This window comes from Gigantopelta aegis, chromosome 2 (assembly GCF_016097555.1).
Source record: "Gigantopelta aegis isolate Gae_Host chromosome 2, Gae_host_genome, whole genome shotgun sequence".
Classification (NCBI taxonomy): domain Eukaryota; kingdom Metazoa; phylum Mollusca; class Gastropoda; order Neomphalida; family Peltospiridae; genus Gigantopelta; species Gigantopelta aegis.
This window is the reverse complement of record NC_054700.1, coordinates 6782195-6898522: the sequence shown is the minus strand read 5'-3', so window position 1 is coordinate 6898522 and position 116328 is coordinate 6782195. Positions and strand designations below refer to the sequence as shown.

Here is a 116328-nt window from a genome sequence, read left to right as displayed (position 1 = left end):
GGTAGTATTTATATCCGTGGTGTATATGTTTAATTAATTCGCTGAGTGTAGAAGTTTTAGCCACATATGTTACTATTGTCGTCTATGGGAGTTGAGTTGGTGGTATATACCCATATAAGGTTAGGTGCAAAAACAACCCAGTCTAGGCCACAGGTGACTTCATACATAACAATAACACCTTTCATTAAAAAAACAAAAGGAAAATGCAGCATGAACAATAAAAGTCAGAAGTAAACATTTGGTGAAACAAGTATTTTATTCGAATAAAGTTTTACATTAAATAATACATGTATATGCAAAGCACAATTATTAGAATGACAAGACACAACTGAGAATACAGTGCACAGTTAAAGCTCTAACACATTTGATAGTAGTTCAAATTAAGACAATAAATGAAACCCCCATCCCCATCCCCATCCCGATGCCAGTATATTTTGTTAAGTGTTTAGGTGATATAGGATCTGGTAATTGTATCAACAGACTGACAGTGTTTAGCACCCACGACTTCACGAATATATATGTAGTGCGGTACCCGTAATGTTTTAATGCTATATTACTTCGTTTCAGAGCTACCATTCTGTGATTTTTGTTTATTTACTTATTTATTTATTTATTTATTTAATATATTTATTTATTTATTTATTTATTTATTTATAAATAAATAATAAATCCTACCCAACATATCTATTCTGTTTGATGTAATTATTTAAAGAGCAGACATTTTTATTTTAGCAACAATTTTTTTAAAATGTCATGTTAATGACTTAAACAGACTTAAACTCCCCACATTTTGTAACTATGTATTAAAAATAAAACATATTCTGAATTACAGTTATTCAGCTAAGGAAGGTATTAACCAGAAGAAAGTTTTAACAAAACGTTTTACGTCCAAAATGGGAAGGGTGGAGATAACAAGATTAACAGATTGCTTTATATACAGTGTAAAGTTACATGCTTGGTGGTTATCCCAAAATGGATTACAATCCCTTATATGGTTGATACAAGCCGGTGGTATATAATATGCAAAATATGAAACATTGTTTTTCTCAAATTAAAATCTCATGGAGTTTTACTAGGTCAATAAAATACCACAATAATGCATCAAGAATTGGAATAAACTAAGTAAGCTTTATGAATTTGTTCTACCAAACATACCAGTGCTACTGTATGGAACATATACAGATGCTAATGTTTTAATTGTGTGCATGTGCGTCATCTTTAATATGCAAAATAAATAAATAATACGGAGCTTCACCAAATAATGCTTTTTATAAGAAAAGACATATATCCCATTTCCTGTCATATGGTCCATCAAAATAACTTACTTTTTGGGTTACGAATGTATATATTATAAAGTGTACATATTTTTAGAAAACAAACAAATGATCTTTTGATCCGAGGTTGAAGCTGTTGGGAGCAATGAAGCCGCCATGTTTGGGGATGTTGTAACCGCTGTAGAACCTGTCCTGTTGAGCCTGGTACTGTGAAGGCCTTTTCAAGCCATCGGCGCTTTTCTTGCCGGTTTTGTTGTCGCCTGCAGAATAGGTCTTCTTGTCATCGCTGGGTTTGTCTTCGCCATAACCTTTGGACTTATCGCCGCTATATCCGGTGGATTTTGCGTCATCGCCGTAGCCAGTTGGCTTACCGCTGCCATAGCCGATGGGTTTTGGGATGGCGAAACCTGGGTGTTTGCTGCCGAGTGGTTTGTAGTTGAAGTTGCCATTGCTGTTGCCGTTGCCATTGCCCAAGATGTTGTAGTTGGAGAGCTTGGCGTGTTGGTTGCTGAGACCGTACACGGGAAGGCCTTTCTTGGTGTCGTATCCGGATCCCTGTTTGTTGTCGGCGTGGACGGGGGTGTTGTGCACGTTCTGACCGTAGCCCAGGGTGGGCTTGGTGTAGACGAGGCCGTTGCTGGCGGCGGAGTGGGCAGTATCCTTGGCGTCGCACTGTGTGGCCTTGCCCTGCAGGTACGAGTGGAAGTTGACGAGACGGTGCGCCTGCGCAGTAACGTTTCCTCCGTTGAGACCCAGAGTTTCGTACAGCTCGAAGACATCCTTTGGTTTAACGTTGGCAATGTATAATACCTGTAGTAAATAGAAGTAGTTGTAGTTGTCGTAGTACTAACAAGTGAAGTAGTAGTAGTGGTCGTAGTACTAACAGGTGAAGTAGTAGTAATAGTAGTAGTGGTAGTGGTGGTGGTAGTAGTAGTAGTAGTGGTGGTGGTAGTAATTGTAGCAGTAGTAGTAGTTGTAGTGGTAGTAATTGTAGTTGTAGTAGTAGTAGTGGTGGTGGTGGTGACAGGGCCGGATTTAGACCTTGGGAGGCCCGGAGCAGGGACCTGGGGCACTTCAGGTTCGGGGGCCCATCAACATAAAAATTAAATTACATGACAAATAAAAAAAATCAACTAATTTTATAATTAATACATTTGTTTTTATAAAGGAAGTCCTTAGTCTGGGCGGAGGGGGCTCTGGCAGGGGGGCCCGGGGCAGTTGCCCCCTTTGCCCCTTTATAAATCTGGCACTGGGTGGTGGTAATGGTAGTGGTAGTATTAGTAGTAGTAATAGTATTAGTAGTGATTGTGGTAGTAGCAGTAATAATAGTAGTATAAATAGTATGGGTAGTAGTAGTAGTATCAGTAGTGGTAGTATGGGTAATGGTAGTGGTAGTATTAGTAGTAGTAATAGTAGTAGTGGTGATTGTGGTAGTAGCAGTAATAATAGTAGTATAAATAGTATGGGTAGTAGTAGTAGTATCAGTAGTGGTAGTATGGGTAATGGTAGTGGTAGTATTAGTAGTAGTAATAGTAGTAGTGGTGATCGTGGTAGTAGCAGTAATACTAGTAGTATAAATAGTATGGGTAGTAGTAGTAGTATCAGTAGTGGTAGTATGGGTAATGGTAGTGGTAGTATTAGTAGTAGTAATAGTAGTAGTGGTGATTGTGGTAGTAGCAGTAATACTAGTAGTATAAATAGTATGGGTAGTAGTAGTAGTATCAGTAGTGGTAGTATGGGTAATGGTAGTGGTAGTATTAGTAGTAGTAATAGTAGTAGTGGTGATCGTGGTAGTAGCAGTAATACTAGTAGTATAAATAGTATGGGTAGTAGTAGTAGTATCAGTAGTGGTAGTATGGGTAGTGGTAGTGGTTGTAGTAGTAGTAGTAATAGTAGTAGTGTTGATTGTGGTAGTAGCAGTAATAATAGTAGTATAAATAGTATGGGTAGTAGTAGTAGTATCAGTAGTGGTAGTATGGGTAGTGGTAGTGGTTGTAGTAGTAGTAGTAATAGTAGTAGTGGTGATTGTGGTAGTAGCAGTAATAATAGTAGTATAAATAGTATGGGTAGTAGTAGTAGTATCAGTAGTGGGTAGTATGGGTAGTGGTAGTGGTTGTAGTAGTAGTAGTAATAGTAGTAGTGGTGATTGTGGTAGTAGCAGTAATAATAGTAGTATAAATAGTATGGGTAGTAGTAGTAGTAGTATTAGTAGTGGTAGTATGGGTAGTGGTAGTGGTTGTAGTAGTAATAGTAATAGTAGTAGTGGTGATTGTGGTAGTAGCAGTAATAATAGTAGTATAAATAGTATGGGTAGTAGTAGTAGTAGTATCAGTAGTGGTAGTATGGGTAGTGGTAGTGGTTGTAGTAGTAATAGTAATAGTAGTAGTGGTGATTGTGGTAGTAGCAGTAATAATAGTAGTATAAATAGTATGGGTAGTAGTAGTAGTATCAGTAGTGGTAGTATGGGTAGTGGTAGTGGTTGTAGTAGTAGTAGTAATATTAGTAGTAGTAGTAATATTATTAGTAGTAATAATTGAAGTAGTAGTAGTAGTATGGGTTGTAGTAGTAGTAATTGAAGTAATAGTACTTGAAGTAGAAGTAGTAGTATATAGATACATGCTAAACTTTAATTTATGTTAATTTTTTATTGTTTGTAAAAATGTCACGGAAATTAATGTGAGTTTAAAACGTAATAGTATGGTTTTGTTATGTGAGTTTTGGCCTTATTCAGTTGCATGCCAATTAATCCGTTTCCTTTTGACGCAAACGGATTATATACCTGTGTTCTGCTGACGTCGACCTTGTATAAGAGAAACCCTGTGCAGTTATTCGCTACATACCTTGATAGGTCTGGACCCGACGATGTAGTAGCCGATAATGCAGTGATCGCAGTCGGTGGAGCTGTGGACGGCTACAAAACCTTCAACAATCTTCTCCAAGGCTGAAATGTAAGATTGTTTTCAAGAGCTTTAAATTGTTTAATCAGTGTGTGATAAATGTATTATATCAATACAGATGACAATTTCCACTAAATTTAGGAGAGTCCCGCGAAAGATAGGGTCGCATGGGTTATATATTTTCTGTGGGTACTTTCTTTGCGAACATCATTTTCGATGCACCGTAAGCCTAAAGGCGACACCACACGATACGACTGCTTCGTGCGAGATGGATTTTGATGGAAAAATAAACGATTATTACAAGACATCATTACGATTTCATCGGTTGCTAAGCAATCGGCTGTTCTCATCGTGTGGCTTCGCTTTTAAAGGTTAAAGCTGCTGACACCAATTATTTGGCAGTGCAAGACCCAAAAACAAAACCAGAGTTGGGTCTGAAGAATATGATATCAGTCGAAAACGAAACCCACTTAATGTAATGGAAGGAAGGAAATGGTTTATTTAACGACGCACTCAACACATTTTATTTACGGTTATATGGTGTCGGACATATGGTTAAGGACCACACAGATATTGAGGGAGGAAACCCACTGTCGCCACTTCATGGGCTACTTTTTTCGATTAGCAGCAAGGGATCTTTTATATGCACCATCCCATAGACAGGATAGCACATACCACGGCCTTTGATGTACCAGTCGTCGTGCACTGGCTGGAGCGTAATGTAATGGAGGCAGGATCTCGCTTAGACGATACAGAGTGCTCGCTTGAGATGGACCCATTCTCTGATTGTTCTTCCCACCAGTGACCCACGACTTGTATATATCAAAGGCTGTGATATGTGCTGTCCTGTCTGAGAAAATGCATATTACATAGCCCTTGCTGCTAATGAAAACAAAAATGTAGCGGGTTTTATCTGAGCACTGTGTCAAAATTACCAAATGTTTGACCACCAATAGCTCATGATTAATTAATTAATATGCACTAGTGGTGTCTTTAAACAAAACAAACTGTAACACATTTGTCACCTTCAGACGCTCCACTGCTGTCGGAGTTGTCATCGTACGTGACCTCGATCAGAGTAAGGTATTTGTCATCCGGGTACTTCTTGTCGTCAGTGTTGTTCAAGGTTATGTTGAAGTCGTCAGCAAGAGCCTCTAGAGGGCGTGCGATCTGAACCTCCACGTGGGCGTCAGGGATGTCGACGACGTGGTCCCGGCAAGTGTGCTTGTCTGCTACCTCTGAAGATACAAGTTGCCGTGTAATACATACATATAATACATAGAGGATATTTCATGTTTTTGTTAAATATGATTTATATCTCATCTCGTGAAGTTTACAATCATATCTCACGAGTCACTTAAAAATGTGTCATCGTCACTGAGCGACTGATAACACTTTTATTTCACTGATATTTTAAGATATTTCACTAAATGTTGTATAATAAATACGCATACCACAGTTCGTGTTAGGTACAAGTAATATTTTATATAATAATGGGCCTTTGACGACATCTGGTCATCTTTTTTGACAACAAAATTAAACTAATCTAAACTAAAAAAAAGGAAAGTTTGTAGAAATTATTAATTTTGACATAAATTTTTATAAGATCTAAAAGGTGTTTTTTTCAATTTTGTTTGTTTTTGTTGTACTTTGTTTTACATGAACCAAAGTATTATCTAGGTTTAGGTTCGGGTTATAAAAATAGAAATTTACACTAGTTTAAATGTAACAATGTTCCGGTAGTTGTTAATTGCTTTACAAACTCAGTTGATGGTGTATACCTTAATAATGAACTGATATTAAGTAATACGACGGATGGCATCAGAACCTAAGATAATAGGTACATAAATAATAATATTAGAAATAAATCTAGATCAATATCTTAAGGCAAATTAGGAAATTACCAGAATCTTAGTATCCAATGCGTTTATCAAGTTTAATTCGTGGTTATGAAAAACACGGATTCATAATGTAAAACCTGTAAACCAACTAGATCATTCTACGTCACTGTGTGTATTTGAGCCTTCAGATAATATAGACACTTGATACAATTTATTATTTCATGTCCAGTAAAAGCCCAATAAACGTATGAATATATACTGAACCCCACTAAAAACACACCACCCAATTTTCAGTTGTTAATGTATCGCATATATCGCTATAAAACACACAATAAACCCAATCATTGTGTTAAATTTTTGAGTACTTATTATTTACCAAAATACATCCAGTTATACAAAATCAGTTTTCTTCTCATATCGTTTTTAGTGCGTTTGTATTGGAGTTCAGTATACAGATGTTTGTGAAATACTTACGGAAGATGGCTCTAGCTTCACCAACGAGCTGAAGAAAAACAAACCCAAACAATTAAGCAATAAGTAAATTGATATAAAACGAGTAACAAAACCGTTTAAAGTAATTAACATTAAACAGTATAAAATGTATTTTACCTTCCGCATGCTGTTACATTAACGTGTTATTTATATAGGTTTTCTTTGAATAATGATTGATATGCTTTGATTTTCAAAGGTTAGTATAAACAACATCCAGCTGCAACATTTTAGAGAACTATTGTGGCAAGACAGAACGAACTTATACGACAGAATAACTTGCAGTATCGTTTAATAATTATTACACAATATATTAAATGTACTAATTTATTTTATTATAGGCATAGCCATGAAATATATAGATCTACACAAAACCATAAGAGTGATATTCAATGAAAAAACAGCAACATATTTTCACTGTAAAAGTAATATTTTCAGTGAAATGAAGCTACAGTGAAAAATTAAAATATTTACATCATTATTATCGGATGGTTTCTTAAATGGAACAAGTTGATGCTTGTAAATTATTAAGGTCTAATGATTAAAATTAACGTGACTTTGTAATTTTTACTTTAATGATTAGCAATGCATCTGATCATATTTGAAAAAAAAAGGAATAGCAATTTAAATAATTGTACCTATCACAATAGAATATGAAGTGATATGACGGCGATATATCTACAACTGACTGTGTGCAAATCCAAATAGTTGGAAAACAAACTTCTGCCGTTGAATTTAACTTCGATTTTTAAAAAAAAATTGATAATTTAGACGATCGCCTTTTTTCAGGTGCGTTTTAACAACGATATTATTAAACATTTTAAAATATTAATTCAACTGTCATTAAATACATTTTAATTTTGATTGAAATTTCCTTTTAGAGTTTATAGTAAATTAAAGTTTATGCAAACATGCCCCACGTTCCAGCGAAATATATCTTAGCGTCACATGTTTTCGATCTTGAGTTTCGGTAGACTGGTTTATTAGTTTTAAAATAAAACCAAAATGACCACATAGGAGTTGGTCAAATAATTTGTGAACGTTGGCATCGCTCACTATCGCTGAACACGCGGCTAATTTGTGTCTTTTTCTTTTTTTCTCTCTTTTTTTTTTAAACAATACTGATTGCCGTTAAAAAAAATTATCGGTCTAGTGATTGGCCAACAGACATTAGCCTATGCTAAGGCCTCTCCCAACATTTTACAATATAAGTATTTTATCAGCAATACAATAAAATATAATAATTATAACGTGTTCCAAATGCACTAACAAAGAGGGAAAATAGAAGGAAGAAAAGATAAAGAGGATAAAAAGGTAATTTTTTTACAGTTATTTATTATTTAGAATCAGATATGAAAATCGAAATAGAAAAAAGTAAAAGGGCGAATGGTTAATTAATCTCAAAACGCTTGCTATTTATGATGAAGTTGGGACAGATTTGAATATAGAACTATTTTGTTTTACACTAAGGTTTGGATCACCAAATAGTAAAATGTTACAATTAAGATTATGATAATCTGACAAATGGGTATTACGAACTATGTTGTGCACTGGAAAAAAGCATAAGAAATGTTTAGCGTCAATCGGATGCCTGCAAGTAGGGCCTACCCGATTATTTTGTTTTGATGTTTGGTCGATATAGTTTTGCCTCTACTTACCTTGTAAGCCTGGCCGAGTTGAAGTTCGCTAAGCGCCTCGTAAGCCTGGTTTAGGTCTCCTTTACCATATTTGACGCTGACGTCGTACAGCACATAGCTTTCCCGCTCGCCCTTCTTCTCGTGTTCGCCGTACACGGCGGCAGACACGTGGCCAACGGCAACACACACTACGGCGAGATACAACGGCAGCAGCATCTTCGATTCAGAAAAACAGTGGCAGAAACAAAATCTTAAAACTTGCAGAACGTTACAAAGGTCTGAAGCTCGATGTGTCTCAATAGTTGGCCTGGCCGGTTAATATAGCCCAGGGCAGCACCAGGGGGTGGCGGGTGAGGTAAGAATGGTCACCAATCACTTGTCATGTCGGTCTTGTTCCTTATTAGTTTATTGTGGTCCAAACTGATGTTTAATACTGACATTAATCCAGAAGTGTCGGCCCCGCTGACAGCTACATCGTTTTATTGGAGAAAATGGCGTTCCAGCAAATCGCTGTGATATAATAATTATGTTTTTATTTAGCTGGCGGGATTATGACGATTAACAAAGTTATCGTCATTTGATTTTAAACATATTTTATTGATTTATGCTAACAACAATAATGGAATCATTTTGTTTTACGCATTTTTAGATTCTCTCCTGTGCAATATATTCGGCGGCTGTATTAAATCAATTTACAGTTTGATTTCGAGAGAAGTAGAACAAAGTTAAAGTTTGTTTTGTTTAACGACACCACTAGAGCATATCGATTAATTAATCATCGACTATTGAATGTCAACCATTTGGTAAACCAAAGGAAACCCACTACATGTTTACTAATGCTACAAGTGATTTTTATATGCACCATCCCACAGACAGGATAGCACATACCACGTGGCTGGAACGTGAAATACCCCACCAAAACAAAAGTAGAAAACGTAGAGCCGTACCAGGGTTATAGAAAACAATGTTAAAGGTGTTGTCCCAAGTTTGTTGCTGTTGGTAAGATGTTTTTAATGATGTTTTAATGATAAAATTGCATAGTAAATACATGTTTCATGCATAAAATATCAATGACTGTTTATTAAATGTGTTTCTGGTTGTCCAACTGTTTGTAATGGTCAAACTTTGCACATGTAATAAATATATATATATTGCACTTTGGTCCTACGCTATTACTCAGAGTTTCACGCCCTTCGACGTCAGTGTCAGCTATCTGAAGATCGTCGAAGGGCGTGAAACTCTGAGTAATAGCGTAGGACCAAAGTGCAATATATATATATGTATTACATGCTCTTCTCTCTTTTAAAGTATTGAGCACCTTTCAAGCCTTTAACGATAACCACCAGTATTATATATATATATATATATATATATATATATATATATATATATATATATATATATATATATATATATATATATATATATATATATATATATATACACACATATACATATACATATACATATACATATATATATATATATATATATATATATATATATATATATATATATATATATATATATATATATATATATATATATATATATATATATATATATATATATATGTATACATATATACATACACATATATACACATACACATACACATACACATACACATACACATATACATACACATATACATACATACATACATACAACTTTAGTCGGCAAAATATTTTGCTAGTCAGAAACTTCTATGGCAGCAAACTATTATGAGACCAAATCCATTTGGGGCTACTTAAAACCTTTAGGAGGACCAGAAACACATTTGATATACAGACACTCATGTTCTAAACAAGAAATTATATTCAGTATTTAAAGTTTAGTCGTTAAGATATATTTTTATTCGGAAATATCTTGCAATGGCGCAAACTGCGGAAGATCTCTTTAAAATAATGTAGTGAATTAAACTAACAAAAAGAAGATATTAAGTATGTAAATACACTCAGACAAATGGATTAATTATTTTTGAAAAAGGCGAAAGAAAGAATAGGCACCACCAATTAAAATGAAACGATTAATTTTGTTTTCAATTTTATTTAACGACACACTCAGCACATTTTAATGAAGGTTATGCATATTGCGTCGGACACAAGGTTAAAGACCATACATATGAAAGAGGAAACCCGATGCCACCACGCAATGGGCTACTCTTATCGATTAGCAACACTTGATCTTTTATATGCACCATCTCACATACACGTACATACCACGGTCTTTGATATACCAGTCGTGGTGCTTGGCTGGAACGAGAAATAGCCCAATGGACCCGCCGAAGGGGATCAATCCCAAACTGACCGCGCATCAAGCGAGCGTTTTATCACTGGTCTAGGTCTCGCCCCTGAGTTGTAATAAAATGTTCTTCTGAGGTGCGGTGGACCGAAGGATCGATCACCACGGGTGGATCCGTGGTGTCCTCTCCCCCGTCTCGATCAGTGCCCCACTACTAGTATATCAAAGGCCATAAATACGTCTATGGAAATGTGTATTAAAAAAAACCCATTGGTGCTATACAGTGGTAACAGCATATGTGACAACAGCGGGTTTCCTCTTTCACTATCTAGAAACGGTGAAATACTAAAATGGCGATAGTTTTAAACGTTTACCGCCCCTATGGGCGTACGGGCTCTCATTATCGTGGTGGGTGATGCGGTGGGGGTGGGGTGGGGTGGGTGTTTGAGGGGGGAGGAGGCTGATTTTTGCTCGAATTAAACGAATGCTGGAATCTGGATAAGAACATTTAATATTTGCTATTTGCATTACTATCAAACTGCCTGTTCACATCCATTACAACTAATATTGTGAGCAGAATGAATGAAATATATTATGGTGAAATGTTTTCAAGTCAGCTCATTTTGCCCGAAATTGAAGTTTTGCTCCAGCACTGGGGGTGGGGGTGGGGTGTATGGTGGTGTGTGTTGATCCTCTTGACTCCCCGTCTCGTACACTTATTTTTTCATTTCAACTTATTTCCGTGCTGATAACCAATTAAGGTTCAAGCACGCTGTCCGTCCTGGGCACACACCTCAGCTACCTGGGCTGTCTGTCCAGGACAGTGGGTTAGTTGTTAGTGGTTAGTGAGAGAGAAGAGGATGTAGTGACCTTACACCTACCCATTGAGTCATTAAAATTCGCTCTGGGTGGGAGCCGGTACCGGACTGCGAACTCTGTACCTACCAGCCTTATGTCCGATGGCGTAACCACGACACCACCGAAGCCGGTTTACACTTATGACCGCCCTTCTAACTTTCATAAACGCCGACTGGGGGCGGTGCCACTGTATTCTGTAGTCGTCGAGAACCGGCATCGTCCTAAATGCAGGTTAATCCCTGTTAACCACGGTTAATCTGGTGTTACTGGTCCAGGGATCAAGTCCCCATTACCGCGACAGTGATGGGTATATTCAGTGTACGTCAGTGCGATCAACTGGTTGTTATGACACGCGCCTGACAGATTCATATCACCTTTTAATTCACCATTGTTGTAAATATATAATATTTAATTCCCGTTTATTATCAGTAACGTTTATGTGTTTACATATGACTTTAAAGAAAATTGTTTTACAGCGTACGTTAAGGGATAATTTGTGTTTTTTTACTTTAACGGTTAATCGTTTGTAATATTGTTGAATGGGTTTTCTTTTCTTCCTTTCTTTTCTTTTTTCTTTCTTTCTTTTCTTTCTTTCTTTCTTTCTTTCTTCTATAAGTTTCAGTAAAAACAACACAAACAATCGAGTGTTCAAGTTTATATAATACTGTTTAAAATAACGGGACTAATTTCTGAGTTCTTGATATCAGCCGAAGCCCAAGATTTAAAGGATGTTGCCGACAAAGAGAGACGTTTTATTTACTAAAATTGCATATTAAATCTTTCTTTTTTTTCTGTATAAAATATCCGTGGCTGTATATTAAATGTTTCTGGCCTTGTGCTTATAAAACGTTTAGACTGGAGACTAATAGAGTCTGTGTGTGTGTGACATCATTAGAGATTGAGTCTAAAGTTTCTAAACACGGGGCCCTTGTCGTTCTAGTGTTTGTATTACGTCAAACTTCAATATTTTCTAATATACTCCTGCTTTTATATAACTGAAGAAACAAACAGCTAAATAAAATGGACTGATATAGAAGTCCTTCAAATGTTTGCTCACAATTTTCGACAGATATTTAATATGATTTGAACGAATCGAAGTATGTCGTTGTGCTTATCCCCTTCCACCGCTTCAGTGTGACCCAGAACAAAACTTTACCAGTGGTAGTACTAAACCAGATAACATCCGGCTGGGTCAAAGTTCGAGGTGCACCCGACATTTGTAAAAAAAACAAAAAAAACAAACCCAGTTAAAACCACAAGTCCTGCCTTCGGTGATAAATGTGGCTCTGTTTGTTGTGAAAAAAGAAAAAAGTTTCATCTGAGCAAATTTTTTTAGGCAGTTTGATTTCATCTAGTACCACTGCGTCAAGTAGCCTTGTGCTTGAAACATGTATGGGGTACCTGTAACAAAAGTGCTAACATTTTGTGCGAAAGTAGGGGTGTTGTAAAACATCTGGTTATATCGAAAATAAGCCACGAAAGGTACCATTTCCTTCAGGTAATATTTGATGTAGGGGTTGTAGTACTGATAATTATGGGTCATAAATTGCTTGATATATTGCATATAGCTTTAAAAAACACATACAAAAAACAGCAACAAAAAAACCATAACAAAAAACCTGTTAACATGATGACCTATGGGATTTTATTTGGGATAGTACAATCTAAATCACCACCCTTTATTCATACACACGTTGCTCAGATACATACACAAACACAGAGGTATAAAACAACAACAACAACACATTTGTAAAAAAAGGTAATATCATTATTAACTTTGTTGGAATTCAGTAATCGGTTAAAATTTAAGTTTATTTGCCCATTTGCCACTTGAAATCGGCTGATAATTAGTAGTGGTCATGAAGCGACATCACACTAGCATGCGATTCATTTTGATCGAACAGTTATTATATTACAATAACAAAACATACAATGCTTATATTTTAGCACAGAAATCAATTACAATGAGGGTAAAAATAAGATGATGATGATTACTTAAGCAGGCTCTAGACCCCCAATATTTCTGGATAAATAATATTAGTAGTAAAACTTAAGAAAGAGATGAATTTTACTTGTAGAATGCAGAAAACTGGATTTCAGGACATCTAGTTTTGAAAATGATACAGAGAAGCATACTACAGAACCACCTAAAACATTGCTTTACCACCTAAAACATTGCTTTACCCCCTAAAACATTGCTTTACCCCCTAAAACATTGCTTTACCACCTAAAACATTGCTTTACCACCTAAAACATTGCTTTACCCCCTAAAACATTGCTTTACCACCTAAAACATTGCTTTACCCCATTGATCTCAGTCAGCCCCCTCCACAATATTTACTTGCTTCCGCCGTGCCTGTACCATTTGACACCAAAGTCTATCAATACGTTTTATGTCCTGTTTATTTTCCCTTTCTTCAAACAACTCGGTGGTCATCGCAATGAAAAACGAATAAAACAACCATTGGTCACATCGAGTTTGTGGCGAAAAGAAAGCTCGGTTTGGTTTGGGGTGAAACAGTATACGTAAATACTGGAAAATAGGCTACAGTCGCACTTTTGGTTTAACAAAAGGTCACGAGGTTGACTTGTTCGTATCATTAATGTAACTATAACAGTGATCCAGTAAAGGAAATACAATTGTGTATTATATTGTTACAGGTGAATTAAAACAATAAGTAAGATCGGTTAAGTGTTTTACATGAATAAGCTCTGATTCTTTAAACCAAAATCATATCTTAGTAGAGTAATCCGCCTCAACCTCTAACAAATAATTATTCTCTCGTTAAAGTTCGTTTAGCTTGACGGTTCTGAAAATAAATGTTTATGTGTGTATTTAGATTTAAATACAATTTTATTAGCATTGATACATACACACACACACACACACACACACATACATACATGCCCACTGTTTCATGCACGTAAGCGGGATCGACCGCGTAGATTTTAGGACCCATACATGTGGTTGAGTTAAAGAACTTCCTTTATATGGAAGCTTCGATAGCTCAGAGCGTATCGTGGTTAGTCTTGCAATTTGCGGGCGAATCGGTGCCACAGGTTCGAGTCCCAGCAACGGCATGGGACAATTTGTGAGGCCAGAAAGGATTTAATTATCCCCTGCGCCAGTGCGTTAATATCTATGTATGTAATAGTCAACCTCGACATACATACAATATATAGATATTCATACATCAATACATACATACATACATACATACATATTTATATATGCGAAATGGATAATCAAAAGAACAAAATCTAAGTAATGTCTGATTTCAGTTATGAGACACATACGGCTCTAGTGGTAAAACACTATATGGTAATGTTTAAAAACGAGTGTCTGTCGCTTTAAATGAGATGTATACGGTAGTAGATATCTACAAACTACAGATAGGGTCGTATCGCTGAACTATCTCATTTCCTTGGATCTAGCACGTGGACGACTTTCAACATGGCGGGTGCTTTCAGGCCAACTGTACGCAAACGACATATTGATAAACAAGACAAACACCCGGACGGACACATTAAAAGGTCAGAATTCATTTCTTTTCATTTCCTCTTGTTTATGTACTTATATCCAATTAAGGTTCAAGCACACTGTCCTGTGCACACATTTCAGCTATCTGGGCTGTCTGTCCAGGACAGTGGGTTAGTTGTTAGTGGTTAGCGAGAGAGAAGAGGGTATAGTGGACTCACACCTACCCACTGAGTCGTTAAAACTCGCTCTGGGTGGGAGCCGGTACCGGGCTGCGAACCGTGTACCTACCAGCCTTATGTCCGATGGCTTAACCACGACACCACCGAGGCCGATTCGGTCAGAATATTTTGCTTCTTCACAACGACAAGAACCAAGGACATTATTTATAGGCTCAACGTTATCAGATTGCGATGGCATGTTCGTGTTTGTGTTTTGATTGCAGCAACCCTGCTGTCTGATTTACAACACACAGCTAACCTTGATTCTTTTCTTTTTTTCCTTCCTTTTTTTCTTTCTTTCATTCAGTAGTATGTATTTCTGTTCATATTTAAATTGCATAAATATATTACTGTTATGACGTGTATGTATTATGGAAAAGGCCTAGTAAATTGTATATCTTGTGTCTAACCCATTTGTGTTTTAAAGGGATACTGTCACAGACCACTGACCTGTTTCATAGCCTAACAAAGTATTACTTAAAAATATATATATTTGATTTGTCTCTAAACGTACTTTATTCACACATCTACGTAACCACCATACTCCACTTATTAATGATATTTTGTAAAAATAATTGAATTATAGCAATGGTCCATAATTCAAAAGCTAACATTGCTGAGAGAGTTGACATGGATTTTACTCCATCATGATGTAGTTCAAGTGATGCAATAGTTAGATTTGGTCTGTAAATATTAATGTAATTTTTATTTATTATTCATTAAAATAGAAATAAGGTCCTTAAATCTGTGACAGTATGCCTTTAAAGGCAATAACACATGTTTCAATCAATCAGAAACGAATCTTAAATATATTATATGTTTTATGCTCTGTTCAACTTTCGACTGGCAATTATACAAAACTATGAGAATGAATAAATGTTTAACGACACCCCAGCACGAAAAATACATCGGCTATTGGGTGTCAAACTATGGTAAATGCAAAACTTAAGTGGACTATGAGAAAACCAGCATCAATATTTCCGTGATGTGTTTCACCGTCTTGGTTTAATTATTTTAAATATGTCAAAGGTGGCATAAATATTTCTTAATGTTTTATCAGTTCCATTTTGTCATGTACCAGTTACCAATAGTCTTGGTTCAATTATGGGTGCAACTTTAAAAAGGACATGTGCACCTGCATTATTTCAAATATATTAACATGAATTTTATTTAATGTTCCCGAGAAAAACGCCCCAGGACTTATATATCAAATACCGTGGTATATGATGTCCTGTATGTGGTAAAGTGCAAATAAAAGAACCCTTGTTGCTAATAATGGAAACACGTAGCGAGTTTCTTCTAAGACTACGGATAAAACTTTTCAGTTGTTTGACATCCAACAGCCAATGATTAATAAATGAATATGCTCTCAAAACAAACTTCAACTTTTTTTTTATATCATCTTAAGCCACTGTGATACTTTTTGTCTGCTGTTTACATTCGTGAAGCAGACCATTTACGGTAAGGTTATCAGATACTATTAGAAGTTTGTGAGTGCTGTTCAGAATAAATCAATACTAAGCTGGTAACAAAAGCATGTGAAATATATAAGGGTGTCGTGAGTCTTCCCACCCGCGCTCGTACTACTGAACTAAGTGTTTTTTCTTCAGAATAAAGTTAAAGAAAAAGGTTTGTTTTGTTAACAATACCATTGGAGCACATTGATATATTAAGCATCGACTATTGAATGTCAAACATTTGGTAATTCTGTCATAGCCTTAGAGAAAACAGGCTAAACAAAATTCCTTTACCAGCAATGGATCTTTTATATGCATTTTCCAGACAGGACAGTACATACCACGGCGGTAGGCGTTTGCCTGAAGCAGGGCTATCTAGAATGGATTCTTGTCGGTGGGCCCATTGAGCTATTTCTCATCCCAGCTAGTGCTCCACGACTGGTGTATCTTTGGGGTGGTTCATATATAAAATCCATTGCTGCTAATAAAAAAAGAGTAGCCCAAGGTGTGGTGGCAGCGAGTTTTGTTTCAGTGTCTGTGTGGTCCTTAACCGTATGTCCGATGCCATATAACCGTAACTAAAATATGTTGAGTTCCTCGTTAAATAAAACATATCTTTCTTTCTGTCCAGAACACAGAGCTTAAGTTTAATTGTTGGTTGTTAGTCACAAAGAAGTCGGCGAAATGGTCTTCATCGTGTTGCTAAAACTCGCTCTGGGTGGAAGTCGGTAACGAGGGGGGGGGGGGGGGAGCGAATGCAGTACTTACTATCTACAAGTCTAATGGCTAAACATATCTACTTATGTTAAGCACTCTAATACAGAAGATTCTGCTTCCCAATTCTACGTCCTTTGCAAACACATTTAACAACAGTCGAAAAACAAGACATGATTATGTATGTAATAGATACAAAGTATGCCATTTTCTTCCATTTTGTCAAACATAATGTTTATGTATCATTCAATCTGGGTTTTTTTTTAACAGACCTGATGGTAACCATGGCAGTGAAAGCAAGTTCCACTATGACTTGTGGCTACTTCTAGCTCTTGAGAACTGGATCTTTGACTTCGGCCGACCAATCGCCGCTGTAAGTATTAACTTCAATTCCTTCACACATGACTACAACCAACATAATTGACCATTAAACAGGCATCCATCCATCCATCCATCCATCCATCCATCCATCCATCCATCCATCCATTCGTTCATTCGTTCATTCGTTCCAAGTACCCACAGTTAAAATGTACTGAGGTGTTGTAAAACAGGCGACCGGCCTCGGTGGCGTCGTGGTTAGACCATCGGTCTACAGGCTGGTAGGTACTGGGTTCGGATCCCAGTCGAGGCATGAGATTTTTAATCCAGATACCGATTCCAAACCCTGAGTGAGTGCTCCGCAAGGCTCAGTGGGTAGGTGTAAACCACTTGCACCGACCAGTGATCCATAACTGGTTCAACAAAGGCCACGATTTGTGCTATCCTGCCTGTGGGAAGCGCTAATAAAAGATCCCTTGCTGCCTGTCGTAAAAGAGTAGCCTATGTGGCGACAGCGGGTTTCCTCTAAAAAACAGTGTCAGAATGACCATATGTTTGACGTCCAATAGCCGATGATGAGAAACAAATCAATGTGCTCTAGTGGCATCGTTAAATAAAACAAACTTTACTTTACTTTTTGTAAAACAGGCATTCTTTTAATTTACCTGCCTTGTAAAATCTCGTCTCCATTTCTCAGAAAAAAGTTTTATTAAACAACGCATTCAGTACATGTTAACTACGTAGGACATATGGTTAAGGACCACAGAGGTAATACGAGAGGAAACCAGCTGCCACGTGCACTATGCCATGGATACAACGGATAGTACATACTACGGCCTTTGTTACACCACTTATGGGTCACTGGCTGGAACAGATTCAAAGATACGTTATTACAAAATGCACCATCTGTTGTAAAACACAAAGCAAAAGTAGACATATAAAATACAGATTTTGTCTATTTTGCCGATTCCTACGTTGTTTATTTGCAGATATTTGTACCAGTTGAATGGTTTCCGATGAACAAGCCCAGCGTCGGTGACTACTTCCACATGGCCTACAACGTCATCACACCATTCTGTCTGTTGAAAGTAGGTTGTTACTGTGTTTCATTGGTTGGGTTTCCTTTCTTGTATTCTTCTTAAAGAATTTTTTTTTTAAATAGTTATGAAAGGTAAAATTATCGATTTATAAAATTATCGCCATAATAGGTACATGGTCCTGATTGATATAGTTCTAAAGCAAACGTTCATCCAGGATTTTGTAATAGATGGGGCCCAAAACCCGTTGTTGTTGTGGAAAACATTTAAATGTCATTGACAGGTAGATGGGATAAGTTTGCATATTTTTGCATTCTGTAACCAAACATATAATTGTAACCGATTGTGTAATCGAAAGTTGATCGGTTGGTGCCAACCTATTATAACCGATGTTCGATGATGAAATTCAAACCAATTCCCAACACTACCCGATTGCTTCTTTTTGTCTACATTTTAAAAATTAACTCCAGAGCAATATTACCATGCCTTGGATGAGGTGCCTTGAGATCACGGACTTACACACACACACACTGACGCACGCACGCACGCATGCACACACACGCACACACACAAACACATATACAGATACACACATACATACACGCACATACATACACACACACACTCACTCGTATACACATAGATATACACACACATACAAACACGTACACACACATACACACACAAACACATACATACACACACACATACACACACATACACGCACACACACATACACACATAGAAACACACAGACACACACCACAAACACACACACACACACATATACAAACAAACACACACACACACATACACACACACACAAACACACACGCACACACACAAACACACGCATATATATGTGTGTGTGTGTGTGTGTGTGTGTGTGTGTGTTTGTTAATATAATTGAAAATGAATATCAAATAACATTTTGTATGTCTAAAGCATGTATATGGGAATAACTTGCAATTTAGCATCATTGTTTCATTTGATTTTGTTTCGTATGTCTATCCTAGTATGAAAATGCATGCATTTTGTATGCAATCTTTCCTTTCTCTCCTTTTAAATCTCATCTTATTTCATCCCGATTTGGCAGCTTCTCTTATTATTCAACTTCTTTTGCTATCCACCTCTTCATCCCACTCCTTCTCTCCCCAACAACAACAGGTCATATTTATTTATAGCTACAACGTTCCTTCTGTGTTATGCTTTTGATATCAAAGGCGTATTGTTGTTATGAGCATAATCTCACTGACCAGGTTAACAGACCTCGGTGGCGTCGTGGTTAAGCCATCGAACATAAGGCTGGTAGGTAGGCCTACATTGTTCGCAGCCCGGTACCAGCTCCCACAAAGGGCGAGTTTTAACGACTCAATGGGTAGATGTAAGGCCACTACACCATCTTCTCTCTCACTAACAATTAACAACTAACCCACTGTCCTGGACAGACAGCCCAGATAGAGGTATGTGCCAAAGGACAGCGTGCTTGAACCTTAATTGGATATAAGCACGAAAATAAGTTGAAATGAAATGAAATGACCAGGTTACTTGTTTATGTTCCAGTTACAGGAAAGAAGTCGGACACGGATCTCTTCGACCTTCACCTACCTGACAATGATCACCTTCGTGATGGGGGCCAGCATCCACCTGGTGGGCGACTCTATCAACCACAGGCTCACGTTGCTAGGTTACCAGCTGCACCTCTCAGTCAGAGACAATCCCATGATGCAGAATCTGAAACCGCCAGGTCTGGTATGTTTAATGTGATCTATCCCTTTCTGTGTTCCTCCACCCAGTCGTTCGCTAATTTGTGTAGGTAACTGGTGAAATTTTAAACGGACATTCCTGAGTTTGCTGCAATTGTTAAGATGCTTTCGACTAACAGAGACTCTTTAACGATTGTAATTACATATCAAATATATTTTTCTGCATAAAATATTTGTGGCTATATATTAAACATGTTTCTGATCGTTCTAATATTTGTACTAGGTTAAATTTCATTTTATTTCCTAAAAGATATTTTTTCGTACGTACGAAATTATTTGAAGACAAAATCCAGTTTGGGCTTCTTACAAATATTAAGACGACTAGAAACACATTGAATATACAGACACTGATATTCTAAACAAGAAAATATATTTAACATGTACATTTAATCGTAGAACTATTTTATTAGTCGGAAACATCTTACAATGCAGCAAACTCAGGAATGTCCCTTTAATTAATAATAATAATAATAATAATAGATTTTTATTTCAGATCAGAGATCCATAGAACATATATAAACATCACATACACACAAGCGGGTGCTAGGTTACCAACTGCACCTCTGTGTCAGAGACAATTCCAAGATGCAGAACCCGAAACCGTCTTCACCCAGTCGTTCTCTACTTGTTGTACGTAATATTAACTGATCAATTAAACCATATAGCTACCTTGGTGATGCAATGGTTAAACCATCGGACCTAAGGCTAGTAGGTACTGGCCCCTGGGTTCGCATCCCGGTACAGGCTCCGACGCAGAACGGGTTTAACGATCCGTGGGTAAGGTGTAAGGCCACTACACCGACTTCTCTCTAACCACCTACAAGTACTCACTAACCCACTTTCTTGGACAGACAGCCTAGATAGCTGAGGTGTATGCACAGGACAGCGTGCTTGAACCTTAAATGGATATAAGCACGAAAATGAATGAATAATAAATTAAACCATAGTAGCCGCAAGGACGTTGGCGTAAGGACGTTGGCGTCGAATTATGCCTCACCCGGTATGTAAAGATGGGCGAGTGTTTGCGAACAATTTGACCGATACCATCGTTTTTAATCCCGTCACATTCATCTAATGTTAAGCACAACAACCAAATTTGTTTTTATTTCAGTTGTTAGTAACAACATAAAATCAGTGGCGGATCCAGAAAATCAAAACAAAATTGGGGGGGGGGGGGGGGGGGGGTGAGTAAAATGACATTTCCGAACTGATTCCTCGGATGCACCAAAACAATTTTTTTTTATAATAACTTTCGATTACAAATGAGGGAATTTTTGGGCCCCCTTTACCGCCACCATTGATATCGTATATTTAAACCACAGATTCTAGTAAATACGTTATTCTAAAAACATATCTGATTGGTATATATAGAAATCATTTTCACTACCTTTTTGATATATATGCTAACAAATTTGGCGAGGTTCAGCGAGGTTTCAGCGAGCCTCAGCGAGCCTATTTACTTTCCCATTGACATTATTTAAAACAACGAGTCAAATAACCACTGTTGTTATATATAAACGTCAGGTTACTACCTTTTGATATGGTTATTTGGCGAGGTTTAGATAATGCAACAGGCGATCAGCGAGCCTCAGCGAGCCTGTTACACCGTTATCGAACCGAATCAAATAACCACGATATTAGTGTAACCCCTTTCAAGTTATATTTTTGTTTCAGTCAAAAGCGGTATAGAAACTTAGTTTTATCGTGTAGAAACTACTTCCGGAAGTCGGACAATTGCAGGTGCCCAAAAACATCTTAGGAATGACATAGCCAACCTAAAAGTTGTGTATTTCCAAATTAAAAAAACCCCAACTTTGATTATATTTCATAGTCTGTTGTGTCACATTACAAGTTTTGTACCTTTTCTGTGAAAATAAACTCAAGTGTATGTGTGACCTGAAGATTACATTACTGACTGCTAGTGACTGTGACGTCAGACGCTGTTCCAATGAGCCCTGCGTGTGCTGTAACCACACCGTGGTGCAGGGGTGTAACATTCTCTTTGAGAATGGCCAATACAGCACAAAATGTAAGTTTTTAGTAAAATTCAGTATCCGTAAAATTCTGTGATATTTGTGTTTTTGCACAGTTCTTTACACTGTTTTTGTTTACGTCTTGAATTTTTATATTGATGTTGATCATCACTTTATTTATTTGCATTACCATAGATTGACACCCAATAGCCGATGTATTTTTCGTGCTGGGGTGTCGTTAAACATTCATTCATTCATTCCGTTCCAATGTACACATTCTTTGCAGGAAAATGTTTAATTAAAAAACGCTGGCTAGTTCCGAATGGGAGCGAATAATAGCGAATTGAAAAATAAGAGGTAATTTGATGTTACAGGAAGTGTAAATGTTACATTTATCTATGCAGTTCAACAATTATTGCTGTAAGTGGATGTTTGAAAAATGAGAAAACGATCTACCTAAAAATCGAGCAAAGATTTGTCATGCGCACAAATCATTTCCTAGTGACACGATAACACTTCGAATTATCAGGTAGGGGTTATCACGTCAATAGGAAGCATGATTGCATGATAAATTTTCCAAAACCAAGTAATTGATGGCGGACCCATTATACGTACATTTTATATTTTCCAAAACCAAGTAATTGATGGCGGACCCATTATACGTACATTTTATATTTTCCAAAACCAAGTAATTGATGGCGGACCCATTATACGTACATTTTATATTTTCCAAAACCAAGTAATTGATGGCGGACCCAGTATACGTACATTTTATATTTTACCAAAACCAAGTAATTGATGGCGGACCCATTATACGTACATTTTATATTTTCCAAAACCAAGTAATTGATGGCGGACCCAGTATACGTACATTTTATATTTTCCAAAACCAAGTAATTGATGGCGGACCCAGTACATTTTATATTTTCTTTCTAGGTCAGCTCATTTGAACTTCTTTACAGTTATGACGAAGAAATAGGTCATCTCATGTGGTACGTTATTATTGTTTAAATGCACTTTACCCTCCTTACGACAATGAAAGTGTGTTGTGTTTAACGACACCACTAAAGCACAACGATTAATTAAACTGTTGGAGACATGTAATAGATTTGGTCACTCTAACAAGTAGTCTTTGAGAAAAAACCCATACATTTTTTCCTTTAGTAGCAAGGGGTTTTATAGGCATATAATTCTATATGCATACCATGGCATTTGATGTACCAGTCGCAATCTTTAGACCCAAACGCCCCGGGGCAGCGCTCTACCGACTGAACTTGATTATACCCCAAGGAAAAAAAAGAACATTTTATTTCAGATTCTGTTTTCGTTTAACAACGCAGCCCACCCAAACTCACCCTATATCAGTTTTAATAAACTTGTATTTTCGTTACCAACAGTTACCATCAATAATCTAAACCTCGTTTCATTTCAGCTTGATTTTCGTAATGATATCCGATAAGAGATCGAACACGCTCTTCTGGATTAACATTTTAGCTGTTTAAGCTATATATCAGCGATACGGTTTAATAATTAGATATTTCATGACTATTGTTTTTACACAGTCGAGCATATGAACATTAATTTTGACTATGTAGGTATTTTACAGGAAAACCTCATATACTTTCTACGTTAGCAACCTATTAAACGGACAAAAGAGAAAAAAACGGAGAAAAAAAACCCCCGGAAAAACAAATGTTCGCAGCATAGCATTTTATTTTAATTTTATTTTAGGTACATTCCTTTCTTCCTGAGTTTGTTTCTATACTTCATGGGTTGTTTCACTGTGAAAAGACCACTCGCCAATGAAAGAAAAAAAGTCGATATCAAAACCCCGGTTACTGAAAATATTTCGTGCAGTGCATTACTGGTAAGAACATTTTTATTTTAGGTACTACTTCTACTTTACTTACTGAGTTACTGTTACTACTACTACTACTACTACCACCACCACCACCACCACCCAGAGCCGGTTTAAGGATCCGCGGGACCTGTAGCACAAATAACAAGACCACTCGCCTTCCCAAGATATATAGTCGAAATTCATGGTGGAAAAATGACCTGGGGCTAATATTTGTACAGATCACCGCGGGGCCCGTAGCACATGCTACATGTGCCACTAGGATAAACCGGCTCTGTCACCACCACCGCCACTACTACTACAACTATGTTACTGTTGCTGCTGGTGCTTCTGCATCTACTGAACATAAACATTATCACCTTTTGCCAACACCTAACACCATCAGTTTTAACAGCGATTATGAGTTCATTAGTACATACCATAACTATTATCCTGTTCAATTATTTAGACCCGAAGTTTTTTGCAAATGTTACGTTTATTTCCTATTCGATATTTGTTTTGTTTGCATTTACATGAAAACAAACCCAAACCCCGACAGGTGTTATATACAAATCATCATATAAAATGCACGAAGTTGACTTAATTCCACTTTTTAAAAATCTCTGTGTCGTTTGAATGCACGTTATTTCTCCTATAAATACCTAAGGTCATTTGCATATCAAAAGCATCATTCTATAGTGCGTTTCAAACTAATGTTCGGTTCTATCGTCCTATCCGCACAAATCGTAGTATGACCTATATTTAAGAAAATATCTGTAAACATGAAGCAGGCGCGGATTCAGGTGGGGAGTTCAAGTGACAAAACCTCAGTTTGAAAATAAAATATGTTTCAAATATTATAATTATATTGTGGAATACACAAGCGCGCGCGCTGAAGGGAGAACAGAGAGAGAGAGAGAGAGAGAGAGAGAGAGAGAGAGAGAGAGAGAGAGAGAGAGAGAGAGAGAGAGAGAGAGAGAGAGAGAGAGACGTCATTTATGTAACGACGCACTCAATATATTTTATAATCTATGGTTATATGGTTATAGGGAGAGAGAGAGAAGAATATGGTATGCATGCGATTGGTGGAGGTGTGACCCTCTGCACAACCCCAACCCCACTTAAGGCTTCTTTTGTATATGGAGCGGGACGTAGCTCAGAGGTAAAGCGTTCGCTCATGGTAGGTCGACTGATCGATCCCATATGGTGGACCCATTGGGTTGTGTCTAGTTCCAGCCTGTGCACCACAACTGATGTATAAAGGCTGTGGTATGTGCTATCCTGTCTATGGGATGGTGCATATAAAACGTTCCTTATTGCATATCAAAATTGCTTATCGGAAACAGTGGCCCATGTGGCGGTAGCGAGTTTCTTTCTCACTGTCATAATGCTCCTTAACAGTTTTGTCTGACGCCACATAAACGTATATCAAATGCGTTGAGTGTGTCGTTAAATAAACATTTCTCTCGTATGTATGTGTAGTCTATATGCATTTCTAGTCGATTAGTTTATAGGTTGTTAGGTTGTTTGATAGTGAATGATATGGAAATAAATTGTTTTTGGTGTTAAAGAGTTCATGCATACATTAAAGTAATACTCCTGATGGGTATGGAGAAATAACTTAACCAGTCGACGAACTCATTTCTTCATCACTATCTTCGTTAAGGGGGACTATCACAGGGGGTATTTTATTTCTTATAAAACTATTTTGTTTTCTAAAATCTTCTTCAATCTTTATTACATGTTTAACTGCGTCAGAGAAGTGTGTAGGTGTGACAGAGTTCAATGCATGTGCAAGTTCTCTCCGCACCGTGGTCATTTTACCATCATTATGACGAGCTATGTGCCCTTTGACTTGACTCCAGATCAGTTCTATCGGATTGAGTTCAGAATGTCTTGGCGGCAGTCTTAGACACAAGTGCCCATGGCGTTCAGCAATACCATCAGTAACAAATTGCTTTGCACATTTGTTACTTTTCACAAGTTCATAAAGAACTGGCTTTGTCATGTTACTCTCAAAAGGTATATTTTTGTTTCGTAGCCACGACTGAATTTCTTCCTTTTTAGCGTTTAGTGCAGGACATCGTGTAATCTCAGTTAATTTGTTGTGGTAGCTTGCGTTATCCATGACGATAACAGAAGGTTCTGGTAGAGAAGGCATAAGTTGTTCTTCAAACCGTTTGATGAAATTGTCATGATTCATCTCACCATGATAGTCTCCGTCTATTTTTTTAGCCTCAAAGATCAATTCACAGCCATCTATCAATCCATATTTATCACAGCCAGCATGACAAATAATAAGTCTTTTTCCCTTCCCAATCACCGAACAAAGTTTAGGAACTCGATCAGCAGCGTCTGATTTCGGCAGGTGATTGGCAGTACTTGTGCCCGGGTGGATATCTGTCCAGTGGTGGGATGTTGTGTGGTTGACATTCACCCAGGTCTCATCTTGATACACTGTTAAATACCCCTGTTCTCGTAAACTGGATATTTCATGGAGATAGGACAGTCTCCTGTGTGATATATTGGCGTCCTCAAAAATCACTTTTCCGGTTGTAGACATATGTTGGTATTTAAAATCGAGGTCATGGAGTGTTCTTCGTAAAGTTGATATGGATATGTTGATTCCACATTCCTCCCTTAAAGCCACGTTAATCTTATGTAATGTAGGTAATTCGCCCTCTCTATAAAATCTGTATACTCGTCGTCTAATAACATCTTTATCAAATAAATCGATGAGTTTTCGGTCGCGTTTTTTAACAGTGATTTCTGTGCTTGGATTCGTAGAGCTTAGATTTTTTACAGTTCTTTTTACTGTTGAAACCGAAACTTTAAGTGCAGCGGCAACTCGATCGACAATTCGATAAGAAGCATACCTAGGTCTACCGCGCTGATATTCATCTTCAAAATAATCGAACACGTTCTTAATACACAATTTTACATCAACTGAAGTGTTTTTCGATTTACCCATATTTTTCCTCAAATAACAATAACAAGAATGTCGACTACTACATTTTCAATGAATTTATATACCCTACCTAACTTGTATTTTACGTGGTTTACACATTGCTACAATAGCACGTGCAATCATAGATCGAAATAATGATGTTATTGACCAAGCAATGCTATCGTATTTTGAACATTCAGGGCTGTGTCTGCGGGATGAAAAAGTGGTTGACCCCATACGAGTCCGAACAATAGCCCTTTGGTTTTTCGCATTACAAATGTAACACACACCCCCCCCCAAACCCCAGCCCCTAGCACCACCCACGTATAGTTCCCAATTTAGAGGCAAATTAAATAACATTTCCGGCCCTGCATTAAATTTATTTATAAATTTGGAAAGCACATTCCTGCGGTGTGTGAGGTGATTTGTGTTTATTACTGTGCTACACCTCAGTAGTGTTTACATTAGCTAAATTTATTAAATATAATGCACCTACAAGAAAGGGTTACATGTTCTGTTTGTTTACATCTATGTTTAACGGAAAGATTAGACAATGCTGTTACACACTGCAAAACAATAATAACCTTGATTTAGTGAAACAAGCTATAATGGCCTTCACGTAGCCTCAGATCCCAATGTTTTGATATGCAAATGACCGTAGTTATTTATAGGAGAAATAACGTGCATTCAAACGACACAGAGATTTTTAAAAAGTGGAATTAAGTCAACTTCGTGCATTTTATATGATGATTTGTATATAAAACCTGTCGGGGTTTGGGTTTGTTTTCATGTAAATGCAAAGAATGAATGAATGAATGAATGAATGAATGAATGTTTAACGACACCCCAGCACGAAAAATACATCGGCTATTCGGTGTCAAACTATGGTAATGCAAATAAATAAAGTGATGATCAACATCAATATAAAAATTCAAGACTTAAACAAAAACAGTGTAAAGAACTGTGCAAAAACACAAATATCACAGAATTTTACGGATTCTGAATTTTACTCAAAACTTCAATTTTGTGCTGTATTGGCCATTCTCAAAGAGAATGTTACACCCCTGCACCACGGTGAGGTTACAGCACACGCAGGGGTAAATGCAAAGAAAACAAATATCGAATAGGAAATAAACGTAACATTTGCAAAAAACTCTGGGTCTAAATAATTGAACAGGATAATAGTAAGTATCCATTGAAATATAGTTTATCGCATTCTGTATATAATATAGAAAAAGGATTGGACGCAAGTTACTCATTAAACTTTATTATGTTCAGGTTTAAATCTGTTTAGCCAGTCTTGGAAATGGCAGTCCTAAACATGCAGTAGGAAGGATGAATCGTCTTGGGGTGGCAGTCTTCCTATAAGGAAGACTGCCATATTGTCCTAGAACTATGCAGTCCTCTTATTGAGATAATTAAAACTTATTTTCGTGGGAGTGGCAATCATCCCAAGACGGAATGGGAATGTCTTGGGAGTGGAAATCCTCTTATATAAAGAAAGAATGCTTCATCGCCTTGAGTGACAGTCTTCTTAAAGGCGAAGTAGGAAGAATGTATCGTATTGAGGAGTGGCAGTCCTTCTACAGTAACTCTGAGTAATTCCCAGAATTAAACCTGCTCGTATAACTAGCGCGCCGTCCATTACCCCTTATTTCAAACATATGCATAGGGTACATTGCAAGATTAACGGGAATGTTGAAATGCATAAGCTTTAAACTGTCTTGTTAGAAAAAATAAGTGAAGTGGGGCACATATTAAAGCGTGTGGTTATGTGTGTGTGGAGGTCTATCTGTCTGTCTATCTATCTATCTATCCATCTATCTATATATATATATTATATCTATCTATCTATTATATTCAAAACACTTTTAATGTCAAAACACTTTTAATGTAACTGATGAAGGCTGGTTTATTATATTGTGCAGCTTCAGTAGCATCTACTGTTGTGGTTTTTTTCTCCACACTGCTGTTATTACCTCTATTTAGAATACTGACATACATACGTACACACATACATACATACATAAATTACAGACAAATGTACTAATGCTGTGTTTTGCCTGATTGGATTCCAGGTACCTTGTAACAGAAGGTCAGATATTTCCCGTCTTTTTCCTAACCGTCTGCAGTATGTTCGTGTATATCATAATCCAGTCTCATTCTGGCCTGTGGATGGATATCAACGGTCTATTTCTTTTCTACACTTGCAGCGCCACCATGGTGTTAGTGGGAGTGTGGGTGGCGTGGTTGTGGAAGGACGAGGCATTGAGAGAGAAATACCCAGGAGTCCTGTATATACCCGAACCTTGGTCATATTATTCACTATATTTAGCATAGTCCAGATATCACATATTTGGATTAAAGTTTGTTTTCTTAAATGACACCACTAGAACATATTGCTTTATTAATCACCCATTATTGGATGTCGAGCATTTCATCATTCTCAACCATAGTCGTCTTCAGGAGAAACCCTCTACATGTTTTGCAACAAAAGATCTTATACGAGCACTTTCCCACTGGCAGGACAGGACATACGGTAGCACGGCTTTTGATATACCAGTCGTGGTGTACTGATTGGAACGGAAAACACGAGCATGAGTCCCCAAAGGGACTTCGATTTTTCTACCCATGTACCTCAGGAGAGCGCTCTACCGTCTGATCTAGACCCCGCCCCGTATTTCAATTAAATCACCATACTTTTTATATACATTTATTGTGTATCCACGGTTTATACCGAACAGTTATAGCGACAGTCTAAAAGTTATAAAGATTATTTTGTTTAACGACACCACTAAAGCACATTGATTTATTAATAATTGGCTATCGGATGTCAAACATTTGGCAATGTTGACGTATAGTCTCAGAGAGGAAACCCGATACATTTTTCCAGTAATAGCAAGGGATCTTTATATGCACAATTCCACAGACAGGATAGCACATATTTCGAGCTTTGATATACGAGTCCTGGTGCACTGGCTGAAATATGAAATAGCCGAGGGTCTTCAGACTGGGATTAATCCCAGACCGACGGCATCAAGCGAGTTCTTTACCACTGGGCTACATCTACCAGAACGTCTAAATCAAGGTGATAATCTGCTCCTAGAATATGTCTAATTCGACTCGTTTGCTTTAACTAGTTTTACTGTTGCATTGTGAATGTAAGTTAATGTTAATGAAAAACAACTTTTGAGTTGTGCTAATATAATAACAAATTACCTATTTATTTATAAATTATGAGTTTGATAACTAGATCTCGACGCGAAGTCACAAATCTTGTATGTTACACTGCAAAAAGGTTACTTATTTCGCTTGTTCTGAATAAAGATTATTTCTCCACACTTCTTATTAAGATGCAGGATAAAACGATAACAGGTTAATGACGTAGGCTATATCAGCTACATTCTGTTTAGGCAAGCCTGGCGGGAGTTCCACATTTTGACTCACAGAATAAAGTCAATAAACTACTTAATTAACTTCCAAGAGCCCGTAGCTCATACAAACAAGTGGACACGCAACTTAAATATTATGTATTAATCTCTTTACCAAAACAAAAAGTTCCATGAGTTCCATAATATTTAGGGCTCCTGTACGAATACGTGATGCATATTAATATTACGTGGAAATACTTATGTCCATTGCAAGAAACTATGACATGGGCGTACATGGGGGGGGGGGGATTCGATGAAAACGCTTTTTTTAATAATTTAATATATCTGACATTATTATATTTACTCAACATAGAAATATATGCCCAATATTTCTGCAATCTATTTTGGAACCCCCCCTTTTCAAAATCCTATTTATTGGAACCCCCCTTTTCAAAATCCTATGTACGCCCATGTATGAGTAATATTGTTGTTCAAGTAATAATCTGTTAGTTAGAAGCTTCACGCAATGTAATTTAATCGGGGTCCACTTGTTAGCTTGTTTATGATCAGCCATGAACATGCTGTTTTTCACATAAATCGTGGTATTAACGAGTTTTGCAACCACACCATTACTGTTAAGGATAAGTATAATGGGCCAAATTTACAAAGCCTGTTAAAAAATTAAAGTTTGTTTTGTTTAACGACACCAGTAGAGCACATTTATTTATTAAACGGGTAATGGATGTCAAACAATTGGTAATTCTGACATATACATGTAGTCTTAGTCGGGAAACCGGCTACATTGTTTCCATTATTAGCAAGGGATCTTTATATGCACCATCCTACAAACCGGATAGCATAATACCACACCCTTTGATATACCAGTCGTGGTGCATTGGCTAGAATGAAAAACAAAACAAACTCTTCTTTTTTTATCTGCATTTAATCAAGCTTTTAAAAAAGAGACAGGTAGAAATAGTGGTACAAACAGCGCCGTACCTTTCGGGGCTGGGTGGGAAGCGTAGATGGTAGTCCCTCTTGAGAATCGCAAATATTAAAAATTATTATTATTATTACACCAGAATCCTTATAGTACTTTCCATAGCATACATTTCGTTTGTAACACGTTTAATATCCCAGTTATGAGAGATTTAAAAAAATGGATTCCTTTACTCAAAAAATGAGTAACTGACATCGTCCCATAGGGCATGTGTGTGTGTGTGTGTGTGTGTGTGTGTGTGTGTGTGCGTGCGTGTCTGCGTGTGTGTCTGTGTGTGTGTGTCTCTCTCTCTCTCTCTCTCTCTCTCTCTCTCTCTCTCTCTCTCTCTCTCTCTCTCTCTCTCTCTCTCTCTCTCTGTGTGTGTGTGTGTGTGTGTATGTGCCATTATCATACAAGCTTATCAAGATGATTGAGCTGACAACTGCTCAGCATATCTCTACAGGAATGTCCTACACATCAAAAAGAAAGGAAACTCCGTGGCCTGTAAAGCCACCTTTCAGAACTAAACGGTATCGAACCAAGACGTTATCAACATTAAGCAAACCTGCGTTTATTTGGAGAAAAAGCCAACTGACTATATAAAAGTCTGAGAGTGTGAGTATGCAGAAGAGGTATTACATTGAAACTGACAATAAATGTGCAATGTGAGACCATCATATCATGCTGCCGCCTGTCTACGTCCTCTTGAATCATTTAGCTCTCTATACAGCTTCGTGAAAAGAAAAAAGCTTAAAGAATAAAGAGACTGGCTTTATTGTGAATTGTACTGTTATCAAACTAAAAAAGCAACAAAAAAACACAACAACAACAAACAAACAAATTACTTGTCCTAATAATACTCGACAAAGTACACACCGTAGGGATTTCCTTGCACACCAGGAAATGCTTTATTTTTATCATCACTAAAGTAAGAATTCCTTTCGTTATCAACGTGACATTTTTGAAACTATCTTAATACATAATTAACTAATCTGTATGAAATTTTAGGCTGTAAACATATACAGTTTAGTTGACTTTCATACCGAATTTCGAATGTTTTTCTTTTGCCATACACGAACAGCATGAATAAACGGCACTGATTCGCTGTTCACCGTAGCACTTCAGCTTTCTTTCACAACAAAAACCACATAATGCCATTCATAACATCTAAAATTGAATATATAACCTTTATTGTAGATGATCGATCATTGCGTCAAAATGTAAAATATCTAAGCTTTGTGTTTAATATTAACTGCACCAATCCGCTTCAAAAGGCGCACCGTGAATACACCAGTGTATGACGCGCACCCGCCTGTGTTTACGACGCGCACCTATTTGACAATTTTAAGTGTACGAATCGCACCGCGTAACCTTTAGGTTTCTCGTTAGATCGTGTTCTTTTTATGAATTAACTTTTCTGTTATAGCTATATTTTTATACAAATTAACATACAAGTACTATATACATGTGATTGTTGAACTCTCTCTCTCTCTCTCTCTCTCTCTCTCTCTCTCTCTCTCTCTCTCTCTCTCTCTCTCTCTCTCTCTCTCTCTCTCTCTCTCTCTCTCTCTCTCTCTCTCTCTCTCTCTCTCTCTGTTCACCTAGTAGTCCATGGGCCAGATACTGAACACCCCCCCCCCCCGGGATATTTGGAGACAAGTATTTTTAGATACCTCATTATATATGAATTTAATATTTGCTTGTCTGCAGCAAAAATGTTGGTGGATTAAAACAATATCGCCATTTGAATGGGTGTACCGTTGCACATTTTGTGTCCCCAAAACACTATATTGAAAAATTAAATATAGTGATAAAGTTGTCATCCATATAACTTTTTAACAGATATAAGGCCAAAATGAATGATATTCATCCTATACTAGATGTTAATAGTAACAAACCAAATAACAATGCAATATGTGGTACGAATGATGATATACTCATCGGCAAGAGTTAAACAATGCCTGAAATGCATTATTTTCTATATTTACACATATTTTGGGCTGCTTGAACCTTTTACTATTAAAAATTGCACTGTATTTAATATATTGAGGCAGCATTATTCAAATAGGGTTCAGTATATCTGCCTATACTATACTCAACAAAATTAATTAATGTCCAATTCTCAGTAAATGCATACATGTGGAGTAGAGTGGAGAAGGCTGATTTATACTCTACTGTAGTTCAATATTATCATCCTTGGTTTGGCAACAAACATTTCCAGATATTTCTCAAGTCATGATGTTTTTGTATGTTATTCGCACCTGCACTCCCATAGACAAGGTATATGAAATAATCTGCTTCTTACATATATGAGCATCAATTTTTGCTGAACTTCATGAGCTAACAACAGTTCAAGGAAGTCTTGGTGTTGCTTGAGAATATTCAAAACCTCCAGTTTTCCATTCTGCATAAAAGCACTGCTGGTATCATAGCCAGTAATGGCAAGCACAGCTGGAATTGCTAGTTGGTTGTGTTCCCTGCATCCTTAATGATGCTGTGCACATCTTGCCTCTTGTTGCCAAGTTGAGTGTATAAACATTTTCGTATCTGGGATGGTGAACTGGCAGCAATGTACAGACATTGAAGTATAATCTTTGTTTCTGCATTTTCTTGTGTACTTTACAACACCCCCAGACATGGTTTGCGTTTGAAACATGTACTTTGTCTCACAAATAGAACCCTCTTCCCAAGAAGCTGAGGGCAAAGTTTTCTTTTTTTTTCATTTAAAAGGTCTTCCAGTCTCTTAAGACCTTTGTAGGGATTTCTTGATCAAGTAACCACAGTTTGCAGAAAAAAGTATTGTCAGGCATATTTTTATTTTGAACTTACTTATTTTTGCACCTCTAGAGGGTAGTAGAGGCGACGCCACACACGAGTGTTTCGTACGAGAATATTCACGAGAATAGCCGATTGACCATACAAACATTAAGATTCCATCGGTTGCTATGTAATCGGTTATTTTCATGGCTATTCTCGTACATGACACTCGTATCGTGTGGCGTCTCCTTCAGAGAGAATCAGTTTGCAGAGAAATGCTGAATGTTTCTGGCACAGTCATGACAGTAGCAACTGAAATACATTTGCCCTGTGTTGTGACCAGCGATACAGGTATAGGTTTTTTCTACATTTCGTCACTGAAGCTTGTATTTGCCTAATTATAATGTTTACATCCCTGTGGTTCCATGATAATGGTGCTCTGAAAGAAATATTACAAATAGTTTATTAAAACTATGCATTAGACAGAATATGTTTTGTTTTGTTTTGTTTTATTTTTTTAATTGATGGGTGCACGTCGTACACTGAGTGGGTATTGAAATCGTACACTAGTCAAAACTGGCATGGTGTGCATGTGTCGTTCACTAGATTTTTTAACAACCCATTTTATAAATGCAATATTTCAGTTAATATTGATGGTAAGAGTACAAAAGTTTGCATGCTTAATATAAATAGACTATATTTTATATTCTATATGTGAAATTAAGTATATGTTTTCATAATTTTATGTAACATATTTGGTATTTATCTGAAGAAAGCAAAAACAAATCACAATCTCGGCGGATGTTTCGCCCAACATGTTTTTTAACATTGAGTCGCTGAATTATGCATACAATATCATCTTATATCTTTCTGTTATAGCGTAAAATTTCGAATACATTAATTTCTTATGTTTTAAGATATTTACAAAATTGTTACGGTTATAACGAAAAAAATGGAGCAAAAAAATCGTGTGCAATTAATTCCTGCCGTTCACCGTTCCTAATGTATGAAGTAATCGATTTTGTTATTCAGATGTGAGGAAGTATAAAAGATAATTGTTTTGGTTTATAAAACAAACCCCCAAATAACTCTTAAAATCACTCTTCGAAAATGGCTAATAATTTAGCGATTCAGATGGCAGGAAATCGCGTTTCAGGGTATCAAATTAAAAAACAAAACCCACCCTGCTTCGAAACGTTTCGAGTCAGGAAAATACAACTACTACTACTACGACGACGACAACCACCACCAGTACTACTACTACTCATACTACTACTGCTGCTGCTGCTGCTGCTGCTGCTACTACTACTACTACTACTACTACTACTACTAAAAAGCATACCTAGAACTCCTCAGACATATCAGGCACTTCTTGCCATTGAGCAAGGCACCCAGAGCCGGTTTAAGGATCCGCGGGGCTTGTAGCACAAATAACAGCGAGTCCCCATTCCAAGGATATATATTTTGCAACCCCCTCGTGGAGAGTTGGAAAATAAATGTACATATCACCGCGGTGCCCCCTGAAGCGTAAGGTCCGTAGCATGTTGTCACGGGGATACTATAATACCCGTAACTGAATGAAACACGATTATCCAAATATCTCTCCAAACTGTATATCTATTAGATCTCTCTGTATCGGGCAGTATATACCCGCGTGGCTCGTCTCTAGGTATGAACAGAGATAAGATCTTATATAAAGTATATATAATATAGCACGTTTAGTTCACTAGAAAACACAACAAAAACACAATACACTTTGGAATCTGTATTAATCTACGCTGACAAATGTACTGCCGCAGTAGTTAATTAACAACAACAAATAGTAACAACCCAGAACTGATCACTTAATTAGTTAATCACTAGGTGTCTAGTCTATACAATATTCTAATCACTTCACCGTGACACAACACCCACACGTGTGATAATTGAGAAACGCTTCCAGGGGAACTTAATTAATAAACGATTTACAACTCTATTCCTAACTGGTTAATTTTTAATTGACCCTTAACTATTCATTCAGTAACCTTGTAATACAGAATTAATACTGGTACCTATCACAATAAAGACAATAACCTACAGTTTACCTAGGTCCTCTAGGATGACTGGTTAAGCTTTATATATATATTAGACAGTGAGCCTACAGTTTACTGCGTCAGATTACCGGCAGCACCGTCTAAATAATATTGGTATAATACAGTATTAAAATATTTAAAGTCACATCAATCACATCAAGGTTATACAACAGAGCAGAAATAATATTTACCAAGTCCAAACGGACAACGTTCCCCCTGGAAGCCTTCGTATGTTTCTCCCCGATATCTCTAAAACCCTAGCTATTTATTATAAATTCCCAGTATCGCCTGGGGGTACATCGCGGCACCGAATACCTACAAGTGATATTTCCACAGCGACCAAGACGACAATTTTCCTTAGATGGCCAGACTTGCTGACGCCTAGTCGCCAAAATCACGGTTGTAAAAACCGCACTCGCGGAGGTATTACGTAACTACTGGCCACATGGCCTCCGCACCTGGGCTGGGTGTGTAATAGGCACAGCTCGACCACGGTCGCGCGGAGGTATTACGTAACAAAGTGCCCACCTGGGCTTAAGTGCATATTGGAACTGCACACGGCCCTCTAACACAATTAATATCGCCACAGGCGAAAACAAATTTAAGAGCATGTTCCGTCACACATGTGCTACTAGGATAAACCGGCTCTGAAGGCACCGCGTGCCTAACTTACCAGCTAGTTATAAATCATTTTATAATAATAGCGTCTCCCTCATAGAACTTTAATCAGTGTACGGAGTTCACATGAACGCATTTAGGTGTTTTCGTGTGGTTTCGAATTTAGAATTACAAAAAAAAAAAATCCCCCAAAAAACCCAGTATTATTGTGTTTCCTGGTAGTACTTATCGTTTTTATCTTATATTCCTAGAACTGTAGCATACCTGTTGGGCTCGGTTAACTGGTGTGTTCTACCCTGGTGTTTTTCATAACAATTAACCCAGGTAACATGAACATATAGCGTGACAACCCGCCCGTTGAACTATTTATATTGACTCACTGGCAGCGTTTAACACTCGTAACAAGTACGTTTAAAAACATGTTTTTATCCGTGTCTCGTTTCATGGAAAATCAAATGGTATTCCTTAACCAGACAGTGGTCTTTCCGTGTCTAGGTAAGTGGACTTATATAGATGTAATTATTATACATGTTTATAGTACCAGTACTGTCTTCAAATTCACGTGTCGTAGGATTTACTTCACATTTAAAAGTTAAAGTTTGTTTTGTTTAACGACACCACTAGAGCACATTGAGCTATTAATCATCAGTTACTGGATGTTAAACATTTGACAATTTTCACATATAGTTTTAAAGAGGAAACCCGCAACATTTTTCCATTAGTAAAAAGGGATCTTTTATATGCACCATCCCACAGGAAAGGATAACACATACCACTGCCTATGACATACCAGCCGTAGTGCACTGGCTGGAACGGGAAATAGCCCAATGGTTACTTCACAGATGCATGCATGTGTTGGCATCTCATTTTGAAAGGTGATACACACAATATCTAGCTATCAGTCTTCTACTGACTTTCACAAGTAAAACGTGGACACATTTAGCTTTGGGGCGAGGCGTAGCCCAGTGGTACAGCGCTCGCTTGATGCGCGGTCGGTTTGGGATTGATCCCATTGCGCTATTTCTCGCTCCAGCCAGTGTACCACGACTGTTATATCAAAGGTCGTGGTATGTACTACCCTGTCTGTAGGATGGTGCATATAAAAGATCCCTTGCTGCCAATCGAAAAAGAGTAGCCCATGAAGTGGCGACAGCGGGTCTATGCAATATTGAACAGAGGAAGGAAGGAAGGAGGTGTTTTATTTAACGACGCACTCAACACATTTTATTTACGGTTATATGGCGTCAGGCATATGGTTAAGGACCACACAGATATTGAGAGAGGAAACTCGCTGTCGCCACTTCATGGGCTACTCTTTTCGATTAGCAGCAAGGGATCTTTTATATGAACTATCCCACAGACAGGATAGTGCATAAAACGGACCTTTGTTACACCAGTTGTGGAGCACTGGCTGGAACAAGAAATAGCCCATATTGAACAGAGGATGATGATGCTTTAGACAACACTGGCAGTTCGTTTCGTGCGATACTAGTTGATTTAACAACACTTTGTCAAAATATAAGGTGACATATTGATCATCATAATCATCATTATTATCATTATTATCGCCATCATCATCATCATCATCACCATCATCATCATCATCATTATCATCATCATCATCATCGTAATCATGATCATTATCATCATCATAAGCAATAACAGTGTAAAAACGGGTCAGTCGATAGAAGGTTCGCCTGAAGTACTTGGATCTTACAACTGAAACCCCGCGATGAATCTGTTTGGTTTCTCCCGTTCCAACCACAGCCATACGACTAGTATATGAAAGGCTGTGGTATATGCTCACCAGGCTGTCTGTTTGAGAGTGCAAATATAAATGATGTCTTACTGGGAAAATGAAACTACGTGTCACAATTGTCGGTTTGACATGCAATAGACGGCGATTAATTATTTACTCATTGTGCTACTTGTGGTGTCGGTAAACAAAACAAACTTATTATGACAACGTGTTTAATATAATCACTAACTTTACTAAGAGAAAAAATAAGGGAACACTTGGTATTTTAGACCAAATGTAATTCAGTAATAGCGTAGGTATGTCTGTATATAATACCAAGATATAATGTAGGACTGGATGCCAGTAATGTGGAATGGAGAGTAACGGGGTTAACGTCCAGACACGATAGGATAGGAAAGCAGTAAAACTGTTCGCGAGTGCTCTCCCTCCTGAACACGCCTCTGATAGGCGGGAAACGCTTCGTGCTCTCACTCTATTGAGCGCAGCTCATCGTGTCTACACTTGTTAATGACAAACGTTTATCTCAATCACATTCCAGTGGACGTGTGTATATGTAATGTTACTTAAGTTAATGCAGTGTTATGAAATAGCAAATACTAGTATGTCCTTCAGTATTTGAAAACACTTGGTGGTTATGTGAGGATCTATAACGGCACTGTTTCAACCAGTTAGCAAAAAGGTTTTGTATTATTTAAGAAACATAATGTGTATGTTGGACAACCCTTCACACTTCAAACTGCCAGGCGAATGATAAATCTGAACGACAGAACCATAATACGCGATCAGGACCGTATCTATGTACAAGGGGGAGTCTAAAGGGGATTTGGCAACATAATGGTTGATTCCGTGAATCTCTATCTAGTGCCTCGTTACTTTAGTCAGAATTGGGGAAGATCTCGAGGTAGGCCTGAACATTTTTAGCGACACCTCAGCACATTTTAGAGTACAGCTGTTTGGTGTCTAACATACAAAATCCATTCAAATGACTGGATTTTCCCCGTTCCAACCAGTGCATCCATAACTGGTCAAAGGCCGTGGTATATGTGCTTTCCTGTCTGTGGGAAAGTGCATGTAAAAGATCCCGTGCTGCTAGTGAAAATATTTAGCTGGTGTCCTCTGATGACTACGAATGTATGACATCCAATAGCGGATGATTTAATTAATCAATGTGCTCTAGTTGAGTTGTCAAACAAAACAAACATACGTTTTTAACATACGAAACTACTGGGTGCGTGTGCAGAGGGGGCGTGTCGGGTGTCGGACGACCCTCTCCCCCCCCCCCCCCCCACTCTTTGCTCAAAGCGAATTTTATTAATTTATTTTAAAAGGATGCATATACCTGCATTCGTTATTTGTAGAATGAAGAAAATTACATTTCAGGACATTTAGGTTTCAAAAGGGGAACATGTCCCAGACCCCGTAGAAACTTTGGCACTTCGAAAACTTTATTTCAACGAGTCAATCGGCCCTCAATCAGTTCCCCCCCCCCCCGCCCCTCCAATCAGTACCCTCCCTCACACGTTAATATTCGCTTACTTCCTCAGTAGTTGAAGGAGGTGACTATTTGAAAAGATGCCCTTTCTAGAGACGGATCCAGGAAATATTTGGGGGTGGGGTTTACTAATGGCAAAATGGCACGTGGACCAACTCGTGAAAATGGCAAGCGAATGAAAAAAATTAAAAACAGAAAAAGAGACATTTGCATATATTTAGGGTGGACGGGTTCCATGGTTACCTCACCTTGGACCCGACTCTGCTTTCGTGTCAGACTTCACCCGCCACGGTCTAGACCACCATGTATTAGTTCATGTACACCTACCTGATTGCCCAATGAATGGATGAAAAGTAAATTTCTGCTGAATATTTATTTAATTTCATTCTTGACTGCCGACACTGGTGCATCCAAGAAACCGTTCAGTTATAGTCCGTCCCATCATTCTATAAATATGTTGTGTTTTTTTGTTGTAAATTTCAGTTTGGTTTGACGTAAAAAAGGAAAAGAAGTAAAAGTGTTTTGGAAATAACAACCAGAATACAATTTTTGTGTGCAATTTACAAATCAATAGGCTCAGAAATAAATAACTTGTAGTAAATTCCATAGCATGAAAAAAGGCGTTCCCTGTGGGACGGACTATAGATTTATGTCAGACTGACATTAATGTCATTAAATGTCCATTGTTTTCAAAACATATCGATTTATTTTAGTAGTTACGACATTGTAACCAACGTCACTTCCGTTACAACCCAGACGAAACTTTGGATCGAAGTGTTTAAAATATTAAAGAATACCACGAAACAACACAAAAATAAAACTAATAACTATCGTGTATTTTATACCCCAGCGATTTTCTTCAATACTGATAAAAACGAGGTAATGAACGCCAAACAATGGATGAATAGGAAGGAAGGAAGGAAGGAAGGAAGGAAGGAAGGAAATGGTTTATTTAACGACGCACTCAACACATTTTTTATTTTATGGTTATATGGCGTCAGACATATGGTTAAGGACCACACAGATATTGAGAGAGGAAACCCATTGTCGCCACTTCATGGGCTACTCTTTTCGATTAGCAGCAAGTGATCTTTTATATGCACCATCCTACAGACAGGGTAGTACATACCACGGCCTTTGATATACCAGTCGTGGTGCCATGGCTAGAACGAGAAATAGCCCATTGGGCCAACCAACGGAGATTGGTCCCAGACCAACCGCGCATCGAGCAGGCGCTTTACCACCTGGCTACGTCCCCGCCCCTGGATGAATAGAGTCAATACCTCTGAAAAATGTAGCGAGTTTCCTCTCTGTGACTGTCAAGTTTCCCATATGCTAGACATCCAATAGCCGATGATTAATAAATCAATGTGCTCTAGTGGTGTTATTAAACAAACAATACATCTGTTAATTTCTAACTATCATTTCTTGCAGATATACGTCTATCCATGACTAAGATTTATTTTGCGTGACAATATTACGGGGGTGTGGGTGGAAAGATTCAAGCTTATTTAAAAAAAAAAAATTATAATAATAATTAAATCGCTTTGGGAACAGGTTCTGAAGAGTGTGTGCCAAATTTACTATAGGTGAACATCGCATGCTTAGTTTAAATGCGTGTAAATCTTGTACGATAACAAGCTAAGACTTAGTCATTGTGTATAACACCTGTCGTAATCGTAAATTATTAAATATATACTCGACGTCAAAAGTTTCTGTAACGCGACAAAATCGTTAATTCAAAAGTAGACGATATTATGCGCTAACTGCAAACATCACAAATGTACTCATTATAGGCAAGATCGGAACTATGTTTCTTTAACATCACAAACATATATGAGTGTACACATTTTAACATGCTTATTTTGTAAATGTGTTGAAAGGTTTGAACGTTTTGAACCTGCCGCACTCTTTTGTAGCCCAGTGGTAAAGCGTTCGCTTGATGGGCAGTCTGGATCGATCCCCGTCGGTGGACCCATTGGGCTATTTCTCGTTCCAGCCAGTGCTCCACAACTTGTGTAACAAAAGACGTGGTATGTACTATCCTGTCTTTGGGATGGTGCATATAAAATTCCTTCTAATCGAAAAGAGTAGCCTATGGAGTTGCGACAGCGAGTTTCCTCTCTCAGTATCTGTGTGGTCCTTAACCATATCCCTGACATCATATAACCGTAAATAAAATGTGTTGAGTGCGTCGTTAAATAAAACATTTCCTTCCTTCCTTTCGTTTACTTGGATACAGGTAATGCACCAGCACAACGTTGCATGGAACCGATCACACGTTGCATACAGACTTGTGCAATGGTATTCCATATCCAGGGAAGTGTCTGTAGCAATTCTTGGAGCTTTGGCTTTGAAACTTAAGTTAAAGAGTGTTTTGTTTAACGTCACCACCAAAGCATAAGCATTGGCAATTGATGTCAAATATTTGGTGGGATCCCGATACATTACTGCACGTTCCCACAAACATGACAGCATATACCACGGCCGTTGATATACCACTGAGGTGGTTCGATCCTACGACGCAAGCACCTCATGGGAGCGTTCTACCGACTGAGCTAGATCTCGCCCTGCGCGATTCAGGAGGAAACAGGACTCCCCCGTGAAGAATACACGTCTTCAATCACGAATAAACAGACCACCATTGGATACATCGAAGTCGGCGGTGAGCAGCGGTCAGCATAGATCTTCACGCAACAATGCTGTGACGTCGAAACCGTTATAAAGGGAACCCAGGTCTTCGGTTTCTAGGCAGTGTAGTCCTGTCGAACCTCCAATTCTCAGGAACCCGGACTTTCATACCTGATTAATTTTGTGCTCATGTAATAAACTGAACAAAATGTGGTAAATATACGTCTCTTAAAAATGGAATAAATGGAAAATATTGGAATAAATAAACAATATTTAAATAAAGAAAGGTGTCAGTGACAAAAAAGTTTGTTTTATTTAACGACGCCACTAGAGCACATTGATTTTTTTTATCTTATCATCGGCTGTTGGACATCAAACATATGGTCATTCTGACACTGTTTTTTAGAGGAAACCCGCTGTCGCCACATAGGCTACTCTTTTACGACAGGCAGCAAGGGATCTTTTATTTGCGCTTCCCACAGGCAGGATAGCACAAACCATGGCCTTTGTTGAACCAGTTATGGATCACTGGTCGGTGCAAGTGGTTTACACCTACCCATTGAGCCGTGCGGAGCACTCACTCAGGGTTTGGAGTCGGTATCTGGATTAAAAATCCCATGCCTCGACTGGGATCCGAACCCAGTACCTATCAGCCTGTAGACCGATGGCCTAACTTAGTGACAAAAATACCCTAAGTTAATTAAATAAACCAAAAATGAAACTTTTAAAAATTATGTTTACATTATATTTCAATTTCCATGTGTACCAATGGCCCGGACTTGGAGAAATATTGCAGTCAGACCAGCATTCCCAAGGAATATAAGTCCTAGGACTTGCATTGCTAGATATGCTAGACCTAGGACTTATTTTCCTAGGAGATAAAGAATCCTGGGAGACAACTATTCCTACTGACTAGTATTACGTTTACACCGGCGACGAACGGGTTCTTGGTCATATCTGATGAAATCCAGAAATGGTCCAAGCAATCAAAGTTGCAGGATGGAATCTATAGCGGAGTTGTGTGCAGTTCGAATCTATCGATTCTGTCGAACGGTCGTAACTAGTGGTCGGCTACTTTCAGTTTACTCCCTTACCGCGTTATATTAGTTTGTTGATAACGTCGTCACAGATTCCATATTGTGTTTCTGTACACATGGAAACGAAGAGCAACTTTCCGTTTTGTGGAGCTCCGGATTCTAATAGCTTTATGGAAAAGCGTGGCAATGAATACGGTGATGCAATAGAAAAGAAAAAAAAAAACGTTTTTCTGACAATACAGAAGAAACACAACAGACAATTTGTCACCAAAGTCTAAATTTCACTAAGTGTCTCGTGGGAGCCCATGCTTTGTGTGCTAGCGTTCGTCAAAACACATGTGCATTACGGCGAACTGTTCATGCTACCTTTGATTGGATCTAAAACCGGTTGTCAGGTGAAGAAAATTTTACTTATATATCTACTTCAGAACCATTTGGAATCGAATACACATAACTGTTTTAAGAGAAGTTACCCGTAACACAAGAAGATAAATTCGTAAACTAGACCCTTAAGTGTTTACTCAAATGATGAATGTTTTATCAAATTAATATTATACAATGCTAAGTCACGTCAGTGATTTTTATCAGTTGTTACTAAAGTATATTGCTGCATGCTGCTACTCGTTCTGTTTTAACTTTATATGAAGAAAGAAGAGACCAATATTACGAATGATCAGGTATTTATACACCAGGTATTTATACAACATCGATATTCTTGAGTTAATTATGCAAACTTTAACATGTGTAATTGGTTTATTAGTAGTTCTTTATCACAAGAACTGATGAACAGCACACCACGACACTTGTAACACAGCGAATGCACATTTAATCCAACCTGTAACAGAAACGTATGGGAACTAATAGATTATTCATAGAACAAATCTAAATTAATATCCTAGATTGTGATTTAAACACGCAATCTCATCACATTATCGGGACCCATTTATTCGATTTGTTTATGGTCGGCCATGAATGTCATTTTATTGATCAGTGAGGCGCCATGTCAAACAAAGGTGCGGGACATGGCCCGATGGTAAAGTGCTCGCCCGATGCGCGGTCGGTCTGGGATCGATCCATGTCAGTGGGCCCATGACATTAGGCTATTTCTCCGTTCCAACCAGTGTTCCACGACTGGGCCATTGCATGTAAAACGCTGTCTGGGATAGTGCATACGCAATATCCCTTGCTGCTAATTAATGGAAAATAGTAGCTCATTGAGTGGCAGCAGCGGGTTTCCTCTCTAATTATCTCTGTGGTCAATACCCATATACCTGACGCCATATAACCGTGGTTAAAATGTGCGTCGTTAAATAAATGTGTTGACTGCGTCGTGAATAAAATGTTTCTTTATTTCTGTTATGTGTCGGGCGAAATACTTCCACATGTATCTCGGTATTCAGATACAAACTATCGTTTAGCGTCACCGCTAGGTGCTTATCGTTCATATGCACTGGTCTTTATATAATCAAACCTTTTTATCAAGACGGGTAGAAATGAGCGGGACCTGAACGCATTTAGGTGTCTTCGTGCGGTAACTCGGGTTACAAAACAAACAAACCAGCCGATTTACCTGGTAGTACTCACCGTCTTGTCGGCGTTTCCTGGAACCGCAGGATACCTACAGGGCTCCATTAACGAAGGTGTCCTACCCCTTCTTCTGCATGACAATTAAAATACGCAACAGTAACACGTAGCGTCACAACCCGCCCGTTGAACAAATTGTATAGACGCCATTCGCAGCCTTTAACAGCCATAACTAGTAGTTTTTAATACGTGTTTTTATTCGTGTTGCTTTTGATGGAAGAAGCATATATATTAACTATATGACTGAGTTTTCTGTTCAGCGTTTTAGTGCGGGAATAATAAATGATATTCATTAACCAGACATTGGTGATCTTTCCGTATATAGGTGAGTGGAGCTTCAGATATTTAATTTCATACATCTTTATGTTACCAGTGCTGTCTTCAAATTCCTGTTTGTAATTGGACTTACTACACAGATGCATGTCTGTATTGCCATCTCATTCTGAAAGGTAAGACGTGCACACTTTGTTGTAACGACTGTTTAAAATTCTACAAATAAAAACAAAACGCGTTAGTAGGGGTAGTGGCAAATTAATTGTTAGAACTTTGACATACTGAGCAACAAATCGTAGGTTTTATTCTTATAAAAATAACCTTTGTGTAATGTTGCATCCAAATGGTATAGGTGTATCAAAATTCGTGGCATGTGCTGGGGGGGTTTTCTGTTCAGAACGTACATATAACGAACCCATGGCTACCAAGCGGCATTTCATAAATTATTGCATTTTGGGTTTTTTTTTGGATTGGTCGATTAGCAAGACTTTTATTGATCAGCCTTTGTTGTATTCTGATATAAACTGTCAATTGAAAGTCTTCAATTTCGTTAAGCCGATCAACTGCGCTTTACACCTGAGCTTTAATTTAATTAGCTTAATATTATTTTTCGTTTTTCCAAAATTAATAATTCTCGGAGCGTTCATCATCTTACACCAATCCTTGCTTAGGTTCGTGGGTATCTACATAGGGGGGAGGACTTAGATCTTTGACCGACCACTAAATTTTTTATTCCAAATTCTGCCCACCTCAAATTTACCCCCCCCCCCCCCCCCCCCTTCCTGGCTCGGACTTAGTCACTGGCGAAAGTCAGAGATTAAGCCCGTGACAGGCGTGCGTGAAGCTTTCGTGGCATATACGCACGTTAAACACTTACCCGACCCGACATAAGGGGGAATTAATGCAAATGACACATTATTTTATTTCATATTTCACGACTACAAACGTTGCTACATACACCCTACCCACCTCACCCCACCCCACTTAACCCCACTCCACACCATTATTGTTTGTTGTAGAGACGTGTAAAAGCACGCTGGAATATAGTGAACTGCATTGCAAAGCTTGCGGAAGACAAACCCTCTTGGGAATAACAAATAACAAAATACTATACATGGCATTTTAAAAAGGTCTACTCAGAATTAAATATTTAAAAGCCCTCAAGGGTATAATGTTTCCTGGTAGCGGTGTCCTAGCAGAATGCTAATATGAGGAATATTTCTCACACATGTGTCACTAGCAACCGCAATGTATACGGTTGTATAGCAGTTAATCGAGGGTTCCGGGTCTTAGTTGAAGATCTCTTCATTAACGTTACTTGGTCCCGTTTCAACACTGCATGGTATTTCTGCCTAAAACTTAGTTTCACATGTAGTTATGTGGAATGCATTTATCATTATGAGTCTAAAGTCAGTCACCTACAAATCTGTCAAGCACGGCACAACCTAAATGTTATCAGGAGACGAATAAAGGCTTATATTCGTAATCAGTTAAATTGTTGTGTAGGCCCTTGTGTAATTTCATGTAAAATGTTTGTTAAAAGTGAACTACCACTTGATTCTGCATTATTATATGATAGTGATTAAAAACAATTAGGGTGGACATTTTTTTCTCAACTTCTAACGGTGGGTAAATTACACAAATCCAAGATGGCCGTCATGGAAGTCATCAAATATACTTTATGTCATATCTTTGCAACCAGTTAAGATAAAACATGAATGAGTGGTACGGAGATTAGGAAGGAGCTAAGTGATGCTGTCAGAGAAGTGATGACGGTATTCGAGTCCAGAGATATTATGAAGAAGCTTGCCGAATTCGAAGGAAATGCAAACACGATGCAACACTTTCTTCTAAACTGCATGAAACAGTTTGAAATGATCCTCCAATTCGTGCGAAGAACTAGGCAGCTAGATCTCTTACTGCAAACGGAAAGCATAGAGTCTCTTATAAAGTATTTCTTCGCTCATGATCATCAAAACTATGCTCGCTTGCTCCCTCTGTACATTTCAACGATGCAAAAAACTGAAAGACAACATCCAGACCTCTGGGCAGAATTCACGAAAGGAAACTTCTGTGTGACGAAAGGTATGCCTGGCTTCACTTCAATAGCTTCAGACCATGGGACTGAGGAAGAAAACCGGACACTGAAAATGATTGAGGAATAGTAGGAATAACCCAAAATGAGAAGGCGCTTGATAAGTTCTTCCTCATAGCACCACAGCTGTCCAAGTTACTGCACGAATTTGCAACAGAATATGGCATTGACAACAATGACAAAAGAACATACACACCATGAAATCACAGGCGGGAAGCTCTCTCAAATGATGAGGAATGCTTGCAAACTGAGAGACGCATTCCATGAACATGGAGACCCATTCATGGCAGCTGCAGATGAGGACGATATTTACAACCTTCTTACAAAGGAAGTTATGACTGAAAAAGTGTCGAAAGACATCTTGGAATGAGACCTGATTGGACAACGCATGTTTGTGGCATTCTTCACCGAACGCCTGGCAGAAGGATGGTGTTCATTAGTTCAGTGACTGTTCCATAACCCACAACATCTGGCAAGTTGACCGTCATCTGTTTGGCATAACGTTATATGTAATGTTCGTCAAAACTGAACGCGCGCAATTTTTTCTACCAGTAAATTAAATTGATTCATTGTAGTTTTTTATGGCCGCAATGGCCATTTAGTAGAAGGTATAATGTTTTTATTCCAAAGCAAACGTTAATAAATAACGTAACTGCGATATAGCACCTTTCAGTACAACAAAACGCGCGCATTTTTTTTTTCTACTGGTAAATTAAATTAGTTGGTGGTAATTTGTTATGGGCGTATATTTGAAAATATAATATTTATATTCGAGAGCAAAGTTAATAAATAAACTTGGCGGGAAGCCACAATTATGGAACTTTGGGATAACACCTTTAAGTACAAACATAGAAATGAATAGAAACATGTTTTTTTTTTTCTCTCACCGGTTTCTTGTATGACTTTTCTTTAATTTCTACTTCAATGTTGTAATATTGCAGTTAGTGGGATTCTCGTCGAGAACAGGGAATCATGGGATGCGGTGGCAGTAAGTCGACTTCTTCAAAGGACGACGATGCGCCGGATATAAACCCAGTAAGTTAAATATGGTTAGGCATGTTAGTATCTAGGACCCTGAATCCACCTAGAGCTAATATTTAATTTGCGTATGAATAACAAAATTAAATACAATTTTCTGAATATGTGTCTCTTGAAATATAGCTTTAGCACCAAAAGATCTAGTTTCTATCGTTTGTATGTACCGAGATGTGAGCAAATATGAAAGAAAAACCATATGGCAGCCATATTGAAATAATAAAAAACCCACCCTAAATCTGATGAACATAATGTAAATACAATTTTCTGAATATTTTACTCTCGACAAGATGTGTCGCTACCATACTAAACCGTGTGTATTATGAATTATAATTATATCATTCTTTGATATGCATTTTTATTTATACAACCCTCCGGTAAACTGTACTGTCACATAATGTTATGTATGTATTGTTATTTTTTTCTATTATCTTCAAATGCCGTTGCTGAACGGCCCGTCCAGAGTGAAAGAATGAAATATTTTATTTAACGACGCTCAACACATTTTATTTACGGATATATGGCGTCAGACATAGATATTAAGAGAGGAAACCCGCTGTCGCCACTTCATGGGCTACTCTCCTCGAGCAGCAAGGGATCTTTTACATGCACTATCCCACAGACAGGGAGGGTAGTACATACCACGGCATTTGATATACCAGTCGTGGTGCACTGGATGGAACGAGAAATAGCCCATTGGGCCCACCGACGGGGGTTGATCCCAGACCGGACCAAAGTGAATAAACTGTTCTGTTCTACGGTAGAACAGTTTATTAACTCTAGACAGTACCAATATCCGGTGACGGACCCACACAGTACAAACCAAAATTGTTTTATTCCGAAACAGAAAAAAAACAACTCCTCCTCCTCCTGCTACTGCTACTGCTACTACTACTACTACTACTACTACTACTACTACTACTACTACTACTACTACTGCTGCTGCTACTACCACCACCACCACCACCACCACCACCACCACCACCACCACCACCACCACCGTGGTATGTGTATCATGTTTATCTCGTCTGCAGATTGAAGTACCGGAGTCCGAACCGCATTATCCTCGACCCAAACCACCCACAAGCAAGAAGAAAGAAATCTTCAAGAAAGAAGATTATCAAGAAATAGATGACAAAGCCAAGTCGGTGAGATCACCAGCTACTCAAACTGTTTGTTTTGCGTGCACTCGATTCTCGGCAGGCTTACAAGCAGGTATTATAAGGTTCCTGTACGGGGATATGAACAGCAGAGAACTACAAGCAGGTAATATAGAGCTCCTGTACGGAGATATGAACAACACAGACCTACAAGCAGGTAATATAGGGCTCCTGTGCGGAGATATGAACAGCACAGAACTACAAGCAGGTAATATAGAGCTCCTGTACGGAGATATGAACAGCACAGAACTACAAGCAGGTAATATAGAGCTCCTGTACGGAGATATGAACAACACAGACCTACAAGCAGGTAATATAGAGCTCCTGTACGATGATATGAACAGCACAGACCTACAAGCAGGTAACATAGAGCTCCTGTACGGAGATATGAACAACACAGACCTACAAGCAGGTAATATAGGGCTCCCGTACGGAGATATGAACAGCAGAGAACTACAAGCAGGTAATATAGGGCTCCCGTACGGAGATATGAACAGCAGAGAACTACAAGCAGGTAATATAGGGCTCCCGTACGGAGATATGAACAGCAGAGAACTACAAGCAGGTAATATAGAGCTTCCGTACGGGGATATGAACAGCACAGAACTACAAGCAGGTATTATAGGGCTCCCGTACGGGGATATGAACAGCACATAACTACTAGCAGGTAATATAGGGCTCCTGTGCGGGGATATGAACAGCACAGAACTACAAGCAGGTAATATAGGGCTCCTGTACGGGGGTATGAACAGCACAGAACTACTAGCATGCATTATAGGGCTCCTGTACGGGGATATGAACAGCACAGAACTACAGTCAGTTAATATAGGGCTCCTGTACGGGGATATGAACAGCACAGAACTACTAGCAGGTAATATAGGGCTCCTGTGCGGGGATATGAACAACACAGAACTACAAGCAGGTAATATAGGGCTCCTGTACGGGGGTATGAACAGCACAGAACTACTAGCATGTATTATAGGGCTCCTGTACGGGGATATGAACAGCACAGAACTACAGTCAGTTAATATAGGGCTCATGTACGGGGATATGAACAGCACAGAACTACTAGCAGGTAATATAGGGCTCCCGTACGAGGACATGAACAGTACAGAACTACATGTACAACCGATGTAAGGCTTCAAACATATTGAGTTGATGTATCCTCCACCATAATTTACAGTACATTTAGAAAATACAGCAATCTGGTATCTAACATTTTAGACACCTTTGGAGAGAGAGAGAGAGAGAGAGAGAGAGAGAGAGAGAGAGAGAGAGAGAGAGAGAGAGAGAGAGAGAGAGAGAGAGAGAGAGAGAGAGAGAGAGAGAGAGAGATGATTAGATCAGTTCTCTCTATCCTTCCCCCTGCCCTTAAAAGGGTAGTTGCAGACGCTACCATTATGTCTGAAAATAACAGATTAACACGCAATTTGTTTTAGATTTACTCGAAAGAAAGAAATGTTTTATTTAACGACGCACTCAACACATTTTATTTACGGTTATATGGCGTCAGACATATGGTTAAGGACCACATAGATTTTGAGAGGAAACCCGCTGTCGCCACTACATGGGCTACTCTTTCCGATTAGCAGCAAGGGATCTTTTATTTGCGCTTCCCACAGGCAGGATAGCACAAACCATGGCCTTTGTTGAACCAGTTATGGATCACTGGTCGGTGCAAGTGGTTTACACCTACCCAATGAACCTTGCGGAGCACTCACTCAGGGTTTGGAGTCAGTATCTGGATTAAAAATCCCATGCCTCGACTGGGATCCGAACCCAGTACCTACCAGCCTGTAGACCGATGGTCTAACCACTACGCCACCGAGGCCGGTAGATTTACTCGAAAGGCGAAAGCTCATTTGGTAATATTCATATTCATATGTATAATTATATTGACTGAAACGCTGCGATTAGCAGTTTTAGCCACACATGCTATATTGACGCCTATGGGATTTGATTGGGGGTATACATTTATTCTAATGGATACTGCTGTGTCTGATCTAAAACATATTCGACGTAGGTGCGTGTTCTGGTGTGGGGTGTGGAGGGAGTGGTGGGTGTGTGTGTGGGGGGTGGGGGAATTGAGAGGGCTCTGCTCTAGCAATGTTTTTTACAGATTTTCTGGGGGACATGGCTCAACCCACCCCTCTAGAAACGTCGCTCACCACAGTCTACACAACCCACTGCATAAATTCGTGTATATGCGAGTGCTACATAATATCATGCCACCGATCTTTCTTTTTTCCCCCGGACACAATGATACATATCCGAACCATACTGTCCGTCCCACTCATATATATATATATATATATATATATATATATATATATATATATATATATATATATATATATATATACATACATTCCTTTCTTTTGAGCTGCGACCCAGATAAAACGAAAAGACTGTTACATTTTGAACTGGGATCTATTACCGGCGTATTCAAGTGTGAATACAAACACTTGTATCCGTTAAACGACACGTAGATCTTATTTATTAGCATTAAGTATGCGGTGTTTTATGATCTGATGTGTTTACCTGCGACAACTGTCCTATTAGTACGAGATTTGTGATTCAATAACGGACTTCACAACGGTCTCCAAGACACAAGTAAACGTGATGACTGGGCTGTAGTCACGGGGCGTAAGCTGGGGGCGGGGTTCGGGGGATTTAGATTGCCCTCCCCCCTCCCGCCGCTGAGGCTAAAACTAAGTTTTACAGTGCAATATTCGGATATATTCATATAGATGTCCAGGGAAAATTAAGATTCAAGGGTCCGCTAGGTACATATTCAACCCCCCACCACCCCCAAGTCCTCGATTAAGCTACGCGCCTGGTAATATAATATCAGTACTGAGTATTAATAATGGTTCATAGAACGTACTCGTGATACAAGCTATATACTAAAGTATGTTTTGTATGACACTAGATGTGACGTGGTATGTGATATTCTTGTCTGTGGAATGCTGCATGTAAATATCTAATGGAAAAATTAAGCGGATTTCCTCTCTAAGACTTATGTCAAATTTAACAAATGTTTGACTTCCAATAACCGATGATTAATAAATCAATGTGCCCTAGTAGTGTCGTTAAACAAAACAAGCTTTTAACATTTGGTCAATAGCCTACTTAAAAACAGGCTAGTAGGAACCTGGGGTTCGATTCTAAGCCACCCACTCGAGGACGAAAATGTACGTTATTTTGACCTACTCTATATAAATAAAGGTAAAATATGGCTTGTGCCCCCCCCCCCCCCCCCCCCCCCCCACACACACACACACACGAGGTTGTGCCCCTAACTCCAGATATCGTTCCTATGGCCGCCACTAGAGATTGTGCCCCTTCCGCTTAGAGATTGTGCCACCCACTCCAGATATATTTCTTATGGGCTTGAAAAGTGCTATCTCGGAGGGGTTTTTATTGCATTAAAATTGGAATAGCTTAAAAGTGGAAAAGGCCGTAACCTAACTACCCCTAAATATTATTTTTTTTAAATTGAAACAAAACAAAACAAACAAAAAACCCATCCAAAGTCAAGATGAAGAAGTAGAAAAAGAAAAGAAAAGTGCTTTCCACACGAAAGAAGGAAATGTTTTATTTATATGACATCAGACATACGGTTGAGGACCACACAGATACATGTATATATAGAGAGGAAACCCGCTGTCGCCACTTCATGGGCTACTCTTTTCGATTAGCTGCCAGGGATCTTTTATATGCGCCATCCCACAGACAGAATAGGACATACCACGGCCTTTGTTACACCAGTCGTGGTGCACTGGTTGGAACGAGAAATAGCCCAATGGGTCCACCGACGGGGATCGATCCCAGACCGACTGCCCATCAAGCGAACGCTTTACCACTGGGCTACGTCCTGCCCATATACAAAAGATTGCGGCAGGTTGAAAACGTTCAAACCTTTCAACACATTTACAAAATATGCATGTTAAAATGTGTACACTCATATATGTTTGTGATGTTAAAGAAACATAGTTCCGATCTTGCCTATAATGTGTACATTTGTGATGTTTGCAGTTAGCGCATAATATTGTCTTTTTCTTTTAACATTCATTATTGCTGCTCTCAGCTATGTGTAGAATTCAAATACAAACGTTATAATTATACGTTACCTGTCATTAACACATAGCACCCCACCCACCCACCCCCGAAAAAAAAGAAGAAAAAAAAAGAGAAGAAAGTAAAAACGTATTAAATTAAAATACACCGGCATTAAAACACAAAACATGACAATGAATAATATATGTATATGATTTTTCACTGTATGATGCACAAATATAGTATCTATATGGTGTATGAATATTATGAATATAAGAAGAAAGAAAGAAATACACTAAATGTATTTTAAATACGTTATATGGCTTCGGACATGTAGTCAAAGACCATATATATTCTTAGAGAAGAATCCCGCTGCCACTAATCTATGAGCTACTCGTTTTGGTCAGCTACAAGGAATATTTTATATTCAACATTCGGCAGACAGGATAGTGCGTAACACGGCCTTTGTTACACCAGTTGTGGAGCACTGGATGGAACGAGAAATAGAATTTAAAAAAACAACAAAAAAACCCGCAAACATTATGAAAGTTTGTAAAACAAAATTAACACCCTTGACCCCCATCTCGATCCGAACCATCAATTGTTTTTCACTGAAGGCGAACTGATGAGGTTGTGACCTTTACCAAACCTAGAGGAATTCCTATAAACGTGGCATGTCATTCATTGCTGGCTGTGAACTCTTGATATGTCGAGTTATATTGATATTTACATAACTATTTAAATTTACCCATATGCGAAATAAAACACGTGCGACGTAATGCCGAAGTGTTGACTGAAGTGTGACGTTGCGACAATAACGGTACAAGTGTATACCTAGAAACAGGTACACCCAAAACACCTGACTTGAACTGTTCAAAAGATTTCGTCGATGAAAGGTCACACATATGATGTTTGTATTTGAGTTCAGAACCTAATTAAGAGCAGATATAATAAATGTCAAAAAAGAAAGAAAAAAAAGAAAAAAAGAAAGAAAGAAAGAAAGGCACTGAGCACTAATACAACCATGCACTCTCTCACAAACATAGGCAGGCAACAGGGTAACCAGTGTTCACAAGTGACCTAAACGCTTTTAAGCAGTGGCCTTTTAAGCCAGCATTACTGGTTGTTTAATACAGGGTAATGTATTACAAGAAGAATTTGGAACAAAGTGGTCGCTTCACTTAATATAATGCCCATCGACTGCGTAACCCAGAGATATACATAAATTAACCTCCATTGTGGGCATTTGAACCATTATCAGCGCTATACCAACTAGACACACACACACACACACACACACACACACACACACACACAACACAAACACACGCACACGCACACGCACACGCACACGCACACACATGTATATATAAGTGATTTTATACAGAAAAACATTACAAGCTATTACTTAAAATATGATGCATTTGTTATAAGTTATAAATGGTACAGTTTTGCCTGTACAAGCTATAACCTGTAGAAAACTATGTCCCAAATTTGACAGCTTTTTCAATGTTCAAAAGCATTGTCAAGCATGTTACTCAATATATCAATTCTTGAAAACAGTTTTGTACAAGTTGTATCAAAATCAGGACTCTCAATTTGTAACTCGTATTGGAAAAACTGTACAAGATGTAACACAACGTACAACCGTTTCCATGTACAAGTTATAACTTGTACAAAATCATAACTTAGGAATTATTTTATTAAATAAGCGAGAACGAAAGATATAGTCATTAAAAAAACATAACCAAATGCGCTTCATCTCCCGCGAATGTTATAATTTATTTACTGTCCACAAGCTGTGTTGTACAAGAAGCGTAACTATTATTGTAGTCATTTCCCAATCGATGTTAATATTATTCAAATATGTCAGTTACAATGACGCTGAATACTGTCAATTTCACATATTGTGAATGCTGCTGCTTCTAAAAGCGAGCCGTGAGGTTAAAAGTGTGCCATAACAGTGACATGTTCAGGAGGCTGACCACTATGGACAATTTGACTGGAACAATCATCTTCTATCGCACCGCATTTGCCTAATTGTAGATGCAAAAACCAGTCTAGCGAGCGACCGCGATCGTTGGCCCTCCTGAATATGCTTCAGTATTCGATGTATTGGCATGACCTATGTCATAAAGATAGCGTGGGGATATATAATATTTTAACATTATTATTTTATATATTATATACAGTATTTTAAAAAGTTTACTGTGGGCTCTGTACGTATGTAAAACGACGACTATGATTATATTATTTGCAGACATCAATGGACAATGCTGCAACGTACAGTTCACTTATCACTTCACTCACATCTGACCTCAAGACGGATATACAGAAAGTGCGGACAATCTTCGTCTGGCTGGGTAGTCAGCGCATTTTCGACATGACCTACCCAGGAGTGACCGATGCAAACATTCCAAGAGGCTATATGAAGCTAATCAAAAAGAGAAAAGGGACGTATACAGCTTTTTTCGCACTTCTATGCAGGTACGTACTACAGAGGATAATCTAAAAGTATCGAGAGTAATTGAATCACCCTAAAACAAAACCCCACCCCAAAACCCTTTTATAATTTAATAATATTGTTACAATGTCAGGAGTGAATCTTCGCTTAGCAGGAATAATGTTTTACATACAATTTTCAACTGAAAGGACACAATACATTTCCTACTTATTTTCGTGCTTATATCCAGTTAAAGGTTAAGCACAGTGATGTGGGCACGCACCTTAGCTGTCTGAGTTGTCTGTCAAGGACTTGGATCAGTGGTTGATGGAAGTCCGTTAAATGACCTTACATTGAGCTCTGGGATGTCAACCCTGTATGAACCAGCCTTAAGGCCATTAGTTTAATATTTAAAAACGCAAAGTTTCAATTGGTAGGATTTGAACCTACTGCAAGAAACGATCTGTCCCGGATCAAACCCCTGGCTATCCAGGAGCATGACCCGGGACAGACATGCTTGAAACCTTAGTGGTATATAAGCATGTTAAAACAATTCAGATCAGCAAGACATACAACAGTCCAGAGGCAGATCCATGGGGATGGTGCCCAAGGAACCTGCCGCTCGATATATACAGATTCAAGTGCGACGTTTTGTTTCTTTTCGTTTTTGAATTTTTATTACGTTGCTCAATTGTACGAGTTGGTCCATGTACACCTTTTCTCATAGTCCTCCAACTCTAAAACGGTTACTAGATCCAGCCCTGCAGTCCAGGAGGTTAACCTCTCTTACCACTGCGCCACAGAGGCCGATGTGACCAGGACATAGTTCTTCTGGTCAATTGGATAATCGACCATATAAACAAACTAGCACCTCAGAGATTAACACCTAGATACCAGTCGGCTAAATTGCACTCCAATTGGACTGGCGTGTTTCTTCTTTTATAGGGCAGCGCGCATCCCGTGTGTTATCGTCAGAGGAAAATGCAAGGATGCTGACTACGAAGTTGGGGACACGAACCTTGATGACCACAACTCCAGCTGGAATGCCGTGTTTGTAGATAACAACTGGAGAATCGTCCATCCTTACTGGGCATTCGTTGGTGTCACCGATCACGAAACAGGGCGATGGACGCTCATAGAGGACAAGGGCAAGGGTGTACGACAGAAACAGGAGAAGTCAGGTGGCGTCAGTGTTTATGGATTTGACGAATTTTTCTTTCTGCCCGACCCCGAGGAATTTGTCTATATATGCATGGCTTCTAAGAAGGAGTACCAGCTATTACACAATCCATGGAGTGAGACCGAATTTGTCACAGTGCCACATTTCTCACACTCTTATTTTTCGTCTGGTGTTAAGCTAACAAGTGAACACCGCGGATTGTTGAAAGCGAAGGACGGCAGGACGGAGATAAGTTTTAAGTTCTCGCAAAACACAGATCCTCAACTTATTTACAAGCTGTTTTTCGACGAAGCCCGTTCCGAAGAGCGCCTACCAAAAGACGTTCAACTGGACATGTACGTTTTACAAAATAACCAGGATCAAGTAAAGACTTTCATCATTCGTTTCCCAGTGAAAGGGATTTATAAGGTAGGCATCAACAACGGAATGTGTAACTTCAGAGTAGACTGCGAAGCCAAGGGCAAAAATGCAAACCCTTTCCCTATCAAGCCAGCAATTGGATTTGGCTTTGGTCAAAAGGCTAAGTCAATAGGTCTGACAAATCCATCTAATAAAAGCGGCGTCGTGATCCTAGACTACGGCAATGTGAAAAAGTTCATCTTCAAATCGAAGGAAAATCTCGAATATGAGGTTTTCTTGAAACATTACCTGAAGACTGTGCAGAACCTTCACAAATACGTAAATCAAGAAGTGAACGGCGACGAAGTGACCGTCACAGTCACCATGCCAGACGCCAGCGTGTCTAACAATCCTGAATATGCTTTGGAGATCAATGCCAGGGAGAAGGGATCCAAAAATAAGTTTGACAACGTGTGCAACTACTTGATCGCTGCCGACGAGAAGGAATGGGGGAAGAGTACTGATTCACCATCGACAAGGCCTAATGAGGTAAGACTCTTTATCATATCCACGCAGATAAAAGCAAAAAAAAAAAACCCCCAAAAACCAAGTCTTAATCTGCCGTCTCCCAAATCCCCCAAAACGAAACGGACATCAAACATGATTCAAAGATGTACATCTAAATATAAAGTGTACTTCTTCAGTCAGGGTATAAATTTGAGATTAGGTTATACAGTTCTGTGCTACTGTGATAACGTAGACATTAATAAGATGTCCTAAGACAAATCCTATTGTAGATGTTCTTCTGACACGAGTCTAAAGAACATCTATCCTTGGCAGGAGCTTTAGTGAGCTTCATAGATTGATTTTAAGTTACAGGAAAAACATTACAAACTGACGAGACCTAGAAATATTCCTCTGTGTGAGCCAAGGTGATAAATTGGAGTACATATTATGCATTTGAGACAAAGTTAAATTGTAATGACATTGGAGGCCTGGATATCAATAAAGTTTACTACTGTTACCGAAAATCCAATTCATGGTTCATGAGTGCATAATTTCACAATCTGGATTTTGATAGTGACAGTCCTCCTATCGACAAGTGCGGCTATATACTGTCATGGAAGTGGCAGTCCTTCTATCGACAAGTAAGGCTATATACCGTCCTGGAATGTGGCAGTCCTCTTATCGGCAAATAAGGCTATATACCGTCCTGGGATATGGCAGTCCTCTTATCGACAAATAAGGCTATATACACCGTCCTGGGAAATGGCAGTCCTCCTATCGACAAGTAAGGCTATATACACCGTCCTGGAATATGGCAGTCCTTTATATCAACAAGTAATGCTATATACCATCCTGTGAAGTGACAGTCCTCCTATCGACAAGTAAGGTTATATACCATCCTGTGAAGTGACAGTCCTCATATCGACAAGTAAGGTTATATACCGTCCTGGAAAGTGACAGTCCTCCTATCGACAAGTAAGGCTATATACACCGTCATGGAATATGACAGTCCTCCTATCGACAAGTAAGGCTATATACACCGTCCTGGAATATGACAGTCCTCCTATCGACAAGTAAGGCTATATACACCGTCATGGAATATGACAGTCCTCCTATCGACAAGTAAGGCTATATACACCGTCATGGAATATGGCAGTCCTTTATATCAACAAGTAATGCTATATACCATCCTGTGAAGTGACAGTCCTATCGACAAGTAAGGTTATATACCGTCCTGGGAAGTGGCAGTACCCATGACGGGTATCACCGATGGGGGGTAGGCTATGCTTACCTTTCGCAAACCCCTGATAACTGTTCTACGGTGATTTATGAATGCATGTTATCACAACTATATTTATTCCAATGAGTCCTGTCTTGTGCTAGTTTTGATTTAGTCAACCAGTCTGTGAATGACAGTCGTCTTTGTCCGCAAAAGAAATGATCTCCTTGGGAGTGGCTTTCCTTTCATAGTCGAGGCACAAGATAGATATTTATTTTGCTCTAAATTCCTCTACGCATTTTGCAGATAAACGTTCTTGACTGTGGATAATGGTTTTGTCGTTCAGATTATGCAATCATAAAATACGTCGTTTAACATTTTATGCCATAAGTTTTAGACAACAGAGTAAGGGACAAAAGCAAATACGGTTATCTAATCATAAAATATGTCGTTTTATATGTTAGGAGGGTGTGTGTGGATCCGGCTCAGAAGTAGTGTTCGTTTAAGTTGTGATGTGTCATAGGATTGATTGTCGTCGATGGACTATCGTCCCCCCCCCCCCCACCCATCCCCTCACGACTGGTATATCAAGGGCAGTGGTATGTACACTCCTGCCTGTGTTAAAATGAAAATCGGATACTGGTAGGAAAAAAGAAAGAAGTGTTTTATTTAACGACGCACTCAACACATTTTATTTACGGTTATATGGCGTCAGACATATGGTTAAGGACCACACATATTTTGAGAGGAAACCCGCTGTCGCCACTACATGGGCTACTCTTCCGATTGGCAGCAAGGGATCTTTTATTTGCGCTTCCCACAGGCAGGATAGCACAAACCATGGCCTTTGTTGAACCAGATATGGATCATTGGTCGGTGCAAGTGGTTTACACCTACCCATTGAGCCTTGCGGAGCACTCACTCAGGGTTTGGAGTCGGTATCTGGATTAAAAATCCCATGCCTCGACTGGGATCCGAACTCAGTACCTACCAGCCTGTAGACCGATGGCCTGCCACGACGCCACCGAGACCGGTAGGATACTGGTAGGAATAGTCTATGTAGTTGCAACGGATCTCTCTCTCTCTCTCTCTCTCTCTCTCTCTCTCTCTCTCTCTCTCTCTCTCTCTCTCTCTCTCTCTCTCTCTCTCTCTCTCTCTCTCTCTCTCTCTCTCTCTCTCTCTCATATATATATCGACCAAATCTTGAAATAATCATTTGCTAAACACCAAAATAGCCGTAGTTCGAAATGAGCTGAAGGGTCGTTATAAAAAACAGTCCATATCTTTCGTTTCAGAGTAAGGAACAGCGGCAGATACGTCGACGTCTGCAGAACGCCACCAACGGCAACGACATCGATGAGCTGGACCAGGCGATCGTCCAGTTCCAGGAGGCTGGTCTGGAGGACCGGAACGACCTGACTCGAGCCAGGGAAAGACTCGTCCAGCTTAGGACCAAAAGTGGGTAGATTTTATAGTACCCTTTTTTAAACAATACATTTATTACCAGTGGAACTGGTAATGGATTGATCTACAGGATATATGCATATATTAAGACATATTCGTGCAACAATAAAGTCGTGAAGACTATTGTAATATAGATATCTTAATATGTATAGCTTCATCTTCGTAAGCCAAAGTACGATTCCGTATAGTGTACTGCATTTCGTTAATGCAGTATAGTATACGGAATGGAACCTTGGCTTTCGAAGATGTTAGAGAGAGAGAGAGAGAGAGAGAGAGAGAGAGAGAGAGAGAGAGAGAGAGAGAGAGAGAGAGAGAGAGAGAAATAGTGTGTGTGTGTGTGTGTGTGTGTGTGTGTGTGTGTGTGTGTGTGTGTGTGAGAGAGTGTGAGAGTGTATTTTGTTGTTTCAAATATAAATACATTTTCATGTGTAGAATAATTTTGATTTCCTGACAGGATAATATTTGAATATGATCCACGTATGGGTTTTTTTAATTATGATTTATGCGTATTACCTTTAAAGCCTAATTCTCTGAACTCTTGCAACTTTACGAGTGCAATGCAAAATTAATGCAATTGTAGAATTTAAAAAACTCCACTGAAATTCAACGTTTTGTCAGAATAAATTAAGAATATATATATGGTTAAAAACAAATCAATACCTTTTTTGCAATGCCCTTTAATTAATTTGCCTTGATGGTATACCATTTCTACAGTAGTCTGTGTCATCCAAGGTTTATCTTAAAAACATCTTTGTGGTTACTTTTGTATCATTTCTTTTTCATTTGTGTTTCTCAGGATCAGAAGGTAAGTAGTACATATTTGAATATGACCCCTATGCTAACACATGAACCTGTACTCTTTTGGACATGACTCGCATAGGCAGGATAGTACATATCACGGCATTTAATACACCAGCCATGGGGCATTAGTTGGAATAGGGATAAACTCGAGTCCTTCGAGAGGATTTCTGACGTATGATGCAGTACTCATCTGTGTATGAAACACATGCTTACATATGATGCAGTACTTATTTGCGTATCAAGCACATGTTAACGTATAATGCATGTATCCATTTGTGTATGAAGAACATGCGAAAAAATGACGCAGTACTCATTTGGATATTGAACACATGCTAACGAATGACGCATTACTCATTTGAGTATGAGACACATGCTAACGTATGACGAAGTACTCATTTGGATATTGAACACATGCTAACGTATGACGCATTACTCATTTGAGTATGGGACATATGCTAACGTATGACGCAGTACTCATTTGGATATCAAGCACATGCTAATGTATGTAAGCCAGTTTTAAAGAAAAGTTTAAAATTTATTTTATTTCACGACACCACTAGAGCACATTGATTTATTTATCATCGGCTATTAGATTTCAAACATTTGGTTATTTATTACAACTTTAATTAGTCTCACACAAGATCCATTACTCTCATTAATCACAATCCTCTTGTTATTGTTATTGTTGTTGTTATTGTTGTTTTTGTTATTGTTTTGTGTTTGAATTTTGTGGGGGGGGGGGGGGGTTGTTTTATGTATCGTGTTTTTATTAACGAGAATGGGTTATATCACTATGTTATTGTCCGTTTTGTGTATGACATTCATGACATATATCAATAACAAAAATGGCTATGCTGCATTCCATCTTTACCATTTGTCACTAGCTTAGTGAAGAAGACAACACTTTTTTAATTCTAATTTTTTTTATCGTCACTGTACTACACTTAACATCTGTCTATAATGGCATGGTGCAATTAAATTTTACTTTTTCATACTCAGTGATGCCTGGAAATATGTTTCATCGCATTCTATATCCAAACTATATAACGCTTATTCTTATTTTCTGTCCATTGCTAACCCTAACATTGGAATTGAACAAATAATAGTCAGCCAGTTTTTCCACTGCAACAAAATTGCATTGCAAACAGTTCAAAACCAGTCACAGTATACAATGCCGCTGAACCGTTACAATGATTTGTTCTTTAACAACAGTTTAGCTTTGTTTATAGAAATCAATGTTTTCACAACTGTTCTATTTTTATAGGTGGATCCAAGGGAAGTTGGGGGGGGGGGGGGGGGGGGGGCAAAGTAACCGTCCCTAAATATATTCAGGTGCCTCTTTTTCTGGTGGGTTTTCACGAGTTGGTCCATGTGCCCTTTTCCTCTTAGTCCCCCCAATTATTTCGTGGATCTGGCCTAGATTTTAATTTAATCTTTTTCAATTCGGAAATAATGAAACGTCTGACCTAATATAAATAACGTTTAATTATCAATGTGTGACATATTTTATTTGTAATAATATCTATAATAAGAACAAAAATAACTTCAGAGTTACGGAGTTACGATTGACTTATTATCCATTGTTAACTATTTTTTAAAACTAAATTGCATTTACCTTTCACGTTTTTGTGTACTAGGGAACCATGTATACTGATGTGCAAAAGAAAATTTGCACATAAAATTTGAATAATTTTATAAATATTGGTCCTAATAAAAAAGAACCAATTTAGAAACCACCTTACAAACACTTTGCATGTACCACGAAGTGCACTGTGATGTTTAGATGTTGAACTTCATGATACTTTCATATCCCACAATACCGTTTGTTGGTTTTCTATAATACAATCTCAAGCCTTGTAAAGTTTCATTTTGACATCAGTATATAAACAAGGAACAAAAAAAGGGTTAATGTGCATGCATTGCTGAAGTTAAATATTTAAAGGTTTTGAAGGCAAAATCAAATATTTTAAGAGAAATTTATTGTTTATTCATAAACAGACGATTTGTACAATTATAGTGTGTCCATACGAGTCTCAAACTTGAACGATTTTAACATTTTACAGTTAATTTGAGAGCATTTTATTTGGTGAAAAGAAACTTTTTCACGCAAGTATATATTGAATAACAGATTAGTGTTTTAAAGTGGCAGACGGTAGTTTTAACCCGTGGAAATGGTCACTAACTTTGGTTAATCTATAAACCTGTAACACAATACGATAACGTTACAATAGAGAGAAACAAATATCTATGACGTTAAAATGGTGATATACCTTTAAAACACAGACTAGAGCTCGTCTCCATAACCATTACTTCTCAGAAATACCGTTTTTAAAAATATAAAAAATGCAATTCACTGTATTAGAAATACTAGGATGACCAGAAACACTTTGAATATACAGAAAGGAATCTGATTACAATTATCATATCAAAAACGGCTCTAATATTGAAAATATGTTGTAGTGTTTAAAAACTAGGGTCTTTCACATTAAAATGCACACACTGTATGTTATGGAGTTTTCGATCCATACTTTAAGTGCACTTAGTTTTAGCATGTGGATTTAAACAATGTCCTTCATGCTTAATCTCCTGATAACGAAAATCTCAATTCTTGGCATGGCCGTACCTAGCCTAAATAAGTCGATTGAATGAGGTAGATCCAGACGTTTTGGGGTTGTTGTTTTTGTTTGGGGGGGGGGGGGGGGGGGGGGTTGGGGGGGGGGGGGGGGGTTGGGGGGGCCTTAGAAAAAAGGGAGTATGGACGGACTCTTGAAAAAGGCAACCAAATGAAAAATCAAAGAATAGGCGCATGAATATAATTTGGGGTTCCGATGGTTCCACCCCTGGATGCAGTTCTGCGGAGGCAGTACAAAATTAATCATGGTTCTGTAATATAAGGGTTTCTTCATAAAGAACATAAAGGACATTTTTAATGGACACTTTTTGGTACTTATATGTGGGTGCATGACCCCTTGCCCTCTTCTATTTACTGATTTCTTGATACGGACGTGCCATATCAGAAGGGGTAATTCAAGTTAAAGTAACTCATGAGCCCCCAACCCATGTAACTAACAATAAATATGATCTGGCTGAAGACACATATAGTAACTACAAAAAACGTTTGTTTTATTTAACGACATCACTTTGATTTATTAATCATCGGCTATTGGATGTCAAACATATGGTCATTTTAACACAGTCATAAAGAGGAAACCCACTAAAACAAATTTAGTAGTAGCAAGGGATCTTTTATATTTACTATACCACAGACAGAATAGCACATACCACAGCCTTTGATATACCAGTCGTGGTGCACTGGCTGGAACGAGAAATAGCCCAAATGGGCCCACCGACGAGGACCGATCCTAGATCGACCGCGCATCAGGCCACCTATAGTAACTAGAAAGAACTTGAATTTGACAATTGTGTTAAAACAGTGTCATTGTCATATTTTACAAAGGTGGTGTTAAGTCAATTTGTGTATCTTTTCAAACTGTACGGCTAGATATTCCAGTTGTGTACTGACTAACATAGATTTCTGAAGCAGACGACAGGGAAGGGGGGGGGGGGGGGGTACCTCACAACAAAAATTATCCACTGCCCCCAAATGAATGGAGAATTAATATATAACTATTCCCTCCCCTTCTTCGTTGCTAGCTTCTTCCGACAAATCTGTCAAAACACAGAACTTACAAAACGAATATCTTTAGAATAATCTACTCTTTTGCAGAACTCAAAGGCCAGGAAATGGCAGATTCGAGAAAGCGAATGGTTGACGCTGCTGCTGGTGACGATGTAGATGCCTTGGAAAAAGCAGTTCGTGAATTCATCAAATCTGGAATGAGCGACCAGGGAGATCTGACGGCAGCAAAAGAGAGATTAGTGGAGTTACATAAAAAACGTAAATATATTAATCATGCAATTACTGTATATACACAGATATTTCTATATTTCGGCCACTGACTAAAAATATAGCTATTACCCTAGTTATGAACAGAAAAATATGATATGATGATGCGATGTTAAGGTAGAAAAATTATAAATAACTTTAATAACAATATATTCAATATTATAATCTATATTATATGAATAAGAACTATTTTGTTTAAATATACTTTATTAACTAAATAATATATTAGAATAGTTTTGTAAAAACCGTTAGGTTTTTTACTTTAAAAATATTATATTAGTAGAGTTCTGTAAAAACATAACTTTTAAATCTTTTAAAATATACTTTACTAACAAAATTTTAATATTATATTAATGACATTACATAAGAAAATGAAGTAACTTTAAAATATAATATTATGTTACCAACAAAGGCATGACATATGTATAGATAGATATTGGCACAAAACGTGTTTCACCATACTGTAAAATGAATTCTATTCGTAATGGTCTAATAACGTTCATCGGAGGCATAAAATATGTATAGATAGATATTGGCACAAAACGTGTTTCACCATATTGTAAAATGAATTCTATTGGTGGTGGTCTAATAACGTTCATTGGAGGCATAAAATATGTATAGATAGATATTGGCACAAAACGTGTTTCACCATACTGTAAAATGAATTCTATTCGTGATGGTCTAATAGTAATGATAGTGTACTTCGTAGACTAGTACAGTCAACGAATATAAGAAAACAACGAAAATGTAATACATGCACTCTTATAATACAAATGTATGATACATCCTTTGTGATCCACGAATTTAAGTACCCGACAAAATGTGAATTTTAGCAAAACTTTGAAAATGTGGAACCCACGAAAATAAAGTATTTCACAACGCCCACAAATTGACTTTCTTCAGGTTTGGAAGAAGCTGCTGAGAAACGTGACCTGCAATTTTTGGACGAGTCCATTTCCAGCGCTGAAAAGTCTGTGGTGGGCATCCAGCTGGTGAACACAGAGGAGATGAAAGAAGCGCGGAGAGTCCAGAAACAGCTGAAGCGTCTGAAAAGATTCCTCCACAAAATCCTCGCCCTCAAACCCCCGACAGTGTCCGAGATACACAGTTACAAGCGTCCCAGACCCCTCATCCATGACGTCATGAAAGCGACGTACCTCTTGCTGGGGGAAAGAGAGAGAGAACTTAAAGTAAGTCTGATCAAGGAAAATAGCTATAATGTGGTCTTACATTGTAGTTATTTCAACACGAGAGAGAGAGAGAGAGAGAGAGAGAGAGAGAGAGAGAGAGAGAGAGAGAGAGAGAGAGAGACAGACAGACTTACATGAAATGGCTCAGGATATGTTCTTTGTTTAAAAGTTTCTCTAAACTGTGATGTTTTCTATTATGTCGACTTTCTCAGGGTAAACTATGTTCTCTATTTGACAGAACTGGGAATATGTGCAGTCTCTGATGAGACGTCTTGGCCAGGAGAGTCTGATTCGGCGCATCAAGGAGTTTGACGTGGTCAACATGTCTGTTCCAAGCGCTAAACGAGCAGACGGCTTGTTGAACAAGTACGAACTGTTTGACGTCAGAGAGAGCAGCGCAGGGGCGGGAACGTTTTATGTCTGGGTAAGTTACGTTTCAAATTTGTAGGCGCAGATCCAGAGCTATTTAATAGAGGAGATCCGAAACCCGTTGTTGTTTTTGAACATAGAATTTAAAAGTATTTGACATGTGGACGAGATATTGTGTATTCAGTAATACTAGTATATATTGTTTGACCAAAAATAGGAAGCGAAGCAGGCTCCTGGGCTCCCTGCTTGAATCCGCGCCTGATTTGTATCTTTTTGGGCTGAAATCAGTGTATTTCGGGAAAACAAGTACATTCAAATTAAAAAAATAAAATTTGTTCTGTTTGAGGACACTACTAGAACACATTGATTTGTTGATCATCGGCTATTGAAGGAAATGTTTTATTGAACGACGCACTCAACACATTTTATTTACGGTCGGCTAATAAAAATGTAGACATATACATGTAGTCGTAAAGAGAAAAACAGCTACATTTTCCCATTAGTAGCAAGGTTTCTTTTATATGTACCATCCCAAAGACAGTGTAGCACATACCACAGCCTTTGATATACCAGTCGTACGTGAAATACTGGCTGGAACAAGAAATAGCTCACTGACGGGAATCGATCCTAAACCGACCGCGCATCAGTGGAAGGATTTCGGGCTCGAACCCCAGTTGCTCAAACGCTGCTCAAATTCCTACACACGCGTTTGCTATCACTATATCTTCTTTGCCACTGAAATATTCGATCTAAAGACATTATATTGATATCATAAACAAGTATGTTAAAGGGAGATAACTGGAACACACTTGGGTGCAGATTTAAATGTTTCGAACCGGCCTCAGTGGTATCGTGACTAAGCCATCGGACACAAGGCTGGTAGGTACAGGGTTCGCAGCCCGATACCAGCTCCCATCCAGAGCGAGTTTTAACGACTTAATGGGTAGGTGTAATACCACTACACCCTCTTCTCTCTCATTAACCACAAACAACTAACAACTAACCCACTGTCATGGACAGACAACCCAGATAGCTGATATGTGTATCCAGGACAGCGTGCTTGAACCTTAATTGGATATCAGCACGAAAATAAGTTAAAGAGGAAGAAATGTTCGAACATTATCTGTTAAGAAATGAGTAAACTCTATTTTATTGTACAACACTACATTTGACTAACACTAACCTGCCACCTATGTTGTTTATCCCATTGTCTGTTAAGAAATGAGTAAACTCTATTGTATTGTACAACACTACATTTGACTAACACTAACCCGCCACCTATGTTGTTTATCCCAGTGTCTGTTAAGAAATGAGTAAACTCTATTTTATTGTACAACACTACATTTGACTAACACTAACCTGCCACCTATGGTGTTTATCCCATTGTCTGTTAAGAAATGAGTAAACTCTATTGTATTGTACAACACTACATTTGAATAACACTAACCTGCCACCTATGTTGTTTATCCCATTGTCTGTTAAGAAATGAGTAAACTCTATTTTATTGAACAACACTACATTTGACTAACACTAACCTGCCACCTATGTTGTTTATCCCATTGTCTGTTAAGAAATGAGTAAACTCTATTGTATTGTACAACACTACATTTGACTAACACTAACCTGCCACCTGTGTTGTTTATCCCATTGTCTGTTAAGAAATGAGTAAACTCTATTGTATTGTACAACACTACATTTGACTAACACTAAACTGTCACATATGTTGTTTATTCCATTATCTGTTAAGAAATGAGTAAACTCTATTGTATTGTACAACACTACATTTGAATAACACTAACCTGTCACATATGTTGTTTATTCCATTGTCCTACTGGGCCCGATCTCACAAAACATCGTAAGCCTATATTTGCACGTAAACGTAAATCTACGACTAAACCACAATTCGTATTACTATTATAGTTCAACAGATACAGTTTGAAGAACACGTATTTCATTTTCTTTTGTCCTTTAAATACTCCAGCTTCCGTAATGATATAAATTTCGGCGTGAAATAGACGCCAAACACGCGTAAACGCACGACCGGTAGAACCGTTGATAGCAGACGTAAACTTACGTTTACTGAAATAGGCCCCAGATGCTATTTTATGTTATAATGCATGTTGCTAACGTTCACAGTAAATATTCATAATATAGTGAACAGCAAAAGAAACGCGAATATATTCTTTAACGGGACTGTCAAAATGATCCTAAAATGTTCACTAGATATTAGCAATTTTAATAGACACAAAAACTAAAGTCGATTTAAACTGAACAATTTAAAATAAATCAAAGAAAACTAGATTAATGTTTGTTTCTTTTGTTGTTAATATATATTGGTATTTAATAATACATGCATATATTATTGTTTTTTCAGAGTAACAATATCATCAAGGAACAGAGAGAAAACAACTAACTTTGTCAACTTGTAAAATATAAAATTAATATATTTATGTATTCAGTGTTGAAACAAAAAAATGAAAACACTTTATAACAACCGTGTACAACGCATGCGTACTTACTACGCCAGTTGCACATGCTACAGCAATCTATCTGTGCTGATGAACTTTACACAAAAAATATGTTTAAATTCCACGATTAGTTTCGGTTTAGATACAAAGTTACACGTATATTCTCTATGGTATACCCGGTAAGTAGACGTTAAATTGTTAATTAGAAGGAGTAAGTTTGGACGTGGTTGATCTCGCTACTCAAGTAACGTATTTCATACATCTTCTGTGGATTTGCCATCAACTATCAACTTCGTGGCGTGGAATCGTTGTTTATCTTTTCCGGGAGACAGCTTGGTTAAGTGTTTAACCGACACTCGCCGTGTCTCGTTGTTTTTGACCTGGAATGTTTGATCTCACAATATAAAGAACACTTTATGGCACCCCGTGTGTTGCACAACCAGTTTTATGTCTGGTTTCTAGACAACATGCAGACTGACGCAGATCGACACAAACTGACGCAGGTCGACGCAGACCAGCAGATTGACACAGATTGACGCAAGTGACGCAGATCAACACAACCTTACTCAAGTTGACGCAGATGAAATGAAACGTTTATCTGGCAGATTCATCGCATATCCGATGCCGACGACTGCAACTGGATTTTCATAAATGTGTTCTTTGGTCTTCATCAGTCTCCATCAGTCTGCGTCACTCGTTGACCTGCACTATATTGCATGGCAACCAGGATTTATCCACTTGCTAAATATTTTAATTTTTTAAAATCGTATCTTATCTTATCTTATCTTATCTCATTTTATCTCATCTTAACTAAACAAATTTTTATTTAATTATTATTTTTTAAAGTTTATTTATCCGTTATTTATTTATTTATTTGTTTATTTATTTATTATTCTAAATTAATAAAATAGAGCATCAGGAAATTTAACGTTTCGAGGCTGGATTGGAAGGAAGAACGTCTGACCATATATATACCTCAAAAGAAAATCATTATCACAAACTTACACCTGTGTTTATATTATAGATACACTGTATATATAAAAACTGATATTATATATACAATATACATGTAGATACAAACGAGCTACGGGTCATCATCAAGTCTATACGTCCCGACTGAAATAATGCTCTTTTGCGAATTTTAGCGACAACAAATATTTTTCACTGTAAGCGATACTAATAACTCTTTATTACTTTGTGGTTATTACCTCGATCTGGCATATTGTACGTTTCTTAAAATTATATGTGTTATACTTAGAAAGAGTGCTTGTTCAAACCACATGATACTAAGTGAGCATCAGGCACGGATTTGGAGGGGTAGGTGGGTTAGGGTCTATGTTTGCTGTCGATCGATCAGCGTTGGTGGACTGGCGTCCTGTTCCACCTCGTACCCCACAAAGAGTACATCAATGGCCGAAATAATTACATTCTCTATAGGTCTATCAATACGTATGCCAAATGATGATGATGTTTTATATATCATCGGAAATAATCATTATTTTGAATCCACTGAGATGATGTGCATCATCGTAAGTGGTTATTGGATATTAAAACAACATATTCGATGTGCAATTTCATTGATTACAAGCCGTTAAAACCACCCAACAATGTAACATATTGGAAATTTTATGGCTCTCTCTCTCTCTCTCTCTCTCTCTCTCTCTCTCTCTCTCTCTCTATTTATATACACATACATACACCATACATACACCATACATACATACATACATACATATACATATATATATATATATATATATATATATATATATATATATATATATATATATATATGTGTGTGTGTGTGTATGTATGTATGTATGTATAGTGTATGTATGTATGGTATATATATATGAAGGGTCCACGAGTAGAACCTGTGATGTCACAATTTTAGTAGGGTAATCGGTTTGAATTTTAACGTTTAAAACTCTTTCATACGCTTTCTGACATACGCGACCGTTATCTGTCTGGACATCATAGGATATTCCCGTGGACCTTTCATATACATGTATATATTAAATTCCTCTGTGTATATATAATGATTATGATAATGAATATTGTATGAAATTGTTTTTATATTTCTACAAGCAATCTGTGATATATATATATATGTATATAGTCATTGTATTTAATTCATTACTTGCTGGTTTTATACGTCTTAACTTTGTACATAAATTTCACGATAAGTAGAATATTTGACTTCCTTGCAGACATGCTCACACGAGGAAGTGTTGGGATTGGAGTGGGCGTCACTCGAAATTGTTGTTTGATGGTTGGTCAGTGACAATAAATTTGTGTAATGCCCATGAGGTGAAATTATTGAATTTTATTTTATAGAGTGGGGGTGATTAAACACATCGCGTTCAGCCCCACGTGATGATGTCTGGACAGCACAGCGAATGTTTATCGCTGATTCGTGTCATTTTCATTGCTGACATCGGCGATGTAGTGGCTTGCCATATTAAGGCTGATATGTAACGGGTTCGCATCCCGGTATCGCCTCAAACTCAAACTGAGTTTTAACGGCGCAATGGACAAGTGTAAGGCCGCTCCATCGACTTGTTATTCCATAACCAGTAACCATTAAACATATCTCAATTGACAGCTCAGATAGCAGATAACAATACTACTACTAAATAATAATATAAGTAATATCCGAAAACTGAAAACATATTTTATTGCATAAACAACAAAAGAATTGGGCACAAGTTTGCCAACTTACTAGGCCCTCTCCTATAGACATACAATATAATGGCGACAATTACTTAATTATAATATAATAGTAATGTATACATATAAAATTTGTATAGATGTATAATAGCCATAACCGATATAATATTTCTTTGCATTATTGAAGTTAATTTGATGAACTAATTTCTTAGTATTATTATGCTGTCATACCGATTATTTTTATAGACACAGTATGGTCCTGTACAATATTTATTTGCATCATATGTGCTATTGTATTGTATTGTATTTGTATTGTAGTCAATTCCACATATTACTCCTCTACATATGCAAATCTACACAACTTTTAAATTCATCATTGTCATCATCATGGTAATAAGTACTATGTTTATTACACAGTGATCATCATCATTATAATAATATTGATTATTATTGTTATTATTATTATTATTATTATTATTATTTTATTTACAAGTACTAGTTGAAATATTATGTAAGTAGCTTTATTTGTATTTTTACACGCATCACTGACTTCTCTTCTGTGCATGTTGCTTTGGAAATAAAGTTATACTTTAAGAAACTATGAATAGCGCTAATTATTTGTTATGTAACTTGCTGATGATACGTGAATGACGTAATAGCAACGTAATGTTTAGATATATAAATATGTTGTTGAATATATGAATAAAGATACAGCTATTACTTGCTTGTTTTGCTTAGAGTGCTAGTGTACCATTTAGAGCAACGCTACTATTAGGTAATAATTAAATATATCTAACAATAAAAGAAACATATTTTATTTCGTGATAACATTATATATGTCGAGGTTGACTGTTACATACATAAATATTAACGCACTGGCACAGGGGATAATTAAATCCTTTCTGGCCTCATTAAAAGTGTATGATGCCGTTGCTGGGACTCGAACATATGGCACCGAATCGCCCGCAAATTGCAGACTAACACGATGCGTCCTGAGCTATCCAGATACCTTATTATTATAATACGACATCAACATTTTAAAAAAAGAAGAAAGAAATATTTTATTTAACGACGCACTCAACACATTTTATTTACGGTTATATGGCGTCAGACATATGGCTAAGGACCACACATAATTTTAGAGGAAACCCGCTGCACCACTACATGGGCTACTCTTTCCGATTAGCAGCAAGGGATCTTTTATTTGCGCTTCCCACAGGCAGGATAGCACAAACCATGGCCTTGTTTACACCTACCCATTGAGCCTTGCGGAGCACTCACTCAGGGTTTGGAGTCTGTATCTGGATTAAAAATCCCATGCCTCGACTGGGATCCGAACCCAGTACCTACCAGCCTGTAGACCGATGGCCTAACCACTACGTCACCGAGGCCGGTTCAACATTTAAATTAACGCAACTACTGCCCAGCGACAATTCAAAACAGCTAATTAAATTATGTAAATACTTGACCACTGCTACCACTTATAGAACAAACAACATTAATACACGGCGTGTGTTCTTTTATTGTATATTATTACTATTGACTTTTATCGATTCTAATCCGTTGCTAATTATCGTTCCCCGCAATATGCACGTCATATTATTTTATTTATAAATATGTATGTACATACATTGTATGTATGTATTGATGTATGAATATTTATATATTGTATGTATGTCAAGGTTGACTATTACATACATAGATATTAACACACTGGCGCAGGGGATAATTAAATCCTTTCTGGCCTCACAAATTGTCCCATGCCGTTGCTGGGACTCGAACCTGTGGCACCGATTCGCCCGCAAATTGCAAGACTAACCACGATACGCTCTGAGCTATCGAAGCTTCCATAAAAAGGAAGTTCTTTAACTCAACCATATGCATGGGGACTACAATCTACGCGGTCGATCCCGCTTACGTGCATGAAACAGTGGGCAGACCTGGCACTGGCTAGTATGTATTGATGTATGAATATCTATATATTGTATGTATGTCGAGGTTGACTATTACATACATAGATATTAACACACTGGCGCAGGGGATAATTAAATCCTTTCTGGCCTCACAAATTGTCCCATGCCGTTGCTGGGACTCGAACCTGTGGCACCGATTCGCCCGCAAATTGCAAGACTAACCACGATACGCTCTGAGCTATCGAAGCTTCCATAAAAAGGAAGTTCTTTAACTCAACCATATGCATGGGGACTACAATCTACGCGGTCGATCCCGCTTACGTGCATGAAACAGTGGGCAGACCTGGCACTGGCTAATATGTATTGATGTATGAATATCTATATATTGTATGTATGTCGAGGTTGACTATTACATACATAGATATTAACGCACTGGTGCAGGGGATAATTAAATCCTTTCTGGCCTCACAAATTGTCCCATGCCGTTGCTGGGACTCGAACCTGTGGCACCGATTCGCCCGCAAATTGCAAGACTAACCATGATACGCTCTGAGCTATCGAAGCTTCCATAAAAAGGAAGTTCTTTAACTCAACCATATGCATGGGGACTACAATCTACGCGGTATATATGTATGTATGTATGTATGTATGTTTGTATGTATGTATGTATGTATGTATGTATGTATGTATGTAATTCTTGACATGGAGAATAATGGTTAAAAATAAATAAATATCTTTTTTGCAATGTTCCTGTAATTCAGTTGCCTTGGTGGTATACCAATTCTACAGTAGTCTTATTGGATATCTTTTAAATAGTTTACATTTTTGTAGAATTGAAAGACGACGATATGGAATATTTGACAAAACAAATGGTTAAAGCTACTGCTGATGATGATATAGACGTTTTATAAAAAGCAGTTCGCGATTTCATAAAAGCTGGACTGAGCGACCAGGGAGATTTGACGGCAGCAGAAGCGAGAGTAGTGGAGTTGCATAAAAAACAAGGAATATATACATATATATTTCATATAAAAACCACTAGTGACGAATCCTTTATATATAAGTGTATATGTATCCTATAAATATACATTACCAAGAAAACAATATTGCATTACTAGTGTGTAAAGTTACATAAAAAGTAAATAACTTTTAAAAAAAGTAACAATATATGATATTAGTGGAGTTGCATAAGAAACGTAAGTACATATATATCCTTTAAATATATACAAAACTAATATAGTTACATAAAAACGTAAATACAAAGTACATATATATCATAAACATAATATACATTACTAACAAATCAATAATATATTAGTTACATAAAAACGTAAATGAGTTTGTAAGCCACTTTAAAAGGTTTTTTGCAAAATAAAATATTATTAAAATTACAATTTACATGTTCGTGTTTAGGATATGAATATCTCTATAACTGACCATTGTAATGTTTTTTAGTATGTCACTACCGAATGTTGTCAAACATAATTTCGCACGTACGAATTTATAATTTTTCGGACGGCCACACGTAATTTCAAATAGTTCAGCCAAAGGTAATTCTAAATGTATTTATCTGCATAATGCTTTATATTTATAACATGTTACATTAAGATTGTGTTTTACAGGAAAACAGGGATATAACATAATATAACAGATGTTTAACGACACCTCAGCACGAAAAAGACATCGGCTATTGGGTCAAGGAAAACAGGAAAACCAACATGTGTGTTTATTTTGTTGAGGGCACAAATGGAAGTCATGCTTGGGCTGAAAACTCAGGATAATACCTATAAATAGACATTAGTAAAAACATAATATTATAATAGGGGAGTTACACAAGAAACGTGAGTACTTATAATAAAATTATATCCTTTAAATATATAGTAATTTACTAACAAAATGATAATAATATACTAATTATTAGAGCTACATAAAAAAAGTAAGTAACTTTTAAATATACGTTACTAACAAAATGTTACTATTTATTTATTCTTCGGTGGGTTTTTTGTTTGTTTGTTTTGTTTGTTGTTGTTCTTTCTTTCTTGGGGGGGGGGGGGGGGGGGGGGGGGGGGGGAGGTATTTCTTTCGTTTGTTTTTGTTGGGTTTTTTTTTGTTTTTTTGTTATTATTATTATTATTATTATTTTGCTACTGCTGCTGCGTTCAGATCCATTAATCACAATGTGCAAGTCTTTGTATGTTCATGTTAAATATAAGTATACGTCGGGGAGCACAGTTCCGGGAAGGAACCTTGTTAATGTCTGTCTATTTATTTTTTTATTATAATAATAGTCATTATAAAAAAAAACAATATAATCACTCGTTGACATTAAAATCGTATTCGAAAAAACAATGAAACAGAAACATTTTATCCAAATACATGTTGATGTAACACAGCAGTGTTAAAGGGCGATAACTCGAACATACGTATTGATCTAAACGCTTGTGAAGTGATATTTCTTTCAAAAATTATCTGTCAGTCAATTAGTAAAATGTATTGTATCGAATAACACTACGTTTTAGTAATACTATAGCATATTACCTTTGTAATCGAATAACGCTACGTTTTAGTAATACTATAACATATTACCTTTGTAATCGAATAACGCTACGTTTTAGTAATACTATAGCATATTACCTTTGTAATCGAATAACGCTACGTTTTAGTAATACTATAGCATATTACCTTTGTAATCGAATAACGCTACGTTTTAGTAATACTATAACATATTACCTTTGTAATCGAATAACGCTACGTTTTAGTAATACTATAGCATATTACCTTTGTAATCGAATAACGCTACGTTTTAGTAATACTATAGCATATTACCTTTGTAATCGAATAACGCTACGTTTTAGTAATACTATAGCATATTACCTTTGTAATCGAATAACGCTACGTTTTAGTAATACTATAACATATTACCTTTGTAATCGAATAACGCTACGTTTTAGTAATACTATAACATATTACCTTTGTAATCGAATAACACTACGTTTTAGTAATACTATAACATATTACCTTTGTAACTCATATTGCATTTGTTGTTTATTCCAGTATGCTATTAGATTTATATTTACTGAACAACAAAAGAATCACGAATATTTCAAGATATGTATTTTATGATACAGTTATATATATATTTAAGGATGGTCTGTTGTTACTTTTACGTTCATCGGGGTATGAACCAAAAAAATATCATCCGCAAACTAATGTGAGAACGGCTTCGCTACCCCGAACAGTAATGCTAGAATATAACGCTTCTCATTCCGTTGGTAAAGAAAACACGGCTCACACTGCAACGCAGAACATGTAAACCTATTAGTTCCTTCTGCTTCCCGGAACATTCATAATTCGGCAAACCGGTACTACACAAAATAGTATTTTCTATGTCCCGGGCCGACACGAAAAGAAATAACAGACAATACTTATTAAATTTGAAACATACTTACTAATAATAACATTAAAAGTTCATATTTTATTTTGAATTATAATTTTGGAGTAAAAAAATAATGCTCAGTAAGACAAATTACCAATATAAAATGATGCCATCAGGTATGACGTTCCCTGACGTAATTTTTACATTTAATTGGATGACGTTATATTGTAATGAATGTAACGGAAATTTTAGATACATTTTGACAACGCACGCACACACACACACACACACACACACACACACACACACACACACACACACACACAGATATAGACATACATACATACATACATACATACATACATACATATATATATATATATATATATATATATATATATATATATATATATATATTGTCAAAATTAATCTAAAATGTTTACAAGATATTAATGATTTTAACATCACAGTGGGATACAAACTGACTAATTTTAAATAAATTAAATTAACTTAATATTTACGTTTTTGCTGTTCAGTATATAGAGACTATTTCATAGTTTGTTTTCGAATACGACTTTTATTTTAACGAATAATATCTGAAAATCATATCTTCACGAATTGCGAAGCAATGAATGAAAATATGGTTTGCCACAACACACGTCACATTTACATTACAGTTGCGCACATCACATTAATTTTACATTTCGCTTATCCGATCAGGGCTTCGGCGATCGAAAACACGTGAAACACTGAAACCACGAAATATGTTCCGGTTACCTTTTGCAAACTATGTATTTGACTATGAACTTTTCAAAAGCAATTTCAATCAAAAGCAGCCTTTATTTAATTAGTTAAATAAAATTTAAAAAAACATTCAGTAATACTGCTGTGCTAACATACATGAACAAGAGATCGTCCAAAAAGCAATCAAAACATTGTCACCATTGTATGTCTTCGTACACAATCAGTTTTAGATAGTTTACCATCATTGTATTCCATATCCATTTTTATATACGTAATTGTTTAAATTAGTTTTTCTTTTTTCAAATTCGATCAGGTGCGTTGGTAATCACCAAACTAAAAACCAATGAAGCTACACTGACCTCAATAATTGCCACAACACACGTCACATTTACATTACAGTTGCGCACGTCACCTTTACATTTCGCTTATCCGATCAGGGCTTCGGCGATCGAAAACACGTGAAACCACGGGAGATAATTGAAGAATGAACTTGTTCACCAGAAAGTCAATATGATTTCTATATATATATAGTGAAAATATTACTTTTCACCGAATATCACTTCATGGTCTCTGTAGATCTATGTATTCCATGCCTGTGTATATAATAAAAACTGATATTAAATCATATTTGCATTATAATTTTACAGAGTAACAACATACTCCAGGAACAGAGAGAAAAAAACCCTTCGGTTGTGAAATTAAAAAACAAATTAGACAAAATGGTCACAAGCCTTAAGGCAACACATCACCATTCGTCGTGTCGTTTACTTGCTGTAGCAGCTTAATATATATAGTCCGGTTTAGGAAATAGTTCCTCATAAAAAAATTATGATATGCCTTTTGAAAAATGTCTTTGATGATTACAAATAGGTTGACCTCTGTAGTATTTAATTAACCAAATTAATGTTACTTACTATATGTAGTACTAACATATAACTGTGCAAGTGGTGTAGTACCACTTGTATAACAGCAACACGGGACAGTACTCTGACATGAGGGTGGCTGACTGAAAAATTTCGTGATCGACGTATGTTGATTTTTTACACAGTACTTGTCAGATGCGAACGCTCCCTAAAATTAATAGTCACATGACCCTCTCAGTAGTGTTGTATTTTTCACAGAATATATTCTAACAGAAACTGTATTAAAGTGCATGGAGTAATTAATGGTGGTGTGGAACCTTGACATTTTTCAGTTAGTTATTGAACAATAGCGCTGTTGCTCTCATGACAAGAGTCTATTTTGTATGATAGAAAAATTATTCATTCATTGCCGACTGAGATGATTAGAATGATTATATAACGTTGATGGCAGGTAACAAACATCTTCCGGTCAGTGCCAGTGAATTTTCCGTGGATTCAAGGGTGGGACGTAGCCCAGTGGTAAATCGCTTGCTTGATGCGCGGTCGGTTTGTGATCGATTCCCGTCGATAGGCCCCATTGGCTATTTCTTGTTCCAGCCAGTGCACCACGAAAGGTATATCAAAGGCTGTGGTATGTGCTGTGGGATGGTGCATATAAAAGATCCCTAGTTACTAATGGAAAACCGTAGCGTGTTTACTCTCTAATATACCAAATGTTTGACATCCAGTATCCCATGATAAATAAATCAATGTCGTTAAACAAAATAAACTGTAACTGAAACTTTTTTTCCGAGGAAGGAAATGTTTTATTTAATGACGCACTCAACACATTTTATTTACGGTTATATGGCGTCGGACATATGGTTAAAGACCACACAGATATTGAGAGAGGAAACCCGGTGTCGCCACTTCATGGGCTATTCTTTTCGATTAGCAGCAAGGGATCTTGTATATGCTCCATCCCACAGACAAGATAGTACATACCACGGCCTTTGTTACACCAGTTGTGGAGCACTGGCTGGAACGAGAAATAGCCCAATGGGCCCACCGACGGGAATCGATTCTAGATCGATCGCGCATCAGCCGAGAGCTGTACCACCCGCCCCCTTTCTCGAGGATTCACGACCAATATGTTTATGTTTTAATTGTGAACGTAATTTCAGGTAACATCCATCTGATGAAGTAGACCATCTTAAAAAGACGTATTTTAGTAAAATCTCTTTAATTACATACTTTACATATTATTACAATATAAGTTATTTAGAAGAGACATTATTATCAGAATTGGTTTTAACGGCTCCATAATAATAATAATAATAATAATAATACAGTCATTTCCATTATGTTCTACAAAAATAGTTTTGCTGCAATACCGGCCATTCTGTTTGAACACCTGATATGATTACTGTTTTGACTAGTAATGTGGTGAAGTATATGATATTTGCATTGTCTGTGTAGTAATGCCTTGATATTATTATGCTGTTTTATCGGCTATTGATATAGACAATGCCCATAACCGATCAATAGAATATGTATTGTTTACATTATCTAAGCTATTTCATGGAAATAATGTCAATGACCTAATTTTCAATGAACTGTATCACATTACATTTAATAATGGTTTTAATTTGTCATTTTATTATCCTATCATCATCGTAGTCGTCGTCTTCACTATCATCACCGTCATTATCATCATCATCATCATCATCATCATCATCATTGTAACATTATGTACACAAAACTATGTTAAGTATTATGTATGTAGTTTTTTCACACGCATCTAATACTTTCTATACATATTGCTTTAGAAATAAAATAATATTATTATATAACATTTAGTGAAATATCTTAAAATATCAGTGACGATAACACATTTTATAGTGAAAATTTCACTATTTTACTCTAAAATGTGTTATCGTCACTGTAGAAAGTGTTATCTTCACTGTAAGAAAGCCGGAACTATTTTGCTGCTGGCATTTTAAAAATAAAGGTAAATTGCCAAAAGTTATATAATAAATAGAAAATTTTATGGGCTTTTTTTGGTCAAATATGATTTATTTCTCATCTCGTGAAGTTTGCAATCATATCACACTCGTCGCGCAAGCGCGACTCGTGAAATATGACTGCAAACTTCACTCGATGAGATATAAATCATATTTGACAAAAAAACATGAAATATCCTCTATATATTTTAAGAAAGTATGAGTTAGTCATTTTTTATTATGTACCTTTTACCAACTCTTTGGTTTTTCGAACGGAAATCATCTTAATCTGCACAACATATATTAAAATATTTTAGACAACCCACAAAACCCACAACGGAAACTAAAATCTATCCGTGAGAAGAATTCAGAAGGAGCTTATATACGGTCAAGAACATTATCATATCAAATAGCTACTTGCCAGGTGCATAATGTTACAGTTTAGAAACTAGAAATTGTGTTTCAAAGATAATTTGTAAACTTAAAGACGCATACAGGTACCAATACTTCAACAGACCACTTAATGTTTTGCATTTACCATAGTTTGACACCCAATCGCCGAGGTGGGGTGTCATTAAACATCTATTCTATTCTATTTTTTTTTTATTCAATTCTATTCTAGTTTAGTCTAGTCAACAGACCTACTATTAAACGAGCAGAGACGTTTTACCAAGCATTATATCACTTTAGAAGTGTTTCGACCGATATAATAATAATGACTTGATTAACACAGATATTCCGAAACTAAAGAAACTGCAAATAAATTAGAAGATAAAACTCTGTATTTTCAAGGGTTCGCATTTGAGGGTTTTTGTATTGTTGGGTTTTGTTTAGGGTTTTTTTATTATAGATTTAGGTAATTTTAAACATATATATAAATGAAGCTTACGATAAGGAACAATTATCTGTATTACTGAGACTAATGGTAATAACTTGTATTCCTTAAGGAAGTAGGAACACACATCACTTTACAAAAAATGGAGACCTATATCACTGTTAAATACCATTTATAAACTAGCATCCGCTTGTATAGCAACTCAAATAAAAACAAGTTATAAATAGCATAAATGAAGATTAAAAAGGCTTTGTACAAGGACGCTTTATTGGGGAAAATATAAGGACATTTAAATGATATTTTCCATCAATTAGAAGGTGGGTATCGACTTTCACCAACAATACAACGGACATCTCTCGAAACCTTTCAATATTAAAATAGGTTGTCGGCGAGAAAAGACCCTTTCGCCTTATTTATTTATATACGGTGCAGAAATTATTGGAATTTTAATCCGAAAAAAATCACATATTAGAGGAATTGTTATGGGGGTGGGAATATAAAATTGAACAATTTACCGATGATACTCAGTTATATTTAGATGGATCTCCTTGATTTCTTAGAAATGCAATTCATATTTTGGATATATATATATATATATATATATATATATATATATATATATATATATATATATATATATATATATATATATATATATATTCTTAGAAGTGCAATTCAAAATATGAATAGCATTTTTAAGAAATCAAGGAGATCCATCTAAATATAACTGAGTGTCATCGGTAAATTGTATATATATATAAAAGACATATCATATGTATGACACTTAATAAAAACTAGATAAAATGTGTACGTTGAATTTGGATGAAAAGCTGGTAAAATCTTGCGAAGTGGTAGATGCGGAACTATTTGTGGTACGATAACTGTGGTTAAACATTAGCTATATCAAAACTCATATTTGTACTAGTCTACCAAATCTATCTAATGAATATATTTCAACATTAAATTAATATTTTTTTAATTTTATACGGAAAGATGGTTCAGATAGAATTAAACGTTCAGATGTTACAAAAATAGCCTTAGGGTGGGATAAGAGTGGTTGACATATTAACATTTATTAAAGTTCAGATGTTACAAAAATAGCCTTAGGGTGGGATAAGAGTGGTTGACATATTAACATTTATTAAAGTTCTATAGGTTTTATGGTTAAGACGTTACTTTCTGTCCAACTGCAAATTGTTTTAAAATAAATATATAGGTAATCTATTTATATATATTGAAAGCCAATATTGGTGATTATAAAAATAAAAAATAGAAATTGGGAATGATCTATGGAAAGATTGCGTTGAAAACAACAATTGAAGCTTGTAACGGAATGTAAACCGCTATGGTACAATACATATTTAGAAAACGATCATTGTTTATTCACATTTGGTGTAATAACGGTAAACCTTGTGGCGGTGCAAGAATGATAGAATTTGCAGTGGGGGTTGAAATCTCCTTGGGAGTAGCTGTCCTTCTAAAGACGAGGCACTACACAGAAATTCGTTCAATCAATAATTAACATTACTTCTATTTATTCTATCTCTCAGTATACTTAATAATGACATATGCATTAAATAACCTTAATTGATTTATTATTATTATTATTTACTAAATCACTCTCCACCATAATCCTGTACATATCCTGTATATATTTATTATTTTGTTGTACACTGTATTATGCTGATAAGTTGTACAGTTTTAAAGCAATAAAGAACTTGAACTTGAACCACTATTTTTCAAAATGCCAATTAAACTTTGCATTGCGCACAGATACTGTCTAAATCGCCGATAACGGTTTTGTCGTTCAAATTCTCTGTATACCAGATGCTATGAGGAAGCATGAAGTTGGCTTAGTAAAGCATTGGCGACTTTAAAACAGAAGCGACTTAAACTTGGTGTTCCCTAATTCTTTTGCCTCGCATACCTCAAAACATACCACATCTTCTTTTCATTACATTTTGTTTGCGTGACACCTTCAGCGCGTGTGTCTATACTGTAATATATAGTTGGTGTTCCCTATTTTGTTTTACTATAATACATCAAAAACCATATCAGATATTCTCTTCATTACAGTTTTGCGGTGACCACTTCAACGCGTAAAGACTGTAATGAAATATAATTGGGTGTTCACTAATTCTTGTGACTGCCATACGTCAAAGACCACATCGCGTCTTACTTTCCCTAACAGTTTTGCTTCATTTTTGTACCGGAGCAGCCATAATTGGCGCGCAGCGGGAGTTCCCTACGTTTTTCGATCGATCGGGCAAGTCGACTGAAGCAGACGAGAGAGAGAGAGAGCTGAAAATTGTCGGCTGCTGTATAAGCGTTGCATAAAAAGCACATTGTCACTGGCGGTATTTCTACTCCTGCGAGTGATGATGCCAGGGCCCTGATTGATTAAGACGCGTGATGAAGATACAGTGACAACGACATGCTTCGTTACTATGGTAATCGCGACCATTCCGGCGACATGGCCACCGCTGCCACCACCACCACCACCATCAGCAGTAGCAGCAACACCAGCGCCAGAACGACGACAGGAGTGGCGGAGAAGGACTCGCAGAGCGAGGAGAGAGAATGTCCGCGCGCCCTCGTCTCGTGGATCTATTGACGCTGACGACGCCGCGTCATCTCGCGCCGGTCTGAAGGACACCTCCGAGGAATGGCTGCGCCATCTCCGTCCGTGCTCAGTCTGAACCTGGAACACGCGGAGCTCGTGTTCTACTCCGGGGAGAAGATCCGCGGAGCGCTCGTCGTCCAGCTCGCCACGCCCGTGTCCGTCGCAGGTAACGTGTTGTGTTCGTGTCTCACCCTTTCGCTCAACAGTTAAAACACGACAGTATTGATTTTCTTCTTCTCTCTCGTCTCTTGCGTGTTATAGCTAGCGGCAGCACAAAGATAAACATCTATTCTGCACCGTACTGGAATTTATTGTCATGATTAAGGCGTAGTAGAGATTATTTTGCTACTTTATAATTTCCCCTGTGTTATAGCTAGCGGAAGAACAAAGATAAACAGCTACTCTGCACAGTACTGGAATTTAATGTCATTCAAGGCGTGATAGAAATTATTGTTTTGCTACATTATATCCAGCCCTTAACCCCATGCTATATTTAGCGGTGGAACAAAGAATAAACAGCTATTCTGCACAGTACTGGAATTTATTGTCATTCAAGGCGTGGTAGAGATTATTGTTTTGCTACATTATATCCAGCCCCCAACCCCATGTTATAGTTAGCGGCAGAACAAAGAATATACAGCTATTCTGCACAGTACTAGAATTTATTGTCATGATTCAAGGCGTAGTAGAGATTATTTTGCTACTTTATAATTTCCCCTGTGTTATAGCTAGCGGAAGAACAAAGATAAACAGCTACTCTGCACAGTACTGGAATTTAATGTCATTCAAGGCGTGGTAGAAATTATTGTTTAGCTACATTATATCCAGCCCTTAACCCCATGTTATATTTAGCGGTGGAACAAAGAATAAACAGCTATTCTGCACAGTACTGGAATTTATTGTCATTCAAGGCGTGGTAGAGATTATTGTTTTGCTACATTATATCCAGCCCCAAACCCCATGTTATAGTTAGCGGCAGCACAAAGAATATACAGCTATTCTGCACAGTACTGGAATTTAATGTCATGATCCAAGGCGTGGTAGAAATTATCTTGCTACTGTATAGTTTCCTCTATGTTATAGCTAGCGGTGGAACAAAGATAAACAGCTATTCTGCACAGTACTGGAATTTAATGTCATGATCCAAGGCGTGGTAGAGATTATCTTGCTACTGTATAGTTTCCTCTATGTTATAGCTAGCGGTGGAACAAAGATAAACAGCTATTCTGCACAGTACTGGAATTTAATGTCATGATCCAAGGCGTGGTAGAGATTATCTTGCTACTGTATAGTTTCCTCTATGTATAGCTAGCGGTAGAACGAGATAAACAGCTATTCTACAAAGTACTGGAATTTATTGTCATTCAAAGATGGTAGAGATTGTTTTGTACATTAAAACGCTTTGGTTTATTTCCAGTTTCAAATAATGTAATTTTCTAGTTTATGTATGGCGGGGGTCATGTTATTGTTGTCGTTAATACGTAGGGGGGGGGGGGGGGGGGGGAATGTAGCTTAGTCGGTAGAACACTGACTTGAGATGCTTGGGTTGTAGGGTCGAATCTCCGTGAAAATCAGACCCCCCCCCCCCCCCCCCCCCCCCCCCCGTCTTAACCAGTGCTCAACGACTGAAATATAAAAAGTTGTGATACGTTCTGACATATCTGTTGAAAGAGCATATACAAGACTACCAGTGGAAAGTTGTAGCGAGTTTTCTCTGAAGACCATGTGTAAAAATGATCAAAGGTTTGATATCCAACAGCCGATGTGTAATAAATCGCTGTGCTCTACTCTGGTGTGTCGTTAAACATAACACTTTTTAACGTTTCAAAACGTTTGCCAGTGGAGATCATATCATTGTCAATATGTAGGCTTTAACAGACTGCTAGTTCTGAGTTCTAGCACTTTTACTGACTAAAATTAAATACTAGATATACCTTTCTTGTTTAGAATGTTAGAGTCTGTATATTCAATGCGTTTTCTGTCATGCTAAAATACTATACCCATTCCCAATGACTATAGGGTGCATATAGCCAAATACAATCACATCGATGACAACAATAACATTCATATATGACTAAAGCTGGTATGTGCGACGTTTTAATCAACATATCGTTTTAATCAACATATATATATACCATAAATATACATACCACAACCTTACAGTAAACCAGAGAAGGGCGTTGTTTTAGTTGTTGGTTTTGGATTAACAGGAATCGTATGTGACTACTTTAGTTCGACACAATACTTATTCTAATGATATGGCACCTCACATGTTTCAAGTACACTAGTACACTAATGGCAGACAGGGCAGTATTTAATGCTTTACATAAAGTTAGGTGTTCAATTTGGTGTACTGCTACCTACATTGCGTTTGTGTACACCATTTCAGTTTTAGATATCACGACCTGGGACCGACACCGGATATTGCCACTGACATAGCGACAAATCTTGTTAGCACAACTAGAGAAATATCATTAGTAAACCTTTGCCTTCTGTTAATGTCTTACTCTGGAGATCACTTGTTATTATTCATATAAAAATTAATGTAGCTTTAACATTATATAATATATTAAAATCTAATAATACATCATGACCTTTGCTTAGTTTCATGGCGACAACATTTCAAGGATGCATTCAACATTCCAGTAGTTAACAAACCTTTCATTACCAGCGTTCTGTATTCATTCTGAATCCCATTACAACTATTAAACAGCTGGTCTTGTCGTTTTGATAGGAGTATCAGTATATTACTTCTCTGGTTATTTTATTGACAATGTAGAATGTATGTAGAGATTAAATGTTTAAAGTTTGTTTTGTTTAACGAGTAACGACGCCACTAGAGTACTTCAACTAATCGCCGGCAATAGGATGTCAAACACTTTGGGGGTATTTTTTATACGTAGTCTTCAAAAAAAAAAGAAGAAAGAGAACCTGCTCCTCTTTTTTTATTATCAGCAAGGAATATTTCATGTACACCTTCCTACAGAGAGCACAGTACGTAGCACGGCCTTTGATACACCATTCGTGAGAGACTTGTTTGGGTCGAAAAACCCATAATTGGTCCGCCGAGGATGTTCGATCCCCTTGAGGCAAGCACTCTACAAACTGAGCTCAACCCCGCCCAGACAGATATACACCCCACCCTAGAATATGATGTTTCACCGGTTTCGGTTGTGTGCTGGTTAAGCATCGGACATAAGGCTGGTAGATACTGGGTTCACGCCCTGGTACCGGCTTCAACCACGAACGAGTTTAACGACTCACTGGGTAGGTGTAAGGCCACTACACCGACTTCTTTCTCACAAACCACTTACCCCACTATATGTCCTGGACAGACAGTCCAGATAGTTGAGGTATGTGCCCAGCACAGCGTGCTTGAACCTAATTGGAGATATAAGCACGAAGATATCTATAAATGAAATGAAATTTGGTGTTTCTGTAAGTCATACAAGCCTAAGTGAAATATCCAGAGAAGATTAGTACATTTGTGTCTGTGCTATAGGGATTAAAACATTTTAATTGTTGTTGTTTCGCTAGTTATTTGTAGACTTTGAATTCCCAGTTTCCGAGATTTACAGATGTAATTATTTTCTCGGTAGTTTTGGCATGAATAGCCATATGGCTTGGCGAAATGTGTAAATAAAATCAATCGGAAGCCAGTAATTAGGTGCAAATGTGGTTTGATCCATTAAATCGATTGTCCTTCCTGTCTCTGGCTAACACTCGTAATAGACCTTTCACCGTCACGCCGTTCTCTGTCCCCGTCAGTTAGGACATCGGAGAGAAATCAGATTCACTCACGGACACCAGCGAAATCAAATGTCTGGGAGTCTTTGGGATTAAAATAGGATTCTAGTACACCACGGAACAAACGGTTAAATAAAAGTTAAAAGTTAAAGTTTGCGTTGTTTAACGACACCACAAAAGCACATTGATTTATTTATCATCGGCTATTGGATGTCAAACATTTTGGTAATTTGCACATATAGTCTTAGAGAGGAAACCCGCTACATGTTTTCATTAGTAGGAAGGGATCTTTTATATGCACCATCCCACATATAATACAATACAATACAGTACAATCATTATTGCAACCACTGTATGAGTACACTGGTTAAGGGGACAGAATCCCATTTTTTAAAGAAAAACAAGAAAGCAAACATATGAACTGGTTATAACAACAATAAACAACAGAAATGTAATACACATATCTGCATCCATATGCCACAGAAACATAAATATACATACACACATGTACGCACGCACATTCACTCACACATACGTCTACAATCATACACACGTGCACATGCGCGCGCACACACACGCACACACACATACACACAGAGAAAGATGCACACAGACGTACACAGACAGGATTGCATGCACGCACACAGACACACACACAGACACACACACAAGCACAGACACACATACACACACATACACACACACATACACACGTTCTCTCACATACACAGACACATCCACACACACACAGACACACACACACAACTACACACACACACACACACACACACATACACACACACACTCACACACACACATACACTTCATGATACAATTAATTCCGTAATTATAAATACAAAAACTAAGTTGATTCAAACTGAATAATTTCAAATAAATGAAAGAAAACTAAAATTAATATTGGCGTTTCTTTTGTTATCCAGTGTATGTCACGATATCTGTACCATTTACCGCTACTTGACGCAAGGTGTGCATGTAACAACTAACCGGCCTCGGTGGTGTCGTGGTTAACCATTGGACATAAGGCTAGTAGGTACTGGGTTCGCAGCCCGGTACCGGCTCTCACACAGAGCGAGTTTTAACGACTCAGTGGGTAGGTGTACGACCACTACACCCTCTTCTCTCTCACTAACCACTGTCCTGGACAGACAGCCCAGATATCTGAGGTGTGTGCCCAGAACAGCGTGCTTGAACCTTAATTGGATATAAGCACGAAAATAAGTTAAAATGCAATGTACCAAATGAGAGAATATTTTCAGGTGTGGAGCTGCGGTTTCGAGGATCCGCGCGTGCAACGTGGCGGGACCACGTACACGAAGGCATGCGCAGAACGGAAGTGGAACACGAGAAGGAAGAGATTTATTTTGACGACAGATTTTGTCTCTGGGGCAAAGGTTAGTTATTTCCCTTGATTCGGAGAAACGGATACGAAATGCTACCACACCATTTAAAATTAATTACTCCTGCTAATTACCGTTAATTTTATTGTCAGATTATTACCGTCGTCATCATCATAATCGTCGTCATCAGCAATTGTTTAAAACATTAAAGGAACATTCCTGAGTTTGCTCCATTGTAAGATGTTTCCGACTAATAAAATATTTCTACGATTAAACTTACATATTAAATATATTTTCTTCTTTAGAATATCAGTATATATATATATATTGTTTTCTATATAAAATATCAGTGTCTGTATATTAAATGTGTTTCTGATCTTTCTAGTGTTTGTACTAGGTCAAACTTCATTTATTTCCTAATGTAATGTTGTTTTCGTTTGTCCAGTTTGGACTACATACAAATATTAAGCCAATGAGAAACACATTAAATATACAGACACTGCTATTTTAAACAAGAAAATATATTTATTATGTAATTTTGGTAGATTTTATTAGTCGCAAACTCAGGATTGTCCCTTTAAGAACATGCCACAACATCGACATATTACAACCGAGGAATGTGTTTGTTGGTTGTTGTTTAGTGTGTGTGCGTGTGTGTATGTGTATGTGTGCTTGTGCGTGCATGCGTGCGTGCGTGTGTGTTTCTTCTCTTTTTTCCCCACTATATTTAAAGAAAAATTCTAAAATTATTTACTGGCCCTTAATTGATTTTGTTGAGTATAGTAGTCTCATACCACCCTTCCTGAACGTGGATCGATACACAATCGAAATGTCTCCGAACTAACCACATCTTACTCGTTTTGCTCCCTTCCGCTGAATTCCGGCGACCTCGCGATCTGACGAGCGTGTTTGTTGTTCACGTAACAAAATATTGTAATGTCGCCGCTTCTCATATCTGGTTAGCACTTTTAAGTTAATTTTCTCTTCGTTATCGCCGGCCAGCGATCATCTTGCTTCGTCTGTTATTACCCGCTATAGCGAACAGCCGCTTTAACACTGTCAGGCGCAAATCAGGTGAAGTAGCAGCGTTCAACCTTTTAGCAACAAGTAGATCTCATTCATAAACGAAAGAAAAATGAATTAGCCGACGAGCTGCGTCAGTGTGTGTGTGTGTGTGTGTGTGTGTGTGTGTGCGTGTGTGTGTTGTGGGTTTCTTATTAAATCTAATTTTTGGCAGGTGTCTCATTTATTGGCAGACAATAACGATAATTGTAATCAGTTAAAAGTTAAACGGTTCTCTAAAAATAGTGTACGGTAATTTTGGCTGATCACTACAGTTTGCTGCTTATAATATTAATGTTTATTTTCAAATATATATGGTTATGGACCACAAAAGATAATCAGATAAGAAACCCGCTGCCACCACTCGACCACAGATTTTATAACAGCAATTTTGGAGCAATGGCTGTAAGAACAAATAGCTCAATTGCCCCACCAACGAGGGTCGATCCAAGACCGGTCGCGCATCAGGCGGGCGCTTTCATAAAAGTAGTTAGGATGTACAGAAATGCGTTTTAAGCATGACATTGTAATTTTCAGCCAAAGGTGCCTACAGTGTTTTTGAAGGATTATATATCTTTATAGTTTACAATTATTATCAAATGTCAACTGTTGGTCTGAAATGACGGTTAATATCTGACACTAATATGCTTGAGTAATCAGCCGCATGCCAATAAAGTGATGACAGTGTTTTGTTGACATTTAGATTCCAAACTACTGTTCTAGTTGCAATATAGCCCACCAAACGCAGGGCGGATCCGGTGTTGGTCTAGGGTCCATAGAATCATTTATTAACTATTCCGTATAGAATGTGGTAAAAGGTGAATGTAAAATGGGATCCAAAATAAACCCTGGGCGAATGAATTTACTGTATTACACTTATCTATAGTGAGAAGGAAATAAGGGAACACTTGGTATTATAGACCAAATTTCAGTCACTATTAAAGGGACATTCCGAAGTTTGCTGCATTGTAAGATATTTTCGACTAATAAAATATTTCTACGATTAAACTTATATATTAAATATATTTTCTTGTTTAGAATATCAGTGTCTGTATATTCAATGTGTTTCTGGTCGTCTTAATATTTTTAAGAAGCCCAAACTGAAGTTTGTCTTCAAATAATTTCGTACGTACGAAAAAACAATATTTTAGGAAATACGATGAAATTTAACCTAGTACAAATATTAGAACGATCAAAAACACGTTTAATATACAGCCACTAATATTTTATGCAGAAAAAAATATATTTAATATGTAATTACAATCGTTAAAACGTCTCTGTTAGTCGATAACATCTTAACAAGTGCAGCAAACTCAGGAATGTCCCTTTAACGTGGTAATGTCTGTATACAGTACAAAGATGTAATATGGGACTTTATTGCCAGTATTGAATGTCAGTAATGTGCGATTGACTACCAGTAATACCCGTTAACTTTCTGACACTACGGATGAGGGTTTTCTTTGTTTGCAGTTACTCTATCCCGTTGTTGTTGATGTGGTCCCTGATTTTTTTTTCTATAAGTATACATTTTATAAAATAAACCGCTACGTTTGGCATTTGCTGTCCCGATCGATACAAGCGACATGATATCGGAGGTGGCGACCAGGATGGCCGTGCTTGAACCTTCAGTGGGTATTTAGAAACACGTAAACGGAGTTTTGATTGGTTGGTTGGTTGGCTTTTGTCTAAAGTGGTTACCAATTAATCAATTGTATAAACACTCAAGGGAACATCACAGTACCGAGCGTGACAAACAGACGATAAAATGTGTGATTTTCCTCGTTTCTATACTGATAGGGGAAAAATAAGGGATCACACAAATTTAAAATTTGTTTTGTTTAACGACATAATTAGAGCATACTGATTTATTAATCATCGGCTATTTGGATGCCAAACATTTGGTAATTTTGACATATGATCTTAGAGAAAACCCGCTACATTTTTCCATTAGAAGCAAGGGATATTTTATATGCACCATCTCATATACAGGATAGTACATACCACGGCCTTTGATATACGAGTCGTGGTGCACTGGCATTTCTCGCTCCAGCCAGTGCACCGCAACTGGTACATCAAAGGCTGTGGTATGTGCTATCCTGACTGTGGGATGGTGCACATAAAAGATCCATTGCTACTAATGGAAAAATTTAGCGGGTTTCCTCTTTAAAATTATATGTCCAAATTACCAAATGTTTAACATCCTATAAACAATGATTAATAAATCAATGTGCTCTAGTAGTGTCGTTAAACAAAACACATTTTTAACTTTTCCTACCACGGGTTTCCTCCCTCAATATCTGTGTGGTCCTTAACCATATGTCCGACGCCATATGATTGTAAATACAATGTGTTGAGTGTGTAGCTAAATAAAAGATTTTCTTCCTTGGTGCACTGGCTGGAACGAGAAATAGCCCAATGGGCCCAGCGACGGGGATCGATCCCAGACAGACCGCGTATCACGCGAGCGCTTTACCACTGGGCTACATCCCTCTCAGAATCACACAAATAATAACAGCAAATAGTGACAGGAAACAAAAGACTGAATCCATAGGGACAGCCGTTAACCATGTTACTGGCAGTCAGTTCTATACTGCTGACATTCAACCCCAAATTACAACTCGTGTGAGATACAGACATTACCAAGCTAAGAGTAAATCAAATTCAGACTGCATTTCATTTCAACTTATTTTCGTCCTTATGTCAAATTAAGGTTCAAGCACCCTGTCCTGGACACATACCGCAGCTATCTGGGCTGTCTGTCCAGGACAGTGGGTTAGTTGTTAGTTGGTTAGTGGTTAGTGAGAGAGAAGAGGGTGTAATGGTCTCACACCTACCCATTGAGTCGTTAAAACTGGCTCTGGGTGGGAGTCGGTACCGGGCTGCGAACCCTGTACCTACCTGTCTTATGTCCGAATGCTTAACCACGACACCACCGAGGCCGGTGTCGGACTGCAGTTTCAGGTGTTCCCTTATTTATTTGTATCAGTATATATTAGTTCCTTGGATTGATTAAAAATACGGTTTGATTTAATTAATCAAGCTGTTAAGTACCTTGTGACAGTAATCGGTATGTTGCATGTCAAGAACCAATGAAGAACCGTAGCGGGTGATTACTTAATAGAGACGTCAGTTAACAGCTTCCATTTACTTCTGTTATAAATATCCTATAACGGTCTTTTGGTGAAAAACCAGAAGGCCGTGCTTTAAGAACTTTAAGAGGCCAAATCCAGGAATCGGACTTGATTCAGTGACACCGGAAGTTGTCGGTATGACGCTATTTTAAAATAGCGCCATCTAACGGATGATACCTACAGGCTACTACATAGCGTTGATGTGTCATGGGCTAATTTCCAAATATGAGCCATCAGTCCAGTCTTCACAGTAAAGGAAGTGGTGCGGTCTGGATGGAGAGGTGTAGGAAATGGGGTTGTTTTCAACTGTCGAGCTAATCTTGTTGTCAAAACTAACTGTCTGTTGAATTTTGCGTGGGTAGGGTGGGTACTACTTTGAGGGAAATGAGGCGATTCCTTAGGACGTCAAATGTGCCTAACAAGGATTCGAATTTGATTAATAAACGCTTGTCAAACAGTTAGAGGCCATGTATCTGAAATCTCGCCTGGAGGGGATATATCCTTATCCTTGCTCCGGACCAGTTCCCTATTCTACTACTTAAAAGGACATTCCTGAGTTTGCTGCAATTTTAAAGATGTTATCGACTAACAGAGACTTTTTGACGAATGTAATTACATATCAAATATATTTTTCTGCATAAAATATTAGTGGCTGTATATTAAACTTGTTTCTGATCGTTCTAATATTTGTACTAGGTTAAATTTCATTTTATTTCCTAAAACTGGTTTTTTTTCGTACGTACGAAATTATTTGAAGACAAAATACAGTTTGGGCTTCTTACAAATATTAAGACGACCAGAAACACATTGAATATACAGACACTGATATTCTAAACAAGAAAATAATTATGTTTAATATTAAAGTTTAATCGTAGAAATATTTTATTAGTCGGAAACATCTTACAATGCAACAAACTCAGAAATGTCCCTTTAACGCTTTACTTCAACTGATAATTCAACCTCCATTGATGGGATTCGAACCACGGGCCTTCAGTATGAGATTCCACCGCTCTACCAACTAAGCTAATAGGTCAACGCCCACAAGCTACTGTCAGTAGGAACACTTTATAGCACCACTACTACACTACTACTTGCTTATGAAGAACGACAAAATAAACATGACCTCTGTGATGTAGATTAAGCCTTTCGACTTGGGACCTGTAAGTACTGGGTTCGAATCCAGGTGATTTTATCGGCTCAGTGGAAGATATAAAGTCATTACAGGGGCTCTCTTGCTAACAAGTCAGTTAGCTGAGGTATGTGACCAGTACAGCGTGCTTGAACCTTAATTAGAGATTATTAACACGCAAATCAAATTAAAATGAGAAACATACTTTACTTTATTTACATGTCATTTGCCTTAAAGTCGCAGATCCTAGTTTGAACATTTGAAAATGGACACTAAGTTTGGTTAATCTACAAAGCTGAAACACATCTGGATAGAGTTACAGTAGACTGAAACAACATTTGCGACACTGCAACGGGGAAATATCCTAGAAAAACGGACTAGAGCTCGTCTCCATAACCATTACTTCTCAGAGGTGTGTGCGTTTTATTACACACCAGTGTAAGATATTGCTCATGTCATAACAATCACACAATATCTAACTAGTGTAATATTGGTGTGACGTGAGCGTGCTGACCCAATTCGTAGAAAAATAACATCTGCTTACTTCAGCGTTTCGGCCTGTTTGCTGTTTGGAGTTGGTTTGTAATAAATAAAATACTAAACGAGCTTGCCTGTCATACCAGTTTTATGAAACTCATGAACAGTGTTGGTATCGGACTCGCTTTCGCTCGTCAGATACCAAAACTGTTGACTCATTTCATAAAAATGGTATGACAGGCAAGCTCGTTTAGTATTTATATTTAAAAAATATGAAACCTACATGTTGCTGTATTAGAGACACCAGGATGACCAGACATAGTTCGTGTGTGCGGGAATGGATACTCTAAACAATAAAATTAAAATAATGTCTGAATTCTGTTATTAAAAACGTGTCTGATAGTGAAAAATACACTGTAGTGTTTAAAAATCAGGTTCTGTCGCTTTAACCAGCAGCTGCTGACGCCTCAGCAACCCGTTTAACAGTTCAGAATTGTCAAAGTGTTTTGCTTGCTGCTTATTATCCCACACGTGCTACACGGCAGGCTCTCTTCCCGGATTCTCTCCATTACAAACGTTGCTATGGCTACTAGCTACATATGGCATCGACAGCCTTTATTTCCAATCAATAGAAAGACAAATGAAGTAAATTAGGCTTGTTTTACCAGATGGTTAACAAGACATCTCGCTAAACATGCCATTCCGCGGTGATTTTAAAAATTTATAACATGTTTGTAGTCGGGATATATTCTTAATTAGCAGCTTCCCAGTAGCCAAGAGATAATGGGTGGAGATAATGAATAGGAATGAAGGGCAAGGTAAACGACCGGAGTAGTGGTAGTACACGGGTAGGGTAGGGGCAGGTAGGGGTGTATGACTATTTTAGTGTGGGTATGAAAGATTAGAACAGCAAGGAGAGAGAGAGAGAGAGAGAGAGAGAGAGAGAGAGAGAGAGAGAGAGAGAGAGAGAGAGAGAGAGAGAGAGAGAGGAGTGAAGAAAACAGTCTGTGATAGAAAAAAAAAACAGAGAGAAAGAGAGGGGGAGAAAGGGAGAGAGAAGGAGGGAGGGAGGAAAACACTCAGTGATAGATAGAGAGGGAGGAAAACACTCAGTGAGAGGGAGAAAAACACTACGTGATAGATAGAGAGGAAGGAAACCACTCAGGGGGGGGGGGGGGGGGTAGGGTAAGACAAATGAGAGAGAGAGGAGTGAGGAAAACAGTCTGTGATAGAAAAAAAAACAGAGAGAAAGAGAGGGGGAAAAAGGGAGAGAGAAGGAGAGAGGAGGGAGGGAGGAAAACACTGAGTGATAGATAGAGAGGGAGGAAAACACTCAGTGATAGATAGAGAGGGAGGAAAACACTCAGTGATAGATAGAGAGGGAGGAAAACACTCAGTGATAGATAGAGAGGGAGGAAAACATTCAGTGTGAGGGAGAAAAACACTCAGTGATAAATAGAGAGGAAGGAAACCACTCAGTGATAGAAGAGAGACACGCAGAGAGAGAGAGAGAGAGAGAGAGAGAGAGAGAGAGAGAGAGAGAGAGAGAGAGAGAGAGAGAGAGAGAGAGAGAGAGAGGGGATAGATGGAGAAAGGGGGAAGAGGGAGAGAGAAAGAGAGAGAGGAGGGTGGGAGCAAAACAGTGAGAAAAAACAGAGAAACGCAGAGAAAGAAAGAGAGGGCGAGGGAATAGGGAGAGGGAGGGGCAGAAGGAGGGAAAGAAGAAAACACTCAGTGACAGAAAAAGAAAGACACGCAGAGAAAGAGAGGGAGAGGGAAATAGGGGGGGGGGGGGGCAGGACGAGAAGGGAGACAAACAGACAAAGACAGTTGTTCACTATTAAACATATATGTATATGTTATTAATTGTTGAGTAGCACCATACTGGATTGATTTTGGTGATCTATTTTTAGTAACAGACGAAGGTCACTGGGAGACGCGAGAAGTGCTCAAGAGAGGGCGCCACTTGTTTCCGTTCCAGTATAAATTACCGGATGGTATTCCGTGTTCATTTGAAGGACCTAATGCGTATGTGCGCTATACAGTTCAGGGTTTGGTGTTTCGGACTTCTGGGGAGTGTCTTTCTACACAGAGGTGTGTTACGGTTCTCAGAGACTTGGACTCAAAGCGAGACACAGAAAAACGAACTCCCTCGGTGAGTATTGCAACCATTCTGGTTTCGAAATAGAATTGTATCTTTTTCACCATCCTTTTCCTCCCTTCTCTCCTTTGATTTTTCATAGATCTTATTTCGGCCCGATCTGGCATCCCACCTATCTGTATACTTCTATTGTTGCTTACATCCACATCCCAGTCCTTGTCTCTCCTACCGCTACACGCGTCTGTCTCTATGGCAATATGTGTTCTACTCCTGCAAGTTTTCATCAGTTTTTCCTGTGGGCTTAGTCTGCCCGCAACGGAAAATGGGCAATAGTTACGTTCGATTTAATATTCTCTATAAAGTTTTGTTTCATGTTTCATGTTCGCTTGAATTAAATGAAAATGCCCAAACCAGGAGCCCAATTCACTAAACTCTCGCAACTTTGCGATCTCGCAATGCAATGCTAAAAGACTCGCAAAGAGGATGCTTTGTTTTCTAGTAGAGCCTAAGAGACCTTTGTGAATTAGGCCCCTGGATAACAACATTTATTCATATTAGCTTTACTACCAGACAGATATTAATATAGGGCTGCAAACGATTCATAAAACATTTTTCCATGGATTAAAATTAATATTGTGGATAGAATTATGGAAGTACTATACATGATGACAATGTTTCAGGCTAACTTATTTTGCCGAACATTGCATAGACATAGGATGGTATTTAATTAGCTAAATACGTTTTGTAGGAAATTCTAGCTGCTACAAACATTAGGGCGACCAGTAATACGTTGGATATACAGAAACTAATATTCTCGACAATAAAATTTATTTAATATACCAGTGGAAAGAGAAATAAAAGGAATGAGTGACTGCAACCAAAACCCTCATCAACAGTGTTAAGAAGTTGACCGTGTTATGACATTCAATCTCAGATTACTGACATTCAGTCCTAATTCACATCGTTGTACTCCATACAGATTTTATCAAGCTAAAACTAATAAAGACTGAAATGTGGTCTAAAATACCAAGTGCTTCCTGACTTCCTTCTCTCGGTATACATGTATGTCATTTTAGCTGTTAAAAGTATCGGTTAGTCTGAAACAAATTACAATGAAGTATAAATTCGGACAGTCTCTTTAATGACGCTTTTCTAAAGAAATCCAGGGGACACATACCCCACCCCCCTAAAATATTTAAATTTCCACTGGCGTAGGAAGCGGGGGGGGGGGGGGGCAAGGGGGGGGGGGTATATTTTGCTTTATATTTCCTTTATAATAGTGTAAAAGTGTGTAAATATAAAAGTGTGCCACCCACTTTTTGGCACCTTCCTACGCCACTGATCTCTTACCTTTTTCAATTGGGATTCCCTTTTGATCCATCCCCCTAAAATATTCAATTGCCCCTTTTTCTCAATTATTTTCTATTGGGATGCCCTTATAACAAGTTGGTCTATGTGCTCGTTCCGCAAATTTTGTCCTGGATCCGCTCCTGAAACTAACTGTTATTTTTATCCGTTTAGCCTCGCCATGCTCTGGAAGACCACGCAGAACGCTCGTTCAGCAGCGTGTGTTGCCGACCAGGGCGGGTATCCTGCTCCCTGTCTATCATAAAGCGGGGTTACGTGCCCGGCGAGACCATCAAAACCGAGATTCACCTGCACAACCTGTCCATGCGCAAGTCGGGGGTCTGCAAGCTGCAGCTCAAACAGGTAACACGCAGAACGTAGAACTTGAAACTAGTGGTGTTCTGATGCTGAAACAGGTAACACGCAGAACGTAGAACTTGAAACTAGTGGTGTTCCGATGCTGAAACAGGTAACACGCAGAACGTAGGACTTCAAACTAGTGGTGTTCCGATGCTGAAACAGGTAACACGCAGAACGTAGGACTTCAAACTAGTGGTGTTCAGATGCTGAAACAGGTAACAAGCAGAACGTAGGACTTCAAACTAGTGGTGTTCAGATGCTGAAACAGGTAACACGCAGAACGTAGAACTTCAAACTAGTGGTGTTCCGATGCTCAAACAGGTAACAGCAGAACGTAGGACTTCAAACTAGTGGTATTCCGATGCTGAAACAGGTAACAAGCAGAACGTAGGACTTCAAACTAGTGGTGTTCAGATTCTGAAACAGGTAACATGCAGAACGTAGAACTTAAAACTAGTGGTGTTCCGATGCTCAACCAGGTAACACACAGAACGTAGAACTTCAAACTAGTGGTGTTCCGATGCTCAACCAGGTAACACACAGAACGTAGAACTTCAAACTAGTGGTGTTCCGATGCTCAAACAGGTAACTAGTGGTGTTCCGATGCTCAAACAGGTAACTCGCAGAACGTAGAACTTCAAACTAGTGGTGGTCTGATGCTCAAACAGGTAACACACAGAACGCAGAACTTCAAACTAGTGGTGTTCCGATGCTCAAACAGGTAACTCGCAGAACGTAGAACTTCAAACTAGTGGTGGTCCGATGCTCAAACAGGTAACACACAGAACGTAGAACTTCAAACTAGTGGTGTTCCGATGCTCAAACAGGTAACATACAGAAAGTAGAACTTCAAACTAGTGGTGGTCCGATGCTCAAACAGGTAACTCGCAGAACGCAGAACTTCAAACTAGTGGTGTTCCGATGCTCAAACAGGTAACTCGCAGAACGTAGAACTTCAAACTAGTGGTGGTCCGATGCTCAAACAGGTAACTCGCAGAACGTAGAACTTTAAACTAGTGGTGTTCCGATGCTCAAACAGGTAACACACAGAACGTAGAACTTCAAACTAGTGGTGGTCCGATGCTCAAACAGGTAACATACAGAAAGTAGAACTTCAAACTAGTGGTGGTCCGATGCTCAAACAGGTAACATACAGAAAGTAGAACTTCAAACTAGTGGTGGTCCGATGCTCAAACAGGTAACACGCAGAAAGTAGAACTTCAAACTAGTGGTGTTCCGATGCTCAAACAGGTACCATACAGAAAGTAGAACTTCAAACTAGTGGTGTTCCGATGCTCAAACAGGTAACATACAGAAAGTAGAACTTCAAACTAGTGGTGTTCCGATGATTGATCGTAATAAAAAGAAAATGATCGCAAGAGCTCTGCTGGTGTGATGATCGATTAGAAACGTTCATATTCGATTGTCGCTGAAAATTGTTAATTGTAATTGTTCCTGCTGTTTGCACGATGGAATTGATGTAAATGGTCTGGAGTTTGAGGGGTTTTTCATGTGTACCCCTCGACAACAGATACTAAATAGTTGTTGACTTAGAGTATTCTTACATTCCCCATTACCACCAAGGTTTCGAACATATAGTTGTTGAAGGTAATGTTAGTGAAATGTAGGGTCTATACATGTAAATAGGACAATAGACGCATGATCATAATAATTCAAATCCTTCGTAAGTTCACATAATTATAATCAATTGTAGAATGAAAAGTTGATTCGATTTTGTGAAGACCTATTACAATCGATGATCGATGATAAAATTCCAACCGATTCCCAACATTAGTTCAAACAAGAGTTTAGTTCAGTCAGCCGTTTGTCGCTTAACTCTTGCTAGACTAGTTTTTACGCTATATAAATCATTAAACAGATTGACCTCTTCGGAAACCAGTCAAAATAGTGTGCAAACGTTCAGCGAAAAAAAAGGCTGAGTGAACATAACGGAGTTTCAAGCAGTCGTCTTGGTGGCGGCGTAGGAATATTGGTGTGGCCTTTAAGAGTGGCAGTCCTCCTTTTGGTAGTGGAATAGATTATCGTCCTTGGGAATGGCAGTTCTCTTGTTGACCGATTATGGTGTGCGTATCGTCCTTAAAAGTGACAGTCCTTCTGGTAGACTAGGGAGTGTGCATTGGAGTAGGAAGGGCGTGTCGTCCTTTGGAGTGGCAGTCCTCACTGGCAGAGTAGAAAGGGTTTATCGTCCTTGACAGTGGCAGCCTTTCTACTGGTGGTGTAGGAAGGGTATATCGTCCATGGCTGAGAAGAAGGTTCTTTAGTGAGTGGCAGTCCTCCTGGATATATATATATATATATATATATATATATATATCGTCCTTGGAAGTGATGGTTCTACGTTCCACGTTTTAAACTACGGTTATTTGATTGAGGCGGTATTATTAAACCATCCATCGCGTTTCAAGAGAATATTCTACTACTAAGCTACAACAAGCACTCAGCTTTTTTTCACCGCCATCACATGTTACTGTAAATTCGGTTATGTGTTGGTCTTGATCAATATCAAATCCCAGCACAAGATTTATTGGTCTGAGCTGTTTTTCCAAATCTATACTGACTAACCTCTATAACTGGGACATCGCTGAGTTTGACTTAGATATTTAGATTTATCTGACTTTGAAAGCACAGCTTTATTTTGTAATAGTTCTGTTCCTATAGACTTTTCCTAAGTATTAACTTTGTTTCTCAGATCATAAATGTTCAACCAAGTTTTGTGACAACAACCACATCAACACTGCAAATATAGTTTTATGAATAATGAGAATAACGAATTAATATATGGTGGGGGAATATGTGAAAGGAGAAAGTTAGATTAAAAGATATTTTTAAAAAATACCTTCTGGAACTATTTGATATGGAGAATAGCATATATTTATGAAAAGTCTATAGAAATCTGAACACCGAAAACTGGTAAAAATGTGTCAATTCCAAGATGGCGGATTCTGACATTAAATTGTAAAAAAGTGACATACTGACTAATCATCGCCTGTGGTTCGCTATATGACTCGGACGTGGATGCAAAATCATTTAATAATTGCGTGTCAATTTAGTAATAATACTCTAAATTTTGCTGATGCTAAAACCAAAATCAATGACGGCAGTGCAGCAAGGCGACCAGTTGCCATCAACCTTCAGTATTTTGCCCAGCAACAGCCTTTCATTACTCTGTTTATGAGCTTAGCATAATTAGCATATTGTATTAAGACTGTTGGCCAATCTGCCAATTGCAGCAATGCTTATGGATTTGCATGCGTTCGTACCCATGCTGGATTTGAAGTTCAAATCGATAAGAACATTTAAAATTAATTAGTTATACTATTCTTTACGAAATGTTGTTTTTTGTTAACCGAGTTCGGCTAGTTATTGACGTTGTAAAATAATAATAATAATAATAATAATAATAATAATAATAATAATAATAATAATAATAATAAAAATAATAATAATAATTATTATTATTATTATTATTATTATTATTATTTAATAATAACATTATTATTATTATTATTATTATTAATACTTTTTAATATGTTATTATTAGTAGTAGTATATTTGTTATATTTGTTTATATTTCTATTATATTGAAAACAGGAAGACATCAAGGTAGACAATATACCGGACAAAATTGTTCAGTTTTTAAGATTAGCTCTAACAAACAGTTACAAATGACAATAATCAACTTTAGCGTTCTGATTAATCAGATTCCGTTCTGGTGTGTTGATTGATGTTTTCCACGTTGTTTATGTCACATGATTTATGTCACAAAAAAAGTTTTTTTTTTAAATATTTAACGACACCACAAGAGCACATTGTTATATTAATCATCGGCTATTGGATATATATATATATATATATATATATATATATATAGTTTTAGAAAAAAAACCGCTACATTTTTTCATTAATAAAAAGGGATCTGTGTAAATTCAATAAAGAAATAGAACAGACACCTCAAACCGCCTGATCGGAATATACATTCACATTTGATTGAACTGTTTCGAATGAAGATACTCTGACTCGAAGATCATACAAATTATCCAAGACTAGGGATAAGTTCAGTCAGTAGTTTGTCGCCAACATTTGCTAGACTGATGTTTTCGTTACATATTAAGCTGCATGACACACTTCGGGAACCAGTCAAAATAGTTTGCAAACGTTTGCCAAAAAGTGGCTGGCTGAACGTAGGCCAGATGCAGCGAGGTAGTAATAAATAATATTAAATATGCCTGGAGACGAATCCTGAAATAATTGTGGTATATAAGTGGTGGTATATAAGTATATTTTTTATGTCTGATAAGTTTCTGGAGACATTTATGCTTGGTTGGTTTTGGTAGAATTCTAATTTTTTTTAATGTTTAGGTAAATTTTCAATTAAATTCGAATCCCCTATATTTTTCTTCAGGACAGCCCATTTTCTCAAGGCAAATCCATAACATTTTAACAACGATAAAACATACTAGTAACTTAACGACTGGAAACATCAAAATGATCCAGTCCTCTCTATTTCCAAATCTTATCCTCGTGGGAGGGTTGTGTTTTTTCAAATGTGTTTAGCACATTAAGAATTACAGGCATGAATCAACATATTTATTTATTTATTTATAATTGTTTTTCTGCTTATATCTAATTAATATGTCCTCAGCAATCAGGACTCTGTACCTACCAGCCCGATGACTTAATCCACTACACCACATAGGCATTTTAACCCTTCCTCCCTCCCTCAAGCGTACGGTTTTTGTTATTTTGGTTTTGTTGCTTTTTTGTTGTTGGAGGGTGGTGGTTGTTTTTTTCCTATAAAAGTGGCGATAATTGACAACAGCCCCTAAAGATACACCATAAATTAACAACTAGGCGGATGTCAGATGCGGAGAGTGAAAATCTTTGAGGATTTGCTATTAAATCTATTTCTGGGGGCGGTGATATATCCGTAAACCGCCGCTGGCATTTTGTCGTCACAGTGTAGCACTGTTGTGTGCAAGTGTTCATAATGAACCGCACCCTGGGCGAGACACTGGCATCATTATACACTTTCAGTGTTGTCGGCTAGGGTCGATGTACACATTCGAGCAGAATAAAAACAAAATAATATCTGTTTAACGACACCGGCCTCGGTCGATAAGGCTGGTAGGTACTGGGCTCGCAGCCCGATACCGGTCTAATAGCCCAAAATATACCGCCCGCCAAACTATACCCGGGGTTAAAGTGGGCTAGCCTGTTTTATACCCCTAACCCTAACCCTCATTGTTTTTATTACTAACCTGTATACAAAATAAATAAATAAATAATAATAATAAACGCTTTAAAAGAAAAGCAACTATTGCTTTCATAAAAATAAAACTATCACAGATTAGTCATTTTAGAAGATATTTCGATAATCTCTAGCCCAAAATACATAAAATAGTATGGAAAAACCCCATCTGGACATTGAAATACAGACTAGAGAGGTATATTCTTGACTAGCCTGTTTTATACCCCGGGGTATATTCTGGGCTAGTCCAGTTTATACCCCGGGTATAGTTTGGCGGGACAGCTTGCTTGAACCGTAATTGAATATAAGCACGAAAATAAGTTGAAATGAATGAATAAATTAATGTTTAACGACACCTCAGCACATTTTAAACTACGACTGTTTGGTGTCACACACAAACAGGGGCGTAAGATGTGTGTGTAGGGGGGTGGGTGTATTCGGACGAACTAAAAGACGTATTTTATACTGCAATATTAGGCTATTTATATACGTGTCCAGGGATAATGTAAACAAATGGGTCCACTAGATTCATATTCGAAACCCCCACCCCGGATCCAGACCAAACTACGCCCCTGGCAATGGTTTCCAAACAATGACAAGACTGCTCTATCAAAACTTGGGTGCACCTCGAACTTTGACCCAGCCGGAAGTTATTTGATTTAGTACTACCTACAATTAATTTGTTAAACAGACTGTCAAAATGGGACTAAAATGTCCACAAGACATTTAGTAGACACAAAAACTAATGAGATACATTCTAAATAATTGTAAACTGAGTTAATATTTGCGTTTGTTTTGTTGTTCAGTATAGCTAAACCATGGGATGTCAGTATGACGGGTACTGGCCTCACATCTCTATACCGGCTTCTACCCATAGTAAGTTTTAACTGTTCATTGGGTAAGTATAAGGCCACTATTCCGACTTATCTCTCATTAACCATTAACCCAGTGTCCTGGATACAAACATACATTGAGGTCACATGGCCAAGATAACGTGCTGGAATCTTAATTTGATACAGGCTTGAAAACCAAGTTAAAATAAAATGAATACAAATGATGGTGATTAAAAAATAATCGCCGTTACTCATATAGAGCATTCGCGGCTTTACGTTTTGACTTTAAATAGGCGTTCTTAAAGGGCCATTCCTGAGTTTGCTGCAATTTGTAAGATGTTATCGACTAACAGAGACTTTTTAACGATTGTAATTACATATCAAATACATTTTTCTGCATAAAATATTAGTGGCTGTATATTAAACGTGTTTCTAATATTAGTACTAATTTAAATTTCATTTTAATTCATAAAATATTTGTTTCGTACGTACGAACTTATTTGAAGACAAATTCCAATTTAGGCTTCTTACAAATATTAAGACGACCAGAAACACATTGAATATACAAACACTGATATTCTAAACACGAAAATATATTTAATATGTAACATTAATCGTAGAAATATTTTATTAGTAAGAAACATCTTACAATGCAGCAAACTCAGGAATGTCCCTTTAATTCATGAATATTCATGTTTAACACGCCACCATCGTCATATTTTTATTACAGTGTAAACACAGGATTCTTTTTGTGCTATTATTGATTTTGTAAAATGTTAATTAATACATGTATATCTTTACAAATGTCGCCATGCATTGCCATTCATCCATTTTTGTGGCGGATACGAGACAAACAGTCGTATTTTAAACCGGACGACCAATCTGATCCACTTCCGGTCTGTTTGAAAATATCTGATTGGTCATCCTGTTTGATGTGATTACACTATCACTGATTCGGAAACCGGTTGCTCTTCCTCTCAGTGCCAGATCGATCGCAAGGGTAATTGTTACGTAATCATGACTGTGGCAAACTAGGAATCTATATGTTAATTATCGCATACATAAGTACTGGGTTGGCAGTGTGTAGTAACACAACTGCGGTTTTATGTATACACTGCATAGCCATCTGATATCAAACTAACAACCGATATAAAACGCTTGACCTTTATTGGATTGAGATTGGACAAAGAATGGTGTAGCTTGGACTTTATATCAAACGCATTGTCCGTGAGTCGTATTATGGGGTGACAGGCAAATATATATATGACAGTAAGGTGGGAATTTGGCACCTCTAGGCTACTAATATTTTTTACCCACCCCCCACCCACCCCCCCCACCCCCACCCCCCACACACACATACACGCACGCCTCTAATACCATAATCGTAATACCATGTAGGCCCAGTCTTGTTCAGTTAGCTAGACCAGTTAGGCACACTGCTATGTAGTCCTCTCAGAAAAGGCCTATTCCGAATAAAGATTTCGGCTCAATAAACATCTTTTGTTATGGTGCACAATTGACGTGACATTGGGTATTGAATCATATGGTATAAAAAGTAGATACTACTTAGTGGAAACACAATTAGGGATAGGCTGATGATCATGATCATGAGCGGGGTGGAAGCGGATGGATCTACATGTAGCATAAAGAGTCGATTCTACTACTTAGTGGAAAAGCGGAATTCCGTGCAGCATGTATGGGAGGAGGGGAGGGGGCAAAAAAAAAAACGTTTACGCCCTACGCATGATAGTCGGCCTGAGCACTAATCCGGCTCTGTCAGATGGGGAAAAACGAGGTGTAATTGATGGGCCATCGTCTTCATAGGGTACCCACCCGGGTACGCCAGTACTGTAACTTGGCGCGGATTCAGGCGGGTGCCCCCTATTTTGGTTAAACAATATATATATTACAGAATACACATTATCCGTCTACCTGTCAAGGACCTTTAAGTTATATTTTTAAAAACAACGAGCCTTGAGCCCCTCTGTTAAAACATCCTGGATCCGCGCCTGAATAACTAAAATCTGACCACTGTGCTTGTATTTCCAGTTGTTGACGTACGGAGACTCTCACAGCAAGTACCTGGTTCTGGAAGAAAGCAAACTCTTCGACGCCATCCGCCCCGGACAGAGACGACAGCTCCGAGAATTCCCTATGCACGTGCCGCCCACATGTCCCTCGAGACTCAGCAAGTGTAGAGTTATAGATGTCAGATATTGTTTAGCTGTGAGTTTGCTATCACAACATATCGAGCTATTTTCACCCAAAAATGGACAAATAATGATAAAGACTCCCCGAAAAGGTTTTTTCTTTTTCTTGTTTTTTTAGCTCTGCATGAGTGGACAATTTCGCATAATTACTTATAAAATTTTAAAACTTGCAGAACTCCTGTTGTTGGTTTTTTTCAACAAAATATCATTGCTACTTGAAATTATTTCGCCAGATTACAATAAAATTCGACAATTGTTTTTAAAAATTCGCAATTGGTGAATTTGGCGAACGCCAGATCTAGACCTGACTGTTTATAATATGAGTGTGCTGTGTGTGATGAATGAATGAATGAATGTTTAACGACACCCCAGCACGAAAAATACATCGGCTATTGGGTGTCAAACTATGGTAATGCAAACAAATAAGGTGATGATCAACATCAATATAAACATTCAAGATTTAAATAAAAACAGTGTAAAGAACTGTGCAAAAATACAAATATCACAGATAGATACGGACTTTTACTCCAAATTTCAATTTGTGCTGTATTGCCATTCTCAAAGAGAATGTTACACCCCTACACCACGGTGAGGTTACAGCACGCGCAGGGGCACTGGGGACGAATGCTTGATGATATCTCAACTCAAGCAGTTGTGATAATTAGTTATATGAAAAATTTGATTAAACTAAGTACAGGCGTTCTTACTGTTAGAAAGCGGGGATTTTCTTCTTTTTTTTTTTTTTTTTTTCTTGCTTTTTTTTTTTGGGGGGGGGGTTGCTGAACTTTGTGAAAGGAATTGCAAAGTTCATGTTTGTATTTATACCGATTAATTTTATAAAACCTACTAAATACAGATGACTAAACAATATATTAGTTGTGTTCCCGGCTTCTACTACACTTAACCCTCTCACTCGTAGATTCTCTTCATTGTACTAGCCAGGGACGGGACGCAGCCCAGTGGTAAAGCGTTCGCTTGATGTGCGGTCGGTCTGGGATCGATCCTCGTCGGTGGGCCCATTGGGCTATTTCTCGTTCCAGCCAGTACACCACGGCTGGTATATCGATGGCCGTAGTATGTGCTATCCTATATGTGGGATGGCGCATATAAAAGATCCCTTGCTGCTAATCGAAAAGAGTTGCCCATGAAGTGGCAATAGCGGGTTTCCTCTCTCAATATCTGTCCTTAACCATATGTCCGACGCCATATTACCGTAAATAAAATGTGTTGAGTGCGTCGTTAAATAAAACATTTCCTTCCTTCTTTCACTGTGCTATCCATTCTTCAGACGCCATCTTGTTCACAGGGTTCAAAGAGTTAACGAGACCAACATGAAAGATCGACAATAAATATGACATCATGGAATACACAACATATCTGTAAATGACAATTCAGAAATTTACCTCAACTTTTGAGCAACGCCCTCTATTAGATTTATGTGGCACACTCAATATAATGTATAGAATGACCTATTTTGTGACAGAAATAAAGGTAAAGACTTTTTTGTGGTGAGAAAATGACGGGATAAAAATCTAACCTATAGCGATTGTTGACCTTAACATTACGAACGGTTCAGTCCGTTTTAGGGTAACTCGATTTGCATACCAGCGGGAAAGAGTTTTTTAATTTTTGTTTTAACCTTTACAATTTACCATTTAAACTAGTTTTATGTAGTTTCTTTTAGTGCCGAACGTACACGTAATAGAACTGAAGAAAATCTATATAATTTGCATGAATAAATAAAATTGCCTTGCTTTCTGATTTTCAGAAATAGCCAAACTGAAAGTGTTTTGTTTTTTTTGCGAAACCTATAACTTTGATTATAGCCTTATTTTGTACATAGTAATCTGTTTGTTTTGTTTAACGACACCACTAGAGCACAATGATTTATTAATTATCGGCTGTTGGATGTCAAACATTTGGTACTTGTTTACTCGTAGGCTTAGAGGGAAAACCCTCTAAAAAAAATTCATTAGTAGCAAGGGATCATGTGTTTCCACTTTTCCACAGACAAGTCAGCACAAACCACGGCCTTTGATATATCAGTCATTCTGTACTGGCTAGAAAGAGAAATAGCCAATAGTCAGCTGCAGATGGTTAAATAGGATTTAGCAGAAAACCATCTCTGACAAGGATTTTATTGTACAACCGTATAGGACTCCAAAATCACTGGTTGCCACTTTCAAAAAGTCTACATTATAGTCGTCATCTTGATTTCCAAATGGTACAACATGAAGTATTAATAAAATTAAGTTTATATAACTGACAATAATAATGCAATACGAGTGGGTTTTGAGAAATATTGAGTAAAACGTTTTATTTCATACGCTATTGTTCAACATAATGCCTAGTTAGATCGATGCATTTGCTCCATTTAAATTGATGGTTGATAGTTTATGTAATTTGTCTGTTTCAGCTAGAGGCTCATTTTACAGATACGGTGCTTTACGCTGCAGTCCCAGTAACTATAGCAACCATTCCAGAGAAGGGAATACTACCAATACGTTGGGGGTATCGAGGTAAGGGCTCTTTTCTATGTGAGCCGTTTCGGGCGCGGCGCGGGCGAAGTGCTGGTGCGAAACGCGGAAAATAGACCAAAACAAAATCCTACTAATTTCTTTTACTAATTGCAAATTTCAAAATTCTGTCCATTCACACATATACCCCCCCCCCCCCCCCCCCCCCCCCCCCCCCCCCACCCCCGTTAAACTAGTTATCTATCTAATTTCTTTTTGACCGCCCAGTCTAATCTAGCGACCAAATTTAATGAGTAGATTTTATTTTTATTAATTATATTAATTAGGGATGCGCATCAAAATTTAAAGTCCCACTATTTAATTTTTGGATGTAAATTTCAAAATTGTCCCCTTAATTTTTCCTGTCCCGGAGCAAGTCACTGGCTATCCAAAGACAGGCCCCGGGACGGACATGCTCGAAACTCTAGTGGTATATGAGCATGTAAAAATTATTCGCACTCGCACCCAAAACAAAATGGATTCTATGTTTATTAATAGGAGTTTTTCCATACCAACAGCGCGACTTTTGGTGACTAATCCTGCACCGCATCCGCTTTCGCGCGGCATCAAAATCCCGCGCGCATTGTAAACAGTATAAAACAATAGGAGTATTTTAGAGTGATTATATTAGTAGATATTCCGACATAGGGAGAAACAAACAAAATATTTTAATTTTTTTTAACAACACTTCAACACATTTTAAAATTCGGCCAGTTCGTTTCTGACAGGCAATTATTTCATTTCAACATAACTCAAAGTGGTTAATAGAAAACATGGATGGCCATTTCTCGTTCTACAATCATTTTGAAATTGGATGTACACACATGATCAGACATTTATGATCTTCCAGTTTCGACTTATTTGACAAATCATACCAATGCCTCTGTAACTTTGTACACTTGAGTAAGCACCATAGCTAACTAGTTCGTGCTGTACACAATAAATCACGGGTCTGGGCGAGTCATATAAAAGTAGGGCTGTGTGTTATTTTTACAAAAACAATCAATAACTGACTCGGCCTGACATTTTCTGGCTACTACATAATTACGCTTTTGAAAATGTTATAAAAATAGTTGTTAAAAAAACCTTCAGTACGTAAATGAACTGCAGGCGAAGATCTAGGACTTTTAATAATGGGTCGTAACATTAATGTTTACGGTTAAAGTGTATTTTGTTTAAAAACAACACTAGAGCACATTGATTTATTAGATCCCTACCGGTTTAACCGGGAATTGTTATAGTTTCGTCTCCGTCCTTCTGTCAGTCTGTCTGTCAGTCAGTCAGCTTGTCTGTCAGTCCGTCCGTCCGTCCGTCCGTCTGTCCCACTTACACTTTTCCCGTCTTTTTGTTTTCACAATGCCTCAAGACAGTGAGCTGGAATTTTGTGTTTAGCCTTACCATCTACCCTTGCAGATCAAGTTTGACTTTTTTGGCGATTTGGCCATTTTGACAGAGTTGTGGCCCTTGCACTTAGGAGACATGAACACTTGCTGGACTCCGTAGGGGACATGTATTGCTTTAGCAGTACTCTCAGAATGTTTGTTAATCGTTGTCACGGGGATTCTATAATACCCGTAACTGAATGAAACACGATTATCCAAATATCTCTCCTAACTGTATATCTATTAGATCTCTCTGTAACAGGCGGTATAACCCTAGTATGGCTCGTCTAGGTATGATCAGAGATAAGATCTTATACAAAGCATATATTATTATAGCACGTTTAGTTCACTAGAAAACACAACAAAAACACAATACACTTTGGAATCTGTATTAATCTACGCTGACAAAGTACTGCCGCAGTAGTTAATTAATAACAACAATAATAACAACCCAGAACTGATCACTTAATTAGCTAATCTCTAGGTGTCTAGTTTACACAATATGCTAAACACTTCACCGTGACACAACACACACACGTGTGATAATTGAGAAACGCTTCCAGGGGAACTTAATTAATAAAGGAATTACAACACTATTCCTAACTGGTTAATTTTTAATTAACCCTTAACTACTCATTCAGTAACCTTGTAACACAGAATTAATACTGGTACCTATCACAATAAAGACAATAACCTACAGTTTACCTAGGTCTGCTAGGATGACTGGCTAAGCTTTATATTACCAAATACTCGTATAAATATAGAACAGTAAGACTACGATTTACTTCGTCAGATGACCGAAGACACTGTCTAAATAATATTGGTATAATACAGTATTAAAATATTAAAAGTCACATCAATCACATCAAGGTTATACACAGAGCAGAAAATATATATTTACCAAAGTCCCGTCTGAACTAATATAGATCGTTCAGTGGACGACGTCCGTGATCCCCTGGAGCCTTCCTAGTTCTCCTCGATATATCTAAAACACTAGCTATTTATTATAAAATCAGAATATCGCCTGGGGGTACAAGGCGGTCCTCCCCCTATCAAGTGATATATCCCCAACTCCCAGAGACGCATTTTTCTCTTTGATCGCCAGACTTACTGACGCCTTGGTCGCCAAAATCACGGTCGTCGAAACCGCACTCGCAGAGGTATTACGTAACTACTCGCCACATGGCCTCCACACCTGCTCTGGGTGTGTATTAGAAGTCCAGCTCGATAACCGTCGCGCAAAAGTATTACGTAACAAGTTGCCCACCTGGCTAAGTGCAATTTGGAACTGCACACGGCCTTCTAAAACAATTAATATCGCCACAGGCGAAAACAAATTAAGAGCATGTACCGTCACAATCGTCGACTACTAGATGTTAAATAGTTGGTAAGTGTGATATGTATTCTTAGAGGGAAAGTTTTCCATTAGCAGCAAGGACTCTTGTTTTTATGCACTTTTCCACAGGCAGGACAGCAGAAACCATGGCCTTTGATATATCAGTGTAGTTGGGATAAGAAAAAAAAAGAAAAGAGAATGGGTTCACCGTGGGGGTTCGATCCAGCAGTCAAATCACCTCAGGCGAGCGCTCTACCGACTGAGCTAGATCGCGCCGCTAAATGTATTGTTATCTGGTGGCATTGGAAACCAAGAGTCATCACGTGATACACAGGCAAAATTAATCACTTCACCGAAAATAGGGGAAGGGATGGTACCCTTGGAACTTTGCCTAAATCAGCGCCTGGTCTGATTAGAGAACAGATTTGATGATACACCTTCCCTTTTCAAAACTGACAGAGCAATTATTACAACCAGTTGAAGCTACGAAATCAGTATTTCCGACTGATAACGGACATTTACGGAAATTACCGAGTGTCACGCCCTTTACAGTTATTTTAAAAATGATTTCACTATAGACAAAAACTTCATATTTTTAAAAATAAATTTATTTATTTAATTATTTTCCTGGATCAATTATGATTTATTACTTTACCAATAAAAGAAAAAAACTTGCTAGTACCGTTGCTTGACTCATTCAGTCAACCATTTATCGTCAATATCAAAGAGAATTTTTGTTGTAATGAGGTACAATTTTTCTTTCCTTCAGAATGCATCCGCCCAATCAACCAAGACAGCGACGAACCCAAAGAAGGCCAGTGTGTGGAGTTTGAACCAAAGTACAAATATTACGAGGAAATCCGGGACATTCGCCGCGAGAAGTATTACATTTTAAAACTACGTCAGAGCCCGGGGGTGAGGCGCCGCCAGCTCATAGCGAAATCAGAACTAGGCGCATGTGCAGCCGAACATTCGGAATTGATCAGCGAATCGCACGCATGAGCAGTGCGGCCGGTCGTGTCGCAACGCAACCTGGCGGGGTTTTTTGCTTTGCTCAAAAGGAAATAACTCATATGCGTGTATGTATGACTCAATCGATTAATAATTTGACGTGCTAACGCCCACTGAAAGTTCCATTACGTGGGTGATGGGCAGGTCCTACGGATTCCCAGGAGAATCGTAAGTGTATGCGTGTGCAAGCGTTGTTCAATCTACTTTCCTGTTGCCAAGAGAGAAGAAAGAAAGTACCGGAAGTTAATCCGATCAACAAAGTAGGTCTTGAAACTGTAATGGTTAAAACCCATTTGGAAGCCGTTTGTTGACTCGTACGTGGACGAGATCTGATAGAACGTGTATCATTCGTATCCGTTCAGCATTTGTAGACACACAATTTGAGTTGAAGATTATTTAAGACAGATGCGTGAAGTCATTGTACTTGATGCGTCTTGATTGAGAGCTAAAAGTCTGTTATCGTGGTGAATACCAAAACTCTAAAGCTGGCTAAAACCTTTTGTGTATAATACAATATCGATTTGAATCATAACCATGACAACTGTATAGTCTTAAACTTTTTTGGTGCCTTGAAACTTTTCTTTAAAATGAGCTGAAAGTGGTGATGACATGACATCATATCACTTATTTTTGTGTTTAAAACCAAATAAGGTTCAAGCACGCTATACTGTATCATGCAGCTCACCTGTTGGAGTTTTTCTGCCTAGCACCTAATTTAATCGGTTTACGTGAGAGGAAATATGCGACTGCCACATCGGTTACTCCTATCTTTAGCAGCAAGGAATCTTTTATTTGCATGTGTTGTCCTACATACTGAAGGAAACAGAGGTCACCAATCACTGACCAATTACGAGCGGTAGAAATGTTCAGGTCTTAACCCATCATTGAATTATTGCAGTCTGGTATTGTCTCATTTTCTAACTCGCGTGTCCTGTAGCCATGTTCTGTTTATATCTTGGGTTATAGCTTCACTGCTAAAAAAACCCTATCAATTTCGAAATATCAGATGACTATTGGGTCGGTAAACACCGATACTGTGTCTAAAATACACATAGGCCCGAATTTACAAAGCCTGATTTTGTCTTAAAGGCGTGTAATTACATACAATTACTGTGTATGTTAAAACAAGCTCCTTAAATTTGGCCCATAGTTTCTAATTAAATCTGATGCAACAGACCTTTGGCTTGATTATCTTGGAGTTCACTTATAACATTAAATGTGTACGTTTTGTATTGGTACAAACGCTATAACAAGAAATCTATAAACACAGAGTGAGTCGGTTTCGAAAACGAATGTCGGGTTTCTTCTTGTAGCTTTTGTACCAGTCACCAACATGTTAGTTTAATGCTATGAGTAAACTTAAGAAGGGTCAAACTAAAGGTTTTTAGTGTCAGATTTAGGATAATGTGTGTATTTAAGATATGGTAGTTCACGACCGTATAATTGTCGAAAATTGGCAATCTATTACATAGAGTAATCTCCAGCCCTTACCCAAACACGGCTTGCCTAGAGGACACTCGAGCTTTTAATTTCGGTGCAAGGAATGCAAAGGTCGGGCATGTTTGTTTAACGGCGCTCTAGCACATTTTAAATAACGGCTATTTGGTGATTAACATGCGGTTATTTCGAGTGGAGATTTGGTCGATACATTAAGAGAGAGACCAAGTCGTCTGTTAAGCTACATATTTACTCCTGTCGGCAAATATCTCTTACGTGCACTTTACTAAGACTGTTACGGGACCCATTTGACTATTTCTCGTTCCAGCCAGTGCGTCACAACTGATATATAAAAGACCGTGGTAAGTACTATCCTGTCTGTGGGATGGTGTATATAAAAGATCCCTTGCTACTAATGGAAACATGTAGCGGGTTTCCTCTCAAAGATTATATGTCAAAAGTATCAAATGTTTGACATCCAATAGCTGATGATTAATAAATCAGTGTGCTCTAGTGGTGTCGTTAAACAAAAAAATGCATTTCACGGCCCTTGATGTATCAATCGCGTTGGGCACTGTCTGAACGAAAAGGTCAATTGAGTGCGATTGATTCTGTGATCCATCGCACTCCAGGTGTGCATTCTACTAAGATATTTGTCTGAATTACCAAATGTTTAACATTCAATAGCCGATGATTAGTAATCAAAGTGTTCTAGAGGTATCGATAAAAAAAAAACTTCTACTAATATACACTACATTCTGCCAAAAGAACCGTTTTTTCCCGTAGCTAGGAGGGTTTCGATAGAATGAAAATTTCGAG

The 116328-nt window shown here is 37.8% G+C and overlaps 3 protein-coding genes across 5 annotated transcripts; all 3 read left to right on the top strand.

Moving 5' to 3' along the window:
- The first annotated feature begins 14686 nt into the window (after positions 1–14686).
- Positions 14687–28590, top strand: LOC121379329 (ceroid-lipofuscinosis neuronal protein 6-like). Its single transcript, XM_041507904.1, has 7 exons — positions 14687–14774; positions 17381–17483; positions 18418–18516; positions 20029–20217; positions 23141–23196; positions 23936–24071; positions 28429–28590. Exons 1-7 carry the CDS (start codon positions 14695–14697, stop codon positions 28588–28590), a joined length of 825 nt encoding a protein of 274 aa, XP_041363838.1. The 5' UTR covers positions 14687–14694.
- A 14867-nt stretch (positions 28591–43457) lies between these two features.
- Positions 43458–71506, top strand: LOC121380649 (hillarin-like). Of its 3 annotated transcripts, none has more exons than XM_041509587.1 (11): positions 43458–44099; positions 48598–48691; positions 49726–49839; positions 56171–56397; positions 57299–58421; positions 60894–61056; positions 61859–61867; positions 65591–65761; positions 66674–66960; positions 67199–67384; positions 69704–71506. In XM_041509587.1, the coding sequence occupies exons 2-11, from the start codon at positions 48629–48631 to the stop codon at positions 69740–69742; spliced, it is 2382 nt and encodes a 793-aa protein (XP_041365521.1). In that variant the 5' UTR covers positions 43458–44099; positions 48598–48628; the 3' UTR covers positions 69743–71506. The 3 variants fall into 3 exon arrangements, with proteins under 3 accessions (XP_041365521.1, XP_041365527.1, XP_041365512.1); XM_041509578.1 differs by lacking the exon at positions 43458–44099 and adding an exon at positions 45324–45613; XM_041509593.1 differs by lacking the exons at positions 43458–44099; positions 61859–61867 and adding an exon at positions 45323–45613.
- A 13019-nt stretch (positions 71507–84525) lies between these two features.
- Positions 84526–115924, top strand: LOC121380644 (arrestin domain-containing protein 17-like). The gene is made up of 7 exons (XM_041509566.1): positions 84526–84969; positions 89828–89962; positions 97621–97862; positions 99330–99518; positions 107667–107843; positions 110244–110346; positions 113831–115924. The coding sequence occupies exons 1-7, from the start codon at positions 84846–84848 to the stop codon at positions 114061–114063; spliced, it is 1203 nt and encodes a 400-aa protein (XP_041365500.1). The 5' UTR covers positions 84526–84845; the 3' UTR covers positions 114064–115924.
- Positions 115925–116328: the final 404 nt, after the last annotated feature.

Excerpts from the sequence above, each read along its gene's own strand:
- LOC121379329 (XM_041507904.1), top strand. The coding sequence starts at position 14,695 with ATGGCGGGTGCTTTCAGGCCAACTGTACGCAAACGACATATTGATAAA. Across the intron at positions 14,775-17,380 it reads CCGGACGGACACATTAAAAG|ACCTGATGGTAACCATGGCA; the intron begins GTCAGAATTCAT and ends TTTTTTTAACAG. Across the intron at positions 18,517-20,028 it reads CACCATTCTGTCTGTTGAAA|TTACAGGAAAGAAGTCGGAC; the intron begins GTAGGTTGTTAC and ends TTTATGTTCCAG.
- LOC121380644 (XM_041509566.1), top strand. The coding sequence starts at position 84,846 with ATGGCTGCGCCATCTCCGTCCGTGCTCAGTCTGAACCTGGAACACGCG. Across the intron at positions 97,863-99,329 it reads CAGAAAAACGAACTCCCTCG|CCTCGCCATGCTCTGGAAGA; the intron begins GTGAGTATTGCA and ends TTATCCGTTTAG. Across the intron at positions 107,844-110,243 it reads ATGTCAGATATTGTTTAGCT|CTAGAGGCTCATTTTACAGA; the intron begins GTGAGTTTGCTA and ends TGTCTGTTTCAG.
- LOC121380649 (XM_041509587.1), top strand. The coding sequence starts at position 48,629 with ATGGGATGCGGTGGCAGTAAGTCGACTTCTTCAAAGGACGACGATGCG. Across the intron at positions 56,398-57,298 it reads TTTTTCGCACTTCTATGCAG|GGCAGCGCGCATCCCGTGTG; the intron begins GTACGTACTACA and ends CTTCTTTTATAG. Across the intron at positions 65,762-66,673 it reads AGTGGAGTTACATAAAAAAC|GTTTGGAAGAAGCTGCTGAG; the intron begins GTAAATATATTA and ends GACTTTCTTCAG.